Here is a 144,179-nt window from a genome sequence, read left to right as displayed (position 1 = left end):
ATTCAAAAAGGAATCAGCCAGAGATGTTTGTTGTGATGTGAAATGTCACCACAATTATTTAATGTGTACTCCCAACTACTATTTTAGGAGACACTATGGGAAAGAAGTAAGGAATGGAGTGAGCATCATTAATAACAAAAAATTTGCATACTAAACCCCAATTATGACAGAAAATATAGATGATTTACAAATTCTTATATAAATCATTAACAGATAAAGCAAAAAGATAGGACTAAACTAAACAGATAAAAGTCAATGTTTACAAATAAGAAATTGAGTATGGTTATTAGATTGAGATCGTCGAATGTTATGTATGGTTGCAACTGCTCTATGGGGTAGAAGCTTGGACCCTGAAAGCCAAATCTGTAAACAAATTAAAGGCATTCGAAATGTGGCTATATAGGCGTATTCTTAAAATTCCTTGGACTGTAAAAGTCTCAAACGAATTGTCTATCTGGACATCGTATCTGGGCCACATAGTTCCAAACGATAAATACTCTCTTCTACGCGTCATCATGCAAGGAAGAGTAGAGGGAAGAAAAGTCTTGGGAAGAAAGACAAAATCTTTAAATCTCAAAAAGAACATCTAAAGTCAAATTTAACACGATTTCAAGCCTTGTAGTGAAATTTTGTTTCTTATTACAATACCGGATCCTGGAAAATTTTAAATACATTAAATTAAATCTCTCGTAAATTATAAAGCCTATTCTTAGATTAAAATAACAGACTTCTTAGTATTATGATATGTAGTATTGTGATAATGTATAGGTGTCAGTATTCTTTTAAAAGAGATTTATAGATTGGTATATAAATTTCACGGTCATGTTTCATACGGTTTTATCTTTCATACAAACATTAAAAACCTTAAAAAGTTTCATTTTACATACAATTAGCACGTTGGCTCTGAAAATGACCTATAAATATGCATTGTTAAAAATCGTATAGATTTATCAATTTAAAATGTTCTTTGTCGTCTTGATTATTTATCTCAATTCGTTCCTAATTAAGCATATGTTGTCCACAAGGTACCTCTCTCATTTTTTAATTACTACTTTTTTTTTACCTTTTTGCCATAGTTTTCCTCATTTTCTTTATTCATATCGATTTCACTCATAACGAATATTGGGTAGTTTATTGTTTCATGAAACTTTCTCCTTATATGTCCGTATCATACAAGTTGTCTAGTTATTATAGCGTATATAATGTCGTATGTTAATTCCATTTTATTTAACAACAAAATACTAAAAACTTTGTTTTCAAAACTTTCACCAAATTAATTGTATCTTATCACTACAGCTGTTTCGGCAGAGTGCCTTTCTCAAGTCTCAAGTTTCTCGAATCCATCAATCATCTATTGCATTTCTTATCAAGATTTTGAAGCAGCTGTATTCCATTAGTCCATTTTTGTTGCTTTTTGTCACTGTTTCTTTTTTTTTCTTTATTGTCATCATTACGTAGCGTTACAACACTGAGTGGGTCTTCGCTAACTACAACTTTTTTCCAAGTTGATCCATTTTCCACGAATCTTCAATGAAATGTTAATTTTCTAAGATATGATTGGATGTTTTCTCTCCATTGTATACTGAGACGCCCAAGTGGCATTCTTCTGTGCTAAGTTTCTTCCATACCAGTTTTACAAGTTTGACATCTTGGCGTCTATGCATGTGTCCGATCTACCTTAAGCGATTTATTTTCCTGAACAATATCGTTATAAGAGCTTTCTTTATTCAGTATATGTTCTTATTCTATACGGATTTGTAGTGATATAATAATAAGGTTAAAAAATTTTAGAAAAATTATGCTCTGTATTTCTTTAGTGACATTATTATTAACCGTGATTATTGATCTAAGATATTTAAAGTATTCCATACTTTCGAAATTGAAGTTGTTGACTTTATTATTTTATCTAGATGTATTGAATTGCTCTCTTCTTTTGATTCGCTTGTATTTGGTTTTCATTTTGTTGATTTTAAGTGAAACATTTTTCGTACTCTCTTCACTTTGTTAATGTCGTTTGCGGACGGGAGAGAGTTTCTTATGAAATCAATATCATTAGCATATGCTAGGAGTGCTTTGTACCTTGGTCCATTAATGGATTGCATCTTAAATATGCGTTATTTCTATTTTAGTAAGCTGTTCATAAATTTTTTGAATATTTAAATCGAGAATCTGTATTTATTCGACTGATTTATAACACAGTTTCTTGGCGCCTATTTTAATCTCTGTTTTTTTGGTTCGGTTATCATTATTACAAAGATTTTTCGGGATATCGACATAGGGAACTCGATGGTATGTCCTTAACGTTTCCATAACCAACGTTCGAATATTTGTCTTACTGTAAAGTCATGACGATTTTACTAGGAAATATAGTGCTATTTAATAATATTAAAGTTCAAGCAACAATTCCTATATGCCTTAACTTGGTACTGATATCTCTGCTCCCCGATCCCAGGTAGCAGTCAAGAAAACATTAAAACTGCTACACTCATGTTTCCTATTATCCAACGATTAGCCAGTCCAGGACTATACGCCTTATTATAGTACTGATATTGCTTCTGCCCCTCATAAGTGAATCCCCCTCATCCATTGTATTTCTTATACTTTCATTTCAATCCCTTCCAATCAAGATTTTGAAGCAGCTTTGCTCCATTAGTCCATTTTTGTTGCTTTTTGTCACTGTTTCTCCTTTCTCTTTATCATCATTGTTACGTATCGCTATAACATTGGGTGAGTCTTCGCTAACTTTTCTCCAGTTGGTCGATTTTCCACGAATCTGTAATCAAACGAAATGTTAATTTTTTGAGATATGATTGGAAGTTTTCTCTCCATTGCATACTGAGACGCCCAAGTGGCATTCTTCTGTGCTAACTTCCTTCCATACCAGTTTTACAAGTTTGACATCTTGACGTCTATGCATGTGTCCGATCTACCTTAAGCGATTTATTTTCCTGAACAATATCGGTATAAGAGCTTTCTTTATTCAGTATATGTTCTTATTCTATATGGATTGGTAAGCGATATGATAATGAGGTTAAAACATTTTTTTTATTATTTTTCTTTCATATATTCGTAGTTCTTTCCTATTTTGTCCATGATTCGCATCCATGTATTAAAATAGATCTAAAGTTTTAATTATGCTCTGTGATTCTTTAGTGGCATTATTGAAGTTATATTTCTATAGGCACGGTCGGCGTTGGAAATTTGCACGGGAGTGAATCTGTGAAACCATTACATATGTAAGATAATGAGTAAGAGAGAGACATAAGATATATTTTCTCTCTCTTCCTACCTCGGGAATAAAAATGTTCCTTTTGTATATATATTTAATATTATAAATATATTATATTATATTATATAATGTTATATACTTATATAATATAATATATATTAATATTATTATTTATGTGATATGTTTTGTATTATTTATTAAATGTTCATAATTATTTTAGGCTTTTGCATTTCAAAATAATCACTGTATGACAGACAACTGTCAATTTTGAAATCCGTTAGTATCATGTCTAATTGGCAAATCTTTTACGTGTTTGGTTCATACGCTGGTGTACGTGAGTTCGAATCCCAATATGAATTTCCTTTTTTATTTTTGAAATATTTAAAAACCTCACGTTAATGTTATTAAATATATGTAATATACGCAAAAATGCTAAATTTTAAAATTAAATGAAAATTTACAACATAATCCGAGTTGTTGGTTTTTTATTTTTATCTTCGTAAAGTAAGTTATGTATATTGGCAGTTTTAAATACTTATGAATATTGCATTTTAATTTGTATTGTATTATTATATTGAATTATGTTGCAGTGTATTGTATTGTCATTTTTATATTAATAACAAAATAAACAATGCATTTTACTGCAGAGTATGCGTAAAAAAATTTTTTTGCATTCAACTCCTTTTATACATATATCAAAATAAAAATATATATTTTCATTAAAATATTGATACAATCCTTCATTTACTATACTCCTATTACAGGTCAAATGTTTATATACAGCAAACGATGCACCATATACCTATATACCTAATTATTTTTCTCTTTCTGCTCTCTCTTACCTATAGCATTAAATATGTAAGGATTGTGCAGATTGACTCCCATATAAATTTGTAACGGCGAACGCGTGTATAGAAGTATAACTTCTACCGGCAGTCCCACTGGACTGCCACACCCGTTTTTTTTATTAACCACGATTATTTATCTAAGATATTTAAAGTGTTTCATATTTTCAAAATTAGTAGTTATTAACTTTAATATTTTATCGAGATTTATTGAATTGGTCTCTTTTGTTGATTCGCTTGTATTTGGTTTTCATTTCGTTGATTTTAAGTGAAACATTTTTCGTGCTGTCTTCACTTTATTGAAGTTTTTGGACGGGAGAGTTTCTTATTAGAGTTATGAGATATATATCATTAGCATATGCTAGGAGTGCTTTGTCCCTTGGGCCGTTAATGGAGTACTTCTTAAATAGGCGTTATTTCTATTTTAGTAAGCTGTTCATTAATTTTTTGACTATTTGAATTGAGAATCTGTATTTTATTCGACTGTTTTATAACACAGAGTTTCTTGGAGCATATTTTCATCTTTGGTTTCCCGTATCATTATTACAGGGATTTTGCTGGATATCGACATAGTGAACCCGGTGGTATGTACATGATGTTTTCATAACCAACGTTCAAAAATTTTTCTTACTGTAAATTCATGATTATTTTACTAGGGAATATATTGTTGTTCAATAATAATAAAGTTCAGGCAATAATTCCTATATTCTCGGTATATAACTCGGTAATGATAATTCTGCTCCCCGATACCAGGTAGCAGTCCCGAAAACAATAAAACTGCTACACTCATGCTTCTCATTATCCAACAATTAGCCAGTTCAGAACTATACGCATTATTATGGTACTGATATTGCTGCTGCTCTTCATAAGTGAATAGAATATGCAAGGAAGGTTTTGACAATTTAATAGGATTTTGTATGTTAGAATATCTGAGAAAGTAAAGAATATCTATTTGCTATCCGGATTTAATCCATAAATTAAATAATAAAATGTTATAAAATAATGCTAGTAGCAGCAAAAAAAGCGGTCTAATAGTCACTAATGAGAAAATCAAATAAATGTTCTTTAACATACAAAAGAGAGGATCTAGATTAGGGCATAACGGAACAATAAAGCCATATAATTTTGAAAGATTGCAGCGTCTTAGATATCGTAGGTAACGTTGTTACATAAGAAATAAAAGGAAATATTCAGGTAGCTAACTGATGTATATGTATATATAACCCTCTTTTAAATCCAGAAGTCTAATTCGAATCCATAAAATTAGGGTATATAAAATAGTGAGCAAACCAGTGCTAATATGTGGAGACGTGACGAGAACGTATTAATTAGACCAGGATTGCTAGAAAAGCCATCAGAGGTATTTTCCGACTTACAGAGGTCCGAGTACTAACCAATACCGAACAGAACTAATTCCAAGATCAAACACATATATAAAGATAGCAACGTCGTACAAGAAACTAAATCTCAATGCTAAAGTTGCGCTGGCTTTATCCAAAGACTATAATAACTGCATTTCCATGTTAAATTGGGAGGATGCCCCAAGAGAAAAAATGTCCTTAGGACTTCCACAAATGAAGGGGGAGGTAACATATGGTCAGATTTAGGAATAATGAGACTATCTACCGACCCATCATATTTATCAACACCTGCTATCCTACCTACAATCAATACTTATCTGTTGTGGACTATCAAATCAATTACATATAATCAAACGAACTAGGCTTAAAAAAATTATCCTAGAAAAGGCACTTCAGAAATATTGACATAAATTTTAAAAACGCCATTTACGTGGCTGTATTTTCAAAAAGGCAATATAATCTTGTTGCGTTCTGACTATACGATGACGATGATCTTTATATAGAAAATATAGAAAATAAAAGCAAGAGAACTATAATTATGAATCGACAAGATTACGAAATGAAAAGATTATATAAATCTCTTATATTTACACAGACTGGTTTACAAAAGGTAACCGAATGAGCATAAAAACACAGCTGTTTTAAAAACTTAATATTATTAGACGAATTTAGGATCAATTTCACTCAAAATATGATATGCTAAAATATGATATGACAGAAAAAAAGGCAATGACTTTTACAGCTGATTGCCACATAAATATCAATGTAAATATGATAATTGAAATATGAAATCCAAATATGATGATTTTGCCACAGCATATGAATATTGTCTCGTACTGTTATATAGTAATTTGTTGTCACATTTTAACCTGTTTATTTCCTTATTATCCATATATGAGTTGTAAACCGATATTACAAGCTCATTTACTTTTCACAAAGAGACTATATAAGTACAGTTATTACTAAACAAATCTGACTCGAAATATCGTCTATAAGTAACAGTATGCAAAATTTAAATTTTTATGGAGTTCAAAGTAAAAGCCTTCACGAAATTTGAAGTTACAATAAGACCACCGCAATCGAGCGTACTCTTACTCTGGATAATGAATAATTATTTAATCGGTTAATTCTTCAATCACCCGTTCAATATGATGTTTGTCAAATCGGTCCTTTTTAGGACCAACTATTCTACTTATGTCTATAAATAGTAAGGACATATCTACAGATACACACACTCTACTTTACTTAAGCTTATCAGACATATACGCTTAACACAATTGTGACGTATTTCTACTGCAGGAAGCAAATAGAGGGCCAAACCTAGGGTATTTGGTATTAAGCTAATCCCTGAAAATAACGAAATAAACATAATAAATGCCGGCAAAGAAGCAAAGAAAAACTTAAAATAAGAGAGGACAAAATCAGTCAGCTGAGGAAACCTTTCAACGATGTTGAGTTTGTATCCACTATCCACGTATATTATGAACAATATTTTGGCTCCTGACTGAGGATCTAAACACAAAACTAATTATAAAATTTGGACAAAAAAATACAACAGTGGCTAATATCCAAAGTCTGTAGACAAGCAAAGTAAAGACAAAGTTGTTGCCTTGCTTAAACCTGACAAAAACCCCAACGACCACAAAAGCTATCGGCCAATATATCTATTTATTTTTTCACCTATACACAATACTTCTGCATATGATCCTTAATATAAACCGATAATAGAAGGAAAACTTAAATTTAAAGATAAAAGTGGCTATATATGACAGGGTAGATCATGTTCGCCACACATACTAAATCTTGCCCAACACAACGAGGACGGATATAAAAAATATCAGACATGAGGAGTGGTATTTGTCAATCTAAATTCTGCTTACGACACCTTAAATTAAAGGACATTTCTCCAAAATCTATGTGATATCCCCTTAGGTAATAGAACAACAGAAGATTTTCCGTATCACTCAATGGTAAGAAAAGATGAAGATTGAAAACGTAGAAGAACGGTCTCCTTTGGGGTACCGTAATGGCACCTACACTGTATAACATTTACACAACCCATAACAGTAAATACTAGGACTTTTATTATGTAGACGATACATCTATTGTTGCAGAACCACAAACTTTTGTTGCTGAAGTGGAGAAAGATCTAAATTATATCTTAAACACAATAAAAATAGATTATAAATTAATTTTAAGCCAAACCCTGGAAAAAGTCAGGTGTGCTCCTTCAATGTCCCTAACAGAGACGCTTTCACAAATTTGAACATATACCTGAACCAATAGTGTCATGAAATCATTAAACACACTTTGTAATTTACAGAACTTTGTTTAAAACTAAATGGCAAACTAGAACCAGAAAAATAGTATTCTCCGCGAACTTGTCAGCTAAAAACGGGAAGCACATCCTTTCACTCTTAAAACGTAGACGCTTAAACTCTATGCTTCTGCTGCCAAATATACCTAGCTTGTATGGGTGACATCAATACATACTTGACACGTAGATTTAGCTACAAATTAGTCAGCCAAATTAAGCGGATATTAAGACTCTTATCCATACATAAGCTCTACAATATCGTAGTTATCAATCCACCTAATATCCGAAGATAAGTAGCTAGAGAACAAAAGAAACAAAGTCTAGATTCGTAACATTCACTCCTCGAATAACAACCCATTTTATGACTAGAATCGAGGAAAAACTGGCTAGATCAACACATCTGCAAGATATACAAAAAAAATAAGCTGCTTCTCGCCATCTGAACCCTCAAAAGGAACTTCCTTATGGTAGTTATCTTCCTTAAATCTGCCAGGAAGACTCTTGCCTGCAAACAGCGGTTAACCTGTGTGAATCTGGGGTGATAAAAGATTCATTACACTTTCTTCGTTGACTTTGCCATTCAAATCGCTCTTTTCTGAAGGGACAAGGTTTATTTATTTAAACTCAACATGTAAAGTACAGTCAGTAAGCTATTACTTATAAAGATCATTGCAAATTTAACACTAGCTTCACTTATATTGACTACATATTACCCCTAAATAGGAGATAAAACATTCAGAAGTATCTAATATGGGTGAAGTGGTATAATTCTTGTTAGATAAATTAAGCATTCTTCCCTTTTTTGTGCACTACTATCCATTTTTACACAAAAATATCTATTTAAGCAAATAAATATTTATTTTGAGATAACCTTCTATCCAGAATTATATGTAGTACACAGATAAAACCAGAAATAAAATAATAAAAATCTGTATACAAGATATCATAAAACATTGGATGAAATAAAAAAAGTTCTTACTTATCGAATTCTTAAATAAAACGTATGAAGACATACTCACGTTAACAAAATACATTAGGAAATTTCCGCATATGAAAAAAATCCAATTTGGTAACGAAATCCTTTTGTATCTATAAAGCTATTTTTAGAAAAGCACGTACCTACCAAAAACAGGTAGTTAATAGTATACATATCTGTTACACACTGTAATGCGTATGAACGATAACAAAAATAAGGAGTCCATATCAACCGTTCAGACTATACGCGAGAAGTATACAGCTTAATGGCAGAGTTGCCAAACTATCAGAGCTTACTTAAACCGATATACCTATGGTTCCAATATACAGTGAAAAAGATCTGAACGACCCCTATAAGATATACACGTGAACTATGCAATATACATTCATGATACAGGGGTACTTAAGGGCTCCACAAAATTTTTAAAAATTATGAAACTATACATGTTGACGAATCGACAGAGCCAATATTATGGAATGGTCAAGTGAGCTCCGTATATCGGTATCCACTTGACCACGGAGCTCAATTGAACCTGAATTTTAACATGGGCGGAGTTCACTTAATGCCGTAGATATATATATATATATATGTATATATATATATATATATATATATATATATATATATATATATATATATATATATATATATATATATATATATATATATATATATATATATATATATATATATATATATATTATATATAAGATATATACGCGCGCTATACGTTTGAAATTTGTACGGGAGTGAATAGGTGAAATCATTACATATGTAAGATAATGAGTAAGAGAGAGACAGAAGATATATTTTCTCTCTCTTTTTCTCTCGAGAATAAAAATGTTCCTTTTGTATATATATTTAATATTATATATTATATATATGTAGATCAATATATATATATATATATATATATATATATATATATATATATATATATATATATATATATAATATAATATTTATTAATATTATTATTTATGTGATGTTTTGTATTATTTATTAAATGTTCATAATTATTTTAGTCTTTTGTATTTCAAAATAATAATCTCAATAAATCACTGTATGACCGAGAACTGTCAATTTTGTAATACGTTTGTGCCATGTCTAAATGGCAAATGTTTTACGTGTTTGGTTCATACGCTGGTGTATGTAAGTTCGAATCCCAATATGAATTTACGTTTTTATTTTTGAAATATAAAATGTGACTGAAATATAAAATTTGAAATATAAAATGTGACTGTCACGGGTGTGACAGTTACACTGGACTGGCACACCCGTTTTTTTTGATAACTTTTACACCACTATAAAACTACTGGAAAAACTGAAAGTTAAAACTTCTTAAGCCTGTGGTACGATCCGAGCTAATAGAAATGATCTTACTGAAAACCTCTTAGAAGATAAAAAACTTACTAAAGGTGACTTTTACTTTTGTACTTCTAATACAGGGATTTCCTTTTTTAAGGTGAAGGGTAATCGTCACCACTGCTTCCAACTTTCACGGGACTGAATCAACCACATTGAAACAATAACAACGTGATGGTAAAAATATCAACATGCCAGCACACATGCCATATATATATATATACATATATATATATATATATGTATATATATATATATATATATATATATATATATATATATATATATATATATATATATATATTATATATAAGATATATACGCGCGCTATACGTTTGAAATTTGTACGGGAGTGAATAGGTGAAATCATTACATATGTAAGATAATGAGTAAGAGAGAGACAGAAGATATATTTTCTCTCTCTTTTTCTCTCGAGAATAAAAATGTTCCTTTTGTATATATATTTAATATTATATATTATATATATGTAGATCAATATATATATATATATATATATATATATATATATATATATATATATATATATATATATATATAATATATATTATTAATATTATTATTTATGTGATGTTTTGTATTATTTATTAAATGTTCATAATTATTTTAGTCTTTTGTATTTCAAAATAATAATCTCAATAAATCACTGTATGACCGAGAACTGTCAATTTTGTAATACGTTTGTGCCATGTCTAAATGGCAAATGTTTTACGTGTTTGGTTCATACGCTGGTGTATGTAAGTTCGAATCCCAATATGAATTTACGTTTTTATTTTTGAAATATAAAATGTGACTGAAATATAAAATTTGAAATATAAAATGTGACTGTCACGGGTGTGACAGTTACACTGGACTGGCACACCCGTTTTTTTTGATAACTTTTACACCACTATAAAACTACTGGAAAAACTGAAAGTTAAAACTTCTTAAGCCTGTGGTACGATCCGAGCTATCTTACTGAAAACCTCTTAGAAGATAAAAAACTTACTAAAGGTGACTTTTACTTTTGTACTTCTAATACAGGGATTTCCTTTTTTAAGGTGAAGGGTAATCGTCACCACTGCTTCCAACTTTCACGGGACTGAATCAACCACATTGAAACAATAACAACGTGATGGTAAAAATATCAACATGCCAGCACTCCAAATAAAAGATTACAACAAATCTATGGGCGGTGTAGACCATCACGACCAAATAAGGCAATGTTACGGTTTGAAAAGAAGATCTAATAAATTGTGGCATCGATTTTTTTTATGCATGCCTAGAAATAAACTTTGTAAATAGTTTCGTTATAGCTAAAAATATATTAAAGCTACCTTCAAAAAATTTGTTGGATTTTCGTAGAGACCTTAGTAGTAGCCTTTGTTTTGCTTCCCCTCACAGAACAAATTAGGCTCCAATCACTCTCTAACTTTTGGATTTGATTATCTACTGTTCTTGTTTGCTAGTCAGCGTTGTCATGTTTTATAACATACTTTAACAAGTCAGTTATTCTATTACTATTTGAATAGATGTGAAATATTAATATAGAAGTTGATAAATTAGAAAAACCTGGCAAGTGTTGTCAAGACTCAATTATCATTTCTCAGAATTTAGTGCCTAGAATATTGAAACTTTACTATAAGTTAGGACAAATCGACTTATTTTCATTCTTAAAAATCACGGTATATTGTATGGTCAATCTTTATATGACTTCCTGTATAGTTAAAACTCTAGTCTCCTTCAACTACTTTAAATGTGGTTTATTTACTTTAATAATTCCTTATTTCTGAATGAAATCAGATACATTTATATACCGTAGAAGAGAACAAGTTAAATAAAACATTTAAGCGCTTAAGCATTTTTAATGTCGAAATAAAATTAAATTGATCATCTGTATCGATATAGTCATATTTTCCCATAAAACATATAAAGTTTAACAAATTAATATACAGCTGTCACACTTGCATACTATTTGCTTGCAAATATTCACTAATAAAAATAAATATATTTGCGCTATAAAAATTTTAAAATCAGCTTAGTATACTAAAAAATATTCATATCGATTTATGCGAACATAAACTCTCCTCCAGGGGGACCAAAACACCCAACTGTGTCCTTGGATCCTGGTCTGGACCTCCTGGTGCAACACCGAACATTGACGGCATGTGGGATTCCATTATCGGTCCCATAAATACCACAAAGTTATGGTAAATATCATAAAGTTATGGTGGACAAACATGCCATGGGCACAGTGTTGACTGTGGACAACATACTAATTCATCGACATCGCAAATGTTATTGCTTATATCAAAATACTTTATTGATTTATTTAAAGGTGATTCCAGAGGCGTATTTGGCTCAAAGAATTTGAATAACGTATAAAGCGATAAATATTTTTAAATGTCGATTAACTGTTTTTTAAAATAGTTTATTAAAAAAAAGTTGGGAAAAAATTAGTAGCATACAAAAAAAAAAGAATTATCTTGGACCTAGTTTTATATGTATAAAATAAATATATCTAGTCAAATAATCGAAATTACTTGCAAAGGGGACGGAGAACGGATTATTTTACCCTCAATATTATAAATATAATATAAATATTGATAGATATATAGATAGTTTATTGATAATAATAGTACAAAAGTACCCCTCAAATTCCCTCATGCTCCCCTAGGCTCACCGTATAAGCGCTGACAGAAAAACAGAGCTGTGTCTACGGAGAGTGAAATTCTCCATAGACTCTTCCATAGAACTTCTATCTATAAGCCCTCATACAGAACGTCGCTGGGGTCTAGCCCACCATCCCCTGCATCCAATATTTCTACATCAAATACGTTTTTAGAACGATCAAAAGCCAAACACAAAATAAATCAAAACGTGCTTAACGTTCTAGTAAACATTTACTTTTCTGGAGACTCAAACGTAAAAAAATATTATATCCCTGGTAAATCTTGCTGAACTTTGAACGTGCCAAACTGTCTGAAGAGTATTTCAAATTTAATTCACAGTGTTTTACAGTTTCCAACTACCTGTCCTAGGTAAAGTGATAGGTTCAGATAACTTCCAAGAGTTGTTAAACAACATTCCATATTTCTAAAAAGAAATACTAAGTTTATAAGATATTTTAAATTAGAACTTGAATTAATTACCTACTAGATCGTCACAAAAAAATTGTCTGCCTGCTATTTCTTTTACCTCTTATATCACCAACTCAGTTGACAGGATTATTATGTGTCAGAACTAGTTCTGGATCAATTCAATCAACTTCAGAATCTCTTTCAGGAGAAATTTTAAAAGCCTAAAATTATTGAATATTGATAAACGGTTTTCCTTTTATCAATATTCTTACTTTAAATCCCAATTAAAAGTAAATTAATCAAAGGAGTAATTTATAGAATAGACCGGACTAGCGAGAGCATATTTAAAAAACAACACTTGTCCAAAATTAATTAAAATTACGTTAAATCAAGAAAAATTGCGCAACTGCAATTTATTTCAAATCTTACTAAGACATCCATTAAAAGGAATTTGGATAACAAAATAATTATACAAATTGATTTCATATTTTTATTAATATTTTAAACAAAAATAAGTAGAAACTTACCAAAATATATTGCAAAATAAACATAATATTCATAGAAATAACAAAAAATTATATAATGTCTATTCACCACCACTGCTATTATCATCGCTAAATAGTTCTATCACTAAAGTATGGTCCTTCGTATACAACTCTTTTATATTATGAAAAGTTTATCCGAACAACTAACAAATCTTTTAGCAAAATATAACGTAACAGTGGCTCACAAAGGCAACAACCTTTTAAATAAATATTTCACCAAACTAAAAACACAAACTCCAAAACTCAAAAAATTACAAGAGATTTACGAGATACCATGTAATAACTGTGAAGGTGTCTATATTGGGTAAACCAGTCATCTGATTCAATCCAGTTTCAATCCAGCTTCAATTCATTCTCACAAATATGACAAGAACAACTGCGCTCACATAACATGAAAATAAGAAGACGCATAAATTTGACTTTGAAAATATCAAAATTTTAAAAGCCGAGCAACACAAAGAGAAGAGGGAGATATACGAATCAATAGAAATAAAAAGAAATATCATCGCAATCGATGACAAAAAAGATACACAAAACCTAAATAAAATATATTTCAATCTGATTTAAATAATAATAAATATAACACCATATAAGACTCTTAAAGTTATACCATATCTCCACTTTACCTTTTTCGAAAACGCCCATATAAAAATAATTATATATTAATGACAGTAAACCATCAGATATCAGATTTCAATTTTTACTTCTGTCGATTCATTAATGTCAGTGTCCCATTTTATGTTTTAGTAAGTTTCTTATATATTTTACAATAACTTCTTGTTCTTAATCTTGTACATTTTAGAATCTTGACAAAGGCAAGGGTTTCCTACCGAACGTTTGTTTCAATGACACAATAAAATCTACTTCCAAATTTAATATTACTTATTTAACCTAAACCCAAGAAATACTAATTTTATATTAAATATAATATTATAATATAGTTGATATATATATATATATATATATATATATATATATATATATATATATATATATATATATATATATATATATATATCGAGAAAAGGAGTACGACCGTCAATCCAAAATAAACTAAGGTACACTCATCAGGTATCAGTTCATCTAAAAAGAACAATATAAAACCAAACATCCATAGAGAAGTTACAATAAAAGTGTGATACCTTAACACACACTTTTACAGTAGGTAACACACTTTTATTGTAACTTCTCTATGGATGTTTGGTTTCATATTGTTCTTTTTAGATGAACTGATGATGCTTTCTGAGCAGAAAGCGAAACGTCTTCAATAAATAGATGAAGTAGCCACCTTCTTTGTCTTTTATTTCTCCACTTTGACCAAAAAACCCACCACTCTTCGAGTGTACCTTAGTATATATATATATATATATATATATATATATATATATATATATATATATATATATATATATATATATATATATATATATATATATATATATTGTGACGATTAGGGTTTATAGAAAATAATTTATAAGTTATATACTACATAATATTAGATATTTGGTTGTTTTAAATAAGTTATATACTAGAGAATTTAATAAAAATATATTTATGTGAGGGCATTTTTAATAAATTAGCATTTAATAATTGTAAAAAGTTGTATTTTAATATTGTAAATATATATAAGTGAGCCATGTGCTTAGGCAACCAAAAATACTCTCGGAGATTGACAGATATTTATACTCTGAAGTGACGTTTAAGAATATTTACGAATATAAGTGGGTTATAATAATATATTGTTTGAAATGTGTATTTTATTAAATTAGAATGTTAAGTTACTAATTTAATTATATATTCTGATCTGAAAAGCCTAAATGTAAACAAAATTATTAATAGAAAAGAATGGAATTCTCTGGATCTCCGGAGATGGCCATGTTTGCGAAATGGTTTGTTCCAGAAAATTCAGACAAGTAGTTAATGGAACAAATTGGAACATGATCTCTTACGAGATGGTTCTAGAAATCCGAAAGATATAAATACCCGTGATTTGGATTCAAGATGGCAGTTTTAGCAGTTTTTTTTACTATGAAGGGCAGTTTTAGAAAGTTTTTAGTCTGAAGTCAAGCAGTTTATTATGAAAGTTAGTAGAAGATAGACACAATTAATTAGTGAAGTCAATTGTTCACAGTTTTAGTAAATCAGTCAAGCAGTTTTATAAGAAATATGAAAATTAAAAAAAGTATATTGGAAGAAATTAAATTATATTATGGTTGGAGATTAGTATAAATCAACTTATAATAATTGGATATTGGTATATTGAAAAGAAGAATAAATATAAATGCTGTTTGCTGGTTTGGTTGGTGGTGTACAAATGCTGGTGAAGAAAACTATATCTTAAATTGGTAGAAGCTGATTATTAAAAAAAGTAATTTCACAAAAACAAGGATAACTGAAGTACGAAGACATTCAGTGGTGATTAGAATATATATAGTGGAAAACAGTTCATTTAGGCATTCAGTGAAAGAAAGGTACAAAATTTTGTTAATATAATTTAGTTAATGTCATAACAATTTCAAGTTTGAAGATAGTTTGTTTAAATTTTACATTGTCTATAGAATTTAATTAGTTTTATAAGAGTATCAATTTAAAGATAGTTTATTTTAAATTTACATTGGCTAGGTTAGACATATATGTGTGTTTCATAATAGTTATAATAAAGATAATTTAAAAAAGTACTTACAAACTAATTCTTTGAGAACCGCGATAAAAACCCTATATTATTAAAAATACTCATTGCTCATCATTCAAACAAAAAACACATCATAACAATTTGGCACCCAACGCGGTGGCTCTCTATTTAAAAGAATTAGTTTGGGAAGATAAGTGCTCTCATATAATTAAATTAATTATCAGTAGAAAGGAAAAATTATAGGTTTTATTTTTAATTATATTTGAACAAGTAAAGTCTCAAAATGTCTCAAGGAAAGAAAGGTACAAGAAGCAAAAAGAATGAAGAAGATGTGGAAGTAGAAACACAATCTATACAAGAGGAGAGTTTAGTTCAAGTTCCACAAGATACTGCAGAAATGAATCCAGAAAGAGAGGAAAATGTCAATATGGCAGCTTTGATGTCATTAATGATGCAGATGAACAAGACAATGGAAGAGAATTCAAAAGAAATCAAAGAAGACATGAAAAAAATGGAACAGAAAATGGAAGAGAATTCAAAAGAAATTAAAGAAGACATAAAAAAATTGGAAGAGAATTCAAAAGAAGTCAAAGAAGACATGAAAAAAATGGAACAGAAATTGGAAGAGAATTATAGAAAATTAGAAAAGAAAATAGAAGATAATAATAATAAAATTGTAAAACAAATGGATAAAAAACTTGAAGCTGCAGAGAAAAAAGTAGCAAATGAAATAAAAAGTATACGGAATGACTACAAGAAAAGGATAGACAATGAGAGGACAGAAGTAAAGAGGATTATTCAAGATAATAAGATAGATATAGAACAGAAAATAGAGTTGGAGAAATGTAACTTAGAAGTAAAAATTAATGAAGACAGGAGAAACACAGAAGAAAAATTAGACGATATACAACAAAATATCCAAATAAATAGTAATCAAATAAGAAATGTGGAACAGAGAATAGATGATATTTCACAAATGAGAGACATAGGGAGACCTTACTTAAATTTAACAAATGAGACTGGGATTAAATTCTCTGGTAATATAAAAAATTTGCATCCTAGAGTATACATAAATAGTTTAAAACATAAATTAAGATTTGTGAATAATATTAATGATATTAAAGATTATATTAGAATGACATTAAATGACAATGCAGCAACTTGGTTTGCTAGTATTGAAAATGATTTAGATAACTTTCAAACATTTGAAAATAAATTTTTAAATTATTATTGGGGTGAATTAGAGTAAGCAAAGTTTAGAGAAATTCTATATTTTGGAAAGTATAATCAAAATTTAAAATCAAATATGGTAGATTATGCATTGAAATTGATAACAGTTGCAAAATATTTAGAACCACCACTTAGAGAGGATGAAACAGTCTTAAATGTATCTAGACATTTTGATGCTGATGTTGTGCAAACCGTAACTGTACAAAATATTCAAACAATAGATAGTTTTATTAATTTTATTCAAAGAATACAAAGAGGAAATATGACAAGTAATAATAACAACAGAAAAAACAACAATACTTTTCAATATAATAAAAATGATAATCAACAATATAGACAATCATATAACAATAATACTAGGTATGGTGATAATTTACAAAATTTTAATAATACTAACACTAATCCAAATAGACAGAACTTTAATAATAATACTAGTTATAATAGACAAAATTTTAATAATAATACTAATTATAATAGACAACATTTTAATAACAGTACTAATAATAATAGACAAGATTTTAACAATAGAAGAAATACAGAGCGACCTAACTATAACAGACAGGTAAATTGTGTTCGAAGGAATAGGAGCTGCGAAGACAGGGAACGAAATCGTACAAGGCAAGAAAATGTGAGTAGAAGTCATAGTAGGGAAAGACATAGTACATCAGATCCAAGTGGTCAGATACAATCTGACAATTCTAATAATCAAAATTTTGTGCAGTAAACTTTCTGAATTACAAGTTAGGCCATTGCTATTATGAAAAACCTTCTGAATTTATTTCTTTAGATGAAGATAAAATTATTGAATCTATTAATTTAATTTATATAAATGCTTTGGCCAAAAATAAAATGATTAAGATTATGATAGATACTGGTTCAGAAAGTACTTTAGTCTCGGAGAATTTTATTTTTAATACATTAAAACTATCAGATATAATAAAGATTCCAAAAATTAAAATTATTGGTGCAAATAATAAGAAGTTGGGTGAAATTGATAAACTAGCCAATTTTAAAATTAATATTCTTAATAAAGAAATTAATATGCAAGGATTTATTGTCAAGGATTTATGTGTTGATATATTAATGGGAAATGATGAATTGGAAAAGAAGAAAGTAAAGATAGATTTTGAAGAAAAAATGGTAACTTTGGAAGGGCAAATAATTAAATTTATGCAGAAAGATGAGGTAGAAGAAGGAATAAGAGTTGATAGGATATTATTAAAAGAAAATAATGATGTTTATGAAGAAGAAATGTATTTTGATGATAGGGAAATGTCCCAGAAGAATGTACAGAATAATTATTGTAGTGAATATTTAAGGAATGGAAATTTTAAGCAGATGGATGCCTACGAGGCGGAGTGCGTAAAATTGGAAGCAAGGAATAATGAGTACATAATGAAGAATAATGTTATTTGTAAAGAAGAAGATATGATGAAAGTTTTAAATTGCCCTGAAGAATATAAATCAATAGTCATTTCCATATTGCAGCAACACAAGGGACTTGTCAATAAAGAAAATAGAATTGCACAGAATTATATCCATAGTATAAGAGTTAAGGAGGAAAAAGATTTTAAAACAAAATCATACCCAATACCATATAAATACAGAGAAGAAGTAAACAAAACAATTAATAATATGTTAGAAGATGGGATCATTGAGAAGGCAGACACACGTTTTATTAACCCCATAGTAGTAGTACGAAAAAGATCAGGTGAAATCAGGTTATGTTTGGATGCAAGGAATATTAACAAGATTACTGAAAAGCAATTTGAAGCACCAATGAGTATAGATGGAACATTAGGAAGAATTACAGGAATGTCATTTTTCACTAAAATCGATTTACAGCATAGTTTTTGGTTAATACCTTTAGAAAGAAAAAGTAGACAGTATACAGGATTTCAGATAGATGGAGTAGTATATCAATTCAAAGTAGTACCATTTGGACTTCAATCATCTTGCAGTGCTCTATGTAGATGTCTTCATGATATTTTGGATCAATATGAACATTTTGTAATTCACTACATTGATGATATATTAATTTTTTCTAAAACGGCTGAAGATCATGAGAAACACCTAAAAATTATAATAAATAGATTAGACAAAGTTGGACTAAAAATAAATCAAGAAAAATGTACATTTTTTCAAAAAGAAGTCATATATCTAGGTTATAAACTTAACACTAAGGGAATCGAAATGGATCCAGAACGGACACAAGTCATTCAGGAATATAAAACACCACACAATTTAAGAACTTTAAGAGGATTTATTGGAATAATTAATTATTATAAAAGGATGATACCAGATCTAAGTATAAAAGAAATTCCATTACTTGAACTACTGAGAAAAGGTGTAAAATGGAGATGGGATCAGAGAAGAGAACTAGCATTCCAAGAAATTAAAAACATTTTTCTGTCAAATTTGAAAATATACTATCCTGACTACACACAGCCATTCATATTAAGAACAGATGCATCAATAGAGAGATTATCAGGGGTATTATTACAAATACATGATGGGGTCGAATACCCAATACAATTCATTTCAAGAATTACAAAGCCACATGAAAAGGGTTACTCAGTTTCAGAATTAGAACTAGCAAGTATAATACACTGTGTCACAAAATTAAGATTTTATTTGTTGGGTAATGAATTTACAATAGAAACAGATCACCAAGCTTTAACGTCTATATTAAATAACAAATATGGAAACAGTAGAATACATCGGTGGAGTCTAATACTTAGTGAATACTGCTTTGAAATCAAATACATTTCTGGAAAATCCAATATAGTGGCAGATGCTTTATCAAGGTTAGAAAATGCACCACAAAAAGGGCAGCGCACAATAAAAATTGGATTAAATCAATTAGTAGAAAGTACTGGATTATATTCTAAAGAAGAAATTATAAGAGATCAGATCAATTTGAGTGAAAAACAAAAAGTCCTTAGGAAAGATGGAGTATATTATAAAATAATAAATGGCATAGAAGTATATGTAATAACTAGAACTTTAGCAAAGAAAATATTGAAAAATTTACATAACGATTATATGCATATTGGTTCAAGAAAGCTATGGATGCTATTTAGGGACAATTATTTTGCAAAGAATGACATAAGTATAGCAAAGGAAATTACTACCCAATGCCCAATATGTCAACTAAACAAAGAAAAGAATTTCAAAAACCAGAACACATATAAATCTAATGTTGTATATGAAAAACTAAATACAGTTTCCATGGATTTTATTTCAAATTTAGTTCTCAGTCCAACAGGAAAAAAGCATAGTGATAGTTGATTTATATACAAAATTTATTAAACTATATCCCTGCTCAAGAACAAATGTTAAAACATTAAAATTATATATTAATCAATTTTTCGAAGAAATAGGACCATTTAGAAATTGCATAATAGATAATGCTACATATTTTAACAACCAAAAATTTCGGGCATTTTGTGAGAAAAAGGGAATCAACATTCATTTTACAAGTATCAGGCATCCTCAGGCAAATCCTGCAGAAAGATATATTAAAGAAGTTATAAAATATTTAAGGATACTGTGCCAAAACCAACATGAAACTTGGCAGCAACATATACCACAAGTAGAATATTTTTTAAATAATACACATAATTTGAATACAGAGGAAGTACCAGAATATTTAATGTTTGGCCATATAGGAAACAGAAAGTGGATTAGTAAATATAGTCAGGATATGTTAGAACAAGTAATGCAGAAAGTGAATAACCGAATTAGGAGGAAAGCTGAAAAATATATCAGAAGACAAAATAGAAAAATAAAAAAACCAATCACATTTCAAAAAGGAGACCTAGTGTTAATTCGGTCACTTAGAAAAACTAATGTTAAAGAAAACCATTGTAAAAAATTAAAACCAATGTTTGAAGGTCCATACATAATTGAAAATCAGAATGGACTAAATAGTTATGTGTTAATAGATGCAGAGAACAGACTAAGAGGCCTGTTTCATATCAATGACATCTTTAAGTATCATGAAGAGATTGAATAATCTTTTCTATACCTTTTAACACTAATATACAAATACTTACTGTTACTATAACAGATTACTGATATATCCATTTTATTCAATAGACTTGATTTGTTAAATAGATGGTAGATTTCATTGTTGTGAATAAATTTGACATCATACTTGTTGAATTTTGTACATATGGAAATTGTTTGGTACCCTAAAAATCATAATTTGGGGTTAGATACAGAATTGATTGTGTAAATGTCTGTATAAAAAGTGTAAAACTTACCAATTTATATGGATGAAAGCCTTTTGAATGGAAACAATTCCTAGATTTTGTCTATAAATAAACAGAACACAATATCCATTATATTTTTAATTAAGGTTATATTTTATTCTCTGATAAAATCCATTCTCCATTTGACATGACAGTTTGACCATAGAATAGCCGAACTGTGATCCGTTGTTCTCTGTTTTGACATAGACAGCGAACAGGGATGTATTTAACACATTTTAAATAAATAACAAAAAATTTGATTTATTAAATTTAATAAGGTATGAGAAAATTAATATTTAAAAGAATAATAAGTAAATTATTTATTTTAAATATTATTTTTGGGGTATTGTGACGATTAGGGTTTATAGAAAATAATTTATAAGTTATATACTACATAATATTAGATATTTGGTTGTTTTAAATAAGTTATATACTAGAGAATTTAATAAAAATATATTTATGTGAGGGCATTTTTAATAAATTAGCATTTAATAATTGTAAAAAGTTGTATTTTAATATTGTAAATATATATAAGTGAGCCATGTGCTTAGGCAACCAAAAATACTCTCGGAGATTGACAGATATTTATACTCTGAAGTGACGTTTAAGAATATTTACGAATATAAGTGGGTTATAATAATATATTGTTTGAAATGTGTATTTTATTAAATTAGAATGTTAAGTTACTAATTTAATTATATATTCTGATCTGAAAAGCCTAAATGTAAACAAAATTATTAATAGAAAAGAATGGAATTCTCTGGATCTCCGGAGATGGCCATGTTTGCGAAATGGTTTGTTCCAGAAAATTCAGACAAGTAGTTAATGGAACAAATTGGAACATGATCTCTTACGAGATGGTTCTAGAAATCCGAAAGATATAAATACCCGTGATTTGGATTCAAGATGGCAGTTTTAGCAGTTTTTTACTATGAAGGGCAGTTTTAGAAAGTTTTTAGTCTGAAGTCAAGCAGTTTTTGAGTTTTTAGTTAGAAGTCAAGCAGTTTATTATGAAAGTTAGTAGAAGATAGACACAATTAATTAGTGAAGTCAATTGTTCACAGTTTTAGTAAATCAGTCAAGCAGTTTTATAAGAAATATGAAAATTAAAAAAAGTATATTGGAAGAAATTAAATTATATTATGGTTGGAGATTAGTATAAATCAACTTATAATAATTGGATATTGGTATATTGAAAAGAAGAATAAATATAAATGCTGTTTGCTGGTTTGGTTGGTGGTGTACAAATGCTGGTGAAGAAAACTATATCTTAAATTGGTAGAAGCTGATTATTAAAAAAAGTAATTTCACAAAAACAAGGATAACTGAAGTACGAAGACATTCAGTGGTGATTAGAATATATATAGTGGAAAACAGTTCATTTAGGCATTCAGTGAAAGAAAGGTACAAAATTTTGTTAATATAATTTAGTTAATGTCATAACAATTTCAAGTTTGAAGATAGTTTGTTTAAATTTTACATTGTCTATAGAATTTAATTAGTTTTATAAGAGTATCAATTTAAAGATAGTTTATTTTAAATTTACATTGGCTAGGTTAGACATATATGTGTGTTTCATAATAGTTATAATAAAGATAATTTAAAAAAGTACTTACAAACTAATTCTTTGAGAACCGCGATAAAAACCCTATATTATTAAAAATACTCATTGCTCATCATTCAAACAAAAAACACATCATAACAATATATATATATATATATATACATATATATATATATATATATATATATATATATATATATATATATATATATATATATATATATATATATACATATATATATCATGCGGTCAATATGTATGGAATAAATTCATTTTTAGCGTTATTATGTACTATGTGAAAAAAACCTGAAACAAGTTGTTTTGATTCTTAAATTGACAATTTACAGTATGAAAATATTATACCCCTCCAGCACCCCCTTTGAATTATAAGCACCCCTCGAAAATTTTAAATAATAAAGAGGATTGTATGGCACCTTGTTAGAAAGGGATTTTAGTCCGCTGTTCAGCAATATAAAGTTTTTTAAGTTTGGTGCAATCATAACTGAGAAAATAGATTTTTAAAATGTAAAATTTTGATAATGTCTGTATCACAAAACTTTAGGTTGAATGATTATAATAGTGTCGCATAATATTTAGAATGTATTTTTTAATGTACTTTACAATTAAATTAAATGTTCAAACTGACCACCATTCACTTCTTGACAATAACCTAGGCGATTTTCGAATTCTCGTACTACATTTTCTACGACCTAGCTGGTTATTTTGTTAATTTCTTCCGTTATCCTAACTTTTAAATTAGCAATACTGTTTTGTCTATTAAAATATACTTTAGATTTTAAATAACCCCATAAAAATTAATCAAGATTAGTCAAATTGAGGGATCTGCCGGCCATTCGATCGTTCCACGTATTCCAATCTACTTATTGGGAAAAACCTCGTTTAAATAATTTCTAATTATACGTGCAAAATGCGGTGGGGCTCGGTCTTGTTAATAGTAAATAGATCGATCTATCTCATTTGGATGAATCACATAAGGAAAAATTTTCGTAATGTAGGCACTAAAACGTTAATTAAAAAATCTAGATAAACCTCACCATCAACTGTGCCCTCAAAAAAAATAAGGATCAATAATTTTATTTTTTAACTTTAACTTTTTTAGGATATTGCGTGTGAGTTTCACACACCCAGTAAGGATTTTCACTGCTCCAATATCTACAGTTCTGTGTGTTAACCGTTCCGTTTAAATGAAACGGTGCTTCGTCAGAAAAAAACTATTTTGTTTATGAACTGCAAATCTGCGTTCATCCTGTCTATCATCAATTCACATAATTCTTGCCTTCTTCATTTAACTCCTGAACCAGCTGAACTTTGAAAGGGTGGTATTTTTCTTTATGCAAAATTCTCAAAATAGATTATTTACTTACATCATTGACGGCGGCAAGTTCTCGAGTTGTCTTATGCGGATTTTCCTCACTCTCTAGAATTACATCTAACATCAGAAAATTTATTATTTCTACCTGGTTTTTTAATATTTGTTAGATGTCCAGTATAACGAAACTTCTTTTCAATTTTGCTAACTGTAGACTTCGAAACTTGTTGTCCAGGGTATTATTTATTATTAAACATTTCACAAACCTCCTTTTGAGTTCTTGTTTTATTACCACAAAAAATCATAATTAAAATGTCTATTCTTTGAGTCTCGGACAAATGAGCCATAATTAAATTTAATACGCGCACAAATATACTGACGTGTTTTAGTACCTTTAAATGCCTAAACGACAGCAGCCTACTAGATCCATATCAATTGTTTATTTGAATTTTTGACTAATATTTTATTATCTTCTAATTTTTTTCCCCAATGTTTAGCAGAACAAATACGAATATACCTGATTATTTCTAAAGTATATTTTAATAGATCAGGCAATATTGCTGATTTAAAAGTTAGGATAACGGCAGAAATTTAAAAAAAAACCCTAGGTTACACAAAATGTTGTACGAGGATTCCAAATTGTATCGTTTATTGTCAAGAAGTGAATAATGGTGGTCAAGTTAAACATTTAATTTAATTGTAAAAATCAATTTTCTTATATATAATTCCACAAACTCAAAACACTTGATATTGGTGAACAGAGGACCAAAATCCTTTTCTAACAAGGCGCCACACGACTCCCTTTGTTATTTAAAATTTTTGAGGGGGTGCTTATAATTCAAAAGTGGTGCTGGAGGGGGATAATATTTTCCTACTGTAAATTGTCAATTTAAGAATAAAAATCGACCTGTTTCAGGTTTTTTCACATAGTACATAATAACGCTAAAAATAAATTTATTCCATACATATGGACCGCATGGTATATATATATATATATATATATATATATATATATATATATATATATATATATATATATATATATACAGATATATATATATATATATATATACATATATAAATATATATATATAAATATATATATATATATATATATATATATATATATATATATATATATATATATATATATATATATGTATATATATTTGTGTGTGTGTGTAGGTTTGTATCTATATTTGATCTAATTTAATCTTCATAATGATGATAGACATTCTATTAAAAAAAGTCCTGAATTTTTCAACGTAAGCAGATATTTTCCCCTTTCTTGCTACCCTATCGCACTCAACATCTTGCCTTTTGCAATTAAAACCATTAATCAACTTAAATCATCAAATATTTGGCTTGCAACTTGTTAATAGCATACCTCAGCAAAACCGTATTAAATTTGATAAATGCAGTTCTTCATCAATTCTCTTTACTCAAAATGAAGGCCACTATTTGAAAACCTTACTCATCAAACAAACAATTAGTCAAAGTGATAAAGCAAACACTTCTTCTCCCTTATGACACTGGCGTCCAATCTCACCCTTTCGCGTAGGGTCCAACCCTTTCGCATAAACTGTCAAGCAGACCATTCACATGGGTTCTGGTGATAGTGTTATTAATATTTTGGTATTATATGGGTTACTCCTCTGTAATTAATATTACACGTGTGGAAATAATCATGATTGAAAAGCACTAACATTGAAGTAGCATTTAAAAAAATTATGTCATATGAGGTACATTTATTAAAACATGAACATAAATATGGATATTGGAGGAGATCTGAAATATTGGCATTCTTTAACTGTTTAGCGTTAAGCTACATATGATTTTATAATCTTGGAATATAAAGAGCCAATAAAAGCTAGGTATATATACAGTAATCTCTATAAAACGAATAACGATTGTTGTGATTTTAGCCACTTTCTACGAGTGAAACAAACAAAGGGCAAAAGAGCTAAATAAAGATACAAATTGTGGTATATAGGGAAAAGTAACACTAGGAATAGCGTTGTTATAATAATTGCTGATAGTGAATTGAAAGATGTCGTAATAGAAGAACTGTTGATCGAATATTGTTAATGACATTTGTACTATTGTTTTTTGTTAAAAGCTCTTTTGCTAAAGGGTACTTTGTATACGAGTTGTTGCAAGTAAACTTTTGTTTTTGCCTGCCCATATTTCTATCAAGCGCAGTGTAATAGCAGTTGGAGTCTTGCATTTTTAATATAGCCCTTCGGGCAGTTTCAATATATTTCAATATTACTCACGTAGATAGTGCGCGAATCATATAAAACAAAGGCCTTAATTCCATATTTGGCTGGTTTACTTAATATTGACTGAGTAAAGGAACATCTGCCCCGAAAATTTATCAACATTTTATCTATTGTCATTTGTGCACCTAATCAGTAATTATTTTGACAGTTATCTACAAAACGGTCAAAGATAAAACGGATAGGTATAAGTCTACCTGTTTTCTTTCTCTCAGGTCTCGTTACCCTATTGTTAAATCTAATTAGGTACTCTAGGAATAAATAAAAATTTGTTACAACCCATAAAAGTCCTAAATATTATTGATATAAACTCTAATTTCACTATTTGGGAGTGAGTCATCATTTGATGGCGTGGAAGTGGGGAAAGACGTATGAAAATCCAGTGGCGTACACTCACTTTTATTTCAACGTTAATTATATTATATTGTTTAAATATTATTGTTCAAAATAGGCCACAATATATTTATCTGCTGGTTTTTACTGAAGTTTCCATCTCTATAACCAAAGACCGGTTTCAAAGATATAAATTATAGTTATATTTATTTTAGTTATTGATTATTATATATTTATATATTCTTATATTATTTTCTTAACTTTAAAAACGGTCTCTGTAATAGAGATCGAAACGTCAGTAAAATAAACATGTAAATAGATGTATTGTGGCTTATTTCCAACATTCTCCCTAAAAATACGGAATGCCACAAGCAAAAAGCCACAGAAAAATAAATATTGCTATCATTTGTATATTTGAAAACGATCTATTTATATAGAGATCGAAACGTCAGTAAATTAAACATTTCAATTAAATATATTGTTACTTATTCCCAAGATTATTTCTAAATATACAGAACGGCAAGCAAAAATCCATAGAAAAATAAATATTACTATCACTTGTATATTTGAAAACGATGTCTTTATATAGAGATCGAAATATCAGTAAATTAAACCTATAAATAAATATTTTGTGGCTTATTCCATACAGTCTCCTAAAAATACAGAATGCCACAAACAAAAAGCTATAAAAAACAAGTAATTTTGCAGAAAGCTTACTGATGCCACCCGGCTGTTGCGGAAGTTACGCTAAAACGTCTTTTGACGTGACCCGCCCTTAAAGAGTTACACAATGAAATGTTTTTAAAACAAATTTTAAGACAGTTTACACACCACCCGAGAGGTATATCTTGTGGCGCGTTACTTTTTTTTAAATGGGTGTTCGCCAAGAGCCATATTGTCCCATTAAATAAAATAAACAAAACACTTAAACAGTATAAATAAAACAAAACAAAATAAAATCCTATAAAACAAAATAAAATTCTATAAAAACAAAATAAAAATAATTTTGGATGTAACAAAACATTGTACTATTCTATTTAAACACAAACATTATACACACTTACTATGTTATTCTTGTTTTTTTTTGCGGTAGACGCAGAACTTTGACACCATAATCTTTTGCAGTTTCATCCACAACATATTTAAGATATTCACTTTTCCTTAACCGTGCAATGTCAAGTAGTTGAATTTTGAGCATTGATTCTTCGTATGCAATCCCCTTTTCTGTAAGCCATTCTTGAATTCTCCCTTTCCGCCATGCCGTCGTCGGAAATTGTTCTAGTCTGTGGCTATGATATGGCGCATTGTCCATAACAACCACAGATCCAGATTCCAATTTTTGTAAGATTCTCTTAAACCAGCGCTCAAATACTTCAGAAGTCATTTCTTCATGATAATCACCTGTTTTTTTCAACTCAAATTGAAGCAAACCATCATCAAGGAACCCTGTATCACTTCCTATATGGGTGATGATTAAACGCCGTCCCTTTCCTGATGGAGCTTTTAATCCTGTAGACCAGCCTTCTATAAATGCTTCGCGTTTACTTTTTACATTTAAATCTTGCCAAATTTTTCCAACTGTATGACCTTTGTTAATCCAGGTTTCATCCAAATAATATATTTTGCGTCCAGTGCAATTTTTCGTATTTCTTCTAAATATTTTCTTCTCCACAGAATAATTTCATTTTTTTCTAATATCATACTTTTTCTGTTGCGTTTTACATATCCAAAGTTCATTTCGCGCATGGTCCTGATTAAGACCCTACAAGATATCTTGGTTAAAGAGAAATTGTTTTCTAGCTCTTGAGAAATTTTTTTCAGTGTTGGAATTGCACTCCGAAAATAAAATGAATGAATTTTTCGACGTATAATATTCCTTGTCTCGTCATCCAAAACAATGCTTTTCCTACCTCTAGTTTTACCTTTTTCTTGCTTTTTATTTTCCGATGTATTTTTAAGTACACGATAAATACAGCTAACGGATACTTTTGTTAAACTGCTACAAATGTCAACCGCTTGGCTAACGTTTAATGCAATTTTGCTGCCGACAATTCCTTCATAAACGTTTCGTATCATTACCTTCTCTTCGGACGGTAACATTTCCGTCTCTTTTGCAGCTTTTCATTTTTGGAATCAACATCAACAGAATTTTGCTGTCTTCTCTTGGAATAACTCGGTTTTTCGTCCATTGTATTTCAATAATCTGTATCTTATATACTAAAAGGATATATATACTATATATACAATAATTTCAACAATTCTGTATAAGAATATATCTAAAAATTTACTATAAAACGACAAACTATAACAAAAGTGTTATTATCACTAACACGTTTTTTATCAATACTACACTACAGTATTGATAAAACAGTATTGACAACAATAAGTTTACAAACTGATCACATAAAATATACTCATAAAAACACATGCACTACCCATAGAAACGCCAATGTAAATGAACCATTTCTTCGGCGAAAAAATAATAAAAACTAGTTTTACTGCATGTGTGGATCCGAATTGTAAAACGGAGTTTCCTCGCTAATTCCAACATTGTCAAACGATTGAAAAATAATGTTTTAAAATATCGATTTTTATTTTATAAATTTAAATATGTAACGAAACGGAACATATAAATAAAATTTATTTCATTACAATTTTGTGCTTAATTTTTACTATTGAAAAAATCATGTTTTTTGGTATATTTATGACGGTAATAATCGCTGCGTGGAATAATACAGGTTTTATATGACCATAATTACTACTTGTGAACAAGAATTGGCTACACTGTACGACAACTTCTGGTCAAGTCTACTATAGAGAAGCACAAATAAATATACTACTTTATATATTCTGTAATTTCTTATGAGGAAACGCAGATTGCAATCGAGAAAACAGGCAGTTTTCGAGGGCCGCTGTGTACATTTAAATTTAAGAATATTCGGCGTTTAAACTATGAAATCACTCTTAAAAATTGAGAATTTCTACTATAGTTACATCTTTTCTGTAAAAAGTTTCTCAAACGCGCTTTTTTCATCGGTAATATTTTAAGCACATTACGCGCAGGAAATATTTTTCTGCTCAGTTTTGGAACATTTTCTACTAATTGGGTGCTTATTTGAAAGTGTTACCTTGTCTTTTCTCATAAAATATTCCTGGTCATTCTTAGTATCGCTATTGCTGTCTGACACCTCTATGTTTTGACTAAGGTCGTATTCTTGCTCTGAAGCTGAGGTGTGGTCACGATTATCTGTGGCCTCTTCTTCCGAATAAAACTTTCAGCCTTCACTTTTCTTCTCTGAAGCTGAGGTTTGGTCACTACTCTCTATGGCCTCTTCGTCCTAATAAAACTTTCAACCTTCACTTTTGATAAAAATGAACTTGATCTTCTAAATATAGGCATCAAATACTTCATTCCTAGTAAGGTCTCTGAAAAAGACCTTCAGAGCCTCCCTATTGAGCTATACATCATTATCCAAAATCTTTCTGTCACTTTAAATTTAAAAACATCAATCAGAAACTTTTGTTTTAAAACAATAAACAAATTCGAAAATAAAAATTTCTCTTCTAATTCTCCAACAGTAAATAACACTAACAACTCTTCCTCTATCCACTTATTAAATTTTCTTAAAACAAACGCAATAAACATCTAAATGCCCTTAAATCTATCAAAAACAAAATCAAATTCAATAATTTAATCATCAGCAAAGCTGAAAAGGGAAAATGTCTAGTGATCTTAGATCGAACCTTATACAATGATAAAGTCTCTTCTTTCCTCTCTAATAACAACTTTACTCTACTCACAACAGACTCATCAAAAAAGTTTATAAATAAATTAAAAGAAATTATTAAACACTTTACAGAATTCTTCTATAAACATTTTCCCCATATTACAAACTTCTCAGTAACCCAGACTGTATAGTTTACCTAAGATACAAAAGGAGGGCATTCCAATTTGTCCTGACTTTAAGATTCCGACTACTGATCATGAAAATCGGAATTCAAGATCCGACAGGGAAGGTAAATCTAGCTCAAACCGTGAGGCCTTCCAGGTCGTTATCAAGGGAAATCCTCACATCTGATAAAATTTGTTTAAACATATTAACATCTGTTAAAGCGTACCCGGGATCCGACATAAATTCGGACCACAATCCACTTATCGCCAAAATGAAACTTAGTTTAAAGAAAGTTCAAAGACCAAAAATTATGAAGTACGATATTAACCAACTGAAAAATAAAACAGTAAAGGAAAAGGTACAAAAACGCCTAAAAGAAAAAACGTTGGCTCGTACAAAAAAACCATGGGCCCGTACCTAAACAGATAACACAGATGTAGAACTAGAAAATTTGCACAAAGTAAGTCAAGAAATAACAGAGAAATACTTAAAACCTGAAAGAACAAATAAAAAGGAATGGATGACGGAGGAGATTCTATGTATGATGGAAGATAAAAGAAATGCTACAGATAATAAGAATTACTACAACAACATAAATAACAAAATAAAAAGGGCTATTAAAAGAGCAAAAGAAAATTGGTTTAGCTCGAAGTGTACAGAGATAGAGTCATTACAACAAAAACATGATTCATTTAAACTCCATAAAAAGATTAAAGATGCGACAGGCTTATATAAACACAAGAACACTGGATTCCTGACAGATCATTAGGGAAACATAGTACTGGAAATAGAGCATAAAAGAGATATTTGGATTAAATACGTAGAAAAAACTTTTGAAGATTATACGAAGTAACTCTTATATGACAACAAACACCAATTGCGAATCTGGACCACCATTTACAGTCGAAGCAGTAAAATATGCCATCAAAAGCACCAAAGATGGTAAATCAGTAGGCCCTGATAATTTTCACTCAGAATTCTTAAAACTTATGGACTATGATGGCATAAAATGGTTGACAAATATATTTAACAGTACATATGATACGGGCGTGGTTCCCCAAGAGTGGTTAGTGTCAACTTTTATAAATCTTCCAAAAAAACCCAATGCGAGAAAATGCGAAGACTATAGAATTATAAGCCTTATGAGCCATTTACTTAAAACATTTCTAAAGGTCATTCACAAAAGAATATATACAAAATGTGAGGGACAACTAACAAGAACTCAATTTAAATTTCGTGATGCTCTGGGAACACGGGAGGCCCTTTTTGCTATACAGGTACTATTTCAGAGATGCAGAGATGTGAATTGTAACATATACGTATGCTTTATAGATTACCAGAAGGCATTTGACAGAGTAAAACATGACAAATTAATGACTCTAATGCAAGAAATTGGAATTGACAACAAAGATCTTAGAATTATCATAAACATTTACTACAATCAAACGGCCAAAATCAAAATAGAAGACCAGTTAACTGATAAAATTGCAATAGAACGTGGAGTACGACAGGGCTGTATTTTTTCTCCATTGTTGTTCAACATTTATTCTGAATGAGTATTTAAGGAAGCTTTAGACGGTTGTGCGAAAGGAATACTAATAAACGGTGAATGGTTGAATAACATTAGATATGCAGATGACATTATAGTTTTTGCCGATAATCTGAATGACTTACAGATATTAACAAATCGCATCACAGAAGTCAGCAACAGATACGGACTAAACTTAGCTCTTAACATAAAGAAAACCAAATTTATGACAATTACTAAAAAACCAATACTAAACGCTCAACTTACAATCAACCAACAGAATATCGAAAGAGCAATATACATATCTAGGCACCAATTTAAGTAGCCAATGGGAACACTCAACAGAAATTAAACAGCGAATAATAAAAGCAAAAGCAGCATTCGTTAGAATGAGAACCATTTTCAACAGTCGAGACATATCATTAAAAACAAAATGCCGTCTATTGAACTGTTACATATTCACAGTTCTGCTCTACGGAATGGAAGCATGGACACTGACTGTTGCATCTATGAATCGGCTTGAAGCTTTCGAAATGTGGTGTTATAGGCGCATCTTACGTATATCCTGGGTTGACAGAGTTACTAATGTGGAGTTCCTGCGTAGAATGGGGAAAGAATGTGAAATTCTCATGACCGTCAAAACTAAAAAGTTGGAATATCTAGGACATGAATATCCAGGTAATGAGAAATCAAGAACGTTACGGCCTTCTCCAGCTGATTCTCTAAGGGAAAGTAAATGGTAAGAGAGGACCGGGAAGAAGACGCATTTCCTGGCTTCAAAATTTACGAAAGTGGTATAACACGACTACCACTGAACTGTTCCGCGCTCCAATAAATAAACTAAAGATAGCCGTGATGATCGCCAACATCCGGAACGGATAGGTACTTTAAGAAGAAGAAAAAGAGTTAGTTTTATAAACACTCCAGTTTCAAGTTAATCTTCGCCCCAACACTGCTATGCTTTCATTTAATGTCAGCAATGCATTCACTTCTGTCCCTAAACAAGAAACGATTAATCTGGTTCACTATCTTCTAAAAGCCAATTTCATTACCTTGTTTACTATCAACTCCATTTTCAAATTACTACAAACTTGCTTAGATCAGGATTTGTTTGTTTTTAACAACAAATATTACAGGCAACATGATGGCTAGCCAGGTACAGCTGTCTTTCTCCTCTACTAGCTGATGTATTTATGGATCATTTAGAATCCACACTGATCATGCAAATATGGATACTCCACTGATTTTACTACATTGACGACTGTTTAGTCTTCATTTCAGGTTACTCCAACTCAGCTAAACTATTACTTTCTAAAATTAACGAAATCCACCCCAATATTAAGTTCACCATGGAACTAGAATCATCCGAGTCAATCAATTTTCTTGATCTCACCATTACCAGATTAAATGACCACTTCGACTTCAGTATCTATAGTAAACCCACACAGACCGACCACGTAATACCCTTCTCTTCAAATCACCCTATGTTACACAAATATACAGCTTTTCACAGTCACATCTATCGCATGGAAACCATTCCACTTTTTCAGTCGAACAATAAAAAATAATTTAATATTCTCAGACAAATAGTAGGTTGCTATCAACAAGTCCTCGTAGATACTTTGTCTCAGGACCAGCAACCTCCAGTGGGGTCGTACGTTGCCATGTTATCCTTTCCTGCTGTAACTTAAACATCATAGTTTATAAAGGTAAATAATGTAATTTAAAGTTATTTCAACAACATTTACAGGGTTTTTACATATGTATTTAGTTTCTTTTAACATGCACATCTAGATAGCACTGATGATGAAATATTAATTCCGAAAACGTTATGTGATGTAGTCCGATAGGGTTTTTATTATTGTACCTTTTATAGAGGAATTTTTAAATAAATTTTTTGTGATACATGGTATACAGCCAGCTACAGGAATTTAATTTCCTTGTAGATTATAATATTAGACAATATTTAGTAATGATTGAGTTTTATATAATCTCCCTTTTACATTTATACAGTTCTGTATTCTGAATTAAAAATCTTTTTGCTTCGCAGAATAATGATTACTATTGTTTGTTATGTGCAAATAGTTTGTTATTATTATATTTAATTTTTGATACAAATATACACACATTTAATAACAGTTATTACAACGTCAAGCACTTCTATGGGAAGCTCATTATCACCAATAATTTGTAATTATGCTCCTAATGATCTCATTTGGAATGTTTTAAAATATTATATAATATAATTCATATTCCACATATCAAACATTTTGTAGATGATTTGATCCTAGCGGTACCCAATCACAAAATATTTGAGGGTTAAATATCTTTAACAACCAATGTAGCCAACTATTATAATTCACTGCAGAAAGAGAGCAAAATAACAGTCTCCCTTTTCTAGATATGATTTTCCATCGCACATATGACATTAGTCTCAAAACAGAATGGTATCGAAAACCGATTTCTAGCAATAGATTCATGAATTACTATTCGGAACATTCTATAAGAATAAAAATAAACTTAATTTTGGGACTAACAAGTAGAGTAACTAAAATATCTCATTTAACACAATATAAAGAACATAGTTTAAAGAGACTAAAAACCATACTAATAGAAAACTCTTATCCCGTAGACCTACTTGATAAATTAAATTTTAGTCCTGCAAACTCTCCAGCCTCCATCACATTCATCAGCAATACGAACAATAAGAAACAAATCACAGTGAAAACGGCAGACCAACAAATAAAAAATAGCCCGACATATAACACCTTAGCACCAACAACACCACAAACTTTTGGATCTTTACATTATATTCCATTCACACTAAAACTCAAATTATTTAAAGGGTTAGAAAACATAAAAATTGTCACTATAAATGTTAAAACCATAGCACATTTATACACTAAAACTTAAGATCCTCTAACAATCAATGAAAGTTATAAAGTAGTGTATCAAATACCTTGTTAAGAATATAATAAGGTTTATATAGAAGAAACTTCTCGTACATTAAACAGCAGAATCATTTCTCACAAAAGTGATATAAAAACAAACAAATGACAAGCTTGTGCCTGTGATTTGACCCGACCACTTATTCAATCTAAATCATACATTTAATTTTTCACAAGCTTCAATTCTAGAAAGGCAGACATATGTAGAGAAGCGATTATTTTTAGAAATGACACATATACAGAAACATAAAAAATGTATCAGAAAATCGAATATTGACAAATTAAGTCACATTTATTGTTACATATTAATATATTAACAAACAATTGACCTAACATCATAATCTCATTTTGTATCGACATCCCAACATTAAAATTCATATATGCTTGAGATAAATTCACTGGACTAATTTTTTTTTTTTCATTGACAATCTAATACTAATAAAAACTATTGTTACTGGTTTTGCTTTCCACATAAAAGAACTGTATGTTAATCAACCAAACATGATAATAATATACCTAATTTTAAAGAAAATTGTTTTTTAATTTTAATATGTGTGTGACTATCCACTTCTTAAAGTCAAATTTATTTGTCTTAGTCACGACTAGTGAGTAAAAAATTGATAATTATAACTACGTGATTTTTATATTTATTTATTGTCAACAAATGGAAAAAGAATTGGAAAAAAATTCAAAAGCTTGAAAGTCAAAGAGTTTTCTTTAAGAAATATTTAATTATTCAGTTAGTTTCCATAGAATTTTTAGAATACACCTGCTTATTCTGTGTACGCGCCATTGACCTTCATTTAAAAAGGGGATCTAACTATATAGATCTGAGAAGATTTTAAGGATTACGCCGTGATGCATTATGTTGTGTATTTGTCGAACAAATGCGTGTTTATTTTAAAGAGTACACCGATTTGAATTGGTGCAAGGGTTGGAAGCTATTTACAGGAAGGATTAAGTGGGGATCAACTGATGGCCGGCGCTTATCAAGTTTGGAAATAGGCTCAACTGGCCGACCTCTTTCTGTGAAATTTCCGTTAAGCCCCAGATGTGAACAGCTTAAAGTCAGAAATTACCATACTAAATACTCGGCTTTATTTAGTTTAATGGCATTTGATAACTTTTTAACAATTATCTAGTCAAGTGCTTTAGTGGATCAACAATGAAACTAAAAACGGATTTGCAAAATACCGATAGTTGGTAAACTAGAGGCCAATCCCCGTTGAATAAATACGACAACGAAAACAGAATTTCTCTAACCAAATTTATAATTACCTCACGGTAGAAGTTTCGATATTCACACGTTAATTATTAAAAAAAAATTAAAAGTATTAAAAATATATCAGGAAGAAAGACAAAAATTAACAATGAAAATAGTAGTTATTTATGTACCACGGGTATTAAATAAATGTAGACATTAGACAATACTAGTAGACATTCTACCGTCCGTGTCGATCGAAAATGCAGTCAATCAGAAAACACGCCAAAAAAACTCTGGCGAGAGGGTACGTTTCTCTTTTAGGTTTTTAGGTACTCTGGCGAGAGGATACGCATAGGTTAAGGACAATATACAACGGGGTGTGCGAGGGCCGTATACACCTGGGAATGCACATCCCACCACACGCACACCCCACCATACGCACACCTTATGATAAGGAAAAAAGAGAAAGAATTGTTGCCCAGGTATGTTATAGTCCCGAAGCACCAAAGAAGTCCAAAAAAAGTGTTTTCTGATTAAATTACGTAGTTTTAACTCTGAAATATTCACTACAACGTTTTAACGTAAATTTAAATTCACATACTCATAGGCCTTCTATATACCGCAATGCGGACTAGGCCGTTAAGGCAGATCAAGTGAACTGATCTATTCGCGAAATCCGAGCCCTGAGGTCATGTGGAGCATACATGGGCTTGGTGGCCGGACCCCACTCGGATGGTCAGCCGGCGAGGAGAATAAAATTTATTTTGCCAAATCGGCGGCTGAGTGGCCAGGTACACACTCTTTTCCGGACATAGAGTCGTCAGCTCAGGCTGGCTTATTATGGAAGAGAAGATAGAAGGAAAACGGGGCATCGGAAGAAATAAATACTTATGTCTTAAAAACATAAGGGATTGGACAAACCTCGATGTCCATGCACTCTTTAGAGCCACACAAGACCGAGAGGAGTATGCTGGAATTGTCGCCAACATCCACTAATTGGATAGGGCACCATAAGAAGAAGACAAACATATATTTTGTGTTAAAAGAGACCAGTTGATAATAAAAAATATTGGAGTATAAACCCTATGCACCTTTGGTGCACCAGGTCGTATCACAAAGGAGATTGGCATATTTAGACTATTCACAAGTAAAAAATACTAACAGCTCCTGTTTAAGTTCATAGAATCTTTGAAGGACACTTATTCAAGATAACTATCTTACTTCTGTATGAAACAATAGCTTCGTATACTCAGAATCCATAGCAGAAGACAAAATTTTAAATAATCTCGCTTATAAAGGCTTACTTTTGATGTCATTTACCATTTCCACAACAGTTTGCAAAATGTCATTTAGTTTAGGCATCAGTTACTTAGCAACAAGTACTTCTCTGTGTAAAAAACAATGTATGAAAATGATATCTGGATTTTCCTTTTGGACTAAAGCCAGAAACTCTGTTAAGTGTCCTACCATCGCAGAGCACCGTCTGTGCAAACACTCAAACAAGAGAGCCAACACAAACCAGCAGTGATAAAATAATTGTTTACTAATTAAAAAATGTCTAGTATTGTTGTATTTTCAGGGAGGACTTTACAAAATAAAAACTGTTCAATTATTGTTAGATTAGCAAATAAATCTAAAGAAAGCAATAACCTGGGGTTTCCCAGTTATATCTGTGGGTCCACTTGAAGCGCAAAAAATCAGCTGTTTTAAGTTTTTTTATTTAATTGGGTTGTAACATCCTTAGACATGTTCTCGATACGACTTTTAATCGTATGATTAGATAATGGTATTTTTTAACCTCTTTTTCACATTCTCCACCAAACATAACGTTAACAATTTCACAGCATCCTGGCAAAATAGTCGCCTCGGCAGTTGTATGGGATTTCATATTTTTTGCAATCAACTCAGCTACAGCGTAACTGGCTTCTTGTACTTTATGTAGGTACATGTGAATATCTTCAAACGCTATCGTCACAAGCGGTAATATGTTGAAGTAACGCATGTCTGCATACGATATTTCTGCTACCGCATTGTGTTGGTAGTGTCGAACAATCGAGACAGCAGACAGGAGCAGACCAGAAGTTTTATTCAATGAAAAATAGTCTGTAAAAGTTATTATCACGGAGAATTAAAAAAAGACAGTAACATTTCGTGGCACACTGGTTGGGAACCTCTGGTTCTTTAAAAGAAAAATGATGAGAATGATACTAGGCCACAATATAACAATAGAAGGAGAAAGAAGGATAATAAAAAATGCTGAAATTGAAAAAAAAATAATGGTAGAAAATATAATCAAAAAAATAAACTCTCTTCTCTTAGAATGAATAGGGCATATAAAAAGACACCCACACTTAGATATGCTAAGAAAGATAACTAACTAGACACCAATATGGCCCGGGTGTAGAGGAAAACATATAACAACAATGAATGTTAAAGACTGGAAAGTTCAGTCCAAGGACAGAAAGAAATGGGAAAAAGTCACGACAGCAGCAAAGATACACAGCTTTTAAATGCCATGACGTAAGCTATAATAATTCCTAGGCATGGTAAAGCTTAATGATGATGATGATGGTATGATAAGTGATTCTTCCTTTTCACCTTTAATATTTGCGTGGAACAAAATTGTGCAGTTTTTTTTTTCATTACACACTTGTCATTTTTCAATACCTATGTTCTTGTTGGCAACGCATAATACTACAGGTCCGCCTCATCTTCTAAAAGACATTTCTTGTTGCGTATTCCTTTAAAATAGCAAACAGCTTTTCTTTCTAAGATTTCGTGTTTTCGACATTAACATTAGCATATTGTGTTGAAAGCAATATCGTGTTGACGACAAAATTTTTCTAACCAACCATTTGATGTGTTGAAGTCACTAATTCTTACATATTGCTCAACTTTGAGGGCTTTGACTTGAAATATAGGTCAAGATATAGCTAAGTTCATATTTCAAGCCTTATAAAACCAATTGAACACAGCTTTATTCACAGCAAGTCTCTCGATTTTAGTGGAAAATTGTCTTTTTTTGTCAGCGTTAGCACCTTCTTGAAACAAATTTCTGATCTCATCCTTATTTTGTAGCAATATGGCTACTTGAGTCTTGCCTGCTTAAAAATTTTCGACAAACTTCTTGGTACTTATTCCACTTTTTTAACTTTCGCTAGTTACATCCATTTTTCTTTGGTACGGAGACATTTTCTTTTTCCCGTCATACTCATTAGTTACTTTCAAAACAACACATACCATGGTAAAAACAACTGTCGACAATTACGCGCCAAATAGAAAAAAACAATAATAAGCAATAGGCAACACTAGCTAACAAACTATAAGTTAACATTAAACTGAATTTTAACCCTTTCAGTACTACTTTTTTTTCAGCAAACGAAAAAATATTTTTGCTCAAAATGTACATAAAACAGTTCATATAACACCTTTTGGACATTAAAATAATATAACATGTATATATAAAAAAAATTATTAGGGGTTCATTTCTACCCAAAAGTACTTATTTATATCTTTTACTTTTACAATTTACTAATACAAATTTTAAAAAACTAGGGCATAGGATACATAAAAAAGCAATTTGTTTCCTTTTCATCTTCTTCTTCTTCGTCTTTATAAGCAATTCTGCCTGTTCATTGGCGGACTAATACTTCTATGGATGGTTGTCACTTCATCTTTTGCGCGGTCGTCCGATAGTTCTTCTGACGATTGGTGACTTATCTCTTACTATTTTGACGACAAGGGTCTCCTTCATTCTACTTATGCGGTTATTTCATTCTTTTTTTTTTATTTTGCGTCTTTTCATTTATACACTGTACGTTACATTTTTTTCTAACGTCATCACCGCTCTTTCGATCTCTCAGCGTATTTTCTGTAATTCTTATCAGTACTCTCATCTCTGTAGTTTCCAGTAGCTTATGCGTTGTGACTGTGTCGGGTTTTACTTCTAATGCATATGTCATTATTGGTCTTACAGTTTTTCCTTTTTTTTTTTTAAGGCACAAATGGACATTGCACTTCTGACATTTCCATCTTGATTTGCCTGTACAACCAGGGTTTTTGCATCTTAAAGGTAAAGGTAGCCGTGGGTGCTCTGGAAAATGAACAATATTATCAAACTGCACCTCAGTAAGAGGTCTTATTTCAATTTTTTGACGTTTTGCAGCTACTACTAGACTAGATGTATCGCTTAAAGGTCTTTAGCGTTTTCGGTTATTAAAAGAGTTGACTCTTATAAGGGCTTCCCCAACTTTCATCCTAAAGTGTAGAAGGTCCATGATATATTTTTGAGAAGTTACTTAAGTATGCATGTCTCGATTATACTATAACCAAGAGTTTGTTAGGACCATGTCAACCGCATGAAAGTTTAGTCGAATAGTCCACTTTCTGCAACGATTTTTTGTTCTGTAAAACGCAATAAGAGCATATGTTTCATGTATGCCGCGCATGGACTTATTATACTTTTGTATAACTTCGGCTCGACTTACGTCAATGAAACATTTTGTTTTTTTGTTCTATCGTTTTACATCTTCTGTACCAACCCCAACACAGTTGGATATTATTATTACTGGCTTGTTATCTAACCATCTGGTTACTATAATTTCTTCAGAAGAGATAATTTATTCTGTTGATCCTCTCTCGTTTTTTGAAAAATTTTTTACATCATTTAGACGTTTTAGAAAATTTATTGATCCTCGTAATACTAGCAACAAGTATTAATTTTTAGTTGAGAATTTGTAAAAGGTTATAGCTCGTAAAAGAATTATCACAGTATAGTGCATGCTTATTAGGTATTATTAAGTATTTTTGAAAATTGTAATACGAGAGCTGCACCCTGTCTATATTTCAAATGAGAAAGTTCTATTTCTGTGGTACTGCCCTGATAGATTGGAAAATTGTAAGTCAATCCAATTTCACCACCTAATAAATACAGTTTTATTCCCCATGGATTACGTTTGTCTTTGATGTATTACTCTATTGACAATCTCCCTAAATGTCTATTTAAAATCTGGTCGAACTTTCCATAGTTTGTCGTTGCTCTGTCTGGGTTCCAGATTGCCAACACAATGTATGTGGGTAAGGAATTTCAGAGAAATAAAAGAACGGAAACTTCCATTTTTAATGTCCATTAATTCAGAATGGGCTGATATACGCAGGTGGTCATTTTATTGGAGGAATCGCTTAGAGGTTTTACTTTAATTTTCCTCTTACAAATTCGCGAAAAACGCATTAACAATATATTTGTAAATCCCATCACTGTGAACTAGTATACAGTTTTTTAATAACTTTTTAATAACACAGCCAATCTACAAAAAAAAAATTTACAACTTATGTTCTTGTAGCAAGTAAGCAATTTGATTAAACCCAGCCTGTGAGAAATGTTCACACCTAGGAATTACGTTCGGGTGTAACAATTCATTGGAGCGAGGTGTGTTAACTCAAGTAAAACAGGAGTTACCCCACCGCGCTCCAATGCTCCAGACCATCATCTATCAGCAAAATACTCTTCATATGGAGGTCCTGGGTAATAGAACCCCAACATGGTTTCCTAGCCGAATGCAAAACGCAGGACAGCGCATTGTCGCTATAATCCTGTTATTTTAATGTGGCTTATCCGCGAACTAAAATTGCTTACTTGGGCCACAAGTCTCCGCTCTGAGCCCCGGCTCAGTTCGGCGACTTGGTGCTCAAGGGGGTGGGCCCTATGTGCTCGGGTTTTGGGGTTTTTGTTAATTTTTTTTGTTGACTTGCGCCGGTTTTTGTTAGTATTTTTTAATTTTTTTGGTGGCCGAGGCCGGATTTTTGTGTTTTTTTATAATTTTTATGTAGGTGGCCCTGAAACAAAAAATCAGAATTAGTGTAAAATCTATACTCTAATACTGAAAAATATATAAAATATAAGACAATATGACAGTACAGAGCTTATCTTCTTTAAGGCAACCAGGCCCACTTTGTGTTTGGCGATAGTCCTTGAGTGTTTTTGAGCTACGAACTGTCTTCTGTGTGAGTTGTTGTTATTTTGAAGTATTTTCTCTCTAGTGTTTTGTTTTCTCTCTGGTTTAGTTTTCTCTCTGGTGTTATTGTTTTAGTTTACTATTTGTTGTTTTGGTCTTTTGTGCTTTCATCTATGGAAAGCGTCATTCCTCATTATCTCTCTTAGTACGTGACTGGGGTGGTTCTCTATTTCCGCGAACTTTATCCTGGCTTTTTCTTTCATCGTGTCAGTCACTCTGATTTGTTGTAATTATCTAAAGAGAAATCTTTCTGCAACGTATCTTGATCCTTTGACTGTTTCTCTTAGGCTGTTGTTGTGTGCCGCTTGTATTTTCTTTTTTGAAGTGTTGCATATGTGTCCCCAAGCGAGGGATGCATATGTATTGCTGAATGTTAAGCCTTTGTCCATGATTACTCCGAGGTATTTTGCTTCGCTTTTCCACTCGATGGGATTGTCTTGCACAGTTACCTGTTCTTCTGGTTATTGGTGCCTCTTTTTGAATGAAAAGTACAGCCTGTGTCTTGTCGGAGTTTATTGCTATTTTTCGTTTTAAACTCCATTCTTCTATATCGTCTAGCGCTGTTTGTAGGTTGTTAACCGCTATATCTACGTTTCTATGTTTGGCCGCTATCGCTGTATCGTCGGCATAGAGGCTTAATAGTGTACCTGGTGTTCTAGGTATGTCTGCTGTGTATATCGTGTACAGTAGAGGTGACAGTACCGCTCCCTGTGGTACTCCAGCCTCCGGATTCCCGAGTTCGGATAGGGCTTGTCCTATCCGGACTCTAAAACGACGGTTGCTCAAGTACGACGAGATCAGCCTTGTCATTGCTCCACTGTACCCGTATCCTCTCATATTATATATCAGTCCTTTATGCCAGACTCTATCGAATGCCTTGCTTAATGCTTACATCTAGGAAGGCGGCTCCTGTGAATTGTTTGTCGTTGAATCCAGCTGCTATGTACTCTGTTAGTTTGAGTACTTGTAGCTCACTGAAGTGTTCTGATCTAAAGCCGAATTAAGCTTCGGGTATTATATCTAGTTTGTCTGTTTCGGCTTGAAGTCTGCTGAGTATTATTCTCTCTACAATCTTGCTGATTGCAGGTAGTAAGCTTATTGGCCTGTAGTTTTGCGGGAATGTGCTGTCTTTTCCGGGCTTTGGTAACATTATGACATGGGCCTCTTTCCATCTGTTTGGGAATTTCTTGAATCTTAGCATTGCATTTATAATGTTTGTTAGGTATACTATAGCTCTCGCTGGTAAGTCTTTTAGAGCCCTGTTCGTGATTTGATCGGGGCCAGATGCTTTTTTCGGCGAGCTGTTTTTGATTAATTCAGTTATCTCCTCCGATGATGTAGGAGGGATGATTTCGTTTTGATTTTCAGGTCTTTCTCTTTGTCTTTCGACTTCTTCTATGAAGTCGATGTCCTCGTCTGGGTGGTAATTTAAAGTACACTCTCTCTCGAGAGTACTCCTCATTACCTATGCTTCTTCCTCTGTGGTGTAAACAATTCCATTTTCTCCGTGTAATGGGGGGATTTGCTTTCTATCGTTTCTCAAAATCCTCTGGAGTCTCCAGATATTATGCATGTTTGGTCTTTGTGCTTCCATATCTCTTATGTGGTTTTCCCAGATTTCATAACGGTGTTGTTGTAGTGCTGTTTTGACCTCTCTGTTTAGTCTGTTGGCTCTGTTTTTGTCTGCCTGATTCCTTGTCCTTCTTGCTATCTCCTTTGCTCTGTTCTTTTCCCTTATCAAGTCTTTTATTGCTTGTGGTATATCCTGTGTGCATTTCTACTTCCTCTTCTGTAGTGCTATTTCTGAGCGCTCGTTGGATGATGTTTTTCAACTCTAGGACTCTGTCTTCTATTTCTCGTGGGTTGTCTATCACTGGAACCATGTTTATTCCGGTGCTCACAAGTCTCTTAAAGTTTATCTACTTTGTTTTCTTTTTGATTCTTTTGATTATGCTTGCTTCTTCCCACGTTCCTAGTTCCAATAGGATGGGATTGTGGTTGGTTGTGCCTTCATTTAACGTTTGTAGTTCTATTTGTAGTCCTAGGTTTTTTACTACTACAATGTCTATGTGTATAGGAAGTCCATTTTCTGGGTAATGCGTTGGGTCTGTGGGACCCATTGCCATAACGTCTTCGTTATTTTCGATGTATGCGTTTAGTAGTCTTCCATTTCTGTTCGTAGCTTTGTCGTTCCAATTAGGGGATCTTGCGTTTAGGTCTCCTATTATTATTGAGGGTTCGTCGTTTAAGAACGTATTTAGGTCTTCATCGATCAGTAGATCTTGTGGCCTCACGTAGGCGGAGGTAATTCTGACTTCTTCTTGCCTCATTTGTACTCTTATTGTTGTTGCTTGCATAGTATTTAGTTGTGGTGTTGTTATTCTAATATGACATATGCTTTTTTTCACAAGAATTGCTGTGCCACCTGATCTTGCTGTGTTGTCGTTTCTATAGACGTCGTATCCTGGGAACTTGATGTTTATATTGTTTGTAAGTTTCATTTCTTGTATGGCTACGACATCCATTTCGTATCTGTTGACCAGTTCGTCCAGTATATCCTGGTTGGTCCTTATGTCTCCTGGGTTCCAGGAGCCTATCCCCTATTTGCTTGCACTAGTTCAGTGCTAGCTTTATATCTGCTATCGCCTCGTTGACGACCCTAGTAAGTAGCTCTTTTACAGAATTTACTAGGCCATCTTAGTGTTGCCTGGAAATGAGAATGGTATTCTCATTTTCTTGCGCTTTTGTTGCTTGAGCGTAGGAAGGTCCGCCGGGAGTGATTTGCGACCTTCCTTGCGTCGTTGTCTTCTGTCTTTGTTGGGGCTGTTGTTCGCGACCACATGTTGAAATTACAGGTGGTTTTTTTTACATAAGTTTTCTTGGGTACCTCTTCTGTTTCCATTTGTGCTGGAGACGGAGGGCGTCGATCGACCTGCGCATCTCCTTCCTGCTGCTGTTTAGGAGGGGTGAGGGGTGGGGGAATCTTCTTTTCTTGATTTTGGTTTTTCTTTTTGTTTGTCTTCTGCGTGTGGTTTTTTTGGGATTGTTCCCGTGGCTTTCGTTTTCTTGTTTGCCTGAGTTTTCAGGTTATCCTCTGCTTTCTTTTTCTCGGCCCGTTTTTCCAGGTTATCTTCGTTTTTCTTCTTTTGTGCTTGGTTTTCCAGGTTATCTTCAGATTTCTTTGGGTTTAATTGATTGAACTTTTTGTCCATATATTCAATGATAGACCTCTGTGAGGCAACCGTTGTGTCTTGCAGTTTTTCTGTCTTTTTTCGTAGAGTTGCTATTTCGGCGTCCTTCTTCTTGAGCAACGTTCTTAGGGCTTGTAGTTCAAACTTTTCGTTCTCGCTACTCCTTTGTCTAAGCCTTTAACCCGTTTGTCTTTTTGGGGTGTCGTCGTCCGTTATTGTCGGTTCTATTTCGCGATTTCCTCCCGCTTGGTCTTTCGTCCTTTTCTTCTTATTTTTGGGACGTTTGAAGCCCTATTCATTGGTGATGTCGTCGTCCATAGGTACCTCTTTGAATATCCCATAGTTGCCGTTTCCGTCGTCTAGGGGGGGCAGTGTATCATAGATTTCGCAGTGGAGTTTTCTCTCACTAAAACCATAGGGGCTAGGGGATGCCTTTCTATCAGGCGGGGATAGTAAACGATCCATGTTTTTGGGACGGGAGTCTTAATTTAGAAGAAGGCTTTTTTGTTGTCCGTCTGGCCCGTTGCCAGCACGGTTTCTGGCTGCCCCCAGTGACCTCTTTCGCTGTTGTTCACGCTCTAGACAGAACTAAAGCGGTATCCACTTGCTATTCTCACCTCCCTGACCTTGGGGCCGTGTCTGCCAGATATAGAATTCTAAAAAAACTGTATCCCACAGTGTCATCCCAAAACGGTGGCACAGGGAGTATCCCAACAAGTTAAAAGCCCGTCTGCTTCTTCACTTTCCTACGTTCAATTTTGGCCTCCGTGAAGACTTAATTAAAAAACAAATCTGCCCGGTTTAACGTCGTTTCTGCATAGGCGTTTGTCTCTTATCTGGCCGTTTAACCGTGCTTACATTCACGGTCAGACTGAAAAGTCTAGCTTAGACTCGGTCGCTGCAGCTCCTAGGCGGTGTCTTCGCTCAGCTCTCGCACGTCTGTACTGTTCAGCGGCTGGCGCTGAACTGACTATGAGACTACTAGTTATGTTCTTGTGATATGCACATTAATACCTTTCTGCTTTAAAAATGTATACAACGTATACAGTGTTTTATTTATAGGTTTTACAACGTATACAAACATTTTAATTGGTCCCTTGATAGCAAAACTATTATATGTCCAAGATTTCATTTTATGTGTGCGTTGAATAATTTTAATGGACATACGGGACATGGTAAATAAAGTGCAATTTTAATGAAAATCGACTTGTTCTGATCTATTTTTGGTAGGTCAGTATAAGATTTCATTGAAGATACACTTTTTCTACGACATTACTTTTGTAGTAAAATATGAAAAATGCAATATGAATGTCCGTTTTTTATTGACCAGGTGTGAAAACTTGGTACCTCGTCTTATCTGTTATTCAGGAAAAGATCTACCACTGAATCAGTTGTGTCATTTTTATCTTCAATGCACGTTGTTTTAAGAAGTTAGTTTGTGAAGGAGCCATTGCTAACCACAATTGATTTACCTAGTACATTACATAATATTAGGATGGAAGATAAGTTAACAAATGATTAACCTGGTCCGTCTTCAAATGTATTTATTGATAATTTAAGTCTATTTTCTTCAGAGTCGGACCCGTTTGGAGGAGATGACGAAGATATTGACCCCAATGATGAATTAACTAGCTACTGTTGGCCGTCATAATCAAATTTCAATTAGCGACTTTTAATTTGGTAGTTCCGATAAAGAAGACACAAGTAAAAAAAATTAATGCTGTAAACAAAAATGAAAATAAAACACCTGCAAAAATGGAAAGAAAATCCAGTACTTAAAAGAAAAATTAAGGTTTCGTGTAAATCCAGGTTGAAATGTTCTGATAAAATAAAAGAAGGAGACAGAGAAATGATAATTTTGGAATATGGGAATTTTGTAAATATAAAAGCCACAGAGATTATATCTCAAAATTTGTTCAAATTAACAGTAAGGCAAGAACGCGAATCCCAAATAACCCAGATGAAACAACCGAGGACGTAACTTTCAGATGAAATTTTACATTCGTCCATTACCTTCAAGTCGACACTAAGAAAGTTCAAGTCTGCATACTTTTCTTTCTTCATATTTTAAGTATTAGCGCTCAGATAATTAGGAATGTATTTAATAGATTGGTTCCACAGGATTTAAACAAAAAAAAAATAACGTTTGCAAAATTTCAGTGTTAGATGAATCATTTGCCATACATTTTTAGAAAAAACCATACACAGTCTGAATGGGACTCGGTACATAGTATTATAGAGAAAGCAGCCACGAATGTATCTGTTTATATGTCCAAACAATGGTATACAGTCGTTAGGTCTGTAAAAAGAAAACAACCTTGTCAATCAACCAATCAACTGGGACAAGGATGAACAAAATGAAAAAGTCACATAGAATAAAATTAAAACTGTCTAAACAGACTTTCATAGCCCAAATATAGTTTTCATCAAATATTTTTACAGTACCGATGATACATTTAAAATATATTTATATCTAAAAAAGGAAGAAAGTCACTTAACATCAATGCCAGAGACTTTTGCTTGAAACCACTTACAACATTACCTCCCATATCCAAAGAAAAGCCATTTAAAATTTTTAGGTAACTAGAGATATTTACCACAATTTTTTTTTCAATTTACCATTTCCTGAGAAAGATACAGCAAAAGATTCAAACAATGACAACTGAATTATGATTTTTCTTATTTTTATCTCTAATAACAGTATAAATTTGATAGTAAAGATTTTTTTAAAAATGTGTTTAATTTCAAATAAAAGATTTAAACTAGTGGCTATCGTTTATTAATAATTAATATTAGTACATCAGATCTACTATATGTCACATTGCAAAAGTATTAACCTATAACGATACTTTACATAGGATTATTAAAAAGCTTATTAGTAATAGTATAATAGTAAGTATACTTTGTCCACTTATTTCATAAGTTTACAGAATATTAGATAAAGCAACTTGTATGTGGCAATAAAAAAAATGTTTTAATTTAATTTATGGCTAAATTCTTTTGTAATGAAATCTCAAAAACAAAGAAATAGCATCTCCTGTAAAATTTGCATTTTGTGACTTAGTATAATTATGCTCCCAAGGGAGAAATTAATCTTTATCGCAAATTATCTAGGGTTAATTCTAATGTTTAGAATTCTTTTGTATAAATAATATTTTAATGTTTGATAGATGCACACAGACTAAGATTAATGTAAATTCAAAAATAATTTTTCTAAAAGATATTAAACCATCCGTGCTGCCGTCAAGTCTATTTGATGATATCGTACTTCTAAATGCCCCGAATCTCTTTCCAAAACATTCACTATTTCCTCTCCTTCTGTGCTGTGCCAAGTTCCATTAAAGGATTATAAAGTTCACTTCAACTCTTGACAGATTTCGTCAGGGCCCAGATTGGGACTTTGCCGCGTAGCTGATTTCCCCTTTTTGTCTGTCAAAATTAATATTAGCGGCTCGTCAGTCTCGTTTCCCCTCTTTGATCGGTTAATGTTTTAATCCTGTTACTGTCAAACTCATCCCTCGGCTTTGTTATGTTCTGTGAAGCGTAGTGGTCACTTTATTTGGACAAATCTAGATGATCAAATATTTATTTTAAAGAATGTACCGTCTTCTTTGAGTTTATAAATAGAGATAGAAATTATAATACATATTACTTAACGATCAGTATATCATTCTATTCAACGTTTAATTTAATTTATCAAACTATTTTAAAATTTTAGAAAACCATCAACAGGGTTCTTGATATTTAAATACTTGTACCTTGAAATATACAACAATGTATCTATGTAATTATTATAAAAGGTTAAACTATTGCTATTTCATTAGCAAGGTTATGGCTATCTAGTAGATTTTAAAACTTCTTATAATATTATTTGTATTCTAAAAAACAGGAAAAACGTAGTTTGAGAACAAACTTCGAAATTAATATTAAAAATTAAAGCGACAAACTAAACGCATTTTCAACTAGAATTGTTGATAATGTCCACTAATTATACTTATAGTAGATAACTAAAAACACTTATCATATCTTGCATCCATCTATATAAGACGACAAGTCACACTCTTTGTCCGGTAGGGTAACTACGCCACCTAGAAAAGAAATCTAAACTACCAACTGACATTTCAATCTACTGAGTTAATTATATTATGTTTTTGAAACAATACATTTAATTAATAATACAGTATTGCCCAAAATAAACAGTACTGAAACTGAAACATAGACGTCTTTTTGTGTGCGCTGTCATATTCAAATTAACTAGTATAGACCTGTCAAGTGTTTGCAAGAAAGTGTTTCTTGTGGAGCATTATATTCGCTCATACGGAATCGGCCGACGTAATACTGCAAGTCTGCAATACGTGTGTGATCAATTCATACAACAGTTTAATGAACATTCTCCAATCCAAGTAATGCTATAATTTTAAATGCTGTTGAAAAGTTTAGCAATACGGGTAATGTAGTGTGCCAACGAAAAGGAAACTCAGGGCGTCCCAGGACAGTTAACAACAACGATAACCGTGAACGTGTTTTTGAGCGAATCTTGGAAAATCCGAAAGCCAGCCAGACAAGAACAACGTTGTATCTTGGCTTAAAACGAACTTCCTTGCAAAGAATCCTAAAGGAGCTGGGTGCATTTTCGTATGTGATTCAGGTACGTCAACAATTACATCTCAGGGATTATCACAGTAGAGTGGAATATTGTGCCAGAATTCTTGTATTACAGTATGAAAATTCTGAATTTTTGAAAAATGTATGGTTTTTAGACGAAGCACATTTATCAGTCCATGTAAATCGTCGCACAAATCGATTTCTGGGCTTTGCCAAACCAGATGAAGTTCAAGAAGATCCTTTACATAGCGCAAAAGTGAGTGTCTGGTATGCAGTTTCGGGACAAGGAATCATTGGTCCATACTTTATCGAAGAAAATGGTAGACAAGTCACACTTAATCAACAGAGGTACATAGAAATTTTAACACGCTTTATCCCTGATCTACGATGGGGCAACTTGCCATACTGCTGTCGCAGTTCATCAATTTCTTCAGGGACATTTTCCAAACAAATTCATTTCACGATTTACTGACTTCCCCTATCCTGCCCATTCTCCAGACTTAACATTTATGGCATGGCTAAAACTGCCATTCTTAAACGGGCACCACAAACCATCAATGAGTTCAAGTATGCCGTTAGAGCCGTCTTCGCGGACTCGAGACACCCTTTATTCCATAACATTACTAGAAATCTGGAATATCGGTGTAAATGCTATCTTGAGAGAGTAGGAGCTGATTTAGAATATGTTATAAGTGTCAATAATATGTATTTTTTAAAACAATAAAATAATTACAAGTTCAGTACTGTTTATTTTGGGCTATACTGTACTTCTTGTTCTAGTACCGACTTAACTAATGAAGATCGGCTACATCCATTGCAAATTCGTTTCTATCTACTTCTTTTCTTAAAAGCGTCTGTGTGTTTAACCCGGTACAGTCGCGAATGTTTTTTAGCCAGGATAGATATTTTTCGTCTCCCTTTTAGCTTATATTTTTCCCTTTATAATTAGCTGCAACAACTCGTATTTATCAATTTAAAGTATGTGCCTCGAATATGCTGTCTTTTTCCTTTTAATGGTGGTCAAAAGTTCTCTGTCTGTTCCCATTATGTGCAAAACTCTTTCATTCGTAATATAATCAGTCCATGGTATTTTCAAAATTTTTCTAAAAAGAGTTTGCAGAAATTTTCTCATCGTCAAAAAGGCTGCTCTTGATTGCTCTATTCTTGATCGAATTTGTAATTTTGGATTTGGATCTTCAGTAATCCAGACTTCTAAGTAATTCATATTTTCCACTTGTTCATTATTTTCATTTTTTATCTGGATCCTTGTTATGACTTTACCCCTCTTACTGATAACCGTGGTATTTGTTTTCTTTATGTTTATTGTTAAACCAAATTGTTCCCCAGTATTACAAATTGTGTTTGGTAGTGTCTGTAGGCCTTTCTCATTTTAAGCGATAATGACTGTATCGTCGGTATAACGAATATTATTTATATTTTTACCACTGATCTTGATCCCTTTTGTATAGTTTTCAAGTGCTTGTGTAAATAGCTATTCAGAGTATATATTAAATAGTAATAGTGAAAGTACACAGCCTTGTCTCATACCTCTACTTATCTGTTGCGCATCCATGCTATTTTCCTCTAATAATACCACAGCCTGTTTGTTCCAATAAAGGTTTCTCACCATGTTAATATAATTTTTATTGGGCCCTTTTCAATTCTCGAATCATCAATATTACCAATAATATTAATTATATAATAATAATATAATAAAACGATTAATTTTTTCGCAAAATTTCCAAAAGTATTGGTTGCTGTAATTTTAAGATAATTTCTATTAGAGATTTAAACACCTAGCGCCACATGTAAAAAAAATCTAAACTACCAACTGACATGAATAAACGTATCTGACGGATAAAATGTAAAATATTAATTTATTAGCCAAATAAAGTACCGAATAAGAAGTCCTCTGAAAAATAAATTGTGTTTTTGTAGTCTATTATTAGGTTGCAGGTTATCGCGAAATCAAAAATATAACCTAAAATATTGTTGTTTATTGTAGGTGAGAGAAATGGATGCGGTATAAAAAGATTTAATTAAATCGAAGAGTATGATGTTTACTGTTTATGAATTTAATGGGAAACTCAATATAAAAGACGTAATAGCATTTAGAGGAAGCACATGTGAAAGCGAGCACTATCTAGTAAAGGCTAAAATAATGCCCATACGACTATCCAAGAGAAAAGAACACAACAAGGACGAAGAGCAAAAAACCATAGAAACCAAATACAACTTACTTGGATAGCCTCAACCATAAAAGCACAAAGGCATTGTACAAAAAGCGACTGGATGAAAAGCTCTTAGAAGAAAACTTTGATAGTGTTGAGCACCATTACAATTACATAAAACAATGTCTCAAAAGTGTAGCAGAAGAAGCCCTAGGTAAATATGAAAAAACCCAACGAAGGAAACCATATTGGTGGGATGAAGAAATCGAAGAAAAAATAAAGATTAAACGAGATATATACCACAAACAAAATACAAATACTGATCCAAGTAAAAACGAATATCGAACAGGCCAAAAAAACGTACGAGATGCGATAAATCAGAAGAAACACAAAAGCTAGGACAGAAACTGCTCCAGAATAAACACTTACTTGGAGGGTAGTTGAAGCAGCAAAAGCTGGAAAATACTTCGATATCTTCGACAAGATAAGACTAAAGACATCATTTCACCGATCAGCCTAGATAAATGGGAAGAATACTTTCTCGCAAACACCTCAAATACAATAAGAAGTGAAAGTACATGCAAAAACTTCCCCAGTTAGGATTGACGACAAAGAAGTAGCACGAGTATGCCAAGCATTAAAGAATAGAAAATCACCAGGCCCTGAAAATATCCCACCTGGGCTACTCAAGTACGGTACAAGCAAGTTACATAAGCAACTAGCCAGCCTTTACCAAAAATGTATCAACGGAGAGAGTATACCGGAGGAGTGGACATCGTTTATCATGAGAATACATAGGAAGGAAAGTAAAGATGTATGTGAAAATTATCGTGGAATCGCAGACCTTAGCACCATCTTGAGAGTTCATGGGAAACTCATAAAAAAGACAATGGAAGAGGAATTCTGTGAACAGGCCGGCTTTAGAGCAGGTAGATCAACTATTGACCATCTTTTTACTGTTAGCCAGCTAATTGTTAGCTGGGTATTAATATTAATAAATAAATTAATAAAAAGTAACACTCAAACAACGATGCTGCGTGTCTCCTACTTTGTTTTAAGGTCTAGTCGGAGCAAGCGATAAAGACGTGAAAAAGAAAATGCAGAAACATGGGAATTCCTCTAGACGACGCAATATTGTACACACTAAGTTTTGCAGACGACCAAATAGTGATGGCCCAAGACTCTGAAGACCACGAATATATTATGACCAGTAAACTTATCGAAAAATACGAACTATGGGGGCTAGAAGTAAATATCAAGAGAACTAAATACATATGTATTGGGGAAATTCAACAAAATCTAATTTTGGAAGAAATGCAGCGAGAAATAAATCACTGTCAAAAATACAAATATTTAGGCATGCAAATAACCAACGATGGCAAATGAGGCGAAGAAATTAAATATAGAAATAACCAAGGAAGACAAGCCAGTAGGCAATTAAACAGTATACTGTGGGACAAAACAATCTTTAAAGAAAACAAACACAAAATCTATAACAGCATTATAGAAAGTATTGTTACATATGGAAGGAAGGTATGACCACTGCAAGGAAAAAACTTAAAAGCATTAGAAGCAACAGAAATGGACTTCTGGAGGAGAGCGGCTGGAAAATCAAGATAAGACAGAGTTAGAAACGAAAGAATACGAGAAATTATGGGTGTTACACAATATAACAGAGGACATCAGAATAAATCAATTAAGATGGTATGAAGACGTCCATAGAATGGATGAACACAGAATACCAAAGAAAGTATTGAACTGAACACCGCATAAAAAAAAGAAAGGTAGACCGAGATTAAGTCAGAGAGAAGGAATCGATAAAGACTTAAGGAAGAAGAGAGTTGAATAAAACCTTTGGAACGACTGAAATAAATGGAGACTGGAAATCAGAAGACGGCGTAGAACGTTATAAACTAAGTAATTGATGTGAGAATGGAATATTTAAGGCAGAATCGACCATTTTAATTTTTGAAATAAAAGAGAATTTTTTAATAGGTTTAGATTAAATAAACCGACAGTAATCTATATTCTGAGAATATGTTGTAAATAGTTGTTAATAAAAGATTATAAAATTAGGTATTCTAATTGTTTTCTTCACTTAGTTTAGGCATCCAATGTTTTCATAATGTTGATAACAAAAAAAAGTTTAAATGAAGATAATAGAAATGGGTTGTTACTTGGAGATTCTGATTATATAGTGAAGCCATTTTTAAGGAGTCTATTAAATTAATTTAAGGATACTATTTTATTCAATGGAAGTGGCTGTAAAGTTAAAAAGATTCAACCGTTCTAATCTATAGAAACATTTTATAACCTGGCCAGGGATCAAAATAAATGCAATACAGCATTACTTGGGTAAGTTAATGATGTTGGTAGCAACACGGGGCGTTTGGTTTTGAAAAGACGAAACGTATGACTAATGAAACCGTCAATAAAATCGTGAGTCACAACTGTACTTTTTGCATGTTTATCGTATTCAAACGACATAAACGACGATGGAGGGTTCTTTTGTGTTGCTTTTGTACCTTTGAACCTAGGCTTTCATTGGAGAGGCAGTTTGGCTTGTAATATGTTGGCCACCAATTACAATAATGTAATATCTGATGTGTCTTCATCTTAAAAACGGAAAAACTTGTCCTAGCTCCAGCCATAAGGGAATAATATTGGTCTGGCACATAAATTCTGTCATGTTTCTTAATTTTTGATTTCAGCACCCCAAAATCTAGATCATTCGGCAAAAATGAATGTCCTCTGATTGGAAAGTAATGGATTATTTTGGAAAATCTGCCTGTATCCGTTAATGAGATCAAAAACCGGATCATCGTATGGTTCTTATTTTGTCCAGGACAGTTGTCGCTGAACAAAAATACTTCTTGTACGTTATCGGGTTAAAAAATTTCAAAATAATGGGACAACATGGAACAAACTTCATTAGCGCCTTTATTGGCTTGGCCTTCATGATAAACGTAAAACACAAATTCCTTGGTTTCAACATTTTTTATACCAACGCAGTTCACCCGTAGTTGACGCAAATAAAATATCTCTTGTATCGGTATACAGGGCAGAGGAAGATTTTGCATAACATCGAATGTGAGAACAACTGCGTCCTCTCGATTTTTACAAACATCTTTCACAAAATTTATCTTGTTGTGAACTTTCTTGGACCTTGTTTTATAAACCGCTAGTTCAGCTTCTGCGGTACGTTTGGCATGTGCTCCTAGCACTCCTAGGCTGTTGATTTTTGTAACCAATTGTTCGCACTTAATACAGGTATCAGCTTGAGGTCTACCAAAACGCAAAAAAAAGGCTTCTTTAAAATATTTTGCGTAGTATTTATACTTAACATCCACATTTGGATGTTTTTCTTTATAAAGACTATGCGTGGTTCTGACATCTAGGCGTGCATCAAGGTATTCCATTTTTTACTTGCATAGTGTATCTGTTTTCTGCAAATGACAAAATATGATTATAACTGAGCTTATGAACTTCATGTGATTTGGTATTCCATTTCGGGTGTTGTCCCATAAATCGAAGTAAAAGCCTTTTTACATACCTTTTCGTTCTTCTTTCGATTTTTTTACACTGCTCCTTCTTTTTGGGATGGTGTTTCTGAACAGGCACCTTTTCGATATTTTGCTGCAAGAATATATCTTGCTTATTTTTGGTAAATAAGTTGTTTAGTGTGTCAACACAAAAAGATAATTCTTCTTCATAAAATTTTTGGAAACATTTTGCTCTGCATCTAAATAGAAAAGAGATTTTTAAGGAATTGTAAAATTTCTAGCACACTAGAACATAAAATCAGTTTGTAGTTAATAAATTCCTGTATAGTGATAGAAAACCGATTTATTAATATTACAAAAAACGCCGATTTTTAGCCTTGGGACAAGTATTCATTGAACTGACACTAAGTTTATATTTTTAAAATTTGCAAAACAAAAACCTTAAACGACAATATTACATTACTGTAGTTTGTTTATTTATTGCTAAAAAAAATATGGTTTTATTAATGAAATATTAAACTATGTTATGAAAACTATAAAAATTTGCCTATTGCTGATACAAACGGTAATAAACAAACCTCTGTAAACCTACATAACAGCATAAAATATTACTTACTTACACTAAGGTCCTGTAGCTCTAGCCGGTACAATATTTCCTTTATAGTTAGTGTGTTGTAAACTATTAACTTTGGCATTACGTATAACATTCCTTCTGTATTTATCTGGATTGGGTTTTCTCTTTTTTAAGGGTAAATGTTCATGTACACTATCGTCAGATGAAGTAGGCATATTATTTCTTTGTTTAAATAACAAAAAACCAATAAATTTAAATTAATCGTTGTCAATCACTTAACCTCACAACACAACATATTAATAAAAACTGAAATAAAAACATGGTAACATAAACGACTCAATAATCATACGATCTCGGCTATGAACTAAATTCTTAGAAATTATGTTTACAAATTCACAGCAAAAAAATGCATACGTCCTGGACTCGCGTTGTTTTGCACAGACCTTCAATTTTAGTTGTTGTAGAGTATTTCGACAGATTATTTACGGACTGGTGTCGTTTTTGCAGACAACGTGAGTTTATCTTAGAAGAGTCTATTCCGCACAAAAGGTTAGTGTCTGAAAATTGTGGACTTATGCACTTTTTGAAATGACCGATTCAATTATTTAAATATTGGTGTGTTCTGAAATAAATTTTACGTTTATCTTACAGATTAGTAACCGCATTATAATTTGAAGTGAAGATACAGGTACATTTTATTCTGTGAATACATGTCTATCCTATAGATAACTATCTATCAGATGGGACAATATTTATCTAATAGTGAAAAGACTGGCCATTTTGTGCAAGAAGTTAATTATGCTAAAAATTTAATTTTTAACTCTTTTCAAAGTTTGTTGCTCCTAAAATATTGGCTGCAAATTTGGTAATCGGTAAAAAATATAATACAAAAATCGAGCTTTCCTAACAAATAAATTGCCAAACTAGAATTATGCTCATATCGATTATATTATATATTATTCGATTTCGTAAGACAACTTTAAGCAAAAGTTCAGCGATTCTCCAAAGTGATTTCTTTGTTACAGTGCAACAGACTAAAATATCATTTTGTTTACGTTCTAGCCTTAAATTATTGGAGTAAGTCATAAAAAATTAAGTGAAATGACTGTACATGGCATGACGGTACATGACTTTTATATGGCAACTTATTGGATCCCTCGTCGAATGGGCAAAATCCCTAGTAAGTTTTAATATAATAATGTACAATAAACAGTGTTTTCAATGATGATATGTTTTTTAACAGTTAACCTATTGCAATAACTAAGGAAGCAATTTTCTACTTGTGTTTAAATATACGAGTATTTCATTATGTAGTATAGTTTGTCAATTTCAGAGAATAGATTTCTAAGCTTAACGGCTTCATATAAAGCTGTTTCATTCCATGTAGCTATTCTATACGGTGTTTTCATTTTTATTTTATGCCTGGTGATGTTTTGTTTACAGCGATTTCGCTGATTAGTAACCAGGGAAGACCCGTGATTCAATTATGTATTTCTTTCGTTGTCGGATCTTGGTTCTGCAGTATAGGTAATCAAATAATTGAATTCCTGGAATAACCAACGATCCTTTTTGGTTGATCTTAGGCTTTCTTCTTTCATAAATTTTCTCATCATTTTGTGCTATCTGAATGTGTGAATCATAATCTTTAGGGAAAGAATAACAATTTCTTTAAAAAATGCATTGCAGACTCTGCAAATTTATAGAAAAACGGCTGCACATTATCCACAATATAGTGCAATTGTTCAACTGATAATTGGTTTTTTAGATGCTCAGATCTGTTAAATATCGAGTATAAACGAAAGTTATTTTAGAAAGCAGTGTGGAAAGTTTAAAAATACCTAACAGCTCTCTTCAAGTCTACAATCTACTTTTGTATTAGGGAACATTTTTGGATTTCCTAATTCAAAGATCACGATTATAATTTCAGCCATCTCTGTTTTCTAATAGATATAACCGGAATTCAGATAAATTGTGGAGTACTACGTTCTTTATCGTTTTAATAGTATTTGTAATTATAGTTGTAGTATACCTACTAATCAGACACTCATCATTTTGCAATTGAAACCAGATATACTATAAAATGTATTATACAATAATTAATGTTTGTTACATCAAAATTTAAATTAACACACAATTGTGGACAATATGTATTCCACATACAATATTCTAGCAATATTGCTCTAAACTTCAAAATCGTTAGTAACATCCCTCAAAATGTAATACATTGCAGACGGATTATCAGCAGGCACCTAAAACAATATTAATATATAAATGTTACAAAGTTATATTGCTACTGTTAATATGTCGATTATTAAAAGTGTATGGCTACTATACATTTTTACTAATACATTACTGTAAGTAATAATTGTAATTAAAGCTGCAAGTTTGATTTGAAATTATCTAACCACTTTATTAATTTTAGTATGACAAGCGATATGTATTTCAACGCTTGTATTAAATAAAACATTATGATATAAATAGGAAACTGAATTACTGCTCAAAAAATTTTTATAAAACAAGTTCTGTAATCTACGCAACCTTAATAGATGTAGTAAACTTGTAACATTTTTTTTATAATTAGATTAATTATTATATACTATTTTAAGATTGATTTTAAAAACCTTTTGCAATTACCGCAGCTACGCCAATGGTCGTACCCAAAAATTTTTCTTTTGCACCTCGCTGAACCGAATGAGAGGTGCCGATACAGTCTTTTATAGTACAGTAACGGTACAGTAACAGTACTTCAGATTTTGTATCTTTATAGACCTAATTCTTCGATGCCTTTCAGTTTTTCATTTCCTAAAAGAAGTACCGAAACATGCTACTTGATGGCTGCTTTGTTAGAAATTTGAGAGCAATCGTCACTTTTAGGGAACAAACAACATTTAGACCCCTTTAGTTTAAAGAGGTTTTGCTTCCTTTTTTAAAAAATACCGTTATGTTTATATGTTTCCGCTGAAAATTAAAATAAGTTGGTTCTTTTTAAGAGGGTGTTCTTTAAGTGGGGGTGATTCTGTTCTAGGATATAGTTTGTTCAAATTGAGAAAAAGAGGATCGCTTTTCGTTGGGTTGAAATTAGACTGACTTCTGGTTGCGTCGTCTAAGAGTTTGGACGTATTTACTTTTCTGGGAATTTATTCGTTAGTAAAAAAAATTAATTAAAATCCTTTGTAAAAGGTATATATTTAAAAACCCAAACGGGCTGTGTTAGACAAAACGTTTTCAGAATCCATCATTCCATCATCAGTGTCCTAGAAAATATGTAACCACTTAATTAAAAGAACAAGAAGTTTAAATTTTGACCAAGGTTAAAGTAAAGTGTGGTTAATACTTACTAGGAGTACATGAATATAGCCACTAAATATATGGGTAAAAACCCGTTAACAAATAATTAGTTACATTAGTTTGACAGTATTTCTTATAAATTAATAGGATGTTAAAGTTACCGTTGGATTAGGTAACATGGCGACATATGACTCCACATTGAAGTTTCTAGTCCTGAGACGGTGTGTCTACGAGGACTTTATGGAAGCAACTGATTAAAATGACAATGTTGACAAGTTGGGACGGAAGTCGTAACAGAGCAGTCAATATAACTGGATGGGTCTACTTAAGACAAAAGCCAACGTTATTTAAAATTGTTAAAGTAAAATAAATTAATATAACAGTATCAACCATCAATGTTGTTGTTTTAAATTATGTATATGAGATGAAATGTGGAGAGAAGATTATGTGGTTATAATTAGGCAACCAACTATACATGTGTGTAGTAATGTTGTGAAATAGAGATTTTAATATAAGGACCTTTATGTTTCTTCAACATTTGGTACCTGGAAAATAGAAACTAGACACATGTGGAAAGTTGAGTTCTTGAAATTTTGTTGTTATTGGTGGAATATGATTGAATATATTTAAAATATGAAAGTGTTCTTGCCCTAAATAAAATAAAACTTTTGTAGTATAATGGCCATGTAATATTTAACTTATAACTCGATTGTAGAAGGCCCTGTATGTCAAAAAACAACATTTGGTACCTGGTAAATGTAAAACTTTTTAAGTTATAAGTTCATGAACTTAAATATCTGATAGGATGTAAACGGACTAAGTGGTGTGGAAGTTTTATTGTATTACTATTATATGAAATGAACAAAATTTGATGGTTGGGACGTGGTTTTGTAGTATGTTAATAGTATAGTACTCAACTTATAACTTAAGAAAGGCCCTATCTGTCATAAAGCAACACAAGGTACATGGGAAATATAAAAGGATAAGTTATAAGTTGAATGAGTTACAGGTGTCTAATGACCTTAATTGATTTCGAAAAGGCCTTTGACAAAGTACAACATGAACCACTAAGACAAATTCCAATAAAGAAAAATATAGACAGCCGAGATATTCGAATTATATGCAACCTATATTGGAATCAAACAGCAAATGTGAAGGTTGAGGGTAGGCTAACAGAAGAAATTCAAATCCATCGAGGAGTCCGGCAGGGATGCATCTTGTCGCCAATTTTATTTAATCTGTATAGTGAAGCTATTTGTGAACAAGCACTCGAGGAAGAAGATCTTGGTCTGATAATAAATGGTGAGACGATCAACAATATAAGGTATGCTGACGATACGGTTCTCCTGATGGGAACGCTAGTAGAACTACAATATCTCGTTCAAAGTCTCAATATATACTGTAACAGTTACGGCTTGAAAATTAATTTGAAAAAAACTAAATTTATGGTAATCACGAAATCAAAGAACATCAGAGCTAATCATGTAATAGACAATACAACGATTGAGCGTGTGTCCTGTTATAAATATCTAGGTGCTTGGATCACAGACGATACTGATCAAACAAAGAGATTAGATGTAGAATAGAAATCGCTAGATCAGTCTTTAATAGAATGCGCAAACTCTTTTGCAATCATGATATCAATATAAAGTTACGAATACGAATGCTGCGGTGTTATGTCTTTTCTACCCTGTTGTATGGAGTAGAGGCTTGGACACTAAAACAGTTGACCACAAAAAACATCGAAGCTTTCGAGATGTGGTGCTATAGGCGCATTCTCAGAATATCATGGATGGACCGCGTCACTAACACGCAAGTACTCCAAACTTTAGACAAAAGATGCGAAATTCTAAATGAGATAAAAACTAGAAAGATGGAATACTTGGGGCACATTGTGAGAGGTGAAAAGTACGAACTTTTAAGAAATATCATGCAGGGCAAAATTAAGGGCAAAAGAAGTGTGGGAAGAAGAAAAATATCGTGGCTTCGTAATCTACGTGAATGGTTCGGGTGCAGTTCGATTGAACTTTTTAGGCGCGCTGCTAACAAAGTCGCAGTGGCCATGATGATTTCCAATCTCCGCTAGGAGTGGCACGAGAAGAAGAACAAGAATGACCTTAATTGTGAAAATGGAATTGTTATTGGTTGGCTCTGTTGAAATTAAGTCTTCTTCTTTCAGTGCCTATTCGTTCCGAATATTGGCAATCATTCTGGCTATAATTGTTTTATTGACTGATGCTTTAAATAGATTCGTTGTTGTGGAGAACCATTTCCTCAGGTTCTTCAACCATGATATTCTCCTTCTCCCAATTCCTCGCTTTCCGAATACTTTACCCTGTAGGATTACCTTCAGTAATCTGTATTTAGTGCTGTTTCTCATTATATGTCCGAGATATTCCAACTTTCTCCTTTTAATGGTATACATCACCTCTCTTTCTTTGCCCACTCTTCGTAATACGGTCTCGTTGGTTATCTTGTCTGTCCATGATATCCTTAGAATTCGCCTGTATAGCCACATCTCGAAGGCTTCAAGTTTTTTCTCCATTGCTTCAGTTAGTGTCCAGGATTCAACTCCGTAATACAATATTGAGAAGATATAACATCGTAGGAGCCTTACTTTTATCTCCAGATTAAGATTGTGGCTTTTAAAGAGTTTGGCCATGTTATTGAATGCACTCCTAGCCTTCTCTATTCTACATTTTATTTCCTGTGAGTGATCCCATTGTTCATTTACTGTTGTTCCAAGATAGTTATACTGTTTTACTCGGTCCACTGGTGTATTATTGATAAGTAGTTAAGCGTCTCTAACTTTATTTTTGCTGATGATCATAAATTTAGTTTTTGTTATATTTACTTGAAGTGCAAATCTTTCACTTACTTCATTTACTTTGTTTATCAGTTGCTGTAAACTGTTCAAACTGTCTGCAAAAATAACGGTGTCGTCTGCATAACGGATGTTGTTTAGGGGTTCTCCATTTAGAAGTATTCCATGTTCGCATTTTTCCAAGGCTTCACTAAATATTTCCTCTGAATATAGATTAAATAATATAGGTGAAAGTATACAACCTTGTCTAACGCCTCGTAGAATCTGGATCATTTCCGTTGGTTCACCTCCAAAATTCGTTCTTATTGTGGCTGATTGGTTCCAGTATAAATTTTGTATTATACGCCGATCTTTATCATCCATTTGGGCTTTTGTTAGAATATCCATCATTTTTTGGTGTTGAACTGTATCAAATGCTTTTTGGTAGTCCACAAAGTAGGTGTAAATATCGCAAGTCATATCTCTGCATCTTTGAAATAATACTTGTAGACTAAACAGTGCATCTCTTGTACCTACGCCCTTCATGAATCCAAACTGTGTGTCTTGTATTCTCTCTTCGCATAGCTTGTATATTCTACGATGTATACGATGTATATTCTACGATGTATATTATGAAAATGTGAAAAGTGTATGAAATTAAGTAAAACGAAAAATTATGGTGTCAACTTTACTGATGATTAAGTTGTGGGATTTGTTTTTAATTCTTAATGGATGTGAGGGTCTTAAGGTGTTCGTTGAACTATTATATAAAATAAACAAAATTTAATGGTTGGGGCATGGTTTTGTAGTATGTTAAACATATAGTACTCAACTTATAACTTGAGAAAGGACCTATCTGTCATAAAGCAACACTAGGTACATGAGATATGTAAAAGGATAAGTTATAAGTTGAATGATTTGCAGGTGTATATAAACCTTAATTGTGAAAATGAAATGGTTTTGGGTGGCTTTGTTAAAATTAAGTAAAAAAGAAGAAAATTATGGTGTTTTTTGAAAAATGTGAGATACGGAAAGACTACAGAAGGTTGAGATCCCCAGAGAACCGCAGACAAACCCTAAGGGGGTTGTGTGGAAGAATAAAATGAGAACTGAGAGATTTGTTTGAAAGGCATGACGAATAGTCTAAGAGTTAGAGGTGCCGACAAGAAGCATGGACTACATTAGGTATAGGGGGTCGGACTTGAGGTTTGGGTTGAATAGAAAGAAGCAGGGACAGATTGAGAGTGTGATGTGTTGAAAGAAAAGTTTTAGAGTGGACTTAAAAAGATGAGTATTAGGCGAACGAATAGTGATAATTGTAGATTTTTATTGTAAAAGTGAATTAGGGATGAAGGTTCTAAGAATAGTTGATACATGACGATTGACGCAATTTGGGCTTTTTTGTTTTTCTTTACGAATTTCAAGGTCTTCGTATAAGTCTAATAAGGTTACATATTTTCTAGGACACTGATGATGGAATGATGGATTCCGAAAACGTTTTGTCTAACACAGCCCGTTTGGGTTTTTAAATATATACCTTTTACAAAGGATTTTGATTAATTTTTTAATATAATTATGGTATACAGCCAACTACAGGAACGTAGATTCCTTGTGGATTTTATTTATTAGTGTAATACACTTCTATTGTATCTCAGTTAATTTGGTCTAACACCCGAATAGATTAAATATACATTATAAATTAACTTCAGCGTTTAATACTAAAGTTGAGTACAGTTTGAATTCAGTGCGATTTAAGAGGCAACATCATCTAGGGTTACTGTAAGTCGTCTTACTATTCATATAAGCTTTAATTATCTCCAAAGTAGAGTAATCTACGGGATATTTTCGACAACACTTTCCTGATGGGTGGTTAAAGCTAACTACCGATACCATTAATTCCTCTAAGGAACAACGATTTCATCAATTGCACTTTTCAGAACTGTCATTAACTTTCATATCTTTGTATTACCAAATATAAATTACAAACATTCATTATTTAAATAAAAGCTTTGAGAGTAGCTTCTTGTGAACCAATATGATTTTTTTTTAAACATACAATTCTCCTTAATGTTATATTTCTTGTTTTTGGAATTCACCTACCTGGTGATTCGGTCATTGAATATATTTTGTTTTGTTTACCTACTGAATTTTATTTATCTACTCCTAATAAGTTTTCTGATAATAGTGTATCTCTAAATATTTGCTTATAAAATTATTTAACTATCACGATATCTTCGACCAGGAGAAAGATCAGGCTGTATATGTTTGTAGGTAAGTAGGTGGATGAATTCCACCGAACATATTATTTATTATTTGTTTATGTAGTGTGTTGACCACCTTTATTTAATAATTAACTGTTACTTTTATGTATTAATATACTTTCTTGTATTCGGTCCCAGAACCTAATTATTTCCCCTTATCTCTTTTAGTTTGTAAGGTTTCTTAATTTTCCCCTTGTAACCCCAAAAAGTTAAGTGGCATCCTTTTTCTTATCTTATCTTATCTTTGGTAATTTTACCTATCTCTCTTACTATCTATTTCTCTGTGTTTTCTTATCCATCTTATCTGGTCTAATCTTTAATATTTCTTCTGTTGGATCCATTCCTGGTTCCAAAACCTAGTTTCGAACCCCTGACTCGCTCTCCACCAACCATCTAGCTGCCGTTCACAGTATCTCCATTGGTGACCTTTCTAGCACCATCCAAAAAAGATTTACGAGGTGACAACCTATTCATCAAAAGCTAGGGATATTGTTAGAAAATATATTTAAAAAAATAAATTTGTTTATAAGAAGAAATTCTTTATTTCGACTTCTTTTCAAACAGTTTAAATAAAATCCTTAAATTAATATTTACTGACTTCTGAGCAACAAACCAAGCTTTATTTAAATTCAAGCAGCACTTTTTCAATAGTTTCATGTCAAATGGTATGAATTTCAGTACGAAGTTTTTACTTCAGCTTGTCGATATTATTGAATCGAGTGAAATATACTTTTGATTTAATATATACCCACAAAATGAAATCCAATGGAGTAAGGTCTGGCGAAGAAGCTGGTCATTCTATTACAAAGCCCCTAATCCCAATCGATTGATTTGGAAATATTTTGTTTAAACTGTTACGAATATTCGCAATATAATAGGAAGTAGGTCTATCTTGTTATTAATGCAATAAAGCTTCATTTGAAATGATCGATTTTTTATCATTTCGTAATACCGCGATTAATTCTGGTACTGTTGGCTGTATCAACAAGTCTTAATATTTTGCACCACTCAGATTTTCGTCTCCGAAAATTAAGCCGATAATTATTATGCCAATGATTCCTGCCCATAAATTAACGTTTTACGAGGTGTGAGCTTTGGTAATCCAGCGAAATTTGTTCGTGTTCAGAATCGACAGTTTTGTTTATTTACTGTGCAGTTTAGATTAAAAGAGTTTACATCTGAAAAAATAACATTGTTAGCAAAAAACGGCTTCCTATAACATTATTTCTTTACCAAATACTAATCTTTTATCTTCTAATTTTGTACACTTTATTGAACTTTGGGTGATCTTATGACTAGAGAGTAAAGTCCTTGAGCATCTTGTGCAACTATTGGCATGTTTAGTTGAACATTTTTTGTGACACTCTTCGTCGCTAAACGATTTATAATATTTTCAAATTAACTTCATGTTTATGATATGAATGTCTAATTTGGTAGCTGTTTCTGCTGGAGGATATTTATTATTAAATATATGGCATATACGTCAAAACTAAACATATTCGACCTGAAACTCTTAAACATGTGGTGGGTGAATTTAAGCAAAGTTTGATTTATTGCAAAGAAGTGTTGAGTTCTCAATTTAACTACCTTATTTTAACCGTTTTTTTTTTATTTAAATAACCAATACTTTTATTTCTGCTGTTAAAAATTAAACATAGTTTCTTGAACTGTCTAATTTTTCTAATTTGAACACCTTATTTTTTTAAAAAACTACTAATTTTCTAACTAAACAATTAAATAAATTGTTTTCTATTCTTTATCTTCGTCACCAAAGTAATTGGCACCTCTGTGCTTAAACCACTAAAAGTGGGAAGATTTTGGAGACATTAGTTGGAATTTTCGGTTTGAATTAGAATCAGCTCGAACAGCTGACAAGACAGAGATATGGAAATAACACTTAAATCGTTCTATTGATTTTGATTCAGACGTAAAAAGTTTAATTTGTGCTCCAATGCCAACAAAGCTTTTATTTCATATATAATAACATATCCATAAATATATTAATAAAATATTAGGAGTTAAAAGAAATAAAGAATAAAATACTTTCTATGTTCTGTTGAAGTAAGATCACACCTGGTATATATTGTATTTGATTTATTTTTATTTATATAGACTACAAAGTGAGTGCAATACAATAAAACTTCCTGTATTTATTTTTTTATAGCTGTAAGGAGACATAATAAGGTCGAAATACGTATATGCGAATGACAGGAGCCCTGCATTGAAATTAAATCTTAAACGTATCTATATTGTAATGTTCTATATTTAATTATTTTCATAATAATTTATTCTTTTATGACGAAAGAGATTTATTTTCAATCCAGAATTTTTGCATAAGTTACTCTGAGGAGACCTGATTCAGGAGAAGATATTTCAATGCAGGATCCCTGTATTGAAATTAAATCTCAAACGTCTTTTTAATTATATATATATATATATATATATATATATATATATATATATATACTTTAAAATACAATTTCTTACCATATGACCAGCTCGATCTACCCAATAAAAGCCAAAATTGCCAGCTTTTTTAACATATCCTTCGTAAAACCCACCCACACTGAATCCTGTTCTAGGTGCGTTTTCCCACTTTTGTTTACCTTTAAAGTTAATATCCTTAACCCACTTCATAGTCCCTAAAAATTACGATAGTTAAATCAATAGAAATAAGGTTGAATGATCTGATTGAAGGTCTTTGATCAAATGAAAGGCAGATATAGAGCCCAGTTTATTAATTAAATCTTGCCTAAGTACTTTCGCTTCCTAAAGCATCTTCAGGGGCGTCTGAAATAAGCCAAGAAACGTTTTTTAACTGAAGAAAATTAATAAACTTCGATAAAAAACTCAAAGTTGATGGTGGATAAAATTTTTTATGTGATTAACGTTTTAGACTTACTTCGTCAATTTTGGCCTATCCAACAATCATAGAATGTCATAAACATAAAATTGTACATTACACTACACTACACAAGGACAAACACTTTAAAATTTTTAAAATAGGCGAAGCTACATTATGGTTGGCATCAGGAGAGAGAATGGCTCGTGGTCTTTACGAAAATGTTAAGGCAACATGTGACATATGACAGCTTGGACAGGCAGTCACAATCACGGATATGTGATCTGCACATTTTAAAATTCTATGAAATTAAGCATTGATCAAAGGTCCAACTGACACAACTATAGGAAATCAACTAATGAAATATGAAATATAAAACATTTTAAGTAGATTCCATAATTCAGATCTTACACTCAAACCTGTCTATAATAATTAGGGTATTAGTTTGAGGGCAACTGAAGTGGACATAAAGTGTGAATGCAACAAATAGACTAAACAATCTGTTAGACAGTGGGTGGTTCACTACAATAAAAGGGTCTACCAAGAACTATCAATACTGTAGAAAAGAAAACATCCAACTATGAAATTAAAATACTAAAAATTAAAAATCAAAATTGAAAGCATAGTGTATAAATGGGGTATAATCCAAGTAGTTCAGTTAAACCCGCAGTCAATGGGAGAACTATAAATTTAATTTGTCAAAGCATTACTCAAGACCAACTGACCAACAGTGGGAGATGTTGAAATATACAACTGTGGAGATGGTATATCTAAATTATGCAGAGGTATGAAGAGTCTAATTAACGCCAACTATAGATCAATTGAACCTGAACTTTTAAACCTAAATTCTCCATTACAAATTCTTTATATTTCATAGAACGTTTAAATAACATTAAAAGAGAAAAAAGTTTTTATTTAGTTTCTTTTGATGTTTAAAATTTGTTTACTTCTGTACCAAGAGATGAACACAATTCGAAACACAAGTCTAAACACAATTCAGTCTATCACTAATTTTAAACCTAAGTTCTCCATTACAAATTCTTTAGATCTCATAGAACGTTTAAATAACATTAAAATAGAAGAGAGTTTTTATTTAGTTTCTTTTGATATTTCCAATTTGTTTACTTCTGTATCAAGAGATGAACAGGTTTAGCAATGGGATCTCCAATATCACCTTTTCTATCTAATATTTAGTTAGACAGCTTAGAACAGAAATTTGTTAACAACAACAAAATAGTTTTTTAGTCAAGATATGTTGATGATTGTATAGCTCTCATGCAGGGAACCCAAGATAATGCTGTACAGATTCTGGACGATCTTAATAACCTCTATCCTAACATCTCTTTTACACTGGAACCAGAATCTGACAACAAGTTGAACTTCTTGGATATGAGTTGAACTTCTATATCTCGTAATAAAGATTCTTTAGAGTACAATATTTACAGAAAACCTACCCAAACAGATCATGTTATACATAAAACATCTAATCATCCAACCCAAAATAAAATGGCTGCTTTCAACAGTTACATTCATAGGTTACTCAAATTTCCACTTTCTAATGATAACTTCAATTTAGAACTTAATATTCTCAAGCAAATTGCTTTCAATAATGCTTATGATCCCAACATTATCCATAAGCTTCTAAATAGAGCGAAACTCAAAATTGCAGAAAAGCTTGCATATTTATCACAATGTTTTCTTTAATCTAATGCTTTAAATAACATCAGATATTTCTTCTTTACTTATATTAGCAACATTTCCAATAAAATATCTAAACTTTTTACTTCTACAATTGAAAACATCAAAATTTCCTTCAAGTCACACAACACTTTAGGTTCCTTTTTAATCAACACCAAATATAGGATGAACACACTTGACAAAAGTGGTATTTATAAATTAAAATGTGATTATTGTGAAGCCTCTTATGTAGGTAGAACTATTAGAAAGTTATCTACTAGAATTTCAGAACATTTGAAAAAACCAAACTCTTTAAGTTTTGGTCAACACTTATTATCCAGTAAACACAATTTTAACGTCAATACTGGTTCAATTAGTAGAAAGAAAAACTACTTGGAGTTGGATTGATTGGAAGATTTGAAGATTACAAAGAAAACAAATAGAAACTCTCACTGTCTTAATACTCAAATTTTAAATTGTACTAAATTTAAACATATTTTCAAAAACTTTATTGCAGCTTCACCTCGTAGGTGACCAAGTTCGGCTATTTAGACTTTCTGCAATAAGTATACCCATAACGAATTTATCAATTTCATACTTTGATCAACATTACTATTTTATTCTTCAATAATTTACAAAACTAGCTTGCTCAGGTTCAATTGATCTATAGTTGGCGTTAATTACACTCTTCATCATCATCAGCCATTTTAAGTCCACTGCTGGACATAGGCCTCCCGTAAATAACTCCAATGCATTCTATCTTAAGCACCCTGAACCCAGTTGTGCTGAATGTGCTTGATGTCATCTGACCACCTTGTTGGAGGATGTCCTCGATTACGATAAGCATCGTGTCTAGGTTTCCATTCCAGAATTTTCTTCGTCCACCTTCCATCTTTTAATCTGACAACATGTCCCGCCCAGTTCATTAAAATGAAACTGGGCGGGGCACACTCTCCATACCTCTGCGTAATTTAGATATACCATCTCCACAGTTGTATATTTCAACATCTCCCACTGTTGGTCAGTTGGTCTCGAGTAATGCTTTGACATAGATTTCTTCTTTTCTACAATATTGATAGTGCTTGATAGACCCTTTTATTGTAGTCAACCACCCACTGTCTAGTAGATTGTTTAGTCTATTTCTTGCATTCATACTTTACGTCCACTTCAGTTGCCCTCAAACTAACACCCCAATTATTATAGATAGGAGTGTGAGATCTGGTTTATGCAATCTACTGAAAATATTCTTTATAATTTCATATTTGATCACTTGATTTCCTATAGTAGTGTCAGTTGGACCTTTGGTCAATGCTCAGTTTAATAGAATTTTGAAATGTGCAGATCACATATCCATGATTGTGACTGCCCCCCAAGCTGTCATATGTACCAACCATAATGTAGCTTCGCCTAATTTAAAAATTTTAAACTGTTTTTCCTTGTGTAGTGTAGTGTAATGTACAATTTTATGTTTATGATAATCTGTGATTGTTGGATAGGCCAAAATTGTCGAAGTAAGTCTAAAACGTTAATCACATAAAAACATTTATCAACCATTAACTTTTCACTTCATTCAACTAATTTTCTTCATTTAAAAAACGTTTCTTAGCTTATTTCAGATGCCCCTAAAGATGCTCTAGGAAGCGAAAGTACTTGGGCAAGATTCAGTTAATAAGCTGTGCTCTATATATCTGCCTTTCATTTGATCAAAGTTAAATAAATAGTCTAAAAATAATTTTTTTTTATTAATCCCACCTTTATTACAATCTATCTATACATCCTCAACCTAATGCTTCAGGTAGATAAGAAACAATAAATAATAGGACTGACAATTAAAGTATTATGTCAACCAGGAAGGCATCCAGTGATGCACCAATTTTTTAAACTCATTCTTCAATATTGACTATGTTTGACACCTACTTATACATAATAGATATACAATTAGTATAATAATCAACACTAACGGAACTTTTTGTTTTAACCTTCGAACTGTATGCTTTATATTCATTAAACTTTTTGTCAATACATTCGGATGTTTCTATGTGTGTTTTTTCCACAGCTTTTATTATCATCTTTGACGTATGTTGGTACGACGTCTTGACGAGTGACTCCATAAAGCCTACTTATGCAAGACTCCAGATTACTGTAATGCATTAGTTAGTGATCAGTGTAGTAGTGTCTGATGGCTCCGGAGACTGAGACCTCGGAAGCGCTGAATAAGACATCAAAGAGTATGTCGAAAGCTCGGCGCAATGATAAAAAGCACCAAAACACGATATGTTTTAAATCACTTTTTACAATAAAAATTCCAAAATTATTGCACCCTATTAGTTTAAGCAGCATTTTGTTTAATTATTGTTCGAAATTTCATAAAAATCATACAAATTTAAAACAAATTTAATTGAATAAAAATTAAAAACAAATTGCCATAAAGTTATAAATTTTTAATTTCGCTCTACTGAAAACTTGTGCTATTTGGCATATTCAGTTTTGGCAAATAGCCACAAAATGCAAATTATATAACTTACCTAATATATCTACAATTAAATCCAACTGACCATTATAGACTGCGACTTTGATGTCTGTTGTATTTAAAACTTCTTCTACGATATGAGTTACAGATTTCATAAAGTCGTTTGTAAGTGCAATCATAACTTTCCCATCTTCGGACCAATCTCTTGTGAGATTTAATGCAGGTTTAACCTCATTATTCATTAGATCGTCTAATTCATCTCCTGGTGGTAAGAAAGGTATAAATTATTAATTGCAAAGATTTGCTTAACATAAAATGGTAAAAAATGTGGCAAATTAAGGTAAACCTGTATATTTTATACATTATCAAACAGAAAGAATATACTTACTCAGTTTTTTTTCTCTTGTTACTTGAGAGTCTTCCTGTTTTGTCAGTATATTGTATATATCAACACTAAACGACTGAATATCTACTTCCTCTATAATAGGACCCCAAAGGTTCCGAGCTATGGTCCACTCTTCTCGGTTCACAGCATCCTGAAGTTGTTTAGCTACCGCCATTACTTTGTCATGCCCTTCCTGATCAATTACTCCCTAGATCAAAAAAATATTTTATGCATTTTAAAAATGAGAGATGTGAGAGTATGAGATTTTAGGGTCAAAACAGACCTTTTCAAATATCTTGGTAGATGATATAGCTATTGTACCGCTGAAAGATACAATTATAAGAAACAAATATTGGTCTGTAGCTCAAGTGACTTACTTAAGATGACTTCAGTGAGTTATGAGTAGGAGCTGCATGCTTATGTTATTGTTAAGACGATTTACCTTCTTAAATGTGCTTTATAGACTTTGAGAAAGCAGTCGATAGAGTGAGACTCGAAAAACATAAAAATTATACCAAATTTCTGCTATTAACAGCAAGCAAATTTTAAAATTAGGCCTGCGTAGTTCTAAATCAAATAAAATTCTCCATGAGGTTGGACAGGGGTGTATCTTAACGCCACTGCTTTTGCTTCGAGCTCAAAGAGGCATTTACCAGGGTTAATATCGGAATCATTCTTCTTAGGGTGCCTGTCCGTTGGCGTTGGTGATCATTCTTGCTATGGTTACTTTATTGGTTGCTATACGGAATAGCTGTGTTATGGTTTTTCTATACATTTCTGTCAAGTTAGCAAGCCAGGATATTCTTTTTCGTCCTAAGACCCTTTTTTCTTTAATTTCATCATGCAAAATGAATTGAAGTAGCTCATACATGCCTTGATTTTTCATTATATGTCCCAAGTTCTGCAGCTTACTGCCCTTCACGATGTTGATCAAATTCACGGTTGTGTTTATCCTGTGTAGTACTTCTTCATTGGTGTCTTTGTGGATCCATGGTATCTTCAGGATCGCAATCATAGTCAATGAAATTTGGATAAGTGATCTGAGATATGCGGCTAATACTGTGGTGCTTGTGAGTTCTGCGAAAGCACTAGAGTTATTAATTTACAATTCTACCCGAGAATGCGGAAAATACGGTTTAAAACTTTACTTCAAAAACTAAATATATGGTAGTCAGCAAACTTTTGGTAGACTATTTTATAAATACATTACCTATCTCGGTTCAAACATCACTTTACCAGGTAATGATTTGTAACTTTATTAACCCAGTAATTTTTTTAAATTAACCTATACACCAACATCTCTAAATAGTCTAGTTTTTTGTTGCCTCTTTACTGGGATCCAAGTCTCTTGTTCAGAGAAGATCGCAAGGTCGATTGATGTAAATGAAGTGATACAATTACATTTATTTTAAATGTATTAACAAAAAATTAAGTTCAGACTTGCCACATTTAGTAGATATGGAGCATATGTCATAATTGAGTCAACTGGTGATACCCAAGCGTCCCCAAGACCAATACCTTTTAAAGTCGACGGTAATTCACCTCTTTCTTGTGCCTAAAATAATATAGATATATAAAAATGTATTTTAAAGCACTTGCCTTGACGTACCTTATATATAAATAAAGCGATCTCTGCTGTCATTTTTCCTCCATAAGATTCAGAGAATATGTACAAAGGTACATCCTTAAATTCGGGCAATTGATCGTAAAAGCCTTTTAAAAGTGCCACAAAATCGATAGCAATTTCTGTATTGTTTTTGGGGTAATCACCATTTTCTACGTAGCTAAATCCTAAAAAAACAACAATAAAAATTCATTCAAAAAAAGTTATCAAGATTAAATATATTCAACCCAAAAAAGACTTAAATGAAAAAAGATTGTGACATCATGACTAAGAAAATTTGACGAAAAAATAAGAGAGTAGAATAAAAAAGTATGCTTATTTTTATATAATGCAATATTTTATCCTAAATTGAAATAAGAAAAAGTAAAAATGGCGTTTCTGTCTTTAAACATAACTTCCCATGTAAGCCTTTGTTTTATTTTAAAAACTACCTTTAAAATAACCTACAAATTTGTTTTGGTAAAATGACCCAAATTATTTAATAACAGTGACAGTAGTTCTTTTGCAGATGTATACAAAAACATTAGTTAACCACTGCTTTAGTAGAGATAACTATAGCATGGAAAAATATTTCATCAGCTATATTTTACAAGTATTTCGGAAAGGCAAGGTTTTTGGAAACTTTCTAAGAAGAAAACCAAATTTTGCTAATTTGCATCTTACTGCATCTTACTGCATCTTACAAAACTATGCTTCTATTTATTGCAATGTTTTGACCGAAAATTTTAATTTCGGCGTTCAAGAAATTGTTTACGATATAATTGACAATAAAAACCTTAATTAAAACAGCGAGAGTGTTGTGGAAGAATCTGAAACTTGTGCATCAAATATTAAAGTTATGATAATTATTTTAAAAAAGAGAAAAAGTCTGCTTCTTCCCAATGTTTTATCAGTCATGTATTTATTATCTGTGGTCCTTATTTTTCTAATATTTTATGTATTTTTTGGATTCTCTCTCAGTTATTCATGCATTAAAACTACATCGATTTTATTAAAAATACTATTATAAATAAATGTTTTATTTATTTAAACAATTGTAGATACTACTTACCGCATCCTGAAGGATTATCCACAAACATCAAGTTTACCCACTGAACCCACGTAGTAGATCTATTTTTTAAATCTGTAGTAAGTGGTCCGATTTCACCGAAATTACCCATTCCCGTAGAAGATACTCCTGGGCCTCCTTGCAACCATATAATGAGAGGTTTATCTGTCGGCTTGACAACGTCCGCAGTTGTGTAGTATAGCCACCAAAACATATGAGAATCTTTCCTAACCGATACGTATCCCCAGTCTTGATCATTTGGACCAAAACCTCTTTTTCCTGAAAATGTACCAACGGTATGTGATAATTAACGAGGTCAAATATGTAATATTTTTTATTAATAGGATTGCAAAGAGATATCTAATTACTACGACTAATTTGTGAGAATTTCAGTATTAATATATGTATAAAATGATAAGTCTATCAAAAGAAAAAAAATAATAATTGACTATCATTTATTACTAAAATCATTAACACAATCCAAATGAGTATTTAAAGAAGACGATCTAATCCCCTGCTGGGTGCCCAATCACACACCTCTAGGGTGGTCAGCCTCATGGAATCTGGGGTAAGTATTTTGCTAGTTTTAATGCTAGAACTCTCAAATCTCCTAAAAGAATAAATGAGCAGGAACATGAAACAACCAGGATAAAATAGGATTTGCTTGGTCTGCGTAAAAAGAGACTATAGGGAGAACAATAAGTAATATTTAAGTCTGTCATATATTTTGTGCATATGGCGGTGTATCAATATTAGTCCATAAAAGAATCAAACATCTGGTCACAAAACTGCTGCCATTTCAAAGATGGTCTTAAACATCGTTCTTAAACTGTCATAAAGGTACAGTCTCCAAATCATTTAAGTATACGCTCATACTAACCAATTAAAAGATGAAGAAATAAAGCAAATATCTGAATATATTTCTAAGGCAATAACAGAATGAGTTTATTTTAAAAGAGTCATAGAAAATATTAGGAAAATATTATTAAACAATCATGTAACCAGCTATAGTGTACGGCACTGAATGTTAAACAGACAAGAACAGAGTAGAACAGAAATGCATGTGGCCTAATTTTTTTTTTATTTTACGTTTGTCTACAATAATATTATTTATCCTATTAAAGAAATTTAAGATTGCTTGAATTGCTTAATTATGCTAATGGGTTTGATAAGTGTGAGGAAAAAAAAACATGAGGGACCATCAAAACAGGGATTTTGACAAATCACAAAAAAAAACATGCATGGGATAACGAAGACAGTGTACAATAAAGATACAACAGCAATTTTAAAAGAAACATACATGAAAAAATAAAAAGCAGCCCTCATCCTACTAAATGAAGAAAAATGTGTAGGACATATATTAGCAGAATGTAGGAGCCTTTAGTTACCAATACTTAAGAATAAGTCGACAACAAGAACATACCAATAATAGCGAATTAAGAAACTCATGACGTACATCGTCTTCGATCGTAAAAAATAGATATACAACACACAACTCACATAGGTAATACACGAATATTCATACACACACACAAACACTAATTGCACATTTATTAACAATGCAGAACACTTAACATAATCAGAATTTAAAGTTCCATAGAGCAAAAAGCTACCCTCCTATCTTTTTTAGCCAAACCATGGCTGTTGCCTAGAAATCCGTAGCCAGGTGCGTCTACTTGCAAAGTGAAATAACATACATAACCTCGTCAACCCTTTGGGGGTTGTCAATTTTAACAAAATTTTTAAAAATATTTAAATAATTTTTTTTTAAAACGATTTCCGGAGTGGGAAATTGGCAGAGAATTGGGGTTCTAGATACTTGTTTAAATATATTACCTATATAATAATAAGTGCAAGAAAGTTATTTGTCTGCAGTATCTACCACAACTAGAAACTCTAGGGGTGACCTATTAAAGGTGAAAGAAGCTGATTGTATATTTATGTAGAATTGCGGGCACAGGAAGTTTAACCAACATGGTTTAAATTGGTTATATGTAATTCATAATACAAGTATTTTTGGGTCAATATAAATTCTTTTTAAAAAAGAAGAGGAAAATTAAAAAAGTTTTTTCAGTTTTAAGTATTTTCAATTGTTCGCCAAAGGAACAAATTTTGCATTAAACTTTCGAAATATGATCACGATTTGTAGATTACGAAAGCCTAAATCCTTCACCTGCTCCTAAAAAAGCTACCTACAAGTATGTTGAAACATTTACATGGTCTAACATAGGGCTTACTAAAAAACACAGTTCAAATCCAAAACACAATTAGTTTGTTTATAGACGATAGTTGAATCTAGAAATTAAAGTTAAAAATTTAGTTTAATAATCTAAAATTTCTGTTAAAAAGCTACATTCGCTCGAGTCTAAGAAATTTTCAAGAAAACAGAAACATACCTAAGGATATTTGTACCATTAAAGCAAAAATTAAATATCGTAACATCTTCCAGTATTTACGAAACAAGACACTTCTATACAATCAACTAATTCTTTAAATAAACATGTACAAAAATAATCTAACCAATTGAGTTATCTTATTAAGTGTTCTTCTTCAAATGCTCTTAATTCAGAACAATGAGAAATAAAAATTGATTTGTAATCAGCATCTTGATATTTGATCTATCATAAAATTAATCTAGCTTAATATAACCTAGTCTTCTCGTTTTTATGATCGTACTTTTATTCTTGTTCAAACTTCTTTATTTTTCTAATAAAACATTTACTTCTGGAAATAAGTTCTGAAGAGTAGTACAGTCTTAAAATCTAGGACGAATATCATTTAAGTGTTTTCCGTGAAAGTTAAATTTAAATATCATAATAACTTTGTTATCCTAAGAGATGAATATATTTTTCATAGAATTTATTTCGTAGATTGGTCACGATTTTTGGAACACATTATTGTTATGCATTTAAATATGTCTTATAAAATACATAATATTTTCGGCAATAAAATAACGTAAGTATTTGTATGTTAATTGAAAAAATACACATACTTTTCAACAAAAAAAAAAAACAATGAACTATGTAATAATAATTAAGGATGAGCAGAAAGTGTGCAATAGACTCAAGTTTTTTATTTTAATTCGAAACTTCTGGATAATGCAAATAATATACTGCTCTTCTCTTGTCCTCAACATTGTTTTCGATAAGTAATTTCTTACGTGGAACAAACATAGAGTTCAGAACCATAGAAAGTCATCCAAACTGTTAAAATAATTATTAGAAGAAAAAAATAGGTTAAGTTTGGGATATGATGAAATATGGATAAATTTCTTCGACTATCTGCTAAAAAAAGAGGAAATAGATACTAAAAGAGTCTGTACAAACAAATGAACAAATAGAATCTGAACGAAGCATAGAGCTAACAAAATAGATGAGAGATCCAGAGAATATACGCCCAGAACTAATAAAATATGGTTGACAGACGGTATTTGAAATGTTTCGCAGATTATTTGAAAGGTGAGTAGATGGCAAAAAAGTTCTAGAAAAATAGAAATGGTGCTACATTTCCTTAATATATAAGAAAATCACAAAAACTAATATCAAAAAGTGTAGGGAAATAGCAGTTATAACAACTATAGGTAGATTATAGTCCAAAATATTACAAAACTTAGTAAAAGTAGACATTAAAAAAATAACTTAAAGAACAACCAGTCTTCATGGCTGCATCATTTACCATAGATGATTTATTTCTATTAAAAATTGTCGTACTAAAACGAGTACAGATAAATATAGAAAGATACAACCTTAACCATAATTTTATTACACAAGGAAGGAGACATAACAGATCTAAAAAATTACGGTCCTATCAGTTTGCTTTCACAAAAAAAACGCTGAGGTATACTTTTATCAGCCTAGAGAACAAGCTGGATTTAAATCAAGGTACAGCTCTAATTACCACTTACTAGTGATAAAGAACCTGATACAGAAGTCTGCAGAATACAACAAACCATTGGCAATGATATTTGTGGACTACGAGAAAATATTCGATAATATAAGTCATCAGAAAATGTTTAAAGTATTGACAGAATGCCGAATAGACCATCGCCACATTAAAATAATCAAATATATCTACCAAAATCCCACAACTAGCGTAAGACTATCTGAACAAGGAACAAATAAATTCTGTATACAACGAGGAGTACGCCAAGGAGACACCGTCTCTCCAAAGCTATTCAAGACGATTTTAGAACATACTTGTAACAAGGCACATCTGAACGAGCATGGTATCAACATAAACAGAGAGAAGCTCAGTCATTTGGGATTTGCAGATGACATCGTCCTTACGGCCGATCGTATGGATAATGTAATAATAATGTTTAAAAAATTATCACGCTTCCTTACAGGTCAGACTAAAGATTAATATAAACAAGAAGCAAATAATGACATATCTGGTGCAAAATCGAAATATTGCTGAAAGGGATATTGTGCAGACTCCATCGTATAAGCACCTAGGACATGAAATTCAGTTGGGCAGAGAAAACTAGACATGTGATCTCCCACTTTGCATAGGATTAGCCTGGGCAGCGTTTGGTAAATTAAAATGAATTTAAATCGAACCTACCCATATGCCTCGAAAGCAAAATCTTTGACCATGTACCTACTGTATTCACCTAAGTATACCTACCTGTATTCACTTATGAAGCAGAAACATTAACACTCACAAAAAAAGTAGTGAATAAGATTCGCGTGACAGAGGGCTACAGAGCGGCATATGTTGGTTGTCTCTCTGAGAGACCGAATCTCAAACAAAGAAATACGTCGTAGAACAAAAACAACAGACGCTATAGAAAAAATTGCATCGCAAAAATGAAAATTGGCAAGACACGTCGCCAGATTATCAGACAGCCGATGGACAAAACGTATTGTCGAGTGGAGACAAAGATAACAAGAACTACGAAGCAGGGGAAGCCCGCCAACTAGATGAACTAAATTTAGTTTTAATTAAGGCTACTTAAAAATATTATGAGGAAACTTTTGAATGAAAAAAAAATATCCATTTAAAACATTTAATAGGTTGAGACAAGGATGTAGTTTATTAGCCTATTTATGACCTTTTCTCTAGACAGATCCCTACAGAAATGGATGAGGAAGATCAGACGCATTTAGATAATGGTAAAAGAACAGAAGCTTTTTACACTCTTCTTTGCTGATGATATTACCGCGGAATATAAAGATGGTCTTAGCTGTATGATAACAAAACAAATAGAGTAATATGAAGCGGTGCGCCCAAAAATAAATATGGCAAAATGTAACTATCTATCAATAGTCACAATGACGAAACACATGATTAAGATGTAGATCACGAAAAACTCAACGGTGTTAAAACCTGAAATTATTTGTTGGACATTTTCAATAAGAAAGGAAACCTTCATCATCATTGGCTCTACAACCTATACTGGGTTTTGGCTTGTTCTAGGACCAGCTTCCATTTCCATCTATCCTTTGCCTTGGGTTTTCAATTTCGTACTTTTATAACTCGTAAGTCGTCTTCCACTTGATCCTTAAATCGTGCTTAATGCTAAGAAAGGGAATAGTGAAGATAAAATTATAGCGAGAAAAAAAATAAAATTAGACCAATGGCACGAGCACTAAATTCTTCTCTGGAAAAAGTCAACCGACAGAGAAACAAAAATCATATCTATAGAAGTATTGTACAAAGTGTTATATTATACGGTTCGTAGATTTGTGATGTTACCAAAGTTAATCAGAATACTTATGACTACAGATATGGACTGTTAAGGACAAAGTTGTAGTAAATAAATAATTAAAAGGGTCAGAAATGAGCAGATACGAGGTAAAATAAAGCTAGTTGGTAATATATTTATGGTTCATAAACGTTAAGAGGATAAAAGACATAGTCCTCCTCCTCCTAAGTGCCTTCTCGGTTGAGATTGGCGATCAATGTGGCAAATATCTCTCTGTTCTGAGCTTGATGAATTAATTCATTTCTTCTTGTGTGGTTCCAATCTCTGATGTTTCGTAGCCAAGATTTTTTATTTCGTCCTATGCTCCTTTTACCTTCAATCTTGCCTTCTAATATTACCTGGAGCTGCTCAAATTCCCTATGGCGCATTATGTGTCCTAGATATGACGTCTTTCTAATTTTGATAATATTGACCAGATGAGGGCGTTTGTTCATTGCTATCAGTACTTTTTCATTCGTAGTTCTGCTGGTCCAGCTTATTCTTAGCATTCGGCGGTACATCCACATTTCAAATGAATTTAATTTGTTGACGTCATACTGTTTTAATGTCCAGGTCTCACAGCCATATAGTAATAAAGACCACACATAACACTTTAATGTTCTCAATTGTATTGAGACTGATAGCTTGGGGTTACAGAACATTTTACGCATATTCATGAAACCACATCTTGCTATTTCAATGCGTTTTCTAATTTCTTTTGAGTGGTCTAGTTGACTATTTAGTTCTCTGCCCAGGTATATGAAGCTTTGGAAACTCTAAAGGGTAATACCATTTATTTGTATGTTAGGTGTAACTTGTTCATGGGGGTTTTTGTGGAATACCAGAATTTTGGCTTTGGAAAAGTTAATGTCTAAGCCCAGCCTGTGACTTTCTTCTGATAATATGTTAATCAATATTTTTAGTTGGTCTTCTGTTTCTGCTAATACTACGGTGTCATCGGCATATCTTATATTGTTAATGATGATTCCATTGGCTCTGGCACCTTCAGGGCGATCTTCATGAGAAGCTCTAATTATATATTCGGCATATACATTAAATAATAGGGGGGATAAAATGCACCCTTGACGCACTCCTCGTTCTATGTTGATGTACTTGGTGTTTCTGTTATCTATTCGAACGCATCCTGTGTGGTTCAAAGTACAAACCCAAGTTACAAAGTACAAGTAAAAATGGTAATGTGTTCATTATAAGGGATTTTTGATATAAATAAAGCATTTGACAACACATCCTATGAAGCAATCACAAGAAGGGATATTCGATTGAAAAAAAAAACTGCAGATTGACAGACTGTATCCTGAAGAGTCTTGCAATATCCGCAACGATAATGGAGGATACTGTTGCCTTGGAATGACAAAGGCTCTGAGGGGCATCTGTGTGGTTCCAGTATGTATTGTCATGTGACCCAATTTAAATGTTAGAATGGATTACTCTTGAAAAAGGAAAGAGATAAAGTCCTAGAAGAAGTTGGCATAACGATATGGATAAATCAATGACAGCAAGAAACCTAGAAGGGGAAACTACCTACCTACTACTACTAACTATGACAGGAAAGCACAGAATATGGGGACGGAGAGGTGGCGGCAGCAATGGAATATCGTACATATACATATACCTATATAATGTCCGGGAAATCATCCAAAGTATAAATCTTAAACTTAAAGATAAGAATTACAAGAGTCTAAGAATTAGTATTAATCTTAAAATTCATGTAATAAAGCGATATTATGTAAATGTTTGTGACTGAAATTAATTTATATAAATTGTATGGTAATACTGCTACTATCAGGCAGCTTAAGAAAAGGCAATTTAGGCACATCCCAGCTAATCTAGATCGGGTAACATCTATGGTTTTTGTGTATCCGATATACTGACCGATTAACAAAGCTTATTAAATAATTATACAGTAAACAATTACAAAATGTTTCAATAAAATCAAGTTTATTTAAAAATTTATATAAAAATTAAACGTAATTTCAAGCAAGTATGTACTAAAAATATTAATAAAGCTTTACACTTTAAAATTATTAGTAACATCCTTTAAAATGTAATACATTGCAGACGGATTATCAGCAGGCACCTAAAAAAAGTAAACGTATTAATGACAAAGACAAGTTACAAAGTACAAGCAAAAATGGTAATGTGTTCATTATTAAGGATGCATTAGGACGATTTTTTGATATAAATAAAGCATTTGACAACACATCCTATGAAGCAATCACAAGAAGGGATATTCAATAGAAAAAAAATCTGCAGATTGACAGACTGTATGCTGAAGAGTCGTGCAATATTCGCAACGATAATGGAGGATACTGTTGCCTTGGAATTACAAAGGCTCTGAGGGGCATACTAACAGTTTTTATAAGACTTTAATAAATCTTTGTATTTTGCAGATCGTTATAAGCGAGATAGCGAGAAAATAATATTATAAACTGCATAAAAATCTGAGTAACGTTGTAATTTTTTTATTTTACTTAATTTTGTAATTTCTTTCTGTTTATCACATGGAACTGTAGCAATGCTAAAAGAAACTGGATGAACTGTGGAATAATAAAAGTGTTACACTGGTATATAGGTCATCGGTAATACACGACAATAATAGAATTGATGAACTTGCTAGAATAAGATCAGCTACAAAATACTAAACTTTGGAGCTGGCTTTAGAGATACCAAAAATTACTATCTAATGACACACTGTCAGTAGAGAGCAGAAATCAGTAATTCCAAAAAATACCAATAAATCAATTCATAACATATATGCAGCAGGTTTCTTATTAAGTGTAAATTTGATGATTGTTAAATATTTTATTCCTAATACAATTAAAATACCACTTCTTACCATATGACCAGCTCGATCGACCCAGTAAAACGCCAAGTTACCAGCTGTTTTAACATATCCTTTATAAAATCCATCTACACTCATTCCCGTTCTGGATGCGTTTTCCCACTCTTCTTTACCTTTGAAATTCATATCTTTTACCCATTTCACAGTTCCTAAAATTTAAATAATCCTAAAGTAGTTCCCAACATAACAGATTTATTTAAAGAGTGTAGAAAATCATCAACACCTGCCAAATCATCTTTGGCAGATCATGGCGAAAAGCTACCAAAAGTAATTAAAACTAATAAATATTAATAAATAATATTTTGATAGAAAAAAAATTTTGTAGGTTGTTTCAAGAATATCTTTCTCTATTTTGATAGTAATGACAAAGTTTATTTAAGCCAACGTACCTAATATATCAACAATTAAGTCTAACTGGCCATTATAGATTGCTATTTTAATGTCTGTTGTATTTAGAAGTTCTTCCACGATGTGAGTTACAGATGTCATAAAATCGTTTGAAAGTTCAGTCATAAGTTGTCCATCTTCTGACCAATCCCTGGTGAGATTTAATGCTGGTTTAACTTTAGTGTTCATTATATCAGCTATATCATCTCTTAATGGCAAGAACGCTACAAATACAAAAAATGCAAAACTATGTTAAATATTAATTATAGAGAAATCACTCATCCCAGGTAAATATAAGAAAAGTTTGCACTTTATCAGCAAACCGTTTCTTTACAAAATTATAAATGTGTAATATAGACTTACTAAACTTTTCTTCCTTTCCTGAAAATTCTGGCCGTTTGGTCAAGATATTGTACATATCAACACCAAACGACTGCATTCCGACTTCAGTTGTAACAGGTCCCCAAAGTTCCCATGCTTTGGCCAAATCTCCACGGTCTACAGCTTCCTGAATTTGTCTAGCTACTATCATTACTTTGTCATGGCCATCTTGATCAAGTGCTCCCTAAAAATGAAAACAAAAAATTGTATACTTTAAGATATCATAAGAAAACCATATTTAGAAATTTAAAGAAATATCCACAAGGAAAATAATTCCTGCAGCTGGCTGTATACCACGTATAACAAAAAGAGGTTAGTCTTTGTATTTGGGTATATTTTATTTTATAAAAACCCTTAAAAGGGCAACATTAAAAGCACGAACGTTTTCGGAACAACTGTTCCATCATCAGGTTAAAATACAGGTTACCATGCCTGAGCCACCAAAATATTTGGGTAAAAACCCTTTAAAATGTAATGTGTTACCAAAGATTGTACATGATGTTAATAATATTATATGATGTTTAATATTTTAATTAAATTTTACTTCAGGTAACATACACCCATGCTTAAGTGAGTTCCAGTGTCCGGAGAGTAAACCTCTTCAAACGGACTACGGCTGGTAACTGTTACCAGGGAAAATGATGTTAGGGAGGTTTTTATTACCGAGTTGAAAATTTTAGGTTATTTCTAAAATAAAATAATTGATAAAACATAATTTTGTCTTTAATGTGTTAGTTAAGTTTGTTATTTAATCTATTAAATTGGTACCCTCTATATTTTTATGATCTTTGGTCACTCAGTTATTAATATTAATAAACCAATATTTTTTAAAATTAATTTTCCTATATAGACTTACCACATTTAGTAAATACGGAGCATATGTCATAATAGAGTCAACAGGAGATACCCAAGAGTCTCCAAGACCAATACCTTTTAAGTTGGATGGTAACTCACCCCGTTTTTGTGCCTAAAATAATATACTTTATTTATAATGGTTGTTTACCTAATTGTTTTTATGTACCTTATACACAAATAGAGCTATCTCTGCTGTCATTTTTCCTCCATAAGATTCGCAGAATATATACAAAGGTACATCCTTAAATTGTGGTAATTGTTTGTAAAAGCCTTTTAAAAGTGCCACAAAATCTATAGCAATTTCTGTATTGTTTTTTACGTAATCACGATTTTCTACGTAACTGAATCCTAAAACATGTCCTTTTGTTATTTTTTTGTAATTTATTTAAAGACAAAGTCACATTCACCTAATGGTTATTAGCGACAGATCTGTATATGCTGTATTTGCAAGTAAAAATATGTTACTTGGTTACAAAAAAGCGCTTTTAACAAAATAGTACTAAAAGTTTCAAAAGTTAAACAATTTTGAACAAAAAGGTAAATGTTATGGAATACATAATTTTAAAAAGTCCATAAACTTTTTGTATTACTATTTTGAACTAGCACGTCCGATAAATTTAAATCTATTTTAAAATACCCCAGTCGTCAGAGACGAAAATGCCACTGAACATCTAAACATTATACAAACAAGCTGAATTTCGTTGAGAAAGTTAAGTTTGGGAACCCAAAAAAGGTGCAAAAAATTTACCACTTCCAACGAAAACTCAACCCTTCTCCGTAAGGAGGGAAAAACAGAAAACATCGATTTACTAAGAATCTGTATGACGTAAAAAACAATGTTTCAAATGAAAAATGTAGCTGAGATAATTTTGAAGAAAAATATTTATTACTACTTTTTCTGTAGAATGAAATGTTTTGTTAGAAACAACGCTTAAAGCGACCGGTGATTCGAATAATCGAATAATTTGTCGTTAAATTGTATAAAGAGCAGTCGACTTTTGGATTTTCGCTTCGTACCAGATTTGTCCCGTATTGTGTCTTTCTAAAATTTATGTTCATTACAGGCGGCATCTAAAAGAACCGTATTTCTCCATAAATTCATCTACCTTAACGTACCATGTACTTATTTAAGTACGTACATATAGTAATATTAAATAAACAGAAAATAAAATATTTATTGGATTAATTAACAAATACAATCAAAACAGGATCAAATAATCCTAAGGGCGAACGATATTTATAGCACTGAGAGTCATATCTTGATCTTCAGTAAGAAACATTGCAGAAGGAATAATATTAGCTCTCGGAAGATACGTTCTATATAGTGTCATCCGACGACAAACCAATTAATTATTTTCACACCGTAGCAAAAAAATAGATTTAAGTTAAACTAATAAGGTATAACCAAACCAACATTTTTAAATAACGTTGGTATACTCACTGCAATTTAATACTTTTAATATTCGTAACTCAACACACAAATTTAAAGAGCAGATACAAACGTATTGTTTACAACTTCCGTCAGAGCCCAACTCCCACTTTTAATATTTACATGTAAATAATATAAAATTATCATTTAAATTTCTATAATGTGTTTTTAAACAATGCTTAAATTAGTTTTTTTGATAGATAAGTATAAAATTTATCTAGGGTAATTCAAAATTTCCATCTTTACCGCATCCTGCAGGATTGTCCACAAACATCAAGTTTGCCCATTGGACCCACGAAGTAGATCTATTTTTTAAATCTGAAGTAAGTGGTCCTATTTCAGCGAAATTTCCAAAGCCTGTGGATGAGGCTCCTGGACCTCCCTGCAACCATATTATCAGAGGTTTATCTGTAGGCTTGGCTACGTCCGCTGTTGTGTAGTGTAGCCACCAAAACATATGGGCATCTTTCCTTACAGATACATATCCCCAGTCTTGGTCAGTTGGACCAAATCCTCTTTTACCTGGAAATAGAACAACTTTATTGGTAAATCATTTATGAGGTCATATATTTTATTTCATTTAGCTGAAATTTAAATTAAAACTTGTTATTTACTAAGTTACTATGATTAATTTTCTTCTTAATACTATTAGTTATGTGTAATTATTTACATAATATCCCCATTATTCAAATTTATTTTATTTTAACTTAAAGACGAAACAAAGATCAAATAGTGTTACGAATAATAGTAATAACTTTTAAACCCACCTCTAATAAAGATATAACCTTCATTTCTAGTGACTTTAACGCAAACGTCAGCCATATCACACAGAATGGTGACGCAAAAGATAATAAATTCAGGATAATATATTGGAACGAAAGAGGAGACCAGTTATTTAAGTTTACTATTTCCAACAAATACTTTGCCCCGAACACCCAATTCCAGCACCAAATAAGCATACCATAAGCATAACCCAATTGATTACATGTGAACTAATTAAAAAAAAACAATTATTAATTTAACCGGCCAAATCATGTCCGGGGGCTATATTTGGATCAAATTATGTTCATCTCGTAGTTCAAATTAAATTCAAACTAGAAATAAGAATTAAGGAAGACCTCTAAGAAATAAAAACTTTATGGTACATTCTAAAAAAATATAGAAAGCTGTCAAATGTTTTGCAGCATCAACACTAATAAATTCTTTAAAGACAAACAATTATATAAAACGAAAATACTGACTAGAGGATGAAATCTCAAATCTTTGAACAGAATAAATCTTTGTCAAACTGATATAACACAGAAAGCAGACAGCTAGTCTAATAAACCTTAGCAAAGACATAAAACAAATAGGTAAGACCGATAAACAATATTACCACCATAAATATATAAAGGAATTACGATCTTTAATAAAAAAAAATCGGGAGTGGCGTGGGTCAATATTGATATTTCACGTATCTATCTATTTTTTTAATATAATTGCTGATTACTCAGGAACCGTGGCTGACAAACACCACTTGTTGTTAATTTTAATTTTATAATGATAAAACTCATTGAAAGTATCAAAAAATTTCCATATCTCAAAATAATTTGTTAACCAGTGTTATTGGTTTTGTGTAGCAACGAATGTCTCAGAGGGACGCTAAAGTAAGCGTAACACAGGGAATTGTGTCAAAAACTTAAGCTAGACATTCGAAATTAGAATCGTTTAAGAATAGACCAAGTCAAAGTAGCCAAATAACAACAGTTCGTCATGATCGGTTCATTGTCCAAGTAGATAGAAAAGACCCAACAATTTCTAATTCGCAACTTCAAAGGCAATTTTTGGAAGCTACATGTATGTTTCACTTAAAACGACAAGAAAAAGACTGTTTGCTTAAAGACTATACAGCAGACGATAGGTACGGGTTCCCGAGTTATCCAGACAGCATAAGATTGATCCCATAAAATTGGTGTCTTTAACATTGACTGAAACATTTTAAATTGACAAAATATGCTATTTTCAGACAAAAATAGAATTTGTGTAAAATCAGATAACCGACAAAGAGGGCAAGGAACACAAACAAAGAACAAAAACTGAAAAATCTGTTTACAGATATAAAAGAAGTGTCATGTTATGTGGAGGCATTATAACCGCAAAAAAAACACCTTTAATTTTCATCCAACCAGCTTTATCATCTCGTAGGTATGTTAATTTTGATTCTAAAATCTGTAGTTAGGCTCTGGAGAGGTGTAATGGAAAAAAAATTAATTTTTGGGCATGCTAATGGAGCTCTACATACCAGCAGAGTGACTACAGGATTCCTTGAAGCAAAAGATATCACTGTTCCGGAGTGACCTGCTTGCTTAGCCTTTATCCTATACGGCATTTGTGGGGTATTTTCATTGTAATTACAGTATTAAACTCTTGAAGAGTACGCTGATTTGAAAAATTGTTTAAATATCTTCTAGATTATGTTGGTTTTTGATACTAATATATCTAATAATTTTAACAAACATGTCCAATTTACTTAAGAGATTTTAAATAAATGTTTGATATTATTTCTGGGCACTAAACTAATAAGAACTAAACAAAACAAAATAGTGATAAGCTGGGTACCTCAGCAGTGTAGCCTGATATACCTTTTGCCTATGCTATCCACAAATAACGTAAAGACAATGGAATAAAACAAATTTTATTTAGAGTTGTGCATTTAATACAAAATCTCAACAAAAGACGCAACAATACGGATAATTCAAGTCTACAAACCAACCTTATCTCATTTTGACGAAGCAATCAAAGATTTTTATGACAAAATATCACTAAATAAGCAAGATATTATCTTAACAAGAGACCTAAACCTTACACTAAACCAATTGCATATAAAGGTGGAAGTAGCTGTTTGCTTTAAAACATCAACATAATTTTTTCAAAACTTTTTGTGTATGTATAATAAAGGATGGCACCTTGGCACCAACGTAAATGCAAAATGGGAACAGGCCACAGAAATTAAGGCGAGAATAGAACGAGCTAGAGCAGCATTTAGCAATATGAAAAAGCTCCTCATAAGCAGGGATTTGTCTCTTCCCCTAAAACTACGACTAGTTAAATGCTACATTTTTCCGATCTTACTGTATGGTGTGGAGGCCTGGACGCTGACGGAGACGCTCACGAGAAAACTAGAAGCATTCGAAATGTGGGTGTACCGACGCATTCTTCGTATATCCTGGACCGAACATGTCACCAACACAGAGGTAATCCAAAGAATCGGAAAGGAGAAAGAAATCGTGAATACAATTAAACAAAGAAAGCTTGAATATCTAGGCCACATATTGAGACACGATAAGTACCGTCTACTGCAATTGATTGTCCAGGGAAAAATAGACAGTAAGCGAGGGCCAGGCAGGAGAAGACACTCGTGGCTCCAAAATCTGAGGAAGTGGTTCGGGCTCACATCGGTCGAACTATTCAGAAGCGCCGCAAATAAGATCAGAATTGCCATGTTAATAGCCAACGTTCGCAACGGACAGGGCACTTGAAGAAGAAGATAATAAAGGATAAAACATACCTAAACAAATTTGAATAAACAAAGAAAACACCAAATATCGTAACATTTTGAAATAAAAACTAATACACTATCATATAGCGACCAAATTGTTTCTAGTTCAAAATTAATCTAGAGATTTTAAATGATGAAAAATTATCTTAGTAAGTGATAATCCTTAAGTTCTTTATTCAAAAAATAAAAATTTACAATGAATTGCATTTAATAAACATCTTTATTTTTTATCTATCATAAAAACAATAAAAATTAATGTTGCTATGTCGTTGTCATTCTTTTGATTTTATCTTGTTTATTTATTTTTATATAAAAAATCCACCTTTTGCTGGTACTTAAGATTAAATATATGGCCTAAGTTTAATTTTCAGAAGACTCTCAAAGAACATTGATATTAAATTGATCCTTAAATAGATATAATAAATAGGTTAAAAACAGAAAAGGAAAGATTTACTCACAATTAGATATATTGTAAGTTGAACGACAGGTTTGCCCTACAATTTCAGCCGATTATCAGGTCCACGCTAACAAGTTGGAATAACTTCTAAATTATGTCAAGTCTATGATGACCAAATTTATATAAGTATATTATAAATATTCTTAAATAAGAGTAGTAGGAAAATAGTTTAAAGTAGGTAAACTATTTTCTCTAGTGTGTCAGGGTAATAATAGTGGAGAAAATATCTTATTGCAGATTGATGTAGGGAGAGTATCTTGAGGAAAAGGCATACAAAAAGCATTGAAAGCCAATATTAAACCGTTAAAAATTTTTTTATCGGGGATCTAAAGATGAACTGAAATTGTGGATCCTTAAACCGGTTGTCCGAGATAAAAATAAAACCAATTGTGAGTTACTCTTTGTATTATTTTTTGTTCTTTGTTTTATTTTTGAATATATTATCAGAACTAAAAATATTAGATCTATTAAATAAATGCTGAAAACAGAAAGCAGTTCTAGATGAATGAAAGATGGCAGAAGTAATTTCACTATATCAGAAATGAGATGAAAACTCCTGTGGAAACTATAGAGGTATTAGTCTATTAAACAGAGCATACGCATTAAATCCTCAAATTATAAACAACCAGCTTAAAACAATTGCAGATTTGCCACTACTAGAAAAACACAATGGCTTTTGTAAAGGTAGAACCTGCGATAAAAATATCACCATAGTACGACAACTTATAGAGAATCGTGCAGAGTATAGCCTTCTTCTAAATGTGCCTATCTTCTAGAGATGTTGGCAACCACATTGACCCATCTTATTCTATTCACAGCAGCTCGAAATAGATCAGTTGGTGTTACACCAGTCTACTTACTAAGATTGGCCGGTCAGGATATATGTCTACGTCCAACGCCTCTCTTACCCTCAATCATGCCTTGTAGAATTAACTGTAGAAGTCGGTATTTATCATTACGCAAAATGTGGCCGAAGTATTTCTTACCTTTACCGTATTAATAATTTTTTTGTCTTAGCCTCTGAGAAATAGGTACGTTACTTGTATGGTGCATATATGAGACCCTCAACATACGTCGGTAGCACTACATTTCAAATGCCTCTAATTGTTCTATGGCATCTTCTGTTCGGATCCAGGTTTCTACTCCATAGAGGAGGACACTAGGGATGTAACATCTAAGAATTCTTATGCGTATATTGATACTAAAAGATAAGTTGCAGAGAATCTTTATAAGGCTGTTGAAAGAGGTTCTGGCTTTTTTAATACGAGTTTTTATCTCGTAGCTCTGATCCCAACTATCCATAATATTGAAGCCCAAATAGCATATTTTTCCACTCTTCCTAACGGTGTATCGCCTCTTATAATTTGGTCGTTTATGTTGGTGTTCTTACTAATGATTAGTACTTTTGTCTTCTTGCAATTTGGTTTTAGGTCGTATTTGTTACAAGCTTCTACAACGTTATCAACCATCCTTTGGAGTCCCTGAACAATATCTGTCAGCACCGCTGTATCGTCTTCATATCTAATATTGTTTATAAATTGGACATTTACAACAATCCTATCTTTTGATTCGTCTAAGGCCTCTCTAAAGATGTTTTCAAAGTATATGTTAAAAAATGCCGGTGACAATATGCAGCCCTGATAACTTCTTTTTTGACTGGCAAGATCTCGGACAGTTCATTTTTTAATCGCGCTATTGCTTTTTTTTGGAGATATAAGTTTGAGATCAGCCTTATATCCTTACCATCAAGTCCTGATGTTTTTATGATATCAATTAGTTTTCCATGTGGGACTTTATCGAATGCCTATAGAAATTAATTAAACATGCATACACATCGCACTTGACAGCCCTGGCTCTCTGTATTAGAACTTGCAAACTAAAAAGTAATTATTTCCTCGTTCCGAGTCCTGCTCTGAATCCAAATTGAACTTTACTTGTGTCTGTTCTTCTAATTTTATTGATTACTAAACAGAAATAACATACGTTAACATACCTTCCTTCCGTTCTTCTTGATGGCCTACAGATCCGCCGTTAATTAATCAACGGACGAAACACCAACAAAAGTCCTATTTGAAAATAAGATACACCTACGTTATGAACTAAAGTTTGAACAAATAAGAAAAAGAACAGACGATATACACGAATTGGTATGTTCCCATATTTAAATCGCTAGCGACCAAACGAAGAAACCGTACCCAAACAGAAAAGGTATGTTTTAATTTAGAAGAATGCCAAAGTCGGCTGCATAATCTAAAGAAGCAAAAAGGTTGTCCTCCAAAGTTGCAGCAGTCCTGGAAAGGTTCTTACCTTATTAGGGAGAAGATTATGGATGTTATCTACCAAATAAGATATATTCCGAGGTAAAAATAAATGATAGGACACTGTAAGTGGCTGATTCCATTTGAAGGAAACCGCAACGAAAATAAAGAACTGGAAGTAAACCAAGTCCAAGAAGTACTTGACCTCACGTTTGAGGAATTCATAGAACCGTATGAGGGTACTCACGGTAACCCGACCAAACTTACCCAGTAAGTTTGGTCAAGTTGCAGAACTTGAATGCCAACTACTATCTTCAGGAGAAGCTTTAAAACTTCAAGCATTGCGTTACCTTTTCTATCTGGTTCAACTGCCCATGAGCAACCCACATATCAATATGTATGGGAGGCATTACTTCAATTGAGGGAGCACGTGATAGAGTCCAATTGAATTAAAGGGTTCTCCGAAATACGGTAGAAAAATCTTTACAGATACTAAAATCCAGATACTAGTCTATTGCAATCCGCATGGTTACCAGTGCGGAGCAAAAACCGTTTCTTGCCACTTTTATACAACTGGGAGTTGTAAAAGGGCCCAGTTGGCGAAACAAGCATTCAGTTCCAGTCCTAACAAGATTCTAGGACAAATTAAGGGGATAATGTAACACCACTGTTGGTATGCCCCTGATAGAAACTTCGCGTCATATGAGGATTCGATCCACAGCTGTCTAACGCCGCCGAGAATCTTCCATGGGGTTCCGGAATAACTGAAGGAATATGTATATATATATATATATATATATATATATATACATATAAGAAATTACATTGTAGAGGTCAGCCGAAAATATCGAATGAATTAAACGGTTAAGTAAATAAATTTTATAAATTAATTTTGTTTTTAATGTTAGTGTTAGAAGACTTTAAATACAATAAAATAAACATTAAAAACCGATATAATAACCTAGGTTCGTTATGTTTAATTATAGGCGCATTATTGTTTAGTTCATGGACACAGTTTATCTCATACACTGCATTGGTCTTTCCGCTGGAGTGAGTGTCGGTCAATATTTCTATATTTCCTACCTTTATGGTAGTGTCTGGCTCACTACTCATTGGTATTATCAATTAAATTAGTATTAAGAAAATGTTTACTATTTTCGATAAAACGAGTATTTAAATCAAACATATATTATAAGTCTTTATTTACAATATACAAAATATTATTTTTTGACATAAAAAAATTTATACTTTGAAATTATCTGTTACATCCCTTAAAATAAACTCCATAGCAGTAGGATTGTCTAATGGAACCTAAAATAAAAGATAAAATAAATTATTATCCACAAATTTTTATTGCAAAAATAAGTAACAACTTTCAAATAAATAATAGTTTTAAATTAAAAGTAAAGTTACAAAATCCGTTAGTTATATATATTTAAGCGATAGTATTTATAATTCTGCAACAACTAAAGCAAACGACGTATAGAAACGCAATGATATATTCAACACAAATATTACTGGCATTGTTCTTGAGGAACCTGTCCGACAGAGGAACTTAGGTATAATGGCACCAGAACTTTGCATCTTTGAAGAAAAGGATAGATAATACTATTAGGTTAACTATTGGATCAAAACCTAACCAAAAAACTGAATAAACAGCTTTTGAATAGATAACTAAATATAAAAAACATGTACAGCCTTGGTAAAAAAAACTATAGCGTTTCCTGTTAAAATGTTTGCACTGGTATCCTGCACCGATAAAAATATAATAAAGGGCTATTGTGCTCTCTATTTATAAGATAATTGATATTTATAGCGATAGCCAGGCGCAAATATTGGCGGTAAAGAACTTACTTTGATCTTAATTGATCTCCTTAATAAACTTACATAACACTTCTTATCGTGATGTTCTCTTCTTCATAGTACGTTAGCTATAATTTCTGCAAATCGTTCCAAATAAATATTTTATATACATATAGTTAGTACAGTATACATTTCAATGTACGTCATTGACGTCATAGAAACTGACGTCACATGACACCAACATAAAATATTTAAATCGTAGGGTCTGTTCGTTCTTAGGATCTTTTAGCCAAGTACACTGGAGTTAAATAGACACTAGATATATTTTATTGTGTATTCGTAGAAATAATATTTGAACATTTCTATTAATGTAAACCATTACCACATACCACAACCATAAATGCACCATCACTTGTTTCAGTTAATTTGTATAAGTGGATTATAAAGCGTTGTTATAAAGCACACTTGTCCGGATCACACTTTAACTGAGATCGAACAAAAATGATATTTTGGCATAAATTGGTAATACTTCTTTGATAGTTGCGGTGTTGACAATTCAGATTTGTTTTTACTATTTATTAAAGTCTGTTTTTTTTAGAACAAAAGAATGTGATATAATTTCAAAATGTCACATAAGAAGTTAAATAGTAATTTAAAGAGATAAAAGCTTCTTTGATTTATTATTTTTAACAGGAAAGTGAAAATTACGGCCCCATTCTACCGTTGACTGCTGTTGGGAAAGTATGTAATTTAATATGTTTATGTTGATGCTTAAAACATACATTCTTGTTTTAGCGTATAGCTGCATCTTTAAACTTACATATTTCAACTGTGAGTTCTATCTACACCTGTACACAATACACCTCTAACATAGCCCAAAAAACGTACTAGGCTTAAGACAGCTACCATTACTGAAATAATAAATACAAGCAATTCGTAAGTTAATTTGCAATATGCATGAACGAAGTAAGTATAGCTTAGCTAGGGTAGCAAGATATGGCAAAAATTCCACCGAGCTATTGCCGGTATAAGCAATCCCCCGTTTACTGGCCAACAACTTCGGGTGGAGGAGCTAGTAAATGGTAGGGCACCCCTTTGTCCTGGAGTTAAGAAACTGGCTTCAAAGGCAGAAGAACCGTGGAAGCGGTCAACGGCATAGAGATGAGGAAGAAAGATTGGGAGAAGACACTTCATTAAAGATCCGGATTGGATAAGTCCTAGTAGAATCAAATGGCTATGCTTGCAGCGAAATTCAATTCCGGAGTAAGCTCCTCAATCGGATCTTCGGGAGGAGCAGTTACAAGTATAACAAAAAGATTAAAATGCAAAGAAGACATCATAATAGGCACATGGAACGTGAAAATCATGGCACAGGAAGGTAAAATTCATAATGCAATAAAAGAAATGGCACACATGAAATTAAATATTCTGGGAATAAGCGAACTGCGTTAGCCAGGTTCAGGAACCGCGAATATCGGGAAACACCGCGTTTACTATTCTGTTACAGATAACGGCAAACATAAATTGGGTGTCGGCAGTATAATGACAAAAGAAGTGGCAAAATCTGTTGACAACGTCATTAAAATCTCAGCAAGAGTGATGCTCATACAACTAAAAGCAACACCAATCGACATCAATATAATTCAAGTGTATGCACCTATAACAGAAGGAACATAAAAAGAGATAGAAGAACTATATCATAGCATTAATCAAGTCGTGAAAAGGTTGAAAAAGCAAATCCTAACAATTGTCACGATTGTCTTCAACGCCAAAGTTGGGGCCAGCAAAACATCATCTGCAGTTGGACCATTTGGTCTAGGAAACTGGAACGATCGGGAAAATACGTTGGAGATTTTTACGGAAGCAAATCAATTAGTAATAATAAATACCTGGTTTAAGCTACACCCAAGGAGAAAGGAAACTGTATACCTGGAAACCTCCACAGGATTCAGTGGGAAGGATTGTAACAAATCAGATTTATTACATGCTAGTAAATAAGAGGTACAGGAACAGCTGTATATCTGTCAAAACATACCCGGGGGCAGACATAAATTTTGATCATGTACCAGTTGTAGGCAGTTTCAAAGTCAGAATGAAGAAGGTAACAAGTAAGTCGATGAGGAAGTATGATGGTAGAAAACTAAAAGATCCCAACGTTATACTAAAGGTCTGACCATCATACAAGAAACAGTAAGAGAAATTAAAGAACAACACCTGAAGAAAGATACAGAGAAACGGAAATCGTGGATGACCGATGAAATACTTGAACTTATGGATCAGAGAAAAGAAAACAAAGAAAATCTCCAAGAATATAAGAGAATACATACTATCGTCAGAAGAAAAATAAGAGAAGCCAAGGAGAAACAAAAAATAGAACAATGCCAAGAAATAGAGGAGTATCAGAGTCGATATGATAACGTCAATGTTCATCGAAAGGTGAAGGAAATAGCTGGAATGGTCCGAAAACAACAGCGGAAAAATAACAAATGATGAAGGCAATCTTGCCATAACCAAATAGGATAAAAAGAAAGTATGGGAAGAATACTTGGAGAAGGTTTTCCATGACCTTAAAACAATACAAGAGCCCACCATTGAAGAAAATTCAAGTCCCGAAATCATACCAGAAGAAATAACGACAGCCGTCAGAAAAATGGAAGAATAGATGTAGAATATGCAGATCAGGTCCAAATCTTAAGGGGAGTGAGACAGGGGTTCATAATTTCACCACTGATATTCAATCTGTACTCGGAGCACATTTTTGAAGAGACTCTAAAAGATATTGATGAAGTCATCCCAATAAAGGGAGACAAAATCAATAACGTGCGGTATGCAGATGATACAATAGTGTTTTTCAATACCATAGAAGGGCTGCAAAACTTAATGAACAAAAATAACGAAAACAAGTAGAAAATATGGAATGGATATAAACACCAGCAGAACCAAGCTAATCATCATCAGCAAGGAAAACATTACTGAAGCAAATATGTATGTGAACCAAATTAGAATTGAACGTGTCTCACAATACAACTACTTGAGAACTATATTTAATGAGTCGTGGGACAATACCCAAGAAATTAAATGTCGCATCGGAAAGGCGAAAAGGGCATTCTTGACTATGAATTCTGTGTTCAAGAGCCATGACTTCACCGTAGAAATAAAAATAAGGCTCCTTAAATGTTAGGTGTACTCAGTGCTTTTGTACGAAGTAGAAACATGGACATTGAAGGCGAAAACTCTATCAAAACTTTAGACTTTTGAGCTATGGCCATACAGAAGGATCCTGAAGATACCATGGACAGACAAAGTTGCCAATAAAGAAGTACTGTAGAGGATGAACATACCTGCGGATTTGGTCAACAACGTGAAGAGACGTAAGCTGCAGTACTTGGGACATATAATGAGAAATCAAGGCATATACGAGCCACTTCATTGCATTTTGCAAGGTAAAATTGAAGGAAAAAGAGCACCAGGGCGAAGAAGAATATCCTGGCTTGCTAACCACCTAAGAGCATAGTTTAAAAAGACCTCAACACAGCTATTTCCTATAGCAACCAACAAAGTCATCATAGCCAGAATGATCGCCAACGTTCGGAATGGACAGGCACCCTAAGAAGAAGAAGAAGTAAGTATACTGTTCATCAAAAAAAAATTAGAGGCTTTTGAACTGTGGATGTATCGCAGAATCCTGAGAATATCATGGACGGAGAGAGTCACAAATGTCGAGGTCTTGAGAAGAATGAATAAAGAAAAGGAAGTCATATTTACGATCAAAAAACGAAAACTGCAATACTTGGGACACATTACAAGAGGCGAAAGATATGAAATGCTTCGAATAATTATGCAAGGGAAAATAGCAGGAAAAAGGTCCATAGGAAGAAGACGAAACTCCTGGCTAAAGAATCTACGGGAATGGTATAGCTGTAGCAGCAACGAATTGTTTCGGTCAGCAGTTTCGAAAATACGTATAGCCCTGATGATCGCCAACCTTCGGAACGAAGATGGCACTTAAAGAAGAAGATACTGTTCATTAGATATCATAAAGTCTATTAAGTAAAAAATTTATTTAGCATAAAATGAAATTTAATTCTTTTAAGAAGAACATTTGGCAACAAGTGACTTTGGCCTTTTTATTTATTTATTAGAAGGAACTGAAGGAACTGTTTAGTGGTTATCGGATGTCAGTCAGTATTGTCCTAAAAGATACTGGTTTTAAATGGCTAAACGACGGTCTAAGATGAGGTCTGATGAAGGAGCATTATATTTATGGCTGTGAAGAAAGCAGAATTTATGAAATTATATAAAAAACATAAACGCGAAGAACTATACAAATTTGTTTTTATGGATGAAACTTGAGTTTTTTTGAATAGATATGTCGCTCATATCAAAAGGAGATTAAAGAAAGGGTAAAATCTGTTAAAAATTATTAAAAACGGTAATGTATTTAATCATATTGAAAACATAAAGGTGTTAAAATAATTGTTTTTGTAGATATATTATTCTGCATGTTGGTTATGAAAATAGCTTTATTGAGGGTGCATTGATATATATTTTTTAAATCGGCTTTAGTGGACTACCATGAGGAAATGAATCAAGCAAATTTTTTATTTTTCTTTGAAAATCAACTATTAATAAGTTTGTCCGAGAAAGCACCAAACATGTCTTCAACTAAGACTGAAATGAAAGCTTGGTTAACTAACAATAAACTGGACAATGTTGAAAAATGAGCTTTTACAGATTGTTGCACAGTGAGTATGCATAATAAAAGTTTAGTTCAACATATCAGTATTTATTTTTTAAAACAAGTAACCTTCAAAATACATCGTTGATAATTTAGCAGAACAATATGGCAATAAAGTAATACGTCTGCCATCACAACACTGCATTTTCAATGCTATAGAATTAATATGGAGAATTGCCAAAAACTATTATAATCAACATATTGGTAGAAACGGCTATAAAGAACGTAATGCTTTAAATATGTGGAAAGAAGCTCTACAAACTGTTACATCCCAGGTATGGCAAAATTTTAATAGTCATATAGAAAATGTAATTAAAAAGTGGTATGCCCGAGAACATATACTAGATAGACAACAAATTCTACAAATTATAATTAATACGGTTACCGTGATTCCAATAGCAGCTGTGACATAAAAAGTGATTAGTAAGTAAAGCTTATGGATCTTTAAGCATGAAGCTCCAATTTTTAAAGGTTTAAACTAACGAATCAAAGTTTTTCTAAAAAAACATAAGATGGATGAAGAAAGTAAAATCTGGAATGAGAAGCATGTGCTAGAGTGTAATAAAGCTGAAGAAGAAAGATTGGTTGACATTTGAAAATCTAGTATTCTTTTGTTTTTTATTAAATTTTACTTCTTTGTACTAAACAAGCGGCTGAAATTATTTGTAACGTTTGATTATTGCTTAATTATTTTTTTCTATTTCTAATTTTTTTTCTGCAAAAATTATGTGATATATTTTAACTATTATCACTGTTTAAACAATTGCATACTATGCTTGATTAACAAAGGTTGCTTAAATACATACCATATGACCCGCTAGGTTTGCCCAATAAAAAGCAAATTTCTTTGATCTTTTATAAAAACCTTGTTGAATATAGTCTATTTCGTTATATATTTCAATTCTTTCTGCAGCTTCCCACTCATCTTTTCCTTGAAACGCAATATTTTCTACCCAATTGTAAGTTCCTAAAAAAAATTAAATTTGATTAAATAGATTTAACAAGAATAAACATCTGACATTTTAAAAATGAAAAAAATAGAAGCTCAAAGCACATTTAACGATATACGCCAGTATACGCCAATGACCGTGGGTGTAATTTTCCTCGTCACGATGCATTTGATTGAAAATTTGGATTCGGGTTTCTTACACCCTCTACTTCACTTTTGTACTTTGAGCGCAGAGTTGCATTTACTTAGGGTCAAAGCCTCTTGGGAAAAAACAAACATTTAAAATGACTCCCTAAATGGATAAACTGACTAATTCTTAGCAACTGTTGTTCTATAGAGTTTTTTCACTAGCAGTAAGTCAATACTAACTGAGTTATTTGAGAGTGAAAATGTTCATTTTTTAAAATAAAAACCACGTATTCAGACGGTTTGGTTTTTCACAAAAACCTTAAAAAATAAGTATTTTATCAAAAAAATATTGTTAACAAAAATGTAGCTAATACAAAAACCAAACAAACTGGTGTACTTATGAAGTAAGTAGATGTATAGCGTTCCTTCTGGAGCGGAAGTGACGTCACAAGTCGATCGTCAAGCGTACGTATCCTCATGTATCAAGGCCACGAAGTGGCTTCAATCCGCTCTTCTGTGGCTTGCGTCAATATCCAGGCTTCAACTCTATATGGTAACACTGGAAGAATGTAGCACCTCACTATCCGCATCTTGGTTCCCAAACTGAGATCACTGCAGCACAGCAAGGATCTCAACTTGATAAATGTAGACCGTGCCATTTCAATCCTGGATCTAATCTCTTGAGCGTAGTTCCATTGTGAGTTGAGGGTACTTCCAAGTTAAGTGAATCTGTCGACTCTCTGGATCTCTTCGCTACCTGCCATTAGTGCCACGGGATCTAAATTTGCACGGATGACAACCATGAATTTAGTTTTCTTAACATTTAGGTCTAGTCCGTATGTTACGCCCACAGTTCTCACTCGGTCTAGTAAGGCTTGTAGATAATTTAGGGTGGTTGCTAGTAACACAGTGTCATCGGTATAGCGGATATTATTGATGTATTCATCATTCACTCGGATTCCCTATGGTCTCTATGGTCTCTACTCATCTCTAGGTTTGTGAGGGATTCAGTAAAAGTTTCCAAAGTATATATAGAGAAAAGTCGGCGAGGGCACACATCCTTGCCTTACTCCTCGCATAATCTTCACTTGGTCGGTCAGCTGGTCTTCGACCTTGACTTGAGCACGCTGGTTTCAGTATAAATTCATGATGATTCGAATGTCCTTCTCATCCAATCCTACTCTTTGTAGGGCGGCGAACATCTTCTGGTACTGACAACGGTCAAATGCCTTGGCGTAGTCAATAAAACAGATATAGATATCACAACTGATATCACGGCATCTCTGAAGTAGGACTTGTAAGGTGAAAAGTGCTTCATGTGTACCCATTGAATTGCGGAATCCAAATTACATTTCACCGATATTTTCTTCGCATTTCTTGTAAATTCTGGCATGTATGATTTTAAGAAAAAAAATCTTAAGTGCATGACTCATAAGGCTGATAGTTCGGAAATCTTCACACATTTTCGCAGATTGTTTTTTTGGTAGTGTTACAAATGTTGACAATAGCCATTCCTCTGGGATATTACCTGAATCGTATATGGCGTTAAACAGTTAACTTAATTCCTTTGTACTCACTTCACTCATCACCTTAATAAGTTCAACGGATATTTCGTCCGGACCTGTGGCCTTACTATTCTTAGACTGTTTTAGAGCTGCTTTCACCTCGGCAGCCCCAGAAAAGTTCTTCAATGTACATTTTCCAGGTCACCAACTTCTCCTTAACTGTCGTTGCCAGGTTCCCGTCTTTGTTTAACCAACGGCACAAGTCCAAAAGTAAAGTGGAGGGTAAATAAAACCTAAATCCAAATGTTCATGCAATTCGGTGGTAACACGGAAAATTACATAGTATCACGTTCATTTACTGGTATAGTAGGAAGATCTATAACGTCAGTTTTTAACGTCTCCCTATATACAGCGTATCCCTTAACGTCAGTTTTTAACGTCTCCCTATATAGCAATTCATATTTTTACTTTCTGGTATGTCGCCTATAAGATCTACTTACTTTTAGTTTCATAGTTAGTCTGGTAATAGATTTTAACAAGAAAATACATTACATGGTATCAATCGTCTACGACGAGATCGACAAAATATTTATTTAAAGGGCATAAACCTCCCCTAATTTCTTCTAATTCTGTCGCTTTTGAGCTTCCTGCAGCCAATTCGCAGCGATTATTTTCACGTCATCTGTCCATCGTGTAGATGGTCTACCTCTTCTGTCTACTCGTGGTCTATACACTGTAATTTTTTCTGGCTACAAGACCTGTCCAGTTTTACTTCAGCCGTGCTCGATCTAAGACATCTGTGCCGCGTGTTCTTATTTTTCCTCGTTTCTAACCCATTTCTGAGAGTCAGTCCAAATAAGGAATGTTCCATTTTTCTTTAGGCTACTCTGAGTTTGGTTGCTTCAGCCTGGGTTAAAGAAAATATTTCGACGCCGTATACATTGATGGAACCTCTTCTTTTCTAAATAATTTGGCATGTTGCTCTTGAAGATGTCTGATAAAGTTCCATATGCGGCTCGTGTAAAAGTAATTTGTCTTTACAGTTCACGGTATTGATTGTCTCTGGCAATTTGAATTTAAGTATTTATATTTGTGAACCAATTCTATTTCGATGCAGTCGACTTTTGGATTTTCGCTTGATACCAGGTCTGCCATGTACTTAAACTTTACAAAATATATATTTAAACCAACTTCCTTTCAGGCGGCATCTAACTTAATAAGTATAATAGTTCAAATTTATTTTAAGTTATATGTTATTAGAACTACGTCGTCCGCAAATTGCATGTGTAAGAGCATTTCACCGTCGACATTGATTCCTGTGGCGTTCCACTTTAATTGTTTAAGAGCATGTTCCAGAACTACCGTAAAGAGTTTGGGAGATAACGTGTTGCCTTGTCTGATTTATCTTTTGATATTTATACATTTTGCTAGGGATGGCGGTTTTTGACAAAACACCGGTTTTCGGTTATACCGGATTTTTTTGCTTACGGTTTAACCTGGCGCTTATAACCGGCCAAAAAAACCGGTTTTTCCAAAAACCGGTTATCGGTTTTTTTAATCCAATAGGTTACATAGGTTAAAGTTTGCACTTTCAGTTTGCTTCTGTATTTATAAAATAAAATAACATTTGAATTATGGTTTTGTTTGGAATAAGTACTTGAGAATAATAATTATGATTGGGATCCAAAATAATACCTAACCTAATCCTAATTACCGTAAAAACCTAATAACCGGTTTTTACTTTAAAAATAAAAAACCGGTTATAACCGGGACAAAAAAACAACCGATAAAACCGGTTATTGCGAAGTAAAAAAACCGGTTTTCGGTTAAAACCGGCAGGTTTTTCCCATCCCTACATTTTGCATCTTTATGTAGTGTTACTGTCATGGATCCATTATTTATGTTCGAGGTAAGTTTGGAGTATCGATAATCTATATGACTTTCCTCCAACGCTTTCATAACTCTGTTCATTTCTATTCTATCAAATGTTTTGGGAATGTCTACGAAAGTCAGGACCAATGGTCGGTCATATTCAATGGATTTTTCTATAATCCCTTTTAAGCAGTTGGGTCCATCGGTAGGTACAGCTAAAGTTTTTTCTCAAACCTGCCTGTTCCCTAGGATGGTAAAATAAGGACAGAGAAGGACATTGCGAGGTTTTAATTAAAGGAGAAACTAACATATTAGATATACGGTTATAAAAGCAAACACGGCTGGAAGTATCAAAGATCTTAAGACTCTTATAAACTAAGTGACTAGAGAAGAGATCATAAATAGATTTGCTATGAATATATTAAAAACACAGTTACTTATGGTAAATAAACAAGAAGTTTATCCTCTTTAAGTTATTGTCAACAATAAGCATATTAAAGAAGTTAACCATTTTAAATATTTAGGATGCTGGATAAAGATATACACGACACACTAAATTTTAATGAAGAAATTAAAATTTGTATGAAAATGACAAGACGAGATTTGGGAAAGTTAGATCTGCACTCTGTCATTTTTAGCTGAACATACAACTAAGAATTAAAATGCTAAAATATTATACAGATCAGAAATCTGGACTAAGTTTTACATCCTGTGAAGGTAGAAGCCTATAATAATATTGGATAATCATATAATGTTTATTAGATAGCCTCCATCAAGAGTTCCATATAGCAGAACTAGCAAAAAAGAAAATCTAAATAATTCAGAGATAGCAAATATTGGATACTGTAGTTAATACTCAACGAAAAAAAAGACAGTACTTTTGGGAGAAATGCGCATGGCTCTGAAACCTTTATCAATAGAAATAGAAATAGAAATATGCTTTATTGTCACTGAAAATTATTGAACAATTTTATGGACAAAGCTAAAAAAATCAGTTAAAATGTACAAAAAGTATAAAACAAAAACAAATATAATAAAAAACAGAACAACACAGTTTTAAATTAGTAAAATTATTGTATTACTTACATAATTTCTACAGACAACAACAAATGAGACAAATTGTAGCCACTGCTTGAGACACCCAAATGTAATTATAAACAATATTAATTTTGTTTCTTTGTTATACATTAAGAAACTCGTCAACTGAATAATATGGTCTTTCAGAGAGATAGATTTTTGTCATCTTACGAAACTTAATGAAAGATGTTGGGGATTTAATATCTCTTGGAAGGTGATTATAAAGTTTTTTTGCACTATACAGAATAGAATTCTTTACTAGCTGAGTGGACGGGATCGGTAAATAAACGTTACAATCCGAATTTCTAATGGAGTAGCCATGATCAGGTCTATCGGGAAAAATGTTTAGATGCTTGCGAATCAAACAAACCGTTTCCAAAATTAAGAGGGAAGCGTCAAAATTCCGTGGTTTTTTGGAAGTAGGTCTTGCAATGAGTTGTTTGTTTGAGAACAAATAGATAACGAATTGCTCTTTTTTGCAACTTAAAAATAGTATCAAATTGGGCCGCTGTACTAGAACCCCAAAATGGAAGCCCATATCGAAGATGGGACTCGAACAATGAGAAATATGCCATTTTGACAGAAGATAAATTTAGTTCCTTCGAAACAGATCTTATTGCAAAGCAAGCTGAGGCTAGTTTCTTCCTTAAGGAGTCAGTATGCAAGGACCATTTAAGATCGCTGTCGACAAGAATACCTAGAAATTTCACGGAAATAACGATACTGATTTGGCTCTCATTCAAAAGCAAGGGTTGAATGACTCCTTTATAAGATAATGCTACTGTCTTATCCACGTTGAAGCTAAGTTAGTTGAAGTCTGACGAAGCCTTGATTCTAAGCAAATCAGCGGTTATACTTGAATAAAGCGTTGAAATATTAGATCTGCTCCAAGTAATACTGGTATCATCAGCAAATAGAAAAATTTTCCCTTTAATTTTCAAGTAAATGATGTCATTAATGAAAAGTAAAAAAAGCATGGGACCTAATACTGAACCTTGCGGTACTCCACACTCAATGTCTTTAGAAAGGGCATAAGTCGAACTTTTATAAACCTTTCAATAATTTTTGATAGTGCTGGTAACAAGGCAATAGGTCTATAGTTGCAGGCATCAGATTTGTCTCCACCTTTATAAAAAGGAATAACGATGGCAGTCTTTAGGCAGTTAGGAAATGTACCTTTTTCAAAGGAATCATTTACTAGCGAGGGCATGATCTCCAATACATTATGCGGAAGATTTAAGAAAATTTTAATAGATAATATATCTGTACTACAGGACGATTTGCTTTTTATACTACGAATTGTTCGAATGAGTTCAGTCTTATCAACTGGTCTTAAAAAGAAAGTATCAGCAATGTTTTTTGAATTAGGGAGATAGGAAAATGGATCTTGTTGTGGCGAAATAGTTGAGGTTATATTTTTACTCACATTAACAAAGTAATCATTTAGATTTTCGGGGTTAGGAAACGAAAAGGTTTGATTCGCTGCACTGGATTTATTTCGAAAATCGTTTATTATTGACCAAGTTTTTTTTTAAATATTTTTGGAGCTTGTTAGGCGATTATAAAAGTAGGATTTTTTGGCTACTTTGAGTAGTTTTAGATAGCATTTTCTGTACGTATTGATATAATCAGAGATGGGGATACTGTCATTAAATTTTTTAATATATAGCAGAGAACGCATATTCTTCGCAGATATGCAAATGCCTTTGGTAATCCAAGGTTTGTGATGTTTTGGCCTGATGTTTAATAGAGGAAATGCTTAATTAAAAATAGATACAACTCTATTTAGAAAATCACTAACATTACAGTCAATGTCCCCGGAAGAAAAACTCCAGTCAGAAGTCAAGCATGAATTATAGAATTTACGAAAGTTTTGAGTGGAAAAAATCCTACCTAATCGTCGGGTTTTTGAGTGGTGTGTTTTTAAACTGCTAAACTTGGTATAAACCGCTTCATGATCAGAAAGCCCCCCATTAATAACTGTAGAATGGACGTCAGCTGGTGGAAAATCAGAAACCACATAATCAATTGTCGAGAAAGATGTTTTTGAGATTCTTGTTGGAGAATTAACGTGCACTGTGAGACCATATGATTCAAAAATAGTTACCAAAGACAGTTGGATCGCACAAACAGCAGCGTAGTTAATATTAAAATCACCACATAAAATTTTTCTGCTTTTAATGGGCAGAATATCTAACAAATTTAGCAGGCTCTGAAAAAATAGTTTAGTATCAGAGCTAGGTGATCAATAAATGCAAATAATGTATGGGTTAAATTTTTTTATTATAAATCAAGTAGTTTTCACCCAGCAAATAGTCATATTTCGAGACTGAAGAAAAATCAGTGCACTGACACACAAAAATGCACTGACTTATTAGCAAATCAATTATTACACAGGAGCGACAAAAATATTAGAAAATTTTCATGTAGGTTATCATCACCCCAATCTGGATATGATATTCAAAGAAAAAAAAAGAAGAAAATAATGAAGAAAAAAAAGCAGAAGTGGAAGAATAAGAAAAAAAAAGAAGAGTAAGGAGAAGAAGAAGAAATAATATCAATCGTATTTAAAAATAATTTTTTTTAAGTACAGTACTAAAAGAAATCAGTAAAAGCTGGAGAATTATCTGATACTTATACCTGTACTTATATCTATAACGCGCTCGTATATTTTATAAATAAAAAAAAAAGAATTTAAAACCTTAACTAGCAATCTAAGTGTTTTAAGAATAAAATACTAATACATACCAGGTGTATCCACAATTAAATCCAATTGCCCGTTGTATACAGCTACAACTAGGTCTGTGGTATTAAGAAGTTCTTCTACTATATACGTCACAGGTCTCATAAAGTCGTTTCCTAAAGAGTTAAATACTTCAGTACTTTGGTCAACCCACTGTTTTGTAATACCCAACGCAGGAGCTACTTTAGAATTCATAATAGTGGAGAGGTCATCTGTATCCCTTGGTGCACCTATAATAATTTTACTTTAATGTAAGTATATTATGATTTTTAAAAAGAGAAATAATATAAAGATATCTAGGTAAATATATTAAAATATTCCGATTCTGAGTAGTTTTTTAGTATTGACTTTTTATATTTTATATTTTTTTAAAATATTAGTTTTTAAATAAATTAAATTTTTTATAGATTTTAAATATGCATCATAAGTAGAGTTCGGAAAATATGCAAAATGCATTATGTAAAGTGCATATTTTCAGGTATACCACAATATACACAAATATCTGAGAAAGTAAGTAATGCAATTTAGCGAGGTAGGTAAAAATATCCCTCGGAAATACCCCTTATTGGTATTGGTATTAGCATATGACAATATTAACAGTAAAACGCGATATATACGGTAAGTTTTGCCGACGACCAAATAGTGATCGCACAAGACGAGGATGACCTCAGTTTTATGATGAGAAAACTGAAACAGGAATATACAAAGAATGGGATGGAAATAAACCTAAAGAAAACTGAATACCTAACAACGGAGAATACAGAAATAAAACAGCTGGAAATAGACGAAGGTAAAAAAATCAAAGGAACAGACAAGTATAAGTATTTAGGCTTCATAATATCAAACAAAGGAACAACGGAGGAAGATATAAAAAATAGACTAGGACAAACAAGAGACTGCATACGAAAATTGAACCCGGTACTATGGAATAAGAACATCAGCATGAAAACAAAGAAAAAAATATATAATACCATGACAAGAAGTATCCTCACTTATGGGTGTGAAAATTAGACAATAAATAAGAAAACCAAAAACAAAATAAGAGCAACAGAGATGGAATTCCTAAGGAGAAGCTGCAGAGTAACAAGAAGAGATAGAATAAATAACATGGACTTTAAGAGGAGAATGGGAATGAACTCCGACATAATAGACTACATCGAACAGAAGAGGTTAACCTGGTACGGACATGTCAGAAGAGCAGACCAAAATCGGTGGAAAAATAGAATAACAGAGTGGAGCCCGATAGGAAGAAGAAAGAGAGGCAGACCCCGATGATCTTTTAGAGATGAAGTGGACGAAGCAATGAGTAGAAGAAACCTACAGGAAGGGGACTGGCTCCACAGGAAAAATTGGAGAAAACGGTTGAGTGAAGGAATACAGTGAAAACTGTGGAAATCCTTGTATATATATATATATATATATATACGCGATAATCCGGTTGTTGGCATTAAATACAATCTTAAATCATAAATTAATATGAGTTTTCCCTAAAGCTTAACAAAAATAACAAATTACCAGAATTTGTATTAGCAAAAGGCAAAATGCAATTGTCATTCTGTCCGTAGTTACAGTTAGTTCAATTTGGTGTATTTTTTGATTCAGTAAATTTGTGTTTAAGTGTTTATCAAAAGTGTTTGAAAATGCCAAAACAAAGTGCAAGTAAATAGATTTTTCTAAAAAAGTGGATGTAAAATAGAGTTCAAAATCGTTGATGATAACCATATATTTTTCACGGTTTGTAACAAACTGGTAAGTATTATGTTTAATTTAATTATTGTTTTAATTTTTAAATATTTTTCTAAAAATATAAGCTAAATATAATTTTACGTTAAAATGTAAGTTTTAAAATAGGACTGCCATTCATTATGAAAAACTTATTTATTTTAGTGCATTGATTCTAAAATTATTTTTAGCAAAGGTGTAAACATGGTTTTGACACTGATTTTATTATCATAAATTAATACGTTATTTTTTTACGATCAAAATGGGACATTTTCCTAAAACCTCTGATATTTTTGAAGAAAAATTCTACGATCAAAACTCAAAAACTGGTTTATATAGGAGATACTTCGGGAAACAAGTTTTATAAAATTGTAACATGTACTGCGCTTGGTTAATGTTGTTTTGCCCGTTTAAAATTGACTAAGGAAATCACTCTTTGTCTTAATATTTTGTACATAAAATTTTAATAGAAGTGAAAACCAATTAAATTAGGACATTATATTATATTCATTTTAAAGTGGCTAAGTACTACAAGTTTATTGGTTAAATTTCTTATTTGTGAAAAAAAATTTCAAGTTGATCAATACTTGGGCACTGCAACGCGTAAATCTTGTGCACAAAAGCCTCAAGATTCGGTTTAGCAGCTCATAACTACAAATAAAACCAAAGTTTCTTACCAACAAAATTTTAATAAGGATCTCTGCAGTTTGCTGATTGGTTTCCATATTCCAATTGCAAAATTGGATAATCCAATATTTAAACAATTTTTAAAAAAGTACTACAATAATGATGTTGTACAAGTTTCTTCTGCTACGACTCTACGAAAAAAATATGCAGATTCCAGCATGCAATTTGTGATGTCGGATAGTATAATTCAGCCAGAGAAAAAAAAAAGGATTCGATAATTTACATATACAAATGAAAAAGTAATTATCGTTAAGTGCCTACTGAAAACAATATTTGAATACAAAGACGTACTGTGTATTTATTTCGATAGATGGGTGTGACGATATTCGATATTGTAAACCAAGATACGACGATCGAGGAATTGAAGTCGTACTCGTACCTCAACGCAGAACGAGTACTTGGACAGGGATAAGGATGTCTATCTAGTTCAACGCACCAGATAGAAAAAATACGCCATTATCGTTCAACGCACCAGATTGACGCAGCCAGAGGAAGGATTGTCAATCTCGCTCAACGCGCCAGATCGACTGGGTTCGGAAGGATTTGCTCAACGTTCAACGCACCTGTCCCCAAGATCAGATATTCTCAACTCAACTCGTCGAGAATGGTTAGCTGTCTTTCAGTTTCGACTTTTATACTATTCGAGACGGAACAAAAACATGTTTTGTTTAACACATAGGCGTACTCTAGACGATAAATCACACCCCCCTCTCCTAAAGAAAAATTTTGAACAAAATTTTTAACTATAGCCGTTTCTTATATACAACTATAAAAATATAAAACAAAACATCTTTTTAATATAATAAATACCATATACATAAAACCAATTACATATTCAAATACGCAAAACCAAAACGTCTTCCGCACGACAACTACCTCACTTACTAGCAATAACACTCGCGGTTTTACCTTATCCGGATCGTGTTTGTTGCTGTCAGTCTTAGGCGGTATGATCTTTTTCCTTTCAAATTTGGTGGCAGCAGTGATTTGAGAGGTATGGACACTTTTACTGATGTTATGGGGTTATTCAATTGTATTACCCCCATATGTGCCTCCGTATTTAAATTTTCTTTTGGGGTTGCTATAATATATTCGCACTCGCGGCTCTGGAGTGAGTGGTAGTGCAAAACTGTCCGATAACGGGCTCATTATTTCTGGAATTTCCAAAATGTCTTCCATTTGGTGGGAAGCAGGGCTGTTTGTTATTTCGCAGTTTCTGCCTGGAGTCAGCGGTGGTCTTCTAATAGGGCTGTCTGGCAGAGGACTGTTTTTCATACTGTTCCTGCAATACAGGCGTGTTCTCTTATAACTTGCGGTAAAAAGGGTGGTGGGGATGGTTAAGGTAGTGGTTGTGTTTGGTTGGGATTATATGTTATCGTCGTGAGCCGGTTTCAAATCTTTAATGTGAACTTTGTTGACTGTTTTTCCCGTTGCGTCTTTCAACTGAAAAATTACTTTTGATAATACTTTGTTAATAAATTTAAATTATAAAAGTAGCGCCGGATATTTAGTTTCCGTTAAGGAGTTGCAAAAAATGAACAATGTATCTATTTGTAGATTTGTAAATGAATTTCTGAGTAACTTTTTTTACCTCAACCGATGCCAACTAAAAAAATTTTGTTATTATTAATTGATGCTGCTCCATATATGATCAAAGCTAGACAACATTTTAAAAATATTTTTTTCAAATTTAATACACGTTACCTGTTTAGCACATGCTTTAAATAGAATAGCAGAAACAGAGTTTCCAATTTTCAATGCCCTTGCATCAAATATAAAAAAATATTTTTAAAAGCCGCTCCTAAAGCCACGGCGATAACTAGATAGCGAACATGGTAAAATTCAGTAAATTTTATAACCGATAATTTTGAGGAAATTAGAGATGTCATTTGTGATTTCGATGTAGATACCTCAGGTACTATAAAAAAATGTGTGGACGTTTTAAAAAGAAACCGTTATTGAAAAGTAATATCCAAACCAATTTTGGAAATATTGCTGAATTAATTACTAGATAAGAAAAGCGAAACATTTCATTGGATTATCAACAATTCATTAAATGAAAAAATTAAACACCTTGGGGAAACCAGCAAAGTGTATAAAAAATTCTGCGCAGTGTTAAAGAAAAATCAGGGATATAAAAAAATAATTCAAGTAAATAATATTACTAAGATGGGAAATTGTGAAGATAATTTAATTTTACAGGTAGAACCCTTAATTATACAATATTTTAAGTTTGCTCCTTTAACTTCATGTGAAGTAGAAAGACATTTGTCAGCATATAAACAATTATTATCAGACAGACCGCACAGTTTTTTTTTCAAAATTTAGAGAAACATTTAATAATATAATATAGTTTTAACTGTAATAATATTATAATAAAAAATGATGATAATGAATCAAAGAATAAATGAATATAATGATGTAGATATTACAAATTTCAATATATATTTTTTGTGACTTTACCATAAAATAAATTAAATACTTTCAATACAAGTATTACTGCGTTTTTTATTTATATGCATTAAATGCATAAAAGTATAAAAAGAATATTTTAGTGCAAATTTTTTGTGATTTTTGTGCATATTTGCATGCATATTTTAGGGTTTTTTAAGTGATTATTTCCCGAGCTCTAATCATAAATAAATTGTTCGTGCAAAACTTCTTTAAACCACTTACTGCCTACGTCTATGTAATACAATTTTAGTAATACCTATTTTTTGCTTACGCAAACTTCTGAATTTATTAGATACTCGTCCTCTAAAGACGTTATAAAAATCAATTCCATCTGTTTCAGTCATCACTAAAGATTCCATATCATACCACAGATTAAAAGCCTCGTCATAGTCACCTTCGTCTATGGCTTTCTTTATTTGTGTAGCTTCGTCCATTATTGCGTTATATCCAGCACGGTCTATAAAACCCTAAAATAAAGTTTTTGTAAAATAACAAAATAGGTTTTATAAATAAATTCTGCAAATTTTTGTGGCACATTAATTAATTATAGTATGTGTTAACCTAAAACTTTATTTATAATTTTATTATACAAATTTATTTATTTCTATTGCTATTGCCAGTTCACGTGTTTTTTTCTTTTAGTTAATAAACTTCAAGATTATTGAAGCTCTGAACTACTGAGCCGCCATACTCAGTGAAGAAAAATTATGCGTCAAGTACATTTATATTTTAGGCTAGTGACCTATGCTGCCTTTTCCTTTTAAACATTTTAGGAAATGTTTACTAGTAAAATTGACATTATATTTTCACAATAACCTATTCTTTGGAGGCTTTTGTTTGACACAAACCTTGATATTGAGAAACAAATAAATTTATTTTACTATATGAAGCATGCCATATGCAAAACGTTGTAAGTGCCACTTTTTCACAAATGTGGATTATAAGCTAAATAGGTAGTATGTGCCATGCTTTACTTGCATAATTAAAACTGGAACCTTATAATTTCCAAATAAAAAATTAATTTATATTTAAATGGGAATAAGCCACAATTAAAGGTTAAAATACGTTTATTGACGTTTCAATTTCCACTTCGGAAATCGTTCTCAAAATACAAACATTAGTAAATTAAACAAATTTTGTTTTTTATTACTTAGTGAAAAAATTCTTCTAATAATTTAATTTTATCTGACTCATCTATATTGACAATTCAGACATACCTTATACATTTTAAAGTAGAAGACTTTAAAATGATATTGCCAATATTGTTGAGTTGCGTTCCTGGGACGACTTTACTTATAAGATAGTTCATTCGATTACATGAAATCAACTTTAACTTGAGAATATCCGTCAGAAAAGATCATAACATGTAATTCGTCTTTAAAAAGACAAATTAATACATGCCATGATGACAGTAAAATTCTCCTGTTAGTGATTCCATAGTAAATTATGAGGGAAAAACCAGGAAAAAAACCTCATAATACTATCCCGACATGGTAAGTATTTGATCGTGCATTTAGTTTACCTTCAATAAACACCAAATTCCGATTTTATATGTTTGTTATTTAAAAAACATAAATGATGTATTCTCTATATGTTACTGACTTACCAATACTGGTATTTTCCTTTTAATAACTTCCTCTTTCAATATGGGTAACCAGATCCTACTACATTCTGCCGAGGAATTCGCGACACAATTGGTCTCATTTAGCATAATTAGAGCCGCTTCTTTGATTTTTCTCTTTTTACCATCCGTTTCTTTTAGGACTATATTTGAATCATTCCATTGAACCCTATGTTCATTATCCCATGCGTGTTTACAGATTTGAGATCTATCAAATTCTCTATTTTTAATATAGGATTGATGTTCACTTATTCTAACATTTAATGGTCTTGATGTTTCACCTAAATAAAACTGATCGCATTCACAAGGTATTTTATAAATGCAATTCTTTGTCCTTTCTTGTTCATTGTTAGGTTTGGTTTTGGACAAGATAGATCTCAACGTGTTTGTTGTTTTGAATGTTGTTGAAATGTTAAATTTATTTCCTATCCTTTTAAGCTTTTCCGATAATCCTTTTATGTATGGTATTGTTATTGTTCTCGTATTATTCCTTGCATATGCTGTAGGATCTCTTCTTAGTTGTTTTGTTCTATTCGATCAATTGTTGAAAATTCCTTATTTATAAACGATAAGGGATAATCATTTTTTAATAAAACAGATGTTAACAAATGTTTTTCCTCCAAGAACGAATTTTCGTTAGAACAAGTAATTTTGGCTCTATCGTATAAGGATTTAATAATTCCCTTTTTAATATTAATATTGTGATTTGATTTGAAATTTAAATATCTGTTGGTATGTGTTGGTTTTCTATACACCTGAGTTTCGTATCCAGTATCGTTCTTAGAGATTAAAACATCCAGAAAAGGTAATGTGTTATTATATTCCTTTTCCATGGTAAATGTTATTGTCTCTTCTTTATCGTTTATATCGTTTAGGAATGTGTCCAACAACTCTGATCCATGAGGCCATATTGAGAATACATCATCTACATACCTCCACCATACTGAGGGTTTTAAATTTTGTTTAGAAACAATATTTGTTTCAAAATCTTCCATAAATATATCGGCTAATAATGGAGATAAACTAGAGCCCATTGAAATAATAAAACCAAACCTAACAATGAACAAGAAAGGACAAAGAATTGCATTTATAAAATACCTTGTGAATGCGATCAGTTTTATTTAGGTGAAACATCAAGACCATTAAATGTTAGAATAAGTGAACATCAATCCTATATTAAAAATAGAGAATTTGATAGATCTCAAATCTGTAAACACGCATGGGATAATGAACATAGGGTTCAATGGAATGATTCAAATATAGTCCTAAAAGAAACGGATGGTAAAAATAGAAAAATCAAAGAAGCGGCTCTAATTATGCTAAATGAGACCAATTGTGTCGCGAATTCCTCGGCAGAATGTAGTAGGATCTGGTTACCCATATTGAAAGAGGAAGTTATTAAAAGGAAAATACCAGTATTGGTAAGTCAGTAACATATAGAGAATACATCATTTATGTTTTTTAAATAACAAACATATAAAATCGGAATTTGGTGTTTATTGAAGGTAAACTAAATGCACGATCAAATACTTACCATGTCGGGATAGTATTATGAGGTTTTTTTCCTGGTTTTTCCCTCATAATTTACTATGGAATCACTAACAGGAGAATTTTACTGTCATCATGGCATGTATTTGTCTTTTTAAAGACGAATTACATGTTATGATCTTTTCTGACGGATATTCTCAAGTTAAAGTTGATTTCATGTAATCGAATGAACTATCTTATAAGTAAAGTCGTCCCAGGAACGCAACTCAACAATATTGGCAATATCATTTTAAAGTCTTCTACTTTAAAATGTATAAGGTGTGTCTGAATTGTCAATATAGATGAGTCAGATAAAATTAAATTATTAGAAGAATTTTTTCACTAAGTAATAAAAAACAAAAATTTGTTTAATTTACTAATGTTTGTATTTTGAGAACGATTTCCGAAGTGGAAATTGAAACGTCAATAAACGTATTTTAACCTTTAATTGTGGCTTATTCCCATTTAAATATAAATTAATTTAAAATGCCACAAGAAAATAGCTTCAGATCAAATAAAAAATGTTGTGAGATACTTAGGATTATATCTTCTTCTTCTTCCTATGCCGTCCCCATTAACGGAGGTTAGCGACCACATTTTTAAAAGCTTCTCTGTCTTTTGCAACGTGAAATAATTCGTCTACAGTCATGTTTGTCCAGTCTCGAATATTTCGCAGCCATGGCTTCCTCTTTCTACCTATTCCCTTTTTGCCATCGACTCTACCCTGCATGATGACCTGCAGAAGACTATATTTATTATTTCTTAGGATGTGTCCAAGGTATGCAGTCTTGCGTACTTTTATCGTTCTCAACAATTTTTTGTCTCGACCCATTCTTCTCAGCACTTCCTCATTGGTGACCCTGGCAGTCCATGGGATTCTCAACATTCTCCGGTATATCCAAAGTTCAAAGGCTTCAATCTTTTTAACTATTTGCGCTTTTAGTGTCCATGTTTCTACCCCGTACAATAGTTGCGACCAGACGTAACATTCAACAAACCTCAGTCTCAGCGCAATATTCAGATTTTTGTCACAGAACAATTGTTTGAATTTTAAGAACGCTGCCTTTGCCATTTCTATCCGTACCCGGATCTCTTGGTCTGGATCTAATTCTGTGTTGATGTAAGCTCCCAGATATTTATATTTTGTCACTCTCTCTATTTGCTGTCCACCAAGAGTTAGTTGTTCATTATTTATTGGACTCCTTGATACTATCATAAATTTGGTCTTATCTGTGTTGATGTCAAGTCCCATTTGAATGCATTCACTATTTATTGCATCTAGTAAAGTTTGTAGATCTTCTATACTCTCAGCCATAATTACCGTGTCATCTGCAAATCTCATGGTGTTTATGATTTCTCCACCAATTCTTATTCCCTCTTTTCTTTCCCATAAGGCTTTTCTGAATATGACCTGTGAGTACACGTTGAAAAGCGTCGGAAACAAGACGCATCCTTGCCTAACCCCTCTCGCAATCTGTATATTATTTGTTTCTATATCGTTCACCTTTACTACAGCTTTCTGGTTCCAGTATATAGCCTTAATAAACTCAATGTCTTTTATGTCTAAATTGATGTTTTCTAATTCATCTATTAACTTCATATGCTGCACTCGGTCAAAGGCCTTCCTAAAGTCTATGAAGCATACATATGCACTCTTGTTATATTCCCAACATTTCTGCAAGAGTACCGTCAACGCAAATAATGCCTCTCTTGTACCCATGCCTCCTCTGAAGCCAAACTGAGTTTCATCTATCTGCTCCTCACATTTCTTATAAATTCGGTTTTGAACAATTTTCAAAAGAATCTTTAAAGGGTGGCACATTAGGCTTATCAATCTATAGTCATTACATGATTTGGGATTGTTGTTTTTTGGTAGAGGTAAAAATATCGATTTAAGCCATTCTTCCGGGATGTTGCCCTCTACATATATGTGGTTGAGAATTCGGGTGAGTCTCTTTATATTACCGTTTAGGATTATATCTAGATCGGAAAATGTTATGGAAAGATTGTATGGCCTTGTTGTTTTATATAACCATGATAAGATCAATCCTGGATTATGGTAGTCATTTGTATGGATCAGTAGCACAAATTCATTTAGACAAACTAGAAACCCAAAAAAAAAACAAAAGTTTAAGAATATATCTTGGATATCTCAAGTCAACCCCAATAAATATTATGGAAGCAGAAGCTGGAGAACCACCGTTACAACTAAGAAGGCAACTAATTAGTAACAAGTTTATCACAAAAGCATTTGCTAAATCCGCAAGTTATATAATTCCTATCCATGAACTGTCAATTTCAATACTCACACAGTTTTATTGGCTAAGAAAGAAAACTCCGCTAATTTGTGAAAGTTATACCACTCTTTCTCAATTCAAGTCGGTACTGTACACATCAAAAACCCAACCAATATTTTCAGAACATCCGCATATCCTTTTTTTCTAAAAAAAACTAAGACGTTTCAGATTGACAAAAACGACCACTTCCTCGAAACGGTCAATCAACGATGGCCTGACTATTATCAGATTTACACCAATGGATCAAAAAAAAATTCGTACAGGTTCCACTTTTTATGATCACACCTCAAAATATCATGAAGAGTTCAGATAACCAGATGAGGCAACGATATATATAGCAGAAATGTTTGCAATAACTGAAGCTCTAAAATATATACTTAGGACGTAAAGACTCAAAAGTGTCATATTTACGGATTGTAGAGGTGTCATAGAGAGACTAAAAAATATAGGTGTGGCCAAGAACTTAAGTCATTTAGAAGTAGAAATACTACAGACCAATCACGAAATACTTAGCTCGCAACGGGAGGTGCTAATAGTTTGGATCAAAGAGCATTCGGGTATACAAGGAAACGAAATTTCTGATAAGTTTGAAAATCCGCCTCAGACTTACACAGAGGTTCTATTTACCAGTGTATTCCATATACAGATTTGAATTCTACACTTAAAGTTCACCTTAGGACTAAATGGCAAGAACTATATGACAGTAAACAAATTGGATTAAATTATAAATCATATCAAGTCCAAATCCCAATAATAAGACGGTTTCACAACCAAAACAACAGGAACTTCATTATTACCTTAAACAGAATAAGAGCAAGTCATACAATGTCACCAAGCTATAAATGTAAAATTGGTTTAATTGATGATTCCTCATGTTTATGTGGTGAACTTGGAGACTTAACACACATTCTACTTGGTTGTTCATTAAATAGTCAAAGCACAAATAAATTTTATAATGAAGTTGTTAATAACAAAATTTGCTTACCCATAAATTTAAATTGTATAATTTTCAATAAGAATATTAATATGTTGTACTGCTTATATAATCACGCCAAAAGGTGCAAAATGAAATGGTAAATTACTAACCATCTCTTTGTTAGCAATTCTGCAACTAGTTAGATTTTGTAAGTGGGCGACGAAAAAATAAAAAAAATAACAGAAAAAAATAACACAAAAAAAATAACACAAAAAAAATAGAAAATAAAAGTTTAAACTAAAACTTAAAACAAAACAAAACCATACACTGCTCACACCTAACTTTTACACTACTAATACTTTAGGAATTGTTATTGTGAAGAAGTATGAGTTTTTTTTAAATATCTGTAAAGTTTTTTTTTCTTTTTTTGTTTATTTTTTTTTAATTATTATAGTTGGAGAAAAAATAATCTGGCTAATTGGTCTTTACCAAAGCCATCTAATTAATTAAAAAAAAAATACTTACACAATAAAATTTATATCGATGGCACTTTGTCCAGCGGCGATATAAGGAATTAAATATTAAAACGTAGTAAGTGCCAACGAACAGTTGCTTATTTAATTTAACCTAGCAAAGCTTCTGGATTTCGAAAAAAAAATGGATATTCCTGAAGATATACGTGCCAAAAAAAGAAAAATTACTGCAAATATAAATGAAGCTGAAGAAAGGCAATAAAAACTCTGGAAGTCCATACCTAACTTTAAAGCAAAAGCGAGTAATACCTGGCAAACTTTTTTGCCAAGAGATAAAGTAAAAAGTTTTAATTTTTTTTTTAACGTATAGAGCTCACTTGCCCGAAGGGAATTAATATTATTCTTTTAGGTAAAGTGCAGCTGTCAGTACTCTTGTAAGCTAATTACTGTTGTTGCAAGAAAAAGAGTGTTTGAGCAGTTTTGAAAACTGGCAGATTATAATGAGCAGCAGAACTTTTTACGTTCCCTTATTCGACCTACTTTATTCAAACGTATAAGACATGGAAATTACGATAATCCCAACCAGAGCAGACTACAACACTCATTTAAATATTTTCTACCACTTCCGGGAGAATCTGAAGTTCAGGTATGTAAAAGTAATTTATGTTTAACTTTGGCTATTACACAAAGAAGATTAGAGATACTTAGTCAGCGATTACTCTCCTCCGGCATATCTGTTCAAGACAGATGAGGTGGTAAACGTCCTGCCAGAAACAAATCCCCAGGGGAAACAAAAAAAAATTTGATTTAATTGCGCCAATTCATAGCGGAGAAAGCTATTACAGTCGAGAAAAAGTACCTGTCTAAATATTTGAATGTTCGTTAGCTATATAATGCCTTTCTTGAAAAACATCGGCTTAATATAGAACAAAGCCCCCAATCTCCTGATAATGGTTTAATGAAATTTTCAACAAAAAATTCAGTTTAGCCTTCGGAGCCCGAAGAGTGGACTACCTGTCCTGTACCAGTACAAAATTTCTATAGCTGCTAGTAGGACTCCTGAGGAAAAAAATGAATTTGAACCAAAGCGTCATACATCACTGTAAAGCAGAGAGCGCTCAAAAAATGATGTCCCAAAACATAGTAGATTGCAAAAGTTTTCAGTATTGTTACGAACATACTTTTGGCATGGCCCAGGTAACGGTTGCATTGCATCTCTAATACTCTCGAAAGTTCGCGGCGTATCGAGTGCGAGAGAGAATAACCGGTCACGTAGGTGAATTAGAAGTGGGACAACGCCAGAATATTCTCGATACAGTAACTGTAGTATATATAGGTAACAATGTTAGAAGTAGAGTTAGTCGATAAGAGAGTACCGAACTGTAAAGTTATAAATAAATATATGTTTATAAATTCGAACCGCTCGTTTTATTTAATCTCGCTACAGTTGGTGTTACGGTGTGAGTAAAAAGAAATAAATTCAGCAGTGACTTTTGAAAAAGACTTTTGAACTTTTGAAAAGTATTGTTCGTCGGGAATATCCGCGTAGTTCGGAAGTGTCCTTCGTACGAAAGAACATTTAAAAAGTACGTGTGTGCCTGACCAAAGATGTTGCTAGTACAACTTTCAGTAAAACAGTTGCGTGAGCAACTGGAAGAACGCGATGAAGACTGCAGCGGGTCCAAGAAGATACTCCAAGAACGACTAAAGACTGTTCTTAACAAGAATGGAGATGATCCAGAGACATTCCATTTTCAGTCAGCAGAAGAAGCAGTTTTAATGAAGATAGAAGAAACTTCTAAAAAAACTGATGATAAATTCGAGACTGTTTCCAAAAGATTCGATGAAACGTCTCAAATGATTGAAGAATCTTCTCGAAAGAATGATGAAAGATTCAATGAAACGTCTCAAATGATAGAAGAATCTTCTAAAAAAATGATGATAAATTCGAGAACGTTTCCAAAAGATTCGATGAAACGTCTCAAATTATTAAAGAAGCAGCTAAACAAAATGAAGAGAAATTCGAAAATGTTGCTAGAAGATTCGACGAGACTTCTCAAATAATTAAAGAAGTATGTAATCAAAACAATGAGAAATTTGAAGAAGTCTCAAGAACATTTGATAAAGTAGAAGAGAAGATCAAACAATTAGAGAGCATGATAACCAATACAAAAGTGCTACCACCAGTTAATGCAGTAGCCTTAGATCCGGTAGTGAAAGAAGAATTACCTAGAGACGAAATGACACATCATATGAGAGTCAAATTGCCACCATTTAATGGAAAGTCCTCTTGGTCCATATACCTTAGACAATTTGAAGCTATTGCGACAGCCAATCATTGGACAGAACAAGAAAAAGCTGTTTCCTTGACTGCTGCTTTACGAGGTGATGCTGCAGATATCCTAAGATCGATTCCTAAGGGTCAAGAAAAATGTTACCAGACCTTGTTCACTCGACTAGACAAACGTTACGGAGATGCCCATCTACAACAAGTCTACAAGGCGCAACTAAGAAGTAGAATTCAACGAGCAAGTGAAAATTTACAAGAGTTTGAAGCAGATGTTGCTCGTATAGTGCGGTTGGCTTATCCGGAAGTACCAGACAACATTTTGGAAGAAATTGCTGTAGATACCTTCGTCAATGGGTTAAAAGAAAGTGAATTACAGAAAGCTTTACGACTAGCAAGACCAAAAGTTCTGGATGAAGCGCTCGCTATTGCCTTGGAACATGAAACAGCTAGTCAAACTTCACGGAGCCATCGAGTAAGAACCATCGAAGAAGGCGACGAACCAAACGATGAACGTCTGGAAGAAATGGTACGAAAAGTAGTTCGTAACACGATGCCGAAGAGACGCGAGCCCAGATGTTGGAATTGCGGTGACGTAGGTCATATTCGCCGTAATTGCAAGAAAATGATACAACAGTCGGAAAACTAGAACGGGTCGACAACAAGGGGCAACTGCCGACCTCAAGAAACACAGCCCCCATAGTAACTGTGAACATTACGTCCTCAGGTGGAATTCATAGCTTGTACATAGAGGGTCGTATCAATAATAAATGTAGATCGTTTTTGGTAGATACAGGTGCAACGAGAACTATTGCACGGCCAGAAGTAGTACGAGGCCATCTTAAATTATTGCCTGCAACAGTAAAGCTTAGAACAGCAAGTGGTGAGATAATTAATACATATGGCGAGGCTAATCTGTCAGTATCCATTGGCCAGACCACAGTGAAACATACAGTATTAATTGCAGAGATCTCCGATGAGTTCATATTGGGGATGGATTTACTAAGGAAAGTTGGGGCTGTATTGAATGTCAAAGATGGAGTTCTCGAGATCAGTGGTGAAGAGTTGCCGTTTCATGAAGACCAAGAAGATGTTATCAGCTTAATACCTACTTGTGACGTAACAATACCCGGTAATAGTGAGAAAATTTTAATGACCAGACCTGATGGTTACTGCCGAGAGGGAAGTTTAAGGATGGTCGAAGATGTGAATAATGCCGAGTTCCTAACGGCAAAAGCTTTGGTGAGAATTCGAGATTTCGTTCCTGTAAGAGTTATGAATTTAAAGGGAACTGCTATTAAGTTAAGTAAAAGAACTTTGATTGGACAGTGTGTTCCCGTGGCTTCGATTTGTTCCATGAATACTAATGAGAAACCGTCGAAATCTAAGTATCCAAAGGAGCTTGTCGAGACGATGATTAAAACGTGCCAAGATCTTGATGATGAACGAACTAAAAAAGTGAAGTCTATGCTGATAGAATTTCAAGATGTTTTTGCCATGGATAAGAAGGATAATGGCAAAACAAGCATAGTAAAGCATAAAATTAATACCGGAGACGCTCAGCCAATCAGACAACAACCTAGACGACTTCCATTTTCGAAAAGAGATGAAGCCGAAGACATCATCAAAGATATGAACAAACAAGGGGTAATTGAACCATCAAACAGTCCATGGACATCACCAGTAGTCCTAGTAAAGAAGAAAGATGGTTCAACACGTTTTTGTATTGACTACCGACAGCTCAATGCAGTAACTAAAAAAGATAGTTATCCTTTGCCCAGAATAGACGATACTTTGGATACACTTTCTGGTTCTCGTTGGTTCTCCACACTCGATCTGAAAAGTGGATATTGGCAAGTAGACATGGAGCCAGCTGATCGTGAAAAAACCGCATTCTCGATAGGATCAGGGCTTTGGCAGTTCACAGTTATGCCCTTTGGTTTATGTAATGCCCCGGCCACATTTGAAAGATTAATGGATGCAGTTTTAAGAGGTCTAACATGGAAAACATGCCTGGTTTATTTGGATGATGTAATTGTAGTTGGAAGATCCTTCGATGAACATGCCAATAATCTAACAGAAGTCTTTCAACGATTGCGGGCAGCGAATCTGAAGTTGAGTCCGAAGAAATGTCACTTGTTTCGACGAGAAGTGAAGTACTTGGGACATATTGTAGCAAGTAATGGTGTAACAGCTGATCCTGAAAAACTTGCAGCGATTAAGGATTGGCCAGTACCAAGAGATAAACACGAAATTAGAAGTTTTCTTGGCCTATGTACATATTACCGCCGTTTTGTCAAAGGATTTGCCAATATCTCCAAGCCATTAACAAAGTTGACAGAAGAAGGCAAAGAATATACATGGAGCGAAGAGTGTCAAAGAGCTTTTGAACACTTACAAATGGCTCTGATCAGCGCACCGATTTTAAGCTACCCTAGACAGGCAGGAAAATTTGTGTTGGACACCGATGCAAGCAACAGTGCAATAGGAGCTGTTCTTTCCCAAATCCAAGATGGACAGGAGAAAGTCATCGCTTACTTTAGCAAAGTCTTGTCAAAACCAGAAAGAAACTATTGCGTTACCAGAAGAGAATTGCTAGGCGTAGTGAAGGCTTGTGAGCATTTCCATAAATACTTGTATGGCAGAAAGTTTCTTCTTCGCACGGATCACGCTGCTCTAAAATGGCTCCTACAATTTCGTAATCCAGAGGGCCAGATGGCAAGATGGTTAGAACGATTACAAGAATATGATTACGAGATCGAACACAGGGCTGGCAGAGTTCATTCAAATGCTGATGCCCTTTCGAGACGGCCGTGCAGTGCAAATTGTAATCACTGTCTTAAATTAGAAGAACGACTTTGCCCCGTGAGACGAACCACCGTCATTAATGAGCAATGGCAGCCTCAACAGCTACAAGACGCTCAAGCAGATGATCCATGTATAAAAAGAGTATTGGATTGGATGCGTCGAAGTGAGAGACCTTCTTGGCAAGACATTAGTGCATGTAGTCCAGAAGTCAAGTGTTACTGGAGCCAATGGAATTGCCTAGTGCTGAAAGATGATCTTCTGTATAGAACCTTTGAGAGCGATGATGGTACAGAAACTAAGCTTCAGTTGATTGTACCTAAAAGTAAAGTGTCAGAAGTATTGCGTCAGTTGCATGACGGTGCATCAGGTGGACACTTTGGTATCACGAAGACTCTGCAAAAGGTTCGAGAACGATTCTATTGGGTGAACTGTAAAGATGATGTAAGAAGATGGTGCCGGAAATGTGAACTGTGTGCAACCAGTAATGGTCCAGCTGGTAAAAAGAGGGCACCCATGAGACAGTACAATGTTGGTAGTCCTATGGAAAGAGTAGCAATCGACATTGCAGGTCCACTTCCAGAGACAAATGATGGAAATAAATATATCCTGGTAGCCATGGATTATTTTACGAAATGGACTGAGGCCTATGCGATACCAAATCAAGAAGCTGCTACCGTTGCAGAGGTACTTGTTAAAGAATTCTTTAGCCGATTTGGTGTTCCTTTGGAGATCCACTCCGACCAAGGGCGAAATTTCGAGTCAACCCTTTTCCAAAACGTTTGTAAATTGATTGGTGTCAATAAGACCAGAACGACACCCCTGCATCCTCAATCAGATGGAATGGTCGAGAGAATGAACCGAACAATGGGTAAACACCTGTCCAAAGTTGTATCAGAACATCAAAGAGATTGGGACCAGCACATTCATTTATTCCTAATGGCCTACCGCTCGGCCGTGAATGAAACTACAGGCCAGACTCCAACCTGCCTGATGTTAGGTCGTGAAGTTCGTTTACCCTGCGACCTAGAGTTTGGCTGCAGACCTTCCGAAGAACATGTTGCAAGCGAAGATTATGTCGACCGCCTGAAGTTAAGAATGAACAACATTCATGAACTTGCCCGACAACACATCCAGATAGCCAGTGACAGAATGAAAGATCAATATGATTCTCGATGTAAGAGTGAAAGCTATGAAGTAGGCGATCTTGTTTGGCTTTATAATCCACAACGTCGTCGAGGCTTGTCTCCCAAACTGCAAAGACAATGGGAAGGTCCATATGAAATTAAAAAGAAAATAAATGACGTAATATACCGAATTAAGAAGTTGCCGAAAGGTAAACCAAAAGTAGTTCACATAAATCGTCTTGCACCATATGCTGGCTCAAATGAAACAGAAGAAGCACGAACCCTTCAACATGAGATCAAAGATGACCGGCGACCAAGCTTTAATGAATTTATGTCAAATTACGCAGAGAGAAAGAGTGCTAGATTCGGCGTGACCACAGAAGTTCAGCAGGATCTTTTTAGTGTTCCGCATAACGTCTCTCTAGCCCACTGTGTTGCCCAAGATCTTGAGATGACTAAAGGAATCTCATCCGTATTTTATAAGAAATTCGGTCGTTTGGACGAGTTAAAAAACCAGCAGCCTAAAGTTGGAAGAGTACTGAGATTAGAAGATGGTTCCCGATCTTTGCTGTATATGGTGACCAGGAAGTCTTATACAGACAGGGCAAGCTACGAGGATATATGGCGTGCTCTAACTAATTTGAAGAAAATTGTGTGCAATTACGACATCAAGAATTTGGCCTTACCCAAGATAGGCCATGCACTAGATAATCTGGACTGGAAGATTGTCAGAAGCATGCTTGAAGTGATCTTCCGAGACACCGGCGTACGAATTACTGTGTGTTGCATTAACCCGATGGGATCGTATCCTTCAAAGTCAGTAGACTGTTATTTCTTTCTAAAGGGTTCATGCAGAGCTGGAGAGTCCTGTAGATTCCGCCATGCTGTGCCTACCGGAGTTGCTGATCGGGACGATCAGATTTAAGAGGGGAGCAGTGTTACGAACATACTTTTGGCATGGCCCAGGTAACGGTTGCATTGCATCTCTAATACTCTCGAAAGTTCGCGGCGTATCGAGTGCGAGAGAGAATAACCGGTCACGTAGGTGAATTAGAAGTGGGACAACGCCAGAATATTCTCGATACAGTAACTGTAGTATATATAGGTAACAATGTTAGAAGTAGAGTTAGTCGATAAGAGAGTACCGAACTGTAAAGTTATAAATAAATATATGTATATAAATTCGAACCGCTCGTTTTATTTAAAAACGCTACAGTATGATGTATGTGTGCTGTCTTACTATTTACAAAAGCAGCTACATATTCCAGCATTGACTCACACGCAGATGTACTGTAGTCGACAGTTCACTTGTATTAATCTGGGAATGCATTTTGAAGATTAAGGGAAAGGATTTATGTACCTATGAGATGAAACAGCTGGAAAACGAGGTTGTAACGAAATCGGTAGTTGTTTGTATGATTACCTTACAGCTCAGCTTAATACTACAAAGCCAAAATTGGTTTTATGGTCCGATAACTGCAGAGAAGTGAATAAAAATCATTGTATTTTGGCTGTTTATATTACCCTCGTAGCCAAAGAGTATTTCGACGAGATAGTGCGTAAGTTTCCACAAAGTGACCACACATTCCTATCATGTGATCGGGACTGTAACTGCATTGAAAAAGCCAAAAAAGGTCTTAAGCCTGAATTACCTATGAATTTGGTGCGTATAATGGCAAGTGCGCATTTAAAACTCATTTGTAATTTAATGCACTACTAGATTTAACTGGATGGAAATTGCAAAAACTACCCTAGTAACCTCCACCCTGGGCATCTCCCAAGCTGTTATGCTGAAAATATCTAAGGACAACTTAAAGCAAATTGAAGTTAAAACGTCGTACTCGGAGGTCGCACCATGGCGCAAAGTGCGTGTGTTTAAACCAAAGGTTACACCACAATATTTTGAAAATTTAAACATTGAATTGCTGGAACAGGCACACCCCGTAAATGGAACAAAAAAAGATTAAAAAAATTAGAAGTATGATCCCTTTTATTTCACCCGCCAATCAAGAATTTTATCAAAAACTGGTGAAGATTCGGGATAAAAGGGATCTTTTGTTTAAAATATGATTTTTACCATCCATTGTACATGTGCAACTTTATTCGCGCATACTACGTTTTGATAATTAATGACAAATAACAATCTTATTACCAATCTTTCCATTGAAGTATATGTTTTATAACTTGCCTATATCTAAAATGATATCAGAAGTAGCTACAAATATTTTGTACATCTTAGTAAGCTACAACAAAAAAAAATTAATGCGCCTCTTGTAAAATTTTTAAAATTGCACATACCACCTTTTGCATATGGCACGCTTCATATATACTTAGTCCAATCAAGTCGACATATATCGGAAAATTTTTATTTTTAGTTTTATGAAAAAAAGTTATTCTTTATAAAACCTTTTGCATGTTCTTAAACCTAAAATAAATAACTTAATAAAAAAAATCGTCAAATATTAAATTTTTATACGCGGTGTAACAAAAAATATGAATTGGAGATATTGTTAACTTTTACACAAAACTCATAGTTTTTGAGATATCGGATATGCCATTAAAAACATTTATTATCTGATGATTCTATTCTAGGTTTTAGATCATTCAGACCTTTTTATAAAAAAAAACCTTTTTTTTTTAATTAAAATAAAAATATTTTCCATATGGTCCAAATAATTCTAAATACTTGCCGGCTTACTCTTCATGTAAACCCGAAAATGAGCCTTGCTTCGGAATAGGACTAACGCTCATCCACGCACAAATGTTCAGATGAATTTAAAGATTTCTTGCAATTTGATACAAAACCACCAGAGACATCTCTGATTGCGGTAACTATATCAGGCTGTTTTCTTTCTTCTCTTGTGTTAAAATTGTCGAATATTAGGAAGTACATAATTCTGTTTTAATCTTTTGCAACACATAGCAGATGATACTACAGGACGATATAAAGTTGGATCTTGGCCCCGCAGTATACATATTGGCTCTTTAGACTCTCTGTCCGTATATCAGTCTCTTCGATATAACTTGAACTTATCTTCTAGTAACAAATCAATAAAATAACTATCATAAGCGTCTATTTCTAATATCGCTTTTAGTTCATCATTAGTTATCTTTTTGTATTTCGAAACAACTTTGGTGTTTCAATTATTTTTATAAAGCACGTACTCGATAATCACTACAAACATAACTAATCAAGCTACAATTAGTAAAAGTGTCCTTTAGATAAACACTGTAAAATAAACTGGGAATCCCTAAGAGCCCTGACATCAAGATCCGGGAAATCCCCTTCGCTTTAACAATTTGGGGTTTATTTGTACCCCGCTTGGTTTTTAACATATTCAAACTATACACCTGTCGGTAATATCGGTATATTTTTAACAAATTGATGTATCGCCCAAAACTGTACCTATAAGTTATATTTAATAAGACTAAAATAAGACTTAAAATCTCATTATCGTTTAAGGTGATATTTCTGCTGCATTACGGTCAGTTCTTGATTTATATGTAAATTTGTATCATATTTTTAGCTACTTACCAAGTTGAATAGATATGGTCCATATGAAAGCATAGCATCTAAGGGCGAAATCCAGGAATCGCCAAGTGCAACGCCTTTTAAGTTTGATTCTACTTCACCTTTTTGTATGGCCTGAAATTATAATATATTTATATATATATATATATATATATATATATATATATATATATATATATATATATATATATATATAAATATATATATATACATATATATATATATATATATAAATATATATATATATACATATATATATATATATATATATATATATATATATAAATATATATATATATACATATATATATATATATATATATATATATATATATATATATATATATATATATATATCTATATACTTATATATAAATACAATTAAACATAAAGCTAAGATAAATACTATTACAAGAATTAATATTAAAATAAACAGGCTTCCGGGTTGTACCGCGTCGATAATCACTGCGCCGAGCTTTCGACATTTTCTCTGATCTCTTCTTCAGAGCTTCCGAGGTCCCAGTCTCCCGAGCCTCTGACACTACTACACTAATCTTCTTGTTCTTCTTCAAGTTCCATTTTCTATCGAAGGTTGGAAATCATCATGGCTATGCGAACTCTGTTGACTGCCGCTCTAAAAAGTTCTGCACTACTGCATTCAAACCATTCCCTTAAGTTCTTAAGCCAGGATATTCTTCGTCTTCCCACATTTCGCTTTATTCGGATTTTTACTTGCATAATAATGCGCATTTTTGCCCTCTCATCACATGTTCTAAGTACTCAAGTTTTCGTCTTTTGATAGTTAATATTATTTCCGCCTTATTTTCTATCCTTCTAGTTACTTCTACGTTTGACATTCTTTGAATCCAAGATATTGGTAGGATTCTTCTGTAACACCAAAATTCAAAAGCAGCCAACTTATTCAGATGGACTTGTTTTAGTGTCCACGCTTCCAAGCCATAAAGAAGAGTAGAGAACACGTAACATCGAAGAATTCTCAAGCGTAGTTCTAACCTTATATCCCGACAACAAAGAAACTTTTTAAGTTTAATGAATGATGCACGTGCTATTTCAATGCCTGTCCTAATTTCTTTGGTTTGGTCTACATCTGATGTTATCCATGTTCCTAAGTATTTATAGTTATCAACACTCCCAATTGCAGTATCTTTAATAGTCAGTTGAATATTTGCATGTGCAGATTTAGTCATGATCATGCATTTAGTTTTCTTTAAAATTATCTTCAGTCCGTACTCATGACAGCGTTCGTTAAGGCGTTGCATTACGTTCTGTAAATAATTGTTGTTATCCGTCATTATTACTGTATCGTCTGCAAAACGTAAGTTATTCAAAACTTCTCCATTGATAAATATACTACACTAATCACTAATCAGTAATCAGTACCCAGTAATGCATTGATCTTTCGTGCAGCAGTTTCCAAAGCTACAATTGCCATTTGGATTGCCAACCTTCGAAAGGAGACGGGGCAATAAGAAGAAGAGGACATCTTTGCGTTTTTTTTGACTTAATATTTTCCTCTTTCCTACTTTCCTCATTCCTAGTATCCCACTCTGATACTATCTGTATTCACTTTCTCCATTTGTGTATATTAACGAAATTATATATTGCTTTTGTCGTTTTTACTATAGGCTTATGATTAAATGTTTTTAACAGAGAGCTAATAAGCTCTGGAAAATTATAATTTCAGAATGGTATACGTTCACTGCCCAAAAAAATGACCTCAATAAGCCGAATTAGGGTTTTGCGGCAAACATTAAGCATTTAAAGAGAACTTAAGCTTTCTATAAGGAATTTAAAGGTTGCTTTATACTTTGAAATGAGTACTAGAGCCAAGGAATACAGACCAAATAAAAGGTTACTTGAAGTTTGGCGAACAACTTTTATGTAGCAGATCTGCTAAAATTATGCTAAATTGAATTGTAAAATATTTAATGTAAGAAGTGCAATAAATCAATTGGCTGTAGTGTGACCGGAATAGATGATACGGCGTGAAGAATTTTTTGATACGTGTCATTTAACTGTAATTTATTTACTATTTTGCTAGTTTTGAATCGCTTTTGCCATCAACTATTATACCGTCGAAACATTTATAGGTTTAATGCTATTGCCTAAGCCACCATGACGAAGTTATCTAGTGCTAGTGATAGTTACCTTTGATTAGGGAAATATCATTTGGAGAAAGTTATATGAAATAACTAATTTAAGAACAAGAAACTAAATCCAAGTTCGGATACCTACTTTGTATAACACGAGTGCTATTTCTGCTGCCATTTTTCCACCATATGACTCGCAAAATATGTACAAAGGTACGGTCTTAAATTTGGGCAACTGTGTGTAGAAATCTTTCATAAATTGCAAAAAATCTGTTGCGATTTGAGTGTTATTTTTGGTGTACAGGTCATCACTGGTTACATAGCCAAATCCTGAAAGAATAACAAAATAATTTAAATAAACATTATAATTAATAAATTTTAACACGGTAAGACAATAACAGAATATTGATTATAGATCAAAATTACAAGATGTCTGATGTAAAGCGAAAAGCATTTTTGTCTTTACGCGGGGTCCCTAATTGTTTTATTAATAGTATGTATAAAGAAAAATCTGGTTAAATTGACCGATAGTCAAGAGAATTGTCGATACACTCATAAAACAGACATAATGAATAGTCAGATGAAACAAGAACAATGGTAAATAAAGCACCTTTGTAAAATTCCTAAAGGAAAAGAAATTTCACTAATATTGATATATTACTAGGAAAATATCTACTATTTAAAGAAAATGATGCAGCTAAACTGCATCAAATGCATATTAGGTTAAATCCAGGTTTTTACATAACGACCACTATTTCAGATATCTATATCATAGGTATCATACCGTTTCTTTTTACTGTACATCTTCTATGGATTCGTTGTCAGGGATCAATGCCTTTTTTTTATCGGGAACAAATAAACAAGTTACAAAAAAATAAAATATTTAGTTTAGTTTTCGGACTCACGCTCTACACACTGTTTATAATAACCTTAAAATTAATGACTTCATATAAACTGTTTATATAACAATGATCTACGTAGTAGATTATAAAATGCCTGACAAACAAGGTCAATAAATATAACTGGGTTGTGTATATCATCTTACCGTAACTATTATTAGCATGCGATAAAAGTTATTAATAAACATATTTCATCAAAAAGATGTATTAAATATTTTAAAAGGTAAAATAAGAAGATATTTCGTCCTACTTGCTTCATGATTACTAAATTTTTTAGATCCACCTGACAGTCTCCAAAAACTGTTTGCCGTCTGCGATATCATGCCTTGCAGTCATGCAAGATATTGCTGATAGTTTAAGGTTCTTTGCTACAAAGTATTTAGCTTAAGTCTTCATGAAATAGTTCTATTGTACGTACGTGTTATTGACTAGCGCATACCTAGTAAGAAAGCTTGTAATAACTCTAAGCCGATTACTGCTATATTTCGCGGTACGTTAGCCCTATAAGTGCACGTTCATCATATATACATTTTGCAGTCTGTTCAACTGAGTATACTTTCTCAGAATGCTAAAAATTACATTCAATAAATTACCAACGGTTAAGTACTTCGGCACATAGGTAAATAGTAAGAGTTAATAAGCATACTCATAGAGAGGAACATCCAATTCATTGGGTTATGTGTTGAGAGGTGAAAGATATAAATTACTCCAAATCATATTAAAACTGAACTATAAAAAAAGATCAGTTGGAAGATGCCAGCACTTGTGACTGAAAGACCTGAAGAGATATATTGACCACTCATTCGCAGAATTTGAAAGAGACAGCACAATAAGAAGAATATTTTCCAAGTAAGTATTTTATTGTGTTAGGATCTAGAGTTTTTTTTAATTGATGAAGGTAGACGTTTTTTGGCAGCCGTGAGGCCGATTCATCAGCTCTTTTATTGAGGTGTATTTTTGGTAACCTAAAACCCATACCAGGGTGACACTGTTATATTCTCCCAATTTGTTCAGTCCTTCTCAGTATTCCCACAATCGCATGAAGTCCACCCTAGAACTTTAACTCCACATTATGCAAAATTGCATAAATCTGTGCTTGAAATTGAGAAGTATGTTCTCTTAGTAGAATAGTAATGTTCACCAACAAAATTTTCACCGCTATTAGATATTTCTACATTCAGTCCTTCTGAAATTTTAGACCCGTCTATGTAAAAGGTATAACCATATAACTGGGTTGTGTGTTCACATTTGGGTACAGCTTGTTTCTTAGACATTAAAAGATTTTGTATTCCTGTTCTTACTATTTATATATTAATCTTTTTTTCTAAATTTTTTAATTAAAAAAAAGTTTACTAATATAATGTTAATTCAAGTTGTGTTTTATTTGTTTTATATACAGCAATACCTCGACTTACGCTACCCCGACTTACGCGAATCCAAATTTTGCAAAATTTGCGAATCCAGCACATTTATTTTGTAATAGGTATTTCTTATCTACAGTTTTGTCTACGGAGTGGGTGTTTGTTACTTTTATAGCGGGATTTTTATTTTATATCTACTGAAGACTTGGAAGAAGAATGATGTCATCCAAACATTCCAAACGAAGTAAAAATGACCCTTCTGTAGCAAATAAGAAAAGAAAAACGTTTTCTTTGGAATGTAAACTTAACGTAATTACAGATTTAAAATCGAAACTGAAATTGTGTGAACTATCAAAAAAGTTTGATCTATCGGAATCAACGGTCAGAACAATTATAAAGGGCAAGGAAAAATTTCTCGAAGCTGTGAAAAGTGCACAATCTTTAAATTCCACCATCGTACGTAAAGGTCATGGTATTATCGCCAAAATGGAAACACTGTTAAAATTATGGTGTGAAAAATTGTCCTATTGATCAGAATACAGTGTGCTCCTAAGATAAGCTAATTTTTAAGAGATTGAAAGAGGATACTGGAGAAATCTCTTTGTTCAGCCAATTCAAAAGTCGCTGTAATCGGCATAGCATTGCAGAAAGTGGAGAAGCAGCAAGTGCTGAAAAAGAATCTGCGTCTTGTTATCCACAGAAATTAAAAGCCGACAGTGATGGTGGGGTCGAATGCAGCTGGTTATTGAAAATTAAAACCACTCTTAGTTTATCTCTCAGGAAATCCAAGAGCACTAAAAAATAAATCTAAATCTGGCTTGCCTGTAATTTGGACATCTAATCGTAAAGCTTGGGTGACAGCTTCCCTTTTTAAGGATTGGTTTGGCCATCATTTCATACCTAAAGTCGAACGTTATTGTCAATCTAAACAAATTCCATTTAATGTGATGCTAATTATCTATAACGCTTTAGGTCATCCTCTTGCAACTTTAACTAGTTTGGAACTACGTGTGAAAGTTGAATTTTGCCATCTAATACAACCAGTTTACTTCGGCCGATGAATCAGGAAGTCTTTAAAACAATGCCACAAGGAACATAGTTTCTTTGTGGAATTTAAGGCTTATTACACCAGTCGATCATTTGCTCATTTCCCTGAAGTTATAAGAAAAAACGACAAGCTATCTGTTAAAGACTTTTGGAAACAATTCAATGTTTTAGATGCTGTAGCAAGCATTGGAAAATCTTGGAGTAAAGTTTCACAAATAACGTTGAATGGCATCTAAAAAAAACGGTGTCCTTTTATTTTCATCACTGACACCAAAATGGAATTGATGCCAGAGCATGATGAAGTTTAACGAAGTTGTTGATATTGCCCAGCAAATAAATTTACAGGTTGATAGTGATGACGTTGAAGAACTGTTCAATTTCCAAAATCAGGAGCTGACAATAGATAATCTCATATAAATGCACGAGGAAGAACAAGACGTTGAAGATTTTGAGTGTTTTGATCCAGTTCAACCTGAGCATCAATTGACGATTGGAAATTTGACTTAAGGCCTTAGTTTAATTGCGCATCTCTTCTACCGAAAAACACGTAAGTGTCAGTAATAAGTAAATACTAAAAAAGTGATGTAAGAATAATAATGTTTTACCAATACGTTTTTAGGAAATTATATTTAATGAACAACATAAAGCAAGTCACGAATTACTAAGCAATTAAAATGTAATCGTGCATTAGTTAGTAACGACCAAATACGTTCGAATACAATAAAGGCAAAATTAAGCGAATAATAGCTTAAAAAATAATAAACTTAATTATTACGTAAACTTACCAGTTCCAACAGGATTATCGACAAACAGCACATTAGCCCATTGTACCCAAGTACTATTCCTAGGATTTAAATTTGAATCTAATGGACCTAACTCCTCAAAGTTACCATAACCGGTTGAAGATCCTCCTGGACCTCCCTGTAGCCATATTATAAGAGGTCTATCTGTTGGCGTAGGAACATCTGCAGTGGTATAGTGAAGCCACCAAAAGAGATTAGCGCCAGGTCTTACTTCAGAGAAGCCCCATTCTTGATCCGTTGGGCCAAAACCTCTTTTTCCTAAACATGACACATAAAAATACAGATTAATTATTTTAAAATCTTAATAGTTGGTGTCTTATATCATACTTATTTTTAATTTGTATCAAGTTAATAACAGTAGGTGACTTTATTTCACATACGGATCAATTTAAAATATAAACTGAAGCGATACATGGGTGATTAAGCTTTAAAATGAAAACTTGTTCTCCGGATATTATGTCAAACAAGCTCTGGCGCTTGAAAATGAACTAAAAAGAAAAAAAAAATAGATCGAAGCCTATAAAAGAATCAATAGAGAAATAGTAGAAATGAGTTAAAACAAAAACAAGTCCTAATACAATTTGGAACTATTGGGACTTTTGGAAAAGATGGTCTAAAGAGTATATTTATTCTCTTCAAGAGCGATCCAAATGGCACAGTCCAACCCCACCTCTTACTAAAGGTTCTCTAGTTATCATAAAAAATGAACAACAGCATCCTCTTCGCTGGCAATTGGCCAGTATCACTGAGTTGCATTGCGGCACTGACGGCATTGTACGTGTTGTTAGTCTGAGAAGAGCTTCAGATGGCATCCTACAACGTTCAGTGGTCAAGATCTGCCCACTACCTATTTGTTAATAAATATCTTTTTTCTTCATTTCTATTATTATTATTTATTAATAGTTTGATGTTCTTTTTTTATCCTTATAATAATTGTAGTTGTTTTTAAAAACATTCGTTTTTAGGGGCGGAGAATGTTTGGAAAAGTGTTCAAGATTTATTTAAATATTTTATTTTTATTTTTCAAAATATGACCTTATTTAGTTTTAAATCTTTTATTTAATTATAATATATTAGCTAGTCATAATACGGCTTTACTTACACATCTTTTAAATTTATGTACTCAAATTGGCTAATTTATTATTGTCAAGTTCTGATTATTCAATTGTCTGAAAACAAAACAAAACTAAAACTATTTATCAACTCAAAACACCTCAGGTTCCTTAAAAAAACGTACGCGTCCTTTGTGTAGACAGTTTAAAACGACATTTTAAGCTTAATTTATTGCTATGCACGGAGGTCCTAAGAACAAAGCAACCACCTTAGTTGACTTTCCTCCATACGTACCAGCCAAAATCCGTACCAGCGTAAGTGTGCGTCCAGCCTACCCTGATCAGATTCCGAGCGGTACACCAGCTACAGACGCCGCTGTCCATTTTAAATTAAATATTAATCAGCGATCTCATTACACAAAACAACAATTTGGAAATATTAAACATATATACAGACAAAAAGAACTAGTCTGTTAATCCAGTATTATCAGACATTTAGTGTTGTTTAAATATTTAGAAAAGCTTAGAAACGATGTATAAGATTAAAGAAATCTGGGGTAGCCGAAACGAAGTTGACCCTGGATTACTCGTATAACAACTTGTTACATGAGCGATGGCGTGGAATACATGTGTGTTCCAGGATAAATAAGGTCCAAAATATATAATTAATTGCAATTTCAATATAAAACAAAGTTTTTTTTATGAAAAATTTATTAGACAACGTTGTATTTTGTTAAAAACGAATAAATATATTTCAAAAATTAAAGTTGGATAAAATGGTAACCAGATCATTCATATTCTTCTGTTGCACATGTTTAGCAGACGACCGATAACTCTTTCTGATCTTCTTGGCAGATCCAGTTATTGCACAGGGAACAATGACCCCTGTTTTTTGTCTCTTTTTGAGGACATATGAATCCGTCATTTCAAAACATGAGTCAGAAATTATAGTTTTAAGTAAATCAGAAAAAACTGTTTTAAAACTCTATAAGAGAAACTGCTGTAAAATTAATTGTTGCAAGAATAAATTATTTACTATCCTGTACATTAGGCATTACATATTTTTTGTAAAAATTGTTTTTTATTAAGTCATACTATGGTTTTAAAAAAGTGACGTATGTTGTTTCAGAACAGAAATAAAAAAAAATATTTTTTTTGGCAATTTTATTGTCTATCAAACAAAGTATAAGCACTAATCGTCATTAATTGAATCAGGAGTAGGCCACTACCTAATCTCTTCAAAAAATAGTTTTTTTCCTCTGGTATGTAGTCCATGAACTTGCGTATACCGTCAATTTTTTTTATTAATTGGTACTTTACCATCCGGATAGGCGAGAACTGGTGGTAAAAATGGAATTCTATCACTTATTTTAAGTTGGTAGTGATAAAACCATTAATATATTCCGATACTGTTACAGTCCCTGGTTGGTTTATAGAATAACAAAAAAAATGGTAGTAGTTTGAAATCTGAAAAGTGATTTTATATCTTTTTCTTTTCTGTCTATTGAGTCGGTAGACAAACACGTTTTTTTGTAATGTTTAGGCTACCACTTTTTAAATTAAAAATTATTCGATGTTTTCACCATTTTATCAGGACACTTTCTGTGACGTGTAGAATTTACTATCATTTCTGTATATTCTTTTGGGTGGTAAACACGGTCAATATGACTCTTTTTATTACAGCAAAGTTTCTATCGTTCGGCAAAAAGAAATGGCTACGTTGTAGAACGTACTAGTTTATGGTTTTAAAACTTCCAGTATCTACTACGGAAAGTAAAAATCTCACTATAGTGAGATTCCCGTTATGACCGGCACAGCTGTCAGAAAATAAATGAAGATATTTCACAGCAGTAGGTACTTCGGACTTTATATAATCCTTAAAAAATAGACCCTTTCTGACTTGACCCCCGTGGAAGGTGTAAAACATCCCTTGTTTTTTTTGTATACTGTGAATTCCAAAGACGTTGTAGGTTAGTTGACGTAAGTAAAAAGTTTCCTGTACTGTACAACTCCTTTGCACGTCTTTTCTGTACAGATAATTCCGCAACGGCCACATGCTTCGCTGTCTGGTTTAAAGATGGACTCTTAATTTTTATTTCTAATTGTTCACATTCACAGCAAGTATCTAGATAAGATAGAGAAAAATGTTCCTGAAAAATCTTTAAATAAAATTTATATGTAACTGAATTATTATTATCATCAGAAAATTTGGCACAAAATAGGTCATATTTAATTTGTATATTCAATTTCTTGTCCAAATAATGCTTCTCTTTCCCTGTATAATGTGAAATCTTAGTTAGAAAACTCCCAATATGAGTCTTAATCTGTTCTATTAAATTTTCGGACTTAGCATTCCCTAAAGTATTATTTTTTCCCCGTTTTGCTAGTGGTGCTTTTCCTTGTACAAGAAGCTTATAAATTCTTCGAATTCTTGTATGACATACAGTGTGAATTCCCATGAAAGCTCTTTTGTAAACCATAATTTTGCCACTCGAGCCTGTCACGGAGTAACTAATGTTCTATTTTCTATTCTTTGGATTTTCATTTCAAGGTCGTTTTTTTACTTCACATTTTTCCATAAGCCCTTGTAAATATTAATATTGTGCATTCTTGGTGAGCATTCTTCTGAATTTGGCATCTTTAATTTAAGACTTACCGAAAATCTCCTACTGGTTTTCTTGTAGGTACCATACCTTTATAATTTTCATGTTCTTCCCCACACAGCCTCGCTTTCTTAATAATTTCTGACTTATAATTGTCTTTTTTGCCTCTTTTTTTTTACCTTTTACTAAGTTCAGATCATTATTCGTGCAGCCATCTTAATCCTTTTGTTTACAAATGACAATTCCGCGCCGAAATAACATCAGTCGATGACTCATGTGGTTTTCAAATGGAATGGGTATTTATATTAAGCTATAGGTTATTGACCATATAGGTATGACCACCATCAAATCTCGAAAGTTACAGTTCTTCGGACATATTATGCGAAATGAATCCATATATACTCTCCTTCAAGCCATCATGCAAGGAAAAATATTTGAAAAACGAGGTCCAGGAAGAAGAAGAACATCTTTGTTAAAGAACCTCAGAATCTGGTTCAATACAACATCTGTGTAGCTTTTCCGCGCTACTGCAGATAAGATAAAGATTGCCATGATGATCACCAACATTCGTAACGGATAGGAACATCAAGAAGAAGAAGATAGTTTATTACAGCACGTCGAGACTGCTCGTCGTTTCTGCTTAGAATGGTACGTTGACGAATAGAAAACGCATTTATTAAGAAATGTCAATATTGCCAAAAATTGACTCATGTTGTTTCTGAAACCTCCAATTCATATGCTATATTCATAATATCAAAGAAAACAGTTAGAGGCCATCTCCTACTGTTTCTTGAGACATTATAAGAACCACACATTTGATCTACATCGACATCGAGCTTAAAATAATTGTAGTCCACTAACATTGTTGCTTTGCCAGTATTCTTATCTATGTTATCATCTATATGGCTTGTGGATGAGACAAAGTTATTTTTCCTTTTCCTTGGGACAAAAGATACAAGCATGCAGTCTTTATAAAATGCAAAGTGACTACTAAAGGTTGGTCTTTCGATGGTGTTTGTTAATTCTAGGTATCTAGTATCGATAGGTATCTATCGTTTGTTTTTCTCTACTGTTCGAGCATAGTTAGCTAAAATTTATTTTTTAGTTTTTGCCTCTAGGTATATTACGGTATGTTTCTCTTGTAGAATTTACACGTCGCTTGACAACAGTTAAAAGGGGCCTTCTGGTTAAGTTTCTGAGTATATTTAGAGGTTGATTGGAATTGATTTAACTAATGCAAAGACCTGGAAACCGTATTTAGCAGGTTTTAAAAGGTATGTACTGCCTAAAAGGGCATCGAACTCTGAAACTTACAGGCTGTTCGTCAATTGTAAGGTTAGGTCCAAGTATTACTAATTTCTAGCAGTTTCCTATAAGTGTCTCGTATTGCTGCCAACTTATCGGTTTCTCTTTGGTCCTGACAATTATTGACATCATCAAAGCATAGGCAACGTAGAAGAAATCGGTACCGATTGTAAGACTGAAAGACATCTTGCAACATATGGCGTACATTGCATTACCATTTAAAATAATCTGTTTTGCTCTTTGTTCGCCCAATTTACTTATATTAGAATGTATAACATTCCAAATAGAGCTCTCATTTCACACTGATTAGTTTTTTTAGCATGTCCTTTACGATTGTACATGCTTGACATTTTCAATGTATATATTTGTAGAATTAGTTACCATTTCTACAATGTAACAGGGAACTTTATCATTATGGTAAGATTATATAACTTTCTCGACAAATTTCTTCTCCCCAGCATCTTCTGAATCAGTGTCATGAACGCTTTTCAAACAAAAATCTCAATTATCTTTATCTGAAAATGCTACTCCCAGTACTTGTACCTTTTCTAGATCTTGAAATCTTGATTATTTGCATATTTTTGAATGCCACAAGTAAATATTAATTCACAAAAAAAAAAACAAAATATAATAAAAATAAACAAGACATAACAACGCATTCGCGTTTAAAAAGTTATTTTAAAGCAAAAAACATTTTTTTTATAATTTGTTTAAAAAGTGTTAAATAAATAAAAATAAATATCTAAATAGGTTGCCACGTAAAACTTTTCATGGAGATAATTATTTTTGGATTAAGAAAAATGTCAAATTTCAAGTTAAATGAGGAAGTATGTAATAATTATAAATATCCATCTTTTACAATAAAAAATGCTTCAAATATTATTAAAAAAAAATAAGAAACTGAAAAAAAATAAACCATCTATTATTTAACAATTTAATTATTTTAATAATACATATTCGTAACATACGCAAAAAGTACATACAAATTTAAAAAAAAAACGTAAAAATTCATAAACAAGAACCACAGACACAGTTACAGCTCCTTCTAACTGTACCGGTCCCGCGAGATTCAAAGCCGGCCGATTTTGAGTACCCAATTGTTGTAGCTTTGTGGACGATTCTATTAACATGCAATATTTTTCAAATTTTTTGATATAAAACTTTAAAACATTATCTTTAAGATGACTCTAATAAGATCTCTTAGTAGTTATAAACAAAGCTGCTATAAATTTAAAAAAAAGGAACTAACTTCGTCCCAAATTACCCAAGATCAACTTTCAAAAAAATGCAGCCTTTCTAAGTATAAACAAATATTTCCTTGCAGGCAATGGTTAAAAAGGTATTCTAATTGTTTATTAGCAAAAAATAACATATTTTTGCAAAATAATTTTGCAATATTTTAAATCCTTTTTATTTTTCATTTATTATTGTTGATAGAATAATCCTTTTTCTTTCATACACTATCCTTAGAATTATTGCAACTTCATCATTTACTGACTTATATCCTTGCTACAAAATTTATGTTGGATTATACAAATAAAATAACTTTTAAAGAATTTTAACAATCGCTTTGAAATTTTGGTTATATTTTAATCACTACAATACCCAATATTTAGTGTAATATGACGATTGTATGTTTATTTTTAAAAAAGCTATAAACATTTATAAAAAATCGAAATTTCTGACTTATTTTGCATATTATATATCCTTGAAAGGATTATATAAAATAGTGATTATTCCGTTGCTCATGTATGGGTGTAAAACGTGGACGTTAATTAAGGAAATATAAATAAATCTTAAATGTTTTAAAAGGAAAATCGTTAGTAGGGGCTTTAGACCCTATCACGACTCAAACACTAACTAATACCAAATAAGAAAAAATGTCGGGGTCAAATAGAGATATAACACTATCAGGGTCGTCCAAGAAATAAAAGCCCAACGCCTAAGATGAGGTGGCCATGTCCAGAGTCCAGAGGTTACCTAATAACCGCCTTCTCAAGTTCATCTGGGAGGAGGCCCCAACAAAGAGAGTACCCTTAGGATGCCCACAAATGCGGTGGAGAGATCTGGCACAGTTTTAAGCACAATTGGCTACCCACCTACCGAACTGTTATGGACGACCGTGTGATATAAAAGTAGGTCGTGCACTAAGCTAAGACCATTTCCAGTTATAGTGCTACGAGATAAAGAAGAAGTTAATGATCAAGGTAGTTAAGACGAGTTATAGTACAATGTCATCTTTTTTAGTCTAATACCAGTCTGATATACTTCTATTTGTAGTCTGAATGTTATATGTATCTTGAATTGTAACTTAAATCTTTGTTAGTGTAAATAAAAGTTTATTTTGAGTGTTTGTGCTTCCAAAAAAAGATTTTTTCAAAAATACATATATAACTCGCAACAAGCTTTTTTGGAAATAACAAAAAAATAGTTCCAAAAATATCAGAAGTAAAAATGTTGTCACATTGACGTCAGTAAGAAAATACCTTGAGACTTCTAATAAAACAAAGAATTTAAAACAAAAATGCACATAAATGTGTAATAATATATGTGATAAATTAGTAGATAAAGACTAGCATACCCAAAACTCCTTGTAATATTATACACAATACCACTAGCGCTCGCATTTTGTTTGCGTAATCGAAGCAGCAGACTAAGTAGTACCTATTCTTATAATACACCTTTAAAAAGTAAATAGAATATTTATATATTTTAAGTGCCATTACACTTGTAATACATTATCTGTGTGTTAGGAAATCACTTTTTTCTTAGATTAGCAATGTACTTAATCAGTTTAATATTGGATATAATTTCGATTTAAAAATTAATTCTTTATTGTCATTCTACTTACAATGTTTAAACGTTTTTTATCGTACTGATAAGATATTTAATATACAGTTTAACATTATCTATTTAGATATTTTTTAGTTGGATAATATAATTTTTGTGTTCACGATCTATTTGACTATCGACCCTGTCTTCTGGTCGTAGATTTCTTTCTAACATTACTTTTGGACTTCATTAAGCCATGTTGTTTCCGGTCTTCTTAATTTTTTTTTGTTCAGGTGGCTGCCAATCCAATATAACCTTCTGTAGGCGATGGTTTGTCATTCTATGTACATGTTCATACCAAATAAGCTGTTTTTGCTGTATATTTTCTATGATGGTGGTTGCTATCTCCATGATTTGTCTTATTCTTTCATTTGTTATACCTGTACTATTCTCGATATACCTTCTGATATACGCCAAAAATGCATTTATAGAACAGGGAGTCCAACATGAACATACATACGACTGTATATCGGGAGCATAAGTCCAATTTACTGATTTTATAGGAAAACGAATTCACGGTTTTCGGTGAATATTTAGAAGTATTACAGATATAAATAAATAATGAATAACCAGTTTTTTCTAAGCAATTAATAATAAAGGTAGAGTATTATAATCCACCAATTTAAAATTTTTTCAATATTCTAATTTTACAAAAAAAAATGGACTTAGGACAGTATGCT

The 144,179-nt window shown here is 32.5% G+C and overlaps 2 protein-coding genes across 2 annotated transcripts; both read right to left on the bottom strand.

Annotated features, from left to right (window-relative positions):
• Nucleotides 1-59,039: 59,039 nt before the first annotated feature.
• On the bottom strand, nucleotides 59,040-77,922 carry LOC140446811 (retinoid-inducible serine carboxypeptidase-like). The gene is made up of 8 exons (XM_072539402.1): nucleotides 77,765-77,922; nucleotides 75,372-75,647; nucleotides 74,306-74,487; nucleotides 74,137-74,251; nucleotides 72,700-72,900; nucleotides 72,367-72,573; nucleotides 67,810-67,964; nucleotides 59,040-59,219 (listed from the first exon to the last, which is right to left on the bottom strand). Exons 1-8 carry the CDS (start codon nucleotides 77,808-77,810, stop codon nucleotides 59,151-59,153), a joined length of 1,251 nt encoding a protein of 416 aa, XP_072395503.1. The 5' UTR covers nucleotides 77,811-77,922; the 3' UTR covers nucleotides 59,040-59,150.
• A 5,072-nt stretch (nucleotides 77,923-82,994) lies between these two features.
• On the bottom strand, nucleotides 82,995-143,447 carry LOC140446431 (uncharacterized). The gene is made up of 16 exons (XM_072538982.1): nucleotides 143,249-143,447; nucleotides 135,690-135,965; nucleotides 131,743-131,927; nucleotides 129,490-129,600; nucleotides 113,158-113,368; nucleotides 108,044-108,268; nucleotides 100,570-100,730; nucleotides 94,471-94,533; nucleotides 92,708-92,768; nucleotides 87,216-87,491; nucleotides 85,707-85,888; nucleotides 85,542-85,652; nucleotides 84,668-84,869; nucleotides 84,307-84,528; nucleotides 83,912-84,066; nucleotides 82,995-83,152 (listed from the first exon to the last, which is right to left on the bottom strand). Exons 1-16 carry the CDS (start codon nucleotides 143,388-143,390, stop codon nucleotides 83,084-83,086), a joined length of 2,652 nt encoding a protein of 883 aa, XP_072395083.1. The 5' UTR covers nucleotides 143,391-143,447; the 3' UTR covers nucleotides 82,995-83,083.
• Nucleotides 143,448-144,179: the final 732 nt, after the last annotated feature.

Source organism: Diabrotica undecimpunctata, chromosome 7, assembly GCF_040954645.1.
Source record: "Diabrotica undecimpunctata isolate CICGRU chromosome 7, icDiaUnde3, whole genome shotgun sequence".
Classification (NCBI taxonomy): domain Eukaryota; kingdom Metazoa; phylum Arthropoda; class Insecta; order Coleoptera; family Chrysomelidae; genus Diabrotica; species Diabrotica undecimpunctata.
This window is presented reverse-complemented; position numbering and strand designations above follow the sequence as displayed.

Coding starts and splice junctions, on each gene's coding strand:
- LOC140446811 (XM_072539402.1), bottom strand. CDS start 77,810: ATGTTACGATATTTAATTTTTGCTTTAATGGTACAAATATCCTTAG. Junction 72,574..72,699: donor AACAAGAGAAAAAAAACTGA/GTAAGTATATTC, acceptor TCTTACCACCAG/GAGATGAATTAGACGATCTA. Junction 59,220..67,809: donor TAGATCGAGCTGGTCATATG/GTAAGAAATTGT, acceptor ATATTGTTTTAG/GTGCCTGCTGATAATCCGTC.
- LOC140446431 (XM_072538982.1), bottom strand. CDS start 143,390: ATGGCACTTAAAATATATAAATATTCTATTTACTTTTTAAAGGTGTAT. Junction 92,769..94,470: donor ATGTAACAGATAATTTCAAA/GTATAAATTTTT, acceptor TAATTTCTATAG/GCATTCGATAAAGTCCCACA. Junction 87,492..92,707: donor AAAAACATCAGGACTTGATG/GTAAGGATATAA, acceptor TTCTATTTCCAG/GTAAAAGAGGATTTGGTCCA.